The sequence below is a fragment of the Candoia aspera genome, chromosome 6 (assembly GCF_035149785.1).
Source record: "Candoia aspera isolate rCanAsp1 chromosome 6, rCanAsp1.hap2, whole genome shotgun sequence".
NCBI classification, from domain to species: Eukaryota; Metazoa; Chordata; class Lepidosauria; order Squamata; family Boidae; genus Candoia; species Candoia aspera.
This window is the reverse complement of record NC_086158.1, coordinates 32,781,951-32,926,129: the sequence shown is the minus strand read 5'-3', so window position 1 is coordinate 32,926,129 and position 144,179 is coordinate 32,781,951. Positions and strand designations below refer to the sequence as shown.

Genomic DNA, 144,179 nt, shown 5'->3' with positions numbered 1-144,179 from the left:
ACATCTTGACCTTGCAGAAGAAAAGTAGATCATCATCATCATCATCATCATCATCAACTATCCTGAACAGATTATATAAAAGCATCCCGTTACAACCTGATGATCCTTCAGATGTGCTAGACTACAAGTGCACATCATTCTGATGGGTATGCAAGGTGGGAATGACAAGAATTATAGTCCAGCCACCTGGGGTTTAGAGGTTGGTAAAGGGAGAGAGAAAGGAAGAGAGGCAACTATCCAGCTGTAGGAACAAAGTTCCTAGATATTTTAAATTTTAGAATCAAGATCCAAATAAGTTCCTAGAAAAACCATCTGCGAGATTTGGCCTATCTGATCCTAGAAAGTAAGTAGCAGTGATAGTCCAAAGCATATTCAGATGAGATAGCACACAAGGTTTCATCTCTGTTCCTTTACAGATCCAAGGGTTTCTATCGCAGTACATTTAAAGAACAGTCAAGAGTATCTTGGCTAACTAATCATCTGCAAGAAAGCTAAATCACATACAGTTTCTTTTTTCCACAGATCCCAAAGATGCAATCCTATATAGACTTGGAACAAAACCATGAAGTCAATAGGATCTGTTTTTAAAAAGAGGCTCAAAGTTATGCATCTGGCTCTGACTTTCCATTAGTTTCAGTGGCGTGGCCATCTGAGTACTTTAAAATTGCAAACGTGACCATCCAGAACCGAATTCTAGACCTAGTGTAGAAACTCAGTGCCATTTACTACCAACAGTTGATTCTCAAGTAATATTAGTATGGAATGTCAACTGATTTAAATTCAGAAACTCTCTACTTAAATAAAATGGAAATGAATATATTTGGAAGGTTTATTTTTAACACCGTAACACTTATATTTCTAAATTTAAATTTGTGTTCAAATATATTAGCGAAAAATATTCACAGGTATGTGTGTGTATCTCTGTGTATGGCATAGTGGGCTTAAAATCAACTTTTTAAAAACCAGATAAAATAAGAAAAGTAAGAAGCCAGAAATCACAACTGTGAATTACTTGGATTATCCAGCCTCTGTTATGAATTATTCTGTCCGATTGTGTGATTATTGAATAGCAAATAATATTTTGAATAACATAGAATTTCAAATTCCTCCCTTGTATTTGCTTTGGAATTGCAAGATGGGCTTCAGAGTAGCAAAGGAATTCTGCGTACATTGTAATGGTTCCTATCAACCAAAACATATGCTTGCATTGCAATCTTTCCCACATTTTCTGAGAAGGAAGCCTGTGTCTTTTATGAAATTGACACTTTAAAACAAAACGCGTTTATAATAGAGCTTATCGCCACATGGGTTTTATATTTATCTATTTATAATGATGGTTTGTATTGTAATTTATGATTTATGGTTTTGTTTATTTTATTGTAAACCACACAGAGTCCTCCTTTTGGGGGAGATGGGCGGTGACATAAATCTGAAATATGTATGTATGTATGTATGTATGTATGTATGTATGTATGTTTATGTCAAAAGCTTTAGCACCACAAAAGAAATTCTAGAATTTATTACTAGTAATGAAACTCCTAGTACTAGGGAAATACTAATACTTTGTTAGGAGAATTATATGATTATTTCTGCTGGGAAGAAAGCATAAAATGTTGGTCACATCACAAATTCCCTTTGACCTCAGGAGGGGTCATGATTTCCTCCCTGCCCTATCCCTGTCTTTTAAAGGACAGGGCATATTTTTAGAGGATTAACCGTGTAATCTACATGACTGCTGGACTTTCAGCTTCTTGAGCTGATTCCATCAGCTCGGGTCCCATTTGTGATTTTTAAATCCCAGTGGAAGGCAATTGGCCCTCATTTTATGGGGGGAAAAAAAGAGTTCAAAAACCCTGGAGATTGTTCTGGTTGATGAAACAGTGTTTTTGTTTCAAACATTTGAGTCCATTATTTAGAGGATCCTACTAGTCTATCAGCCATCAGATGCTTTTACTATTTAGCAGAGTATTAAAATTAAATAGAAAATATATTATCACTTATTATTACCTACAACCAACCAGCAGAATGTTGGTCTAACATTTGACAGGCTAAATATACATATTTTTACATTCAAGCCTTCCTTCTGTAGGTAATTGGTTTTACATGGGTATGATATTTTTATGTTTAAAGCTTTTGTTATTGCAGATTTGGGTAACATTTATGTTATTTATGGACTTTAAATGCCCTCTGTAATATTTATTTTATTCAGATATTATTGAGGATCTTTTTGTTGTTGCTAACCATCACAGGCTGGTCTGATCAGGAGCATGCAGTTTATAAATATGACAAATAAATAAATAAATAAATGATATAAGTCATCCTCAGTACTAAACTTAAATGAGTCACATATGTAGCAAAACAACAGATGGACTTCCTTTTTGATTTCCAGAATTTAAATCATCTTTTAAAAAATCTTAGATGATTAAATGTATGCATGTTCACCAGTTAACCTAAATATAAAATATACTTACATTTGCATGTACAGTAGGTAAATGTAGGTTTCAAAGCATATTTGCTTTAGGATTTCCTATGAGAGATGATGTACGCTTATGGTAGCAGGCATTATTCTAGGAAAGGGGGAAAATTACTCTTTTAATACAGCATTTTCCAGGTGCAGTTTTGTCAGTTAACTCATGTTCAAATAGTATTTTGTTTAAAAAAATCTGTTCTTCAATTTTTTTGTGTGAAATGTGAAAGGTCCCTTGTGCAAGCACTGAGTCATGTCTGACCCTTTGGGGGGACGCTGCTTTCACAACACTTTCTTGGCAGACTATAGCAGGGTGGTTTGCCATTGCCTTCCCCAGTCACCACCTTCCCCAGCAAGCTGGGTACTCATTTTACCGACGTTGGAAGGATGGAAGGCTGAGCCGGCTGCCTGAGAATCCACCTTCCGCTAGGATTGAACTCAGGTCGTGGGGAGAGTTTTGGTTGCAATTTTTTTTAATCCATTCAGTTGTGTCCAATTCTTGGAGACTGCCTGGAGAAGTCCCTGCAGTTTTCTTGGCAAGTTTTTTCTGAAGTAGTTTGCCATTGCCTCCTTCCTAGGGCTGAGAGAAAGTGACTGGCCAAGATCACCCATCTGGCTTTGTGCTTAAGACAGGACTAGAACTCACAGTCTCCTGGTTTCTAGCCCAGTGCCTTAATCACTACACCAAACTGCTCTTGTTCTCCAATTAATCAGAGACATTTTTAAAAGTCTAAAGGCTACAGATCTAAACATAACCCCACTAAAAATAATATCACTAATACAATTCAAATTACTTTTGAGGAAACTATAAAGCATTGCACTGTTATTACACTAAAATAGCCAAATATTCAAATGATCAATAAATATTGTAATGGTAAATCCAAGAGACAGAGAAAACTATTCTAGCTAACCTAAAAAAATGTTATATTAGTACATTTTTGGTCAACAATGGAAATGTATACAGAACAGATAATATTTCACTAGAATGTCAACAGTTTGTTACACCAATACAATTTGAAGGTCCAGGTGGCTAATTTTTATATGGAGATAGTTTGAAAATAGTTCTTCTGAGTTACAGGACCTGAATCTGAATTCCAGACTTAAGAAGGAATCAGGGATGTTAGGTATGTCCAGTCAAAGAAGAAAAGTTGTACAGGTACTCACAACCTTAATATTACTGTACTTGATACCATCTGAAGAAGTTCCAAACCTTAATATATGTTGGTCAAATTAAACATTCCTTACAATACACACTTCGCTGTTTATCCTGCATTTTCCCAAGTGGAGTCAGATATATACAAATTTTAATTTATTAGATCAGTGCAGTTCGGTAGTAAAGCATTCTCTGGACCTAACATTTGATTGGATGCCCAACCAAATGGTCTTCCAGAAATAATAAAAACAACAACTCTTTGCACAGAGAAAACTAGAATGTAAGAGTGAACATTTTAGTCTATTCTTCTTTATGTCTTTCTTTCTGAGCTGAAGATGCCATTGAAAGCTTGAACCAGCATCAAAACAAGTTCAGATCAATTCCCAAGAACACCAAGTTACTTTTCATCAATAAACTTTGGACTCAGTAGTTATTCTAGATTGGATGGATTCAATTATTGTAGCAATGGGTAACCTGTTGGAAGACCTGAAGGACCAGGTTAGGAACAAATCCCCCTAGAGAAAATCTATTCATATGGTCACTAAGAGTCAACACTGACTTGATAGCACATAATCAGTCAGTTATTCTAGATGGGATTGTGGTCTCAGGGCACTGGTTTGTGACTTAGGATCCTACTGGACTCACAGCTTCTGCTTAAGCAGGAGGTGGAGTCCACGGCCAGGTGGCTTTTGCACAACTTCAGAAGGTGTGCCCATTGTGATCCTACCTGGATCAGAAGGTCATGGTAATGGTAACTCACACCTACTTTAAAAAGTTTACAGGGCATGATGATATTTGTTCATGCAGATATTTGCAGAGTTTGTAGGAAGCAATTAATTAGCTAATTAATTTTACCAAAATTATTATTTTATTTGTTTGTTTGTTAAATGTATATAGCTGCCCATCTCACATCTGTGATTCTAGGTGGCTTACAAAGTTAAACACACACACACAAAATACAAAAATAACACAACAACAAGAATTGTTAAAACATTAAAACAATAAAAATGATTAAAAACCAATGTAATCTGTGGGAGACCAGCATCCATTTCCCTAGCAATACAACCACTTTGCAGGCTTTACATCAACATTACCAGATCTCTGGGCCAGATGGCAAAGTTTTGTTTTCAGGCCCTTCCGGAAGGTCAGCAAGGTCAGGACCAGTCTAACCTCAAGGGAAATGATGTTCCAAAGAGCAGGTGCCATGGCAGAAAAGGGTCTCCTCCTGGGTCTTTTCAGATGACATTCCTTCATGCAACATGGACCTGATAGGATGGGTAGATGTGATTGCAAATGTATGATATTTCAGGATAGAATTCACAAAGATACAATTCACAGATACACAGATTCATGCTACTTGCAAATTAAAACAAGAAGACTTCAGTGAACATATCTCAGTAATTCAAGATATGAACAAACCTTTTACACACACACACACACTCATATACACACTTTTCTTCTCCTTTAATTTGAGGTGGCAAATAAACTATGAAATCTGCTGTTTCATAGCACACTAAGCCATAATGTGGTTTGTTTGGTTTTGGCTTAGTATGATGTGTGATATGGTTAGTAAATTATGGGTTACAACTTAGCATGTCTATAAATAACACCACTATATCTCATTAAACCACCATGATGCATTAAACCAGTCCTGTTTCTGGCTTCTTCCAGTTTTTGCCATCTTTTGCCGTTTTAATGAATTCATCTCATGCTGTAAACAGTTTTAGTCAATCGACATCAGGTTAGTAACTTTTGGTAAGATCTCTTTTTTATTCCCTCCAAAAGCATAGAGAAAAAGAATGATTTCTGATAAGCAGCTGTTAATGTCTGAAAATTTCTTTGTGATCTCCTCATAAAGATTATTATTCATCTGCAATATATTATGGTTGTAAAGATAATCCTTCTGCCATGGATTGCTTCAGCTAATGGGATACTGCGGAAAGTCTGTGTGGACATTCCATTTGGGAACAGGACTAAACTCTAATCAGCAAGAGATTGGCAAACTAGTTGGTGTAAGAAGAAGGATTTGTCTATTTGGATGAGTTTTAAATCGCACAGGTCCCATCTAACATAAATGAACTCAGAGACAAGGTGCCCGAATGAAAGAAACAGTATAACTGCATATTATATATGAGATCAAGGCAAGGGAATGTAGGAAAAGGTGTCCAAAAGAAAAAAACATGAGAAACAAATCATGGTATAACCTTAGACATCTCTTCTACCTTTAAAAACTGAAGACAGTTTGCTCTGTTCTGGCATTCTTGCCCAGGAGAAGTGAAGGTGAAGCAGTAAAGACAAATGCAAAGTTGCAAAATGTGTTTAAAAAAACACTGCTGCAGATTTTTAGTTCACTACTTTCAGGAGTTTGCTTTATCGAAATTTCAAAAGTATAAAAACCAGATGACCTAAATTTATTTTGATTGATGCAACCTACTGATATTCTTCCAGATGAGGGCAGCAGGCATCCACAAGTCTCTGCTAAGACTTGTTTTTGTACATTATATTTTCTAGCAGATTTCTGGATAGAATTGTGATATCACAGTTTAGTCAAGTGATGAGAACATAAGTTTTAACAATATTGCTGAAGTGAAAAGGGAGGCTACACAAGAGCCAGATTTCCACCCCACCCCACCCCACCCCCGCTTTTCTGGAAAACATCACAATTTGGAAAAACAAACAAACAAACAAATAAAACCCCCGTATCTGTGACTAGCACTCTTGGTTTCATTCATTCATTCATTCATTCATTCATTCATTCATTCATTCACAGGACTTACATGGCTGCCTATCTCACTGAAAGGTGAAAGGTCCCCTGTGCAAGCACCAAGTCTCATTATATTGTTTATATATAATGTATACATTATATATAAACAGCTATATATAATGTATACATTATATATAAACAGCATACATCCCATTATATGATTCTAGGCAGCTCACCACGATATTCTAAGCAGCTCTTATGAAACTATTCATGAGTAAAACTAGCAATATGGAAGGAAACTTAAATCACCATGTATAGCAGGCATCTTTCTATACTAGAATCAAATAGACCAATAACATATCTCCACCAAAACACTGTATCTACCAGTAAGCAGATAAAAAGCTTGAAAGCATGAAAGGAATGACAGTAAAAATAGTTACATGGGTTTTATTTAAAAATAGATTTCATCATTAAATATGTTCATACTAATTAATATAATTCACATACAGTAGTTCCCAGTTCTACGAAATAGGTTTGCTAAATTTTTGGATACCAAAAAAAAAATCCGCTGAATTTAGTGGATTTTTCTATTGTTGGAAGACGGTTGTGCCATATTTTATTTTGTTGAGTGAATTGGAATAACTTATTTATAGTCAATGGATATTGCTTTTATAAACAGAACTTTTTGAAAATACTTTCAACTGCATGGAAGGTGTGTTTCCTTCTTTATATTTCACTTTGTCAGTTGTGCTACTTGTGACAATATATCAAGAGCACATCCTTTACATGCCTTCTTGTAAGCTAGTCCAATTGTGTTCTATGAGATTTATTGTAATTTTGCATTTAAAGTCTTTCAGAATAATTTATTGTGCTAGGCAGAAAAAAAGTGCATTTCTTTTCATTTTTATTCAGTTTAATGAAAGTGAATTTACTTCTTTTTTTAAAAAAAAAGATAATTTTTTGGTGAATTTCTTATGGGAGAAATGTGGTGTTACTGAACTTACTGAGATGCAACTTGACCAAGAGGTATGTGTGAATGTCATGTTTTTCATGGTACAATCAACTCTCCTGTATTCAGCAAACTTCCATTAAAACCCACAGGCAGATATCATGAAGTAGCTTTTTTTCATAGACAGCTTAAATAATTTTGTCAGCTTTTTGGATATAAGAATTGTTTTAAGAAATCTGAATGATTTGGTATTAAATAAATACAATTACCAAAGAGGAGGTCTCACAAATACATCTTATTCCCTAGAAAGAATCAGTAATTAAGTATTTGAAAACGTAGGTGATAGAAAAAATTAATGAACAATTATATGTGTGACTAGTTAAGTGGCAACCTTTAACCAACTTTGTCTCATCTGAAAAGGCTGAGCAGTTTTTTTCAGTATGGATGGGAGACCATGAGGAAATCCAAGGCTACAGGCTAGACTGGGAAATTTAAAAAAAATAAATCTCAGAAGAAAGCAATGGGAAACTAGTTTTGTTTTGTTACCAAGCAGACAACAGGGACATCTCCATGTAGTCACCAAGAGTCAAGTTTAATTCAAAGGAAACTTTATTTTTTAAAAAAGTACATTGATCCAAAAGAGCTAATCTCAAAATTTCAACAAAATATATAATATAAAACACAGGCATTAGTCTAAATATTATTTTAATAATTGACCATACCACTTTTAATCTTAAATCATGTGTTGCTTTTAGAACAAAAAGCAGTATTAAGAAAAATATTGGGTAAACATCCAGTAATCTCCATAGACGATGTTTCACACTTCCCAGCATAAAAACTTTATGATGCAATTATGATGAATCCTTCAAAGACTAGTTTCAACAATCTTTGTTATTAATACTGGACTAAAAGGACACTTTTCAAAAGTGTGTTACCAACGCTGCCTTTTTACTTCCCAAGTCCCACTGAGTGTTCCCAAGGAACAGGATTGAAATCTTAAATACTTTTATTTTAAATATTCCTCTACTGTACTGTCTTCCAGTTCAAAATGTCCAAGCAACAAGTTGCAGTAATTAACAAAACTTTATTTAAACACACACACATACACACACAACTAGAAAATTTGTGCTAAAAGTAATCACTGTTCATATAATTAAGAGTTGCTCAAGTATTAAACTACATGAATGTAGAATCCTGTTTTACTTCTCCTCATAGTAATACATTATAATTAAAGTCATAAATAATAGGAATTTTCTAGGGGAATATTCATGCACAAGAAAAGCAGAGTAACTTGAATTCAGCTTGCTGTTAAAAGAGATAGCAATCTGAATAAAGTAATGGCATTTAAGAATCACAATTAATTATGGTTTTCAAGTGTAGTTAAGATGGTGATAAATAAAAGGACAAATCAGCTTCTAAATGTCTCATTTCTAACAAGTCCACTGTGTGAGTTATGCCAAATAGTTAATGAATTCAAATCTGCCATTTAATTTATCAGAATAAGTAGGAGAAATGGCTAACATCTGGAGTTTCTTATAAGATGTGAGGTTTACAATCCTATATGCAATCTTACTTGGAAGTATACCTAACTAAACCCAGTGCAAATTATTTCTGAATAACCGGAAGTTGTTAGCAAAACCTATGTCAATCTATGTTATGTATTAGCAAGAATGCTTATCAAACTTATTGTGATCAATATCATTTTCTGGAAAAAAAATACACAACTAAGAGTAGGTTATATGCTGAAAATGTAGGGCTCAAGGAAATAGTTAAATTCATGATTCTGGCACTTCCCAAGTTTTATAAAATGTTGCAAGTCAGCCATCCACCCATCCTAAGCAATTTAGGAAGGCAATATGGAATTGAAAGAATGAAAAGAGGAAGAGGAGAAGGAGCTGCTGCTGCTGCTGTGAAAAGAATGATGGGAACTGATACACCATTTCACTCATTCCCTCTACTGCAGCACCAGAGTATTTGACCAGTGTAGATCCTGGAATGAGTACATTAACCATAGTGGCAATCCAACTGCCACTCATTCAGGACTTGCACTACATAGGAGTGCGGCGTAAGTGCATTCAAAAAGGCAACAGCCCTCAGTAACAGTGAAGGGGAGAATTTCGATACTGAGCAGACAGCATTTTGTCTCTACAAGTTAAGTTATCCCTTTAAAGAAGCAAGCAAACAATGTATTTATTATCCAATGAACTTTACTTCTGATGCATAGAAATTACAACATATCAGATAGTGCCAAATATATGCTTTAAGACATTATGCATAACAATAGTTAAGCAGCCATACATTTTGATATTATAATGATCAGTATGGCTGAAATTAAAAATATCCCAGTCCCCACGCCTATTATTATTATTATTATCATTATTATTATTATGTCAGCACAGAAACATTTTGACCATTGTAATTACAACATCCAGTGAAGGGCACATCTTCATTATAAACCACTCCAACTTGTAATTTCTAATCAGTTCTACATTAATTTTACAAACACAATCACTTCCTATGGCAGTTACTCACAACAACATGGAATGTACTATAAGCTTAGCCAATGTCTTGGGGGCTCCATGTATGCTCTGAAATTCTAACCAGCCTTGAAACTGCACCTTCTCCCCTGGTCTCTGATGCTTGCAAGGGCTCGTCTTTAGGTGGAGTGTTTCTGCCTATGCTCTGAAGAGCTCTTTATACATGCCAGGATTGAACAATGGCACAAATGCCAAGACTGTGGTGATTAAAAATCAGAAAAGGGCAACAGCTTAGTACTTTTCCAACCCATCCGCCTTTCTACAACAGACAGAAACACTTTATTGTCCTGCCTGCCTACCTGGCTTCCATAAAGTCATAAGAAAGAGACATTTTCACCACAGCTTCCTATCAGACACATGAATTTGCCTTGCTTTGGTGACTTCACTGGAAAGGTTGACAAAAAGTCATTCCTGATATCCAGGATCCTTTCAACTAAGAGATGCCAGGAGCTGAATTTGTGATGCTGCACAAGGCATCGGCTCTGCCACTGAGCTATTAACTTTTTCTCTATGACGTGTGAATCTCACACAGGAGTCATGCAGTTCACCACCATAACCCGGGCCTCTTTCTTGTATTATTTGCAGCGCAGGCCGCCCTTATTTTCAGGTCAATACTTTTGCGCAGCCGACGGGCTCTATCCCCTTCGAACAGGGCGCGGCGCGCACTTGCACGGAGCGGGCATCCTCTGCTTGGTCAGGCTCCGTCGCTTTTAACAGCGCCGAGTTCCCAAGAAAGGAGCCTGACCTCGGCCCGGCGGTCGAGCGCTTGAGTACAAAGAGCTGCCTACGAACGGCTGGACATCGCGATCCGGCCGAGCGCCGCCCCTCGTGGCCCGCTCGCGCCTTCTCCCGCGAGCAAGGCCGCCGCCACAGTCCGGTATCCGCGGCTGTGGAGGAGGTAAGGCATGACGGAGAGGAGGGCCAGGACGATGGCAACCACAAGGAAGAGGGACACCATGAAGAGCTCCACCCAACCGCTGTAGTTGAGGAAGAGGGGCCCGGTGATCGAGACGACCATCATGGAGAAGAAGGTAAAGACGATGCACACGCAGCGCACGGTCCGCATCTCCTGCCTCCGGCTCCGGCCGGTTTCATTGCAGCCGCCGCTGGCCGCCGCAGCCCCGGGAGGCGTCGCGCCCTGGCCGCTCTGCTCCGGCAGGGGGCGCTGGAGGGTAGGCCTAGGCGCCCACGAGAGGGGCAGTAGCTGCAAGCGGTCCGGCGGCGGCGGCGGCGGCGGCGGGACCAGCTTGGTGTTCAGCGGCAGGTCGTGCACGCGTCCCTTAGGCAGGGCCGTGCGGTGCCGGCACAACGCGCACGTGATGGCGTCGCCTGGGCCGCCGCGCTCTGCTGCCGCGCCCCTCCCCACGCTGCCGCCGCTCTGGGCTTGGTGGCGATGCATCTGGACCAGGCAGTCCAGGCAGAACGTGTGCAGGCACGCGAGCATTTTGGGCGCGCGGGCCTCGGAGTCAAAGGGGTTGTAACAGATCCGGCATTCGCGCTCTTCGGCGGGGAGAGGCACCTCCGCCGCCAGGGCATGGCGGGAGGCGACGGCACTCGAGGCCGCCCCGGCGGGCTCTTCTTCGCGGCCTTCAGCCTCCTCGTCCTGCCGGCCCTTTTCCTCGTGACCGGGCGGCTGCCTCAGCTCTGCCATAGCCGCGTCGTCTCATCTGAAGGCTCCGCGCCGCTGCGGCGGGTGAAAGGTCGGCTCTGGGGTGCGAGTTTACGGAGGGTCGCCGAGCCGGTATCCCTCTCGGGCGCCTTTCTGATGCTGCGCCGTTAGGAAGATCTGGGCATGAACCGCTGCCTGCAGTGCTGCGTGCTTCCTTCGCTGCTGTGGCCGCGGGCGGGCGGGCGGGCGGGCGGGCAGCCGGCTCCTCACCCCCTTCTGAACTGCTGCTTCTGCTCGAGGATGCCAAGAGGCATGCAACACACAGGGAAATCAGCTAAACCTCCCCAGTCTGCAACTGCCCTGGAGTTTGGGCACGGTAATGGCCAAAATGGGAGTTCATTGGGAATTGTAGTCCTGCAGATCGAGAGAGCAGCAGGTTAGAAAAGGCTGAGTTCGTTCAGGGCAGCACCAGGGCCCCTCCCCAAGCACATCACCCTCCAGTCTCATTTTTGGGAGGAGAGCTGTCCTACTCTGACAGAACAGAACTACTGCTAGTATTTTGATAGAGCTGTGCCAATATTGGACAGACTATTTTGTCCTGGTGTTTGGTGGAGAAGGTTATCTCTCATAAAAAGGGCCCCCCTTCTCTATTCTTCAAACCTCAACTACATTAATTTTTAAAGCACACTTCTTGGGGGGCCCTTTTCTGAATTTAAGCATTTTTTTTTAACTGCAGTATTAGGTTTGCAGACATTCACTGGGACCTAAAATAAAAATAAAGAATGAAACTTACCTATTTAATGTGAAGTTGCCTGAATTTGAAATAATTTTTAAGTAAATCATGATCTCCCAGGAACCCCTAGTGACCTCTCATGGAACTCTAATCTAAAGCAAGGTAGAAAACAAATAACTGGATAACTATTCCTTAATAGATTTCTCAAGAAGTCGGTGTGTGTGTGTGTGTTTGCAGCAGTCACACTTATGCATTGTATAGCTTCGATGTATGTGAAAATACTGTACTTAATTTTATTGTAATGCTTCAGCCACAGCTTCTGTCATGAAATATCTACTTTATAGAAGAAGGTATGCATAAAATTAGGTTGTTGCTTATTTCATTAAGGCTTATAAAAGCTTTTTTATCCATTCATGAGAACTAAGGATCTCTTTTTGATCACTTGTATAAGCAAGAGAGCTAACTCTTATGTGAAAGCGAATGCTTTTATACCTTGCTACCTGCTTACTATAATATGAATTTAATTTTTTCTGGTGGTCATCAGTGAACCTCTCCCTTTAGTTGCTGGACTCTGTATATCTTTGAAATAAGTTGTATGAGAGTTACAGATGGCCAGAATGCAGCTGCTGGAGTTTTAATGATAATAAACAACCGATGGCCCTAGCTTTCAGTTTGTTTTTAGGCGTTAATGTAAAATTCTATTTGTAAAGCAAGATACAATTTGAATACAAGAAAGTGTTTATACAGTAATTGGGGGATTTTCTCAATATTCCTCCAATAGTACATGTGTCTAGATGAGATAAAGCCTCCCCCAAAGCAGTAAAGAAGTTACTGAATTCTCAAGATGATCCCAAAATCAGACTCCATGGTTTGCAGCCTCATAAGAGTTGGTAGAGTTGTCCTTTGTCTGAACCAGTAATATCAGTCTCTCAGTTTTAATTTAATATACAACTAGTACATTCCACCTACTAATCCACTGTGATAAAATGCACAGGATACCATAGAAATAGCATGATGCCTCTGCAATATCTTTTTTTAATTGTTCAACCAATTCTATGTAAACTGGATGCAAAATATAATTCCTCAAAGGGTGATTTAAATGGATCTCCATGTGTACAATACTGAATGAAAATTGTGCAGTTACTAGATTAAAAGGTAACGACAATTTTCATTCAATATTGTAATTCATTCAATCTTGTGCAAATCCAACTTGTGTGATTCATTCATGGTTAAAGTGTTGAGCAATTGCCCCCCTCCCCAGTTGGGTTATTTGAATAAATTGTGGTCAGGTTAACCATGGTGAGGATATTTTATGAACACAAACATAGTGTTCTTATGCAGTGAAACAGAAAGAGATGCTTTTCTATGATAAGTTTTATATTAAATTCACGTGTAAGCTGCCCAGAGTTGATTTGTGAGTGGGACAGCTATATAAATTAAATAATCAAACAAACAAACAAGCCATAGTTTGGCAGCTATAGTAGTACTGATGCTTCTTCCACCTCTTTTAGTCAGCTGCTGGAAGCACTTCAGTCAACTACTATTGTACTTTGGGCAACATTCTCACAGAAGCCTCTTGAAACCACTGGATGAAGCTCTGAGTGATGCAAAATACTTTGGCAAGGAGACTCTTATTAGCTGTATGATGTGAAGCACCTTGTCAAGGTGAAGTGCAGCTGACTTGCAAAGGCCTATTTATATATACTCAGAAACACTCTTCTTTACTCATTCCAGGTTTGAGCAATGTCACAGCAACATTTTAAAAATGCCAAGGCTAAATTCTGAATAAATATCTATTTTGTTTGAGAGGTCACCCTTCCAATCTGTCCATCCTTCAGCAAATACTGAAGTTGGAGCCTATAGTCCTCAAGATGAGTTGAGCCACTGCATGAGGAGGAGAGAAAAGAATTCTCCATGTTCCTTTCACTGAAATAAACAAACAAACAAATCTTGATATTCTCTTTCTGTGACATGCTGAGCCATGAATTGTCATGGATTACTGGGTCATCTGAAACCAGACCATAAATTAAAATATGCTCAATGTGCCTGCTCTGGGTCCCATCAGTTAAGCAGAGTCGTGGCAGGATGCAGGAGATGTGCCTTCTCTGTTCCCATGCCTGCCCTGTGGAACAGCATTCCCCCTGAAATCTGGATAGCCTTGATCCTAACAGTCTTTTGGAAAGTTCTTAAGACTTGGCTTCCCCACAGCACTAGGCTGTGAGGTTTTTTGCCTATTTTGATTACTTTGGACTGTTATGGCAGAATGAAATTGCCTTGTAGGTGATACGTTTTTTGTTGTTTATAATATGTTGTGTGTTGTTTGGCTGTTATGTATTCTTTTTCTTTGACTACACCACTGAGTCATATGTTGATTGGGAAGATATATAAATTGATTTAATAAATACAAATACATAAACTAGCCAAACAAACACAATGTGTAGCTATGGGCTTGTAGGTTCATTTACCGTTGTTGTTGTTATTATTATTATTATTATTATTAATCATATGGTATAGCAGTTAGGTGTTCATGCTGCTTTTTTCTTGCTGGGAAATCTTTGTGAGGTCCAGCAGCCAGATGTGTAGACTATTTAGCCTTGACAAGTCACATTGCCCAGGGTGCACCATGAGGAGGCTAGTCTACATTGCACTGAGTTGGGCTGAGAGAGAGTGACTGGCCCAAGGTCACCCAGCCAGCTTTCATGCCTAAGGCGGGACTAGAACACAAAGACTCCTGGTTTCTAGCCCAGAACCTTAACCACTAGACCAGACTGGCTCTCTACCATAATTATGATTAGATGTGTCATACAGACTAGTAATGGTTTGGCAGCCATTACTCTGCCAAGAAAATAAGGCAGAGAGAAGCAGCAACTACTAAAATAAATTGTTCTTCTAGCAACACTTTCACTATTTCCATTGTAATTTTCACACACAAACAAGTTTGGAGCAGATTTTTTTAAAAAATAAATGGAATAAAGGAAGCATCAGTCTTTCCCCACACCATATATAATAGCTAAAGTGCTTACTAAGCTGTCATTCCTGGAAAAAGGGAGAGAGGGGTGTCAAAATATGGCTGAAGGTGATTGCTGTGTCACCTGAGAAGTATTTGCCAATTGAGTCCTTTAACCATAGTTAATGCTAAGATTTTTTTTTTTTAATGTGTTGGGTACATGTTGAGTTAGGACATTGGCCTGTCACATCCACTATTGGCCATTTCACTGGGAAGGATCTTCTGCTGAGTCCAATCTTACATTCTGAAGAAGCTTTTAACTGAATGTTGGAAGCACTCTCTGCCACAGAGGTAAGGTCACCTTTAAGTAGTCCAGAAGTTCTTGCATCTGTCCCATTTCACTTGCTTCACCATTGGAATTAATGCTGCTGAAGCAAGCACAGTCTTTTCAATTGGGAGTAACTGCATTTGGAAGGGAAAAGCTACAGTATTCTTTAAGATTGAGCTAAAATAATAGTTTGGGGCCAACAGTTGCCAAAAGAACACCTGAGCCTGTTCACTTGAACATCCAGCCTGAAATCCATGTGGAGCTATCCAGGGTGCTAGCTGGAGCTTGAACTCGTTTTGTCTGGACTCAAAAGTTTGGCTGAAACAACCATGTGGCTGCTACCACGACTTATTTATGTATATCTTTATTCAATTTATATAGCCACCCTTTCAATATGTGACTCAGGGTGGCATATACAACTAAAGACAACAGATGAAAACCAAGTGAAAAAAATTGTGCCAGAGTTAATTCAGACAACCAAAAACAATCAAAAGAGGCTCACAAAACCACCTGACCAGTGCCTGTGGGAAAAGCCATATTTTCAAAGCTTTTGGAAGGCAGGCAGGGTCAGGCCCACCCAGATCTCAGGGAGAATGGGCAGTCTACAAGGCAGGTGCCGCAACAAAGGAAGCAGTCTTCTGAGTTCCAACAGGTGAGCCTGTTTAAGTAACAGTACCCAGTGCACACCAATCCTGTCAAACCTTATCAGACAGGCAGAGGTAATAAGAGAGAATAGCAGAAACCAACCCTTGTGCCATGAAGGTCTTTATAGGTGACTATGAGCACCTTGAATTGCACCTGGAAGCCCACTGGCGACCAGTGAAGCTTGTCCCATAACAATGTTACATGGGCAAACCAAGGTGCACCACAACTACAGTACTTGTACCACTGCATAATGGATTAAGCTGTACCTTCCAAGTCGTCTTCAAGGGCAGCCCCATGTAGAGGGTATTGCAGTAACCCAGATGAGAGGTGAGCAAGGCATAAATGACCATGAATAGGGCCTTCCTGTGTAGGAATGGGCACAACCAGTGCATTTTGGATTTGTGCAAAGGCCCTCTGAGCCACAGCTGTCACCTGTTCTTCAAGCAGGAGCCATGAGTTTAAAATGAGCCCCAAACTGTGCACCAGATTTTGTGCAGTGTAGCCCCATCCAGAATCAAGGATGAAAAATCTTCAGATCCAGGTGGCCCCCAAATCCACAAACACTCAGTCTTTTTAGGATTGAACCTGAACCTGTTCTTCGCCATCCAGAACCACAGTCTCCAGACACTGAGACAGAATCTCAATAGGTTTGCTTGTCCAGCTAGGGGTGAGATACATAACTGAGCATAATCAGTATACTGATGGGTGACCTCACTCAGTGGCCTCAAGTAGATGTTAAACTGGAAAGGAGAGAATTGAACCCTGAGGTATCCCAGAAAGCAAAGTCTAGACCTCTTCTTCAGTATCAAATGGAGCTAGCCCTGGAGCAAACAGAACCACCACTCCCACTCAGGCCCACAACTAGGGTCTGTGTCACCCGGGGCAAACATGGATTCTACACTCATTTTGGCACCCCCCCAGCACTCATTTTGGCACCTCCCAGCGCAGTGCCTGGGGCACATGCCCCACTTGCCCCCCACCATAGTTGAAGCCCTGCTCCCACTCCCACCTCTGAGGCAGTCTAGAAAAATACCACACTTTATGGTATTGAAGGTCACCAAAAGATCAAGGAGGGCCAGAATTTTGTTTTTATTTTAATCTGTAGTTATTTTAATTTTATTGTAAACTGCCCAGAATCACTCAGTGAGATGGGCGGTAACAAAAGATGAAAATAAATGAATGAATGAATGAATGAATGAATGAATGAATGAATGAATGAATAAATAAATAAGCAAGCAAGCAAGCAAGCAAGCAAGCAAGCAAGCAAGCTAGCTTACCTTGAGATAAGTGGTCCAGAGTTTGCGCCACAGATGACATGGCAGAATGGTTTGTTGGGCCTTCTCTTCCCTGGCTATATTTCAGCTAACTCTGTGATAGGTAGCTGGGCAAGTTTATTACTTAAAAGATACACACACACACGTAGGTACATTATACAAGAAGTCCCAGTTATCAATACCTTCATGTTATTTAGACTGAACTTCAATTAGTTTAAATATATTTAGCACCTAATTATTGTCAGATATTGAGAAAGCATCCATTCAGCATAATGGGTCTATATGATCTTATTAAATAGGTTCATTAACACAATGAAAAGGAAAGGAGGAAGGAATAATCATTTGGGGTACAGAGGTATGATCACGTACTCATAGTTAATTTATTGTTGCCATTAAACACTTGTTCATATTTGATAAACTGAGACGAATGATTAAAAAAACAGCAAGCATGAAAAAAACAGCAAGCATATAACAGTATTAAACATCCCAAACTGTTTAACAGTCTGCACAATCCTTTGCAGTTTAAATTTATAATTATTTATGAAAAATCTGAAGAATACAAAATGCTTAGATATAAATTTACAACATAGCACTTAAAAAGGAGAAACCATCCTAAGCACAATATAAATATACAAACAATGCTTTTATATTTCATTTATTATAGAGGTGAACGTTGAAGGCCCTGATCTGGTTCTACCAGCATACAAACAAGAGGTCAATGCACTTGTGAATATGCAAGGATATTCAAGGCAATATACTGAGATAGAGCATAATCTCTCACACGTCTCCATTAAGCTGAAAGTTGGATTTAAGCCTGTGACTGTCAAGCGAGTAAGTTTATAGAAAATAGGAAGTGATACATACTTCCTTGGAGTATAACACCTTCCATCAATAGCCAGCAGGTTATTAGCCTTTACCAGAACAATATCCTTTAATTGATTCAATATCAGTAAATATTCTGATGCAGAAAGCAAGAGTCTGCATTAAATGATTATTTAAACATCCATTCACTATCACAGGAGAAGGAAAGGAAAACATGCATTATTTTACTATTCTATTAATACTGCTGAAGTTTGATTTCTTCATGTAGTAGCAATAAAAGCAAGATGTTTCTATATGTCTCAAAATACTGAAGGTGTATATATATATATATATATTTATATACATTTCTTCAATCCTTGAACTTCTACATTTTTAAAAAATTGGCTCCATCTTCTCACCCAGCCAGTAGGAAGCTTAATTAAATAAACAAGTAAAGGAAACGTAGCTTCTATTAATGTATCACCACATCCATTTTAGGCCTGCTCTATGCAATACCAACTGCCTGCCCTCAGATCACATGGTATGCAGTGCCATTCCTTCCAATTCTTACTGAGGCATGGCAAGTGAAAAAACTAAACTCATACCATAACTTTCCTTGGGTTTGTTGATAGAGCTCCTTCTCTGTCTCCCAACTTCATCATATATGACTTATGTCTCTGTGAGAAAGGTGTGTTCATGCAACACTATGCCAGTTACATGAATCATGGTTTACTGATAAACCCAATTGCCTGGGTTGACACAATACCCTAAACCATCAACTAACTACATTGGTTGAGTTTGCACAACTCTCTGAGCTAGCTACATTTTAGTCTTTTGTAAACCCAGTAGGAGGTTTTGCAATGGTACATCAGCTCTGTGTCTCAGGTGGTATAGCCCAAAAATAGTTTTACCAAATGTATCTGAAGCAATATGTAGAATGGCTTTAAATCACATGCATACACAAGATCAATTTACACAGATGTGGTTATCACTCTGATTAGATTAGAACATGACTGAGCATCAACTAATTATTTTCAAATATGTGAGCTGATGCTAGTATTATATTTGAGGTAAAATATTTAAAAATATGTTTATGGACTGGAATAATTAATTCATATATGGATGGCTGCATGGTGTTGCAGTCATTAGTACAAATATAGGAATGAAGCCTATGTGGCTTTTATTGGCAAGGAACAGGGTGAATTAGCCCTTTCATAGTAGAATCAAGGATGCAAACAGGCTTTCACTCCATATCAGCACAAACATAATACTTTCCAATAAGGAGTCATGCATTCATCCGATATCACCCAACATTTAAATAATCATTAAAATAATGAATCTATACTTGAATGTCTAAAGCAAACAGAAAATAAATTTGGTGCAAACTCATTGATTTTAACACTTTCTCATATTAAAAACAGGCATTTTACATTTTTGTAATAATTTCTCATGTGTTTCTTTTCATCAAATGTTCCATTCATATCTTGATAAAGCTATTAATAAACTTTCTCAGTAAGTTTAATAGAACTGGATAGCACCCAACACAGTGGTTTGGCTCTTATATAGCTTGCTGAATTAGACCCAGATCTTTGGGTTTACATATCACTCTAAACCATAACATGGTTTGCTTATTTGTTGCTTAGTATACTGTGTGAACTGACCGTTATGGTTAAGCACAAGATAGCTTAACAAAGCATGTGAAACCAGTCAGAATTCATCTTAGCATTTATATTAGTCCCAACATACATCAACAATACAGTAGATATATAAATCAATTTTTATCTCTAAAGATGGAAACTGATTCCAGTTTCATTTATCTTTTCTGTGATTCATACACTGCACTAATAAAAAATCAATAAAGGATTTCTTATTAGTGATTTTGAATCTAGAATAACTGGATTCATACAACATACTAAGACAAACCAAAAGCTATATTATAGCGTAACCACAAATTAGCCCTAATAAGAATTTTAAAAACAAGTATTTTTTTAAAGAAAAAATATTTTAAAAAACAGCACACCCCTTGCTCAAACTCAAAATATATTCTTCCTGAAGGATTTTAAATTCCAGCTCCAGATTTGCAAAAACATCAGAGAGCTGGGACAGATTGTTTAGGCCACTGAACTCAATTCTCTGTCTAGTGCAGAAATCTAAATTAAAGCATCACTGATAGGCATCTATCCTCCATAGCAGCACATCCAGTAAAAGGAAATCCATCTCCTTCTTTGGTAATTGGTTCTACCATCAAACTACTTTTAATTTAGGAAGTTTCTTTCTAATATTCAAATATTTCCTAGCATTTAGCATGTTGCTGTTTGGCCCACCCAAACAGAGAATTTCTTTTGTTATTCCTCTGATCTATAAAAAGGATAAACTCTTCTGAATTGGTACAGCCATTAATATAATTGACTTTGGGCTATAGTTTGTTTTTTTTTAGTCTAAAATAAAACATCACTCACATGGAGTCAGTCTCCTGTGAGTAATCCCTTGCATTTTGCAATGACATGGAACTTCATTCACTTTCTATTACCCAGGGATCAGTAAAAGGCAGACCTCTGGACAGTTTGCTTAAATTTTCAGGTATCTGTAATCACAAATAAGTCTAACCACAACTAAGGCTCTCTCCTCACACCACTGAAATAAAGTGTTGCAGAAAACTGAACATGTATTTCTGTGGGAAAGAATTGCAAGGTTAATTCAGATTAGTCCTTTCACAATCCTAATGTTCACAGGCACCTGGTTCATAAGAGATTATTTGTCCCTCTGAACTTCTCTTTGGAGTCTAGATCCAGCTAGTGGACCTAGAGATTCTAATTAAAAAATAAAGTAAATCTAAAAACCCTGGTCTGCTTTTTCCTGCTCAAAGTAGACAAATAAGGGAATGTAATATCAGAAGAAGGTATTAAAGAGCTGCCTATTTAAATGGACTATCCCACATTCTTGCCATATCTGTAAAACACTAACAATTCATAAGATTGTTATGACCAACTTTACAGAGTTCTATAAAAGAAACACCCCATCAGACCATTATAACTTTTGGCTGATTGGGGAAGTAGTGCACAATTTCTGAGCTACCAGGGATTTCTGCCTCAGAGGTTGTATCCACTATTCTCTGATGTGTGGGAAGATTGTTCTTAAAAGCAGGGAGAAAAGGCACTCAGTATAAATTTAAGAGGCACACTCTGCTTTATATTGTATATTCCCAGGCAGAACTTTGGCACAAGTAGATGTCAGAGCTAAATCCATATTCAAAACCAACCCAACAGGAGAGGTCACTTACCTAAAAGCTTTACAACCTGTCTATTCTTTCTACAAGAGCCAAGGTTGCAGGCTTTAATTCTTTCTGCAACCATCCCTTATGTTTCAACAGCTGCATTACAAATGGAAATACTTCATTTCTGTAGACTTTGGACCAGTACTGGCTAGTCAATGACATAATTTCAAGAGTCTTTCGTAGCATTTCACAACCCTAATGCCCTATTTTACTTTTTTTTTTTTTTTAAATAAAGATGCCAAAAATTTGAACCTTGTAGCCTGCACTGGATAGCAGATGTTCTAGAACAGCTGCAACTGATGATCCCCGCCCTACCATGCAAACTGTAAAGGCACAGGGGGAAATGCAGCATTTTTTCCAAGGGGAGACTTTTTTTCCTAGAGCATCAACTACCTTTCTTACAACACACTCATCGAGGGTTGCCCCTTCATTAGGCAAAGTAAGATAGCCACTTCTGTGAGATGTTAGGAGAACGAAGTTGTGAGCGATGTCCTGAATCCCTTAAGCTACATGGCTGTCCCAAAGTGGGGTAGAGAACACTTTTGAGGGGGCTTAAGAAGGGGTAAGCTATCAGTCAAGTTCGCTTCTGAACGTGGAATGGGGAAAAGATGCCATATTATGCAGCAAAATGTTTTGTGCATCCCTGCCCTGACCCCACCTCCGAGCAGAATGTCGGATTGCCCGGAGTGGCTTTTTTTTCAGGTCCCCGTCTTCAGCAGCAGCAGCAGCAGCCTGGCATTCAAGAAGAGAAGGACTTCTTCCCCTTCCTCTTCTTTTCTTGGCATAAACGAGCAGGTGGGAGTCACCTGCAGTTTTGGCTCATGCCACGCAGTCTCTCACGCACTCTGGAAAAAGAAACGGGAAAACTGGGGAGCGCCTTCCCAGGACAGCGCCGGCCTAGCAGCGGCTCCTCCCGTCAACTGCAGAGCGGCTTCCGGGAGAGCTGCGACAAGAGGGCCCTTCCCTCGGGCCGCTTCCTCCCGCTCGAGTGAAAAAGATTGTTCTCGGCTCGCTCCGGATTCTGAAGTTGTACATAAAAGGCATGGTGGAGGCGAAGAGGAGGAGAAGGGCAACCCCGAGGAAGATAGACCCGTTCAGCCACTCCATCCAAGCGAAGCCCAGCAAGGCCATGGCGAGCACGGCGAACACGAAGCACAGGCAGCTCGCCTTCTTCCTACAGTTCGCCCCCCAGCTGCCGTTGCCGCCGCCGCCACTCAGCTCTTCGGCGCACGTCTCGACTTCTACGCTCCGGACGGAGACAGTGGCTGAAGGCGTTCCTGCGCCGGTGCTCTGCTCGGACGAGGACCGCTGGCGGGAGGGCCTGGGCACTTGCAAGAGCAAGCGCTGCGGGCGCAACTCGGGGAGCAGCGGCGCCCAGCCGCGCAGCTGCAGCAGGATCGCTTCGACCAGCTTGGTGTTGACCGGCAGGCTGTGCACTTGGCCTTCGGGCAGGGTGGTACAGTGTCGGCACACCGGGCACGTGATGCAGGTGCCCAAGGAGCGACCGCAGTCGGCTAGTTCGGGAGCGCCGTAGCCGCTGCTAATGTTGCTGCCGCCCTCGCCCTGGCAGTGGGGCGACTGGTCGCCGCGCTGGTGCAGCTCGCTGAGGCACTCCCGGCAGAAGGTGTGCAAGCATTCGAGCAGTTTGGGTGCGTGGCGCTCCAGGTCGAAGAGGTTGTAACAGATCCTGCACTCGTACTCCTCGGGGGTGAGAGGGGCCTCCGACTTGGTTGGGGGAGGAGGGCCTTCCCCCCTCGCCGGCTGTCCCCCGACTCCTTCCTTTTCGCCATCCTGAACCAGCTGGGTCTCTCCCTTTAGACCGTTAGTCTGGTCGCCGCTTTGCTGCTCCTTGGCCATAATACCATCGCTTTATCTGAACGGATATTTTCTTCACACCTCTAGCTCTTACTCTGCGGGATGGGGAGGGGAAGCGGCGGGCAACGGAGCTTAGTCCTTTGGTTGGTTGGTTGGCTCTCCTCAGATCCTTTCTGGGCCAGCTCGCTCGCTGCTTGGCAGGAGCAGCCGGCCGCAGTAGAGCGTGTTTCGCTTCTCCCGCTGCTGCTGGAGACGGCGCAGCCCCTCTGGATCTCCGCGATTCGATGGTGGCTCCCTTTTCTCTCGGCGGTGGCGCCACCTGAATGCTGTTTTCTAGCCAGGAACAGCCCTCTGACGTGCGGATTCCCAGTGGTGAGCAGCCAGACAGCGACCGACCGCGGGCAGCACCAGCACCACTCCCTTAGAATGCCAGAGCATCCTTATGATCTCATTTCCTTGGAGAAGAAAGCCGGAAGCTGGTAAAAACAAGGAAGGCAACAGTTGGAATAAACACCAGCATCAAAGTGCACTCTCATGCTTTTTTTTTTAAAGGAATGGCTGCAATTTATGATAGAAATGCTCTGGGTGCTGCTAAAAAGCCAAGAATATAAAAGCATGAGACAGACTTTGCAATATAGTGTGGAAAATCTGATACCATTAATATCAGTGCAACAAGTGCTCCCTGTTTTCCACTGGGCCTCTGCTTCTGCTGTATTTTACAGCTGCCTCATCTCAGTTAAAAACATTTTTCAGGAAAGTTTGCAAAACACTTATGAGCCCAACAAAAGCATCTTAACCATTGCAACCAATACTTAAATCCCAGCCAGCATGACCATTGGCCAGGCTTTGTGGCTGAGAGTTCTGGAGGCTGGCACTCAAATGCATCTGGAAGGCCCAAGTTAAGTGAGTCAGCTGCATAAATATTTTATTTTTGAGCTTTAAATGTCCTAAATACCATGGTATCCTTCTGGATTGGCTCCATGGATTGGGGGTAAGCAGCACTCTGTTGTGCTGGTTCTCCTTTCTCCACAGTCAATACCAGTCAGTGGTGATGGAGGGGAGAGATCCCCCCCTTGGCCCCTCATATGCAGGGTGCCCCAGGGTTCAGTACTCTCTTCACTCCTATTCAACATCTACATGAAGCCGCTGGGTGAGCTCATCCGTCACCATGAGGTGAGGTATCATGGATACACTGATGATATTCAATTATATGTCTCTGCCCCGGAGAATTGAACAATGCTGTGGATGTCTTGTCCCGGTGCCTGGAGGCAGTGGGAGTCTGGATGGGGAACAACAGGCTTCAGCTGAAGCCTGGCAAAACTGAGTGGCTCTGGGTTTTTGGACTTGCCAGCCCTGGGACAGTATCATCTTTAGTACTGGATGGGGTTGCATTGCCCCAGACAGACCCAGTGCACAATTTGGGGGTCCTTCTAGGCTCATGATTCCTGCTTAAAGAGCAGGTGGCAGTCATGGCTAGGAGGGCCTTTGCAAAGGTTTCTGTTGTGCGCATTCCTGGATTGGGAGGCTCTGTTCACAGTTACTCATGCTCGGGTCACCTCCCAGATGGACTACTGTAATGCACTCTACATGGGGCTGCCCTTGAAGAGTATCCGGAAGCTTTACTGATGCAGCATGTGATGGCACAGGCAGTTATGTGTGCCCCTAGAATGACACACGTTAGACCTCCACTCCACGAGCTGCATTGGCTGCCAGTTTGCTTCCGGTCCAATTCAAGATGTTGTTTTTGACTGTTAAAGCCCTACATGGCATGGGGCTGGGTTATCTGAGGGACTGCCTCTTTCTGATTATGTATGCCCATCCCATCATATCTGGCAGAAGAGGTAATGTTGCAGGTCCCATCTGGCAGGACCCAGGAGATGGGCCTTTCTGCCATGGCACCTGCCCTGTAGAAGATCATCCCCCCTGAGATGAAATTCATCCCTTCTCTGCCATCCTTCCAGAAATCCCTCAAAACTTGCTGTGTCAACAGGCCTGGGGGTCTGAAGTGACCAGTGATCAGTTGCGGTGCCTCTTATTATCTTTTTTTAAAAATTATTTTTATTGAAAGTTTTTAAAACAATTAAAAATTAATACAAACTAAAATAAACTAAGAATAAAAGGAAGAAAAAGGAAGAAATAAAAACTGAAGTGGAAAACAGAAAAAAATGTGGAAGAAAAATAGAAAAAGAAAAAGGATATAAAGACGTGGCTTCTGGTCTTCTTTACAGCAGTTATAAGTACAATTGTAGATTTACCTATTTTTCTAAAGTTACATCATGACTCTCTTCTTTCTATAATCTATCCTGTCTAATCATCAAAACCATATATCGTAAGTTCATTTTCTTCCATTTTATGCAAAAAGTCCATAAAGGGTTTCGAGTCAGCAATAAAATTGTCTTTTCTCTAATTGAACAGGTCAATTTGGCCATCTCAGCAAGTTCTGTCATCTTCACCAACCTTTCCTGTGCTGTAGTTATTGCCAAATCTTTCTATCTTTGTGCGTACAGTAATCACACTGTGGTTATCATATACAAAAATAAAGTTCCATGACTGTTTTCCAACTGTTTATCCATCAGTCCCAATAGGGAAAGTTCTGGTTTCAGTTGTATATTAATCTTTAAAATCCTCTGAATCAGTGTATGAATTTGAACCCAAAAACTTCTAGCTTTTTTGCACAGCCACCAAGTATGGTAAAATGACCTTTCTTCTTGTTCACATTTCCAACATAGATTTGAAGTACCTTTATACATTCTAAATATTTTTTCTGGTGTCATATACCAATAGTACATCATTTTGTAAAAGTTCTCTTTAAGATTATAACAGTGTAAATTTCAATCCTTTCAACCACATATTTTCCCATTGTTCCATATATATTATAGCCAAAAATTTTAGCCCACTTTATTATACATTCTTTCACTTGTTCTTCTGTTTCAAATTTCAATAAAAGTTTATACATTTTAGCAATCACATGTTCATCATTTGTACACAATGATGTTCTATTTCACAGTCTTTTGTCTACTTTGAATCTTTCTGATAACTGTAAATAGGAAAACCATTGACAATTATGTCCCTCTGCCACCAGTTGTTCTCTTGATTTTATTTTGTATTCCTCTTGACAAAATTCTAGTATCTCATGGTATGTTAACCCTTTGGGTTTGCCTATTATTTCTCATTATAAAATGCTGCTTGCGCTCAGAGCCACAAACATGTTTTCAGGCACAACCTGGATTTGTATCTATTTCATATTCTCAATATGGCACATCTAACATAGTGATTTTTAAAATCTACATTAACCTGAACTTTATCATACCACAAATATCCATGCCACCCAAATCTCAGGTCATGTTCGTCGAATTCTAAATGTCTTCTATTTCTCAGCAACACCCACTCTTTCATCCAAACCAAATAGCAAGCTGCAAAATACAATTTCAAATCAGGTAAACCCAATCCTTCTCTTTCCTTTGCATCTTGTAACACCTTATATTTAACTTCTGGTTTTTTTTCCCTTGCCATACAAACTTGGATATATCCTTTTGCCACTGTTCAAATGGTGCATCAGTTGTCAAAATTGGTATTGTCTGAAACAAAAACATCATTCTTGGCAAAACATTCATTTTTATCACAAAAATTCTCCCCAACAATGACAGTTATAATTTCTCCCATCTTAACATCTTTTTTAACTTTATTCCATGTCTTAACAATGGAATAGAATTCATGTTTGTCATGGTGATACCCAGATATTTTACCCATTGTGATACTCAGATAAGTAAACAACTTACAGTCATTATTCAATAATGATATCGGCTGATAGTTTCTTGTTAAAGTCAAATCTTGACCCTCCTTAGGTATTAAGGCTATATAAGCCCTTTTCCAGCTCTCTGGCATCTTTCCCCTCTGTAAAATAGAATTCACCATATTTTGTAAAGGTTGTAAAAGTTCATCATCAAAGCATTTATAGTAAGAAGCTGGTAACCCATCTGGTCCAGGTACCTTTCCTGTTTTAGTCTTTTTTAGAGCTTTGCAAGCTTCCCTTATCGTCATGGGTCCATTCATAATATGTTTGTTTCTGTGTAATCTTCAGTAAATTTTGTTTCTTTAAATATTCATCTATATTCTCTAGGGAAATTTCTTGTCACTGCTGTTATTATCCAATGCTCTTGCCTACCCTTTTTAATAATAACATCTATGTTTTTAATGGTAGTGTGTTTTAATACTGTTATTTTATGGTTTTTATTGTACACTGCCCAGAGTCATGTTCTGTGAGATGGGCAGCCATATAAATATGATAGATTGACAGACAGACAGACAGACAGACAGACAGACACTGTTGTCTTTCTGCTCTTCTCTCTGTTCATCATCTGGAGAAAAGAAATAGATACTTTTAAGTGACACACCCTCTCCTCCCCCAAGCTTTTCTTTTTTTATAACAGGATAGTTGTAGAAGGGAAGGAACTGAAACTGGAGTTTCATGGAACTCCTCTGAGGTTCCTTGGACATGTATATGCAAAGTTTGGAAGCAGGTAGAAAGTAACCATAGCTATTGCCGCAGTCTCAGTATACAAGATTAACAACCAAGTAGCACTGCAAGTCTGAATTTCTAGGGGGGCTGTATACTCATTTATGAAAACCCTAATATCCTCCAAGTTCACCTACGCCTGACTTTAGTTCACTGCATCCATTGCTAGGGGTATATCCCACCTTTTCACCAGGATCTTAAAAGTGGCATACCCAGCACTCCCTTTTCTAATTTGCCTCAAAACATGGGTTGGTTAGGATAAGAATTAGTGATTGGCCCAAAGTCACCTAGCCACTTTTTGTGGCTAAGGATGGACTTGCACCATGGTCATAAGTCCAACACTTAAACTACTGCACAGTGGTCCTTGACTAAGGCCATTACCAAAACCTGGAGTGGGGGAAAAATGGTGGGTTTACAGGACTACTGATTGCACTGGACACAACTCCATAAGATCTCACCCAATGACTTCCTTTGCCTACTATTTCAAGAAACACGCAGCCAAAAAGAAATTGATATAAATGGTTATGAAGTGTCCTCTATGCATACCCACTAAATCAACAAATTAGGTAAGCCTAAGGCAGGGCTGACATGCTGGGTTAGGTTGGCTTTGAATATAGGAACAATTCATTTTAACAGTTAATAGCAATTTTAACTCAAGGTGTGAATCTGATGTATCATGTTCCTCTGCAGTCTAGATAGTGGTATAAATCTACCCATAACATCTAGTTTGGATGCTTGGCCTTAGCATTTTGAATTGTAGTTGCCTTCAGAAACTTCTAGAGCAAGGTTTCTCAACCAGAGTTCTGTGGAACCCTAGGGTTCCACGAGAGGTCACTAGGGGTTCCCTGGGAGATCACGATTTATTTTAAAAAATTATTTCGAATTCGGGCAACTTCACATTAAAGAGGTATGTTTCATTCTTTATTTTTAGTTTAAGAACACTGCTAACGCATATATACAGGCCTACACATGAAACGAATATAATTGTTTTGTAACTTCTGGCCTGTTTTGGAGCCCGAATGTGCAGGGGTTCCCTGAGGTCTGAAAAATATTTCAAGGGTTCCTCCAGGGTCAAAAGGTTGAGGAAGGCTGTTCTAAAGAATATACCTATGCCTCTGCCAATGGAAGCAGTGTTGTGGACTATGTAATAGCATCAGAAAATTTATTTTCTCAAATACATTATTTCACTATTGGGAATCAATTGGCCAAAGATTACCTGTTGTTGTCTGAATGTGTGCAAAATAAAAAAAGAAAAGACCTTGCTGGCCTTACATACAGCCCTGAAGACCTAGTTTGGTTCCTGGGCCTGGGGCCCCGAGGGTGTGCAGAGACCCACTTCTTGGTTATGCTAGTGATTTGGGTTGATGTTGCTTGGCTGCTGTGTATTTTAACTTTTGTAATATTTATAATTGTTTTAATATTATTTTAACTGTTCACTGCCCAGAGTCACTTGTTGAGATGGGTGCCATATAAATTGGATAAATAAATAAAGAAGAATTAGCTTTGACAAATTCACTATGGTCGATCGTAAGGTCTAAACATGTAGAAAGTAATACAGTGCTTTCTTTTTAAATTCCTCTGAAGTTGATCATATCAGCAATTGAGGCACCTGAAGTGCGTTTGCTTTTTTTTTAATGGTAACTTGGCTGATTCTGCTAGGGATATTTTGAAAGTTACATTACTTTCAATGGATTATTTCTAAATTCATTTCATTGCCCAAAACAGAGCTGGTAAGTAGTAAAAGTGCTATTAATAAATACATGTAGATCCCCACTGAGGAAGTCATTCCACATGTAAAATGATGCTGTTATTATACATAAATGATTAAAAATAGAAGTCAGTCAATACAGTCTATAAAAAGTGCCATTTTGAATTATTCAGAGTTCCAAGTAGCGGTCAGAAAATGGCCACAGCACAGCATCTTTGAAAAGCCCATTTAACTGAAATGTGAACTTTAAAGAATCTCCCAGAAGTCTTGTTAGCATGTCCAACAAGTTAATATCTCTGTAGAACTAATAGTCAATGGTGGTATGAAATGCACATTATATATGTATATATTGCTTTTGACCTACTGAAATCTCAGACCAACCAAGTTTTGTAGAAACCTAAAAAGCCAAATAACTAAAATAATAATGTAGCAAGTATGAATGGGAGTGGCATCAGTTTGACTCTGGAAAACTATTTTCCATCTTGACAAGAACACAAATTACTTCTATTGCTGTTATTCTCAAAGCACAATTACCTATATATTAGTTCAGTTCACCCATTATGCTGAGCTTAAGAGTTCAGCCACACATGCTGAGCGGTAAGAGTAGTTTGATTTATTTGGCTTCCCAAGCTGTGTGAATCCATGCATTATGATTTATAAAGCATGGTTTACCATGTTTGCAATCAACTTGTGGTTTATTGAATAAACTATTGATAATTAACCCAGTTTAGAGCAATGTGTGAATGAACTAGGCAGGATTTACTGCATCAGCCTTACTCATATATTGGCACTGTCAAGGAACTCTAAAAGATGAATAAGTTGGGCTTCTCTTTGTTAAAGGCATATTTTCTTCAACAAAATTTCAAGAAATTTTAGATCAGCAAAATAATGTTAGGATTTTCTGCTAAAATGATTTAGTCCAAATAGGGCTAATACAAATTCTCCCAAGGATCTAGTTAAAGCATACTCTTGCAACTGGCCACTCGCATAGGGTTGCCATTTTGTATGGCATATTCAACATTAGTGAGCATTTTCAAAAAACCAACAGGATTCCCCAAACTGGGATCCATAAATGATGTTTTAGTTGTGGACTGGGATGTCAGGAAAGATATAGTTGGTGGGTTTAAAAAAAATTCCTTGTAATTTAAGTGAATAATAACATCTATGACACTCTTCCGGAATTTCTTTATAAACTGATCTGACAGTTCTTTGAGAATAAGGGCAATGTATAATTTCTGAAAGATGATATAGTCTTAATTCAGCTTTGGATTTAACAATTCACCTGGTAACTTTTTATTCCATGCAGGTGAATAAATGCACTTGCAAAAGGGGGAACAATCTCTTCATCCCTGCTCTGTCAATCTACTGTACTTAACTGAAGAGAAATGAAAACCTAGTAACAGCTGTCATTTCTGATTGTTCCATAGAATGGATACTTTACTAGTCTGCTAAGAAGCAAGATTCTGTTCTGGAAAGAAAGATTGATTCTACTGCTAGTATTAAAAGCCTGTTGACTACTTGAAAACAAAATTGCATACTAGCATCACTTATATATTTACAAGGCTGCAATACTTGTTTCACAAAAATAAAGGAAAAGCTACTGTTCAGATGCTTAAAGCTAGACTTTCCGTAAACCCTTAATTCAAAATCCAAAATTTCCAATTAAACCTAGCCATAGAGAAAATACTCAAAATATTTCTTAGCCTTTTTTGGTCCATTTAAAGGAAAATTAAATAGAGCCAGTTTGGTCAAGTAGTTAAGGCATCAGGCTAGAAACCAGGAGACTGTGAATTCTAGTCCCACCTTAGTCATGAAAGCTGGCTGGGTGACCTTGGGCCAGTCACTCTCTCTCAGCCCAACTCAACTCACAGGGATGTTGTTGTGGGGAAAATAGGAGGAGGAAGGAGTATTAGGTATGTTCCCCACCTTGAGTTATTTATAAAAATAATAAAATAAAGGCGGGATAAAAAAAATCTAAAAAAAATTCAAAGGAAAAAGCTGAACAGAGGCCAGAACTTGTGACAATAGAAAGAGTTACCATAAGATGAATTGTCCTGACACTTCACTGTTTGGTGGGGGCAGAAAACAGTGGGAAAGGCTATATAATGAAGGCGGGATAAAAAAAAATTAAAAAAAACCTCAGGAACAAGACAAGGATGGTGTTATGGGTGCAGTGGGTAAAACTGGTACTGCCAAGTCATCCCACTGAGTTGTAAACAATGGAGAAAAGTTCCAAGTGACCCAAGGATGCCACACCCACTTTAGAACCATCTAGAGTGGAATCCCTCATCTCACCCATTCTCTCCTGGCAGAGTCATTGTAATGAGTGCCTATTCTAAAACACTATCAGACTCATGAGCAGGAATTCAAAGATATCTGATTTATTAAAGAATAGTATGCAGGATCACAGAGAAAGCTGAGCATGATAAAAGCGTGCCAAATGCAAACTAAAAACCCTCGGTGCAAATGAGATCCCTCCCCCCGTAGAATCTTCCCAAGTTCACAATCCCAGGTGCTCCTAACGGCTTCTGATGGTCTGCGGGAAAAGGCCTTGAACAGAGCACATAACCCAAACACATTCCACTGTAATGAACACAGATACAGAGCTTGGCACAAGGTCTCACAGCAGCTCCCTCCCAACAGAAACGCGTGTCAGCGCCATGGCATGTGAAACGTTAAGATGTATACTGTACATTGAAACAGTGAACATGACAGTCATTTCTTTAGATAAAGAAGCCATTGCCATTAACACCTTAATCAACCTGCCAAGAGAAGGAAGAAGGGAAAAAGAGGCCAATCTGGTACCTTCCAGATGTGTTAGGTTTCAATTCTCATAATTCTCCAGCCAACATGGCGGAAGGCTCAGTTAGTAGTTACACTCTTGGACAGCACAGCTTGGCAGAAGCTGTTCAAAAACCTGCCCCTGTCAGAGCCAGAGTGCAGCTCTATACCTCTTCTTGCCAGACACAGCTTGGAGAAAACGGCTGACAAAGCTTGAGACCACCAGCAGGAAAAAGAACCTGGAGGTGAGGATGGGATGACCAGAACTGCAGACCAGAACCAGTTGAGAGGTAGCTGGCCTTTGCCTGTTCCTGGCTCAGCTTTGAGAGTCTCAGATTGGTGCTTTTACAGCCATTGCCACTATTGCCAGCACCACTTTTACCTTGCTGCTCTGACAAGGTTGCTACTGGTGGCGAGGGCTGCAGTGGTTTTTGAGGTGGCAACAGTGAGAAGGTGTCTTGCCCTTCTGTCTCTTGCTCCTGGCACCTCAAAACTATCTGCAGGCCAGGCCAGGATGATAGCTTGCTTAGCAGGCTGAGGAGCAGTGGACTGCAGCTCTGGACTGTGGGGTACCAAGTTGCATCAGCCCTGCCTGTCAGTTCCATGCTGCATTGAGCAAACATCTGTGGTCACAGAACCAGTGGCCCTTTCCTTTCTCCTTTTCTAAGGATGTCTAGTCCAGCTGTTTGACATAAAACCCCTAGATATGCTTGTTACACTATCTGTGCTGGTGGTGGCTCTGCAGAAATCTCCCATTAGATTTGAGGAGGAGATCTTCCACAAAACTGATTGCAGCCAGCAATTACCTTTTTCAGCATACTTCTGGAAGCTATGACCTATGCAATGAGCCATCTTTTTTCCAGGATAATCACGACACTGGTTCATGTCATGGTGTGTCACATATCCTCTAGGTCCTCCATTCTGCAAAGCAAGGACATTGTGATTATGATGCAGTTAATTAGCTCACATCTGGCATATTATCAACATCAGAGTTTAATTTCAGCTTTGGGAAGATGTATTTGATAGAACTTGTTTTGGATTTATCTACAGCCCTGGAATTCTCTGATTGCCCAAGTACTAGCCAGTCCCAGCCCTGCTTAGCTACAGAGCCTGGGCAAGGTCAGAGAGATGCTGCCACCTATGGACATGATATATGGCAAAAGAAGGGGTGGGGATGGGAAGACAAAAAGTCATTTTCTATCCATCTGGTGTACATTCTGTCTCTTCCCTCTCTTCATGCAACGTGCAAAAAGGCCTAAGGATTGCCATACCATTTAACCATTTTACTACCAAGTATGAGAGTCAAGAGTGCTTCTGGGCAATTGGTGGCTTCTAATGCTACCAATCAAAAAGCATTTTACAGATACTTATTTTTTTCTCCTTAGTGGATCATTCTGAGAAAGGAAACAGGAATATAAGTGATGAGAAAACACAGGAGAATTACAAATGGAAGCCAAAACCAAAGTCTCTCTTAAATTTCTTGAATGAAGCAGACCAAACATCCAATAAAAGCCTCACCTGGAAACCTACATTAACTTCATCTGTCAAGACTGTCCTGCTCAATGCTGTAGACAGCCTGGCCAGAAGCTATCAGGAATTGTTGCATAGTGGAATTCTGCTCAAGGATAATACTAGAGTAAGCAATGAGAATTAACACACCAGCCACAGCCATAGCCAGTAAACATGATACAACCTAAATTCCAAAGGAGTTAAGAGTTCTCATCAGTAATCAAAGTTCCAGGACCCAACAGTACATTAGGGGTCAGGCAAGGTTGTGGTTAAAGCCTTATCAATCACCCAGGTAAGGAAATTACCAGTGTTATCACAAAATGGAAAACACAAAAATAGACAAGCAAGAGCGCTCCTTCCATTATTGCTCTCATGCTCTGGAAAAAAAAAATGTGATATTGGAACGTAAGTGTGGCTTATTCCAGTGAAAGATCATGAGAGGAACATATAGTTAAGAAAAAAACAAATAGACCCCGTTTTTCTGGTATTGGTAATTTGCATTCTCCTAATAAAAACAATGGTTTCAAGATCCAGACACTTCTATAGCTTATGTAAGAAACAGAGTATGTGTGAGTGCATCTATACATTTTTATTTAAGCCAAGTTCACAAAAGAGGGGTGGCCAAAGGGCCGCAACTAGAGGGGGCACCGTGCTTGAGGGGGTGCCAAAATGGGCGTGGAATCCATATTTGCCTCGGGCGACACAGACCCTAGTTGTGGCCCTGGGTGAGCATACCCAAAGAACTATTAATACATTTCTAAATAATTGACTGAGTCATTCATAGGAAATAAGGGCTGAGGTGGAAGAAGCAGAAAATCCTCTTCTATTTGTTTGGGATTAGACATACCAAAACCAGGAATATTAAAATGGTCTTGAAGTTCTGTACTGTATTAAGTCCTGAATTCCTAGTTTTGCAAGGGAGTGGAGTGAGAAATGTATTTAAAATTTTGTTCTCAGTATAAATCAAAAAGAGTCTTGGAGCACCTCAATTTTCAGCAACTCTAGTTTTCTTGAAAATGATATGGAAGTGGTTTGCCATCATCTTCTTCCAGGATTGATAGATAAAACTCCCTATCCAAATCCTAATTAGTCCTGGGGCTGATTAGATTCCAGGCTAAAGTGCTTAGATTAGATTAGATTAGATTCCAGGCTAAAGTGCTGTCAGCTTTGGAGACACATCTTAAAAGCAATTCCATGTCCCATTTATGTGGGAATCCTTTCCTTTTGTATCTCAGTGGAATTTACCTCTCAGAACACTCCCCATTAGTCATTTACAGCACCTTCTCAAGTCACTCAGCCATTGCTGAGGTGCTATAAAGCCTATTCTCCTTATTGTCATATTGGCACAACTAATGCCAATTGTTGGGTGATGCCAGGGAGACACGGTAAGGGACTACTGAGGAAATGCCCCATGTTAGCTCTATGTAATGATGTACCATGACATATTTATTATGGGACAAACGGTTATGAACCAGAGCAGTCTTTCCTAACCTGCCACTCTCCACTTCTCAAATGGCCATGCCACATGTTCTGTTCAGCACATTCAGAGAACAGCAGGCTGGAGAAGCCTGGACAGAAATCAGATGCACAACGCAGGAGCGGTACATCTAAAGTCCGTGGAAAACAAGTCGGGTCTCTCCCGTAATTCTTAATCTCCATGTAGCCCGTAAAGAGACAACAGGACAGGATGTGGCCCAGGGCGATAGGACAACGACCCACGGCTTGAAGGTCCACAAGGTAGAGGCGATGATGACTACCAAGAACAATATCACTAACAGGAGGCAGATGGCGAGCCATTCCCAGAGCAAGACTTTCCCCACCAGCTTTTCCAGGCGCTCGGGCGGATCGTGGTCCACGCAATGCAGCGCAAGCTCCGATCTCGTAGCCTCGCCGCAACCGCGGCCCTTAAGGGCGTTGTTGTTCCCTCTCCCTGCTGCTCCGACAGGGGACGCTGTGCGGCCGCTTCGCGAGCCGGTGGCGAAGGCAGGCGAGCGGCCGGTGGTTTTCGGCCGACGAGGCTTGGCCGAGCTGGGCAGGCTGTAGATGTCACCGCCGGGCAAGGCCCTGCACTGCTTGCAAAACGGAGACAGAAGGCCGGCGCTGCCAGCATCGGAAGCGCCCTAAGCCTAGTACATCAGGATAACCAGGGAGCCTCGGCCAAATGCGGGAGGCGGCCGAGCTGCCTCGGAAGGCGCGGCTCTGGGTGCGGCGGCGGCGGCGGCGGCAGCGGCAGCGGCAGCAGCTCCGGCGCGTCTTCTTTCCTCTCCCCCTCGGAGCAGCAGAGGGGCTTCCGCCCGGGTAGGTGCGGACCCGGGGGCCGCGTTCCTCTTCGGGCAATCCCGGCGCATCTCCCTGCTCTGTTCTTCTCTTAGGGCTGCAGCTGCCGCTGTCTTCTCCGCGGCTCTTCTCGGCTCGCTCGCTGCTGGTCTAGCCCGGCGAAAGAGGGAGCAAGCTGCCGAGGGCGGAGTAGGCAGGGACGGCCTTGCCGTCACCTCCTTGAGCGCGGATTTGGTGCTCCCGGGTTTTTGCCGGACGCCGACGGCTTCCCGGCGCTTTTTCCCACCCGTCGTCCTGCCGCTGGCTCTACGCTCCCTTTCCCAAGTCTTCGGGATGGAGCTGATCGAGGCAGCCAGCAGCTGGGTGTAATGATTGCCTATCCTAAACACACTCAGACTCACAAGCAAGGGCTTGAATCAAATCTGGTTTATTTAAGAATAGTGTGCAAGTACAAAGAAAGCTGAGAATGAGCAGAAGCGTGCCAAATACAAACTAAAAACTCTCGGTGCGAATGTAAGCCCTCCCCCCGTACAACCATTTCAAGTTCCCCATCCCAGGTGCCCCTAACGAGTTCTGCTAATCAACGGGTAAAAAGGACCTTGAACACAAACGATAACCCAAACACATTCCATCCCCATGAAAACAGATAGACAGCCTGCTACAAGGTCTCCCAGCAGCTCCCTCCCAACTGGAACGCACGTCAGCACCATGGCATGCGAAACGTTACGATGTAAATCAAACATTGCAACGGCGAACATGACACTGGATGATTATTTCATGTGGGCTCCTGCCAAATTGTTCATTTGGCCAGTCCCTCCTTGTCTTCGGAGGGGAGAATTTGTAGGACAAGGCATTTGTGGGAGCCTCCTGACAAGGTTTTGATAGTACAGTTGCCATGCCTCATTTTCTGTATGGAAGTAGTGCTCCCAGACATACTAATCTAATTAAGGGTTTAAAATCCTACAAGTGTGTGTGTGTGTGTGTGTGTGTGTGTGTGTGTGTGTGTGTGTGTGAGGGGAAAAAAAGATAGTGTCGGTGAGAGTTAAAAATGGGAGATGATTTAATCTAGATCTCACATGAAGAGGGAGTGGGCCTTCCTTTCTGTTTTATATACCGTGGCTTGCCCTGCTTGTGTTGGTAGGGGTGTTGTTCTCTCCTTGGGAGTTCCTTGATTGGGAGAGAGAAGGAGAGAACACCCCCACCAACACAAGCAGGGCAAGCCACGGTATATAGACTGAGAGCGAGGCCCACTCCCTCTTGGCACTGAAGATGTTGCCGAGTCTGGCAATGAAACATCTGCAAGGAAACAACAAGGCTCAGAGAGCACCAAGGACTCCACAGTTCAACCCTGAGCTACAAATACTCACTTCAACTGGTACAGTGAATAGATCATGGTCTTCTATGTGATATTTCCTTTGGGTGTTTGAAAAGTGTAATCATAGCTGCCTCTGGCCATCATTTTTCATGAGTTCATGCACCCAGTTCCCTTAGCTTTTCCTAATAAGGTTTAATTCTGGGAAGATTTTTTTTTTTAACATTGAGTTGGAATTTGCCTTTGTTTAACTTAATCCATTTTTCCATGTCCCAGAGTTTGGAATGAGAGAAAACAGGTCTTGACCTTTCTGTGTTACCTTTCTATGTAATGCCTCTTCATATAGTTAGTGCTACCATGTTCCCTTCAGTTGTCTTTTCTCAAGATAAACATGATGCAAACATTAATTTAGTCCACAGTAGGGCCTAGGGCCTTTCCTCACCATTGAATTAAATGGTGACCATCTTTGGGTCCATGCAAAACAACAGTGGATAACACTGCTGTCCATGTTGCCAGACTTTCTCCTGTCTCTGTTGCATCTGTTCTGAGTCACAACCAAATGATGTTATTAAGGTGATTGGCTTTATTCTCTAGCTTTGCTGCTGCCCCCCACCCCCTTTCAATAGCCAGTGAGGAAAGCACCACCAGTCAGGGCATTGCAGCAAGAACTGAAAGGATTCTGCATGGCCTTCTCCAGGCTGGTTCAGCTGGCAATTCTCCCTTACCTATTGAAGATGAAGTAATGCAGTAGCCCAGAGAGGTCCTGATTGTGCAGCTCACTGAATCCTACAGAATAGGATAAACAAAACTACAGTAACTAACTGCTGAGTAAACACTTCTCTTACTTCAAGGGAAGAGTAAAGAGAAATGATTGAAACTGACAAGCATGAGGATATTGGCAAATAAGCAACAATAGGCAGGTCAACATCCCTATTACTTTCTGGGCACTGCAGTGCTAGAGGGACGTGGTGGCGCTGCGGGTTAAACCGCTGAGCTGCTGAGCTTGCTGATCGGAAGGTTGGCGGTTCGAATCCGTGTGACGGGGTGAGCTCCCGTTGCTAGTCCCAGCTCCTGCCAACCTAGCAGTTCGAAAACATCCAAATGTGAGTAGATTAATAGGTACCGCTTTGGCGGGCAGGTAACGGCGTTCCGTTTAGTCATGCTGGCCACATGACCACAGAAGTGTCTACAGACAAACACCAGCTCTTCGGCTTTGAAACGGAGATGAGCACCGCCCCCTAGAGTTGGACACGACTGGACTTAATGTCAAGGGAAACCTTTACCTTTACCTACTGCAGTGCTGCATGATAAAGATACGGTGTCCACTGTTGCCATTTCAGAATCAATTAAAGTGGAACATTGCAAACAAACAAAAAAATCTACAAACAAAATAGTGGAGGGCTCATCTCTTTTCCTTTACCTGGCTGGCAGATTGGAGAGAAGTTGATGGGCTAGAAGATTCTGGATTTTCATCTGGTTACCCCAAAGTGCTCATAAGTCATTCTGCATCATCTGGAGGGAAGTTTCTCAGGGTTCCATCTTTCACCCAGTAGTATTCAACAGCCTGTAAGCAAACTATCACTGATCATTTAATTGACTGTTACCCAAAGTCCATTACTGTTTCTTGCTTTACTTTTAGAAGATGCAACCTTCATGGAAGTGGAGGTTCTATGGCAATTTGAATCTAAACAGCAGGAGAATTGTATTTTCCCTCCCTGTCCCCAGCATTTAACTGAACTAGAAACCAGCCCTGCAGGTATCTGGGCTGTTGATCTGGGAACCTAAGTGGGTTTTGCTGCCTGCTATAAAACTCTAATTATTTCTACTATGCTCTGCTTCAGCTTTCAGATGTATTAGCTCTGCTAGCCAAAATTGTGAATGCCTTAGCTTTTTAAAGAGCAGCAGGTTCAAGAAGGCTGTTCTACTTACCTGTTTTAAAGGCTAACCTGTTGTTCTCCAGATGTTTGACAAATTTAGCCCTAGCCAACATAATCATTGGAGAAGGACTGTGGAAGTTATAGTTCAAAATATCTTGAGGGCTCCAGTTTTCAAGCCCTAAACTATGTACAATGTAATGATCCAGTGCTCTCTCCCATCCAAAAGACATTAAAATATTATAACTGCCTCTGGACTGTTTACAATTTAGGAACGTGGAAAGTATAAAGCTCCTTATACAGAGAGGTGGTTTGCATATAGTTTTGTGTTTCATGTTATTTACTTTTTACTACATTTATAGCTGAATAGTTCACAATCTAAAATAGTTTGCACTATTTTCTACACTCTAGAAGTCAAAATTAAAATCAAAGAAAACAGCTGACAATTAGGAAACAATATAACATTCAATTCACTGAGGATAAAGACATTTAATACTTTGGCATAGAATTGAAGATACTTGGCCTAGCAATAATATGTGTGATTTTGGAATTAGATTTGACAAACTGAATATAAGCAAGCAGTAAGACATGGCAGCAAAAACAAATACAATTTTAGCCTGAATCAATAAAAATATAATTAGTAATTGATCTTCTCTATTGTGCATTCACCAGATTCATTTTGTTTCCAGAATCCAGTTCTGGAAATCAAATTTAAATAAAACAGGTGAGGAAAACTGTAGGAAAGATAATGAGAGCATTGGAGAAATATATCCTACAAGGAGATGTTGATAGTCCAACCTTAAGAAGAAAAGACTGGGGAGGGATACTTTAGCATATTTCAGTTGTATGAGAGGATATAAAGGGATGAGATGATCAAGATCTTTCTTAGGTTCCAAAATGCAGGACATGAAATAATGGATTCAAATTATGGGATGGCAGTTTCTGATTGACTGTTAGGAAAACTTCCTAACAGGAAAAAAAAAGATTAAATTTATTTAGTTTCTCAGGAGTCTTTCATAATCAAATATATCATCCAGTGGTATCAAATCCCATTGCATAAAGGAAACCATAGCATAGAATTTATCTCTATATTTATCTCTTCGGGTCAGACTTTCCCCTGCCTATTGTCCTTTAGACAAGCTGGGCTACATTTTCCATCAATCTATGCCAGAAAATGATGGAGAATTAGAGTCCAATACATCTGGACAGTACCAAAAAGTTCCATAGTACTGATTTGTTTTAACATGGGGGGGTGGGGTATTCAGTTTCCTATTGCTAAAAAAATAAAATCCTTTGTAAATGGATCACATTTTAAAATAAATCATAACCTACCGTTCTTATAAAATGTTCTTATCCATATAATCCATTATTTATTGCTACTTGACTAGGCATATCATGCCGTCTTTACTAGGGAAGCATGCAAAGGAATCATTTATCATTTGGGCTGATAGCTCCCACAATTTATCTTTTTTAAATTGAAAAAAAAATAGTTCCATATGTTCCAGAATGACTTGGATGTACTGGTTTAGCAAATCAATGCAGCAAAGAAGATCTAATTTGAAAGATATTTCAGGGTGATGATCTCAGAGCCAGACTCTTCTTCATGGATAAGAAATAATCCATGCATCTATGTGGAACTCCCATCTTAATCTGTATTGATGCACAAACATCCAACAGAACAGTAAAGCGAGGTAGTGGAAATTCTCTTCTGTTGATTAAGATGACACTAGCAGGGATCACAGTGTCTCCACCTGAGTGCCATTCCTAAGCAGCCATGGATTAGATACACAATCAGTTACACATTTCAGGCATGCTTCTTTTTGTTGGAGATATTAACAAATCAGCATGCCTCATTTAGCATATGTATGTGCAAGGAAGCTGTTTGTTGCCATTCCTACTTCCTCTCTCTCTTCCTCCTCCTCCCACCAACTGAGGAGGCAGCAAGCATGCTGCTCTCTCTCCCTCCATTATGGCCACATGCTTGGGCCTTGAAGAAGGATTTTTCCCATTTTCTGCACGCAGCTCTTAGCAACTATGAGCACTAAGGGTTCATTAAGTTTAGGGAGCAGAAAGAAACAAAGAATCTTCATTTTTTCCACTGAAGATGGATGTAACTGAACCAAGAATAAGTAAGGCTCTTTTTACTTTTAAACCTACTTTGTCTAAGCATGTGATTCTTTATGCTTGGGAGGGCTGAGTGTGTAAGATCAATAACCTGTATTCCTCTAACATGCTCATTAAAGCTACTTAAGTGTACAACCAAGCTCAGAGAGCACCAAGGACTCCACAGTTTTAAAAACCTTTTTAAAGGATTAACTCTGACTCCCTTGTTTTTCTGGTACTCTACAGGCTTATACTGTGTTGCCTCTGATCACCAGCTTTTAAGCCCAGCAGTAAAGGAGGGCTAGCAATCTGGCATGGTTGGAAAGCCCACCCCCCCACACCCGAAGAACCTTTTAGCACTACCAGGATTTGACTGTATCAGATTGTAGCTTGTTGGCAAGGCTCAGTTAATCAGCTGATGCAGTAAAGCAGGCTGACATAATGAAGGACAATGTAATAGTGATATGCAGGCTACAGAGAAAGAGTATGGCAGAGAACAATTGACATTCGCAGCTTTATCACACAAAGCAGTACATGTTCAGATCTGTGCCTGTCTGTCATGTCCCCCATTGCGATGTATACATACATCACAACGGGGAACATTGCCTTTCCGGTGAAGGGGAGAGGGGAGGAAAGAATCAGTGCTAATCCCATAAGCACTGAAAGACAATACAGATAAAGGACAAAGGAGCCATACCTTTGCCCTGACCCAGGAAGCCATCATCCTATCTCCCTGACATCTCTGCATTACCACGGGGGACACACCTGCTCCGGACACAGGAAGAGGACAGAGGTAATCAGCACTAATCCCCCTGATCGCCCATCGAGACTCCGGAATCGCCCCCTGATCGCCCATCGAGACTCCGGGTTCACCGTCGGTCAGGACTTTGGGACAATGGGGGGTGGGGAAGGATCAGGTCCGCACCGCGGGTATTTACCGGCTACCTCGCACGCCATGTGCTCATTCCCGTCTTTCTCCGTGTCTGCATTCTATTCTCAATAAACCAGATATCCTTAGCCCTGGCTGGTGAGTCTGTGTTTTTTATGAATAAGGCAACCATCACATAAAGACGGGAATCAATTTTTTTTTTTCCGCTAGCACCATTCCAGATTTCGTCTGTGAGGGATCAAAGCTGGCGATGGAAAGAGTCAACCCACGAAGAGGTGGCTACCAGAGGACCGGCGACGGGGCACCCGACTCCACGGCACGGGCGATCGGTGAGAACACTATTCCCAGACGGTACAAACTCCAGGAGGGTTCGAGGTCAGGCTCGGAGGAGGAGGAGGCCAGAAGGAGCAGGACACCTGAAGCCACCAGAGAGTCGCAGGGTGAGTGAGTCACCCTGGACGAGATGCCGGGATCCCTACCAGGGACGCTCGGGGCATCTAGGAAGCCACGGGACCTGCTGTCCTTGACAATCACAGGAGCCGAGGGAAGGCGCCAGGTCGGACGAACCGAGGAAGGCTCCCAGACAGCTGAGAGGCTGAGGATAATGGAGGCAAGGCTGGAGTCAATCAAACAGCTGTTCCTGAGATGGTCGGCGTGGGAATCCCGAGGAAGGGGTGAGGTGGAACCAGGTACCAGAAGTTCATCGCCCACCCCTCCCACCCCTGAGACGCGACAGCCGGGGAGAGGAAGGAGATGGCAGGAGGCTGAGGCAGCACCGGGCAGAGTTCACCTCACGGAATCCGCCAGGAGGTCATCTTCCCCCCCTCCCACCCTGGAGACGCGACCGCTGGGAAGAGGCTGGAGCCGGCACGAAACTGAGGCAACGCCGCCCGGAGTCCGGCTTGGGGAATCCCCACACCGAGACCGGAGAACCCCAGCAGCCCGAGGTACGTCCAGATGACCAGATGTGGTTTGGAGCCCACCAGGAGCAGGGATGAAAGACTTCGGGGTCAAATTCGACGGGGACCCAGCAACATTATCCTTCTTCCTAACAAATGCCAAGAACTACATGGATGAATTTGGGCCATATTTCCGCTCAGAAAAGGGCAAAATTAATGCCATTGATAACAAATGGCTGACTGGTATGTGCAGCTATGCCAGGCAGAAGCCCCAGAGCTCAATGAATTCGACGAGTTCCTCTGGGCACTAAATCTGCACTTCAGAGACCCCTTAGAAAAGGAGAGAGCGAAGAGATCCCTAAGGGAAATCAGCCAAGGGCAACGATCTGTAGCAGATTATGCCATGGAGTTTAAAGCACTGGCTGGAAAGGTGGTGGACTGGTCACAGTCTACCCTAATTGAACATTTCAAAGAGGGCCTGAACTTGGACATTCTGAGGTGGGCATTATGCAGAGACAACCCAAACACTCTACATGAGTGGATACTGCTGGCCGGTAAGGCGGAAAATGCCCAGGAAACCTTCCTACAAGCCAAGAGGGCGGCGCAACAAGCGGCAACAGTAAAGGGACCCCGAACCACTGCAGGACTGGTGAGGCCAACATCCCAACCCTGGAGAGAGGAGAGGGAGCGACGGTTCGCCAAGGGGCAGTGCCTCCGATGCGGGAAAGAGGACCACAAAGCGGCGGCGTGCCCGAAAACAAAGGTAGTTGACAGGCCAGGAAAAACACCGGGCAAACCACCCGTAGCGCCCAAAAAGATGCCAGTGGCCAGGGGAGAGATCGGAGCAAAAGAACTACCTTACTCCAGTGAAGAGGAGGAGAACGACCAGGAAGAACCAGCGGGAAACACCAGCCACCTGCCCTGAGAAGCGCCAGAGGGCAGGTGGAGGAGGAGAATGGGTGCAGCGACGACGGGGTGAGTGCCAACTGTCCCACCCTGTACGTAAAAGTTGAGTTAAGTTCCACTGAGAAGTCGGTTGAAGTCTGGGCCCTAATAGACTTGGGCTGTTCTAGGTGCCTAATGCACCCGGACATGGTTGCCAATTTAAATCTCCCCTGCTTTCCACTTCAGCACCACATAGTGTTCATGCAATTGGATGGTTCGGCAGCGGGAGGGGGCCTGGTCACCCAATTCACCGGAGAAGTGGCGCTGCAGTTAGGCAGCCACCAGGAGAGACTGAAATTTGTCGTGGCACCAGTGGGCCACCCTTTAGTCATCTTAGGCATTCCATGGCTGGTACGAAGGAACCCATACATAAATTGGGAAACCAGGACGATCACATTTGCAGACGGCTTCTACCAAGCACCTACAGCGGACTGAATTCCCCGTGCTGCAGTGGGGAGGGTGGTGTCTACAACCACACATCTGGCTGCAGCGGCCCTGGAAGGCTTGCCGGACAGGTACACTGAGTTTGCAGATGTGTTCAGGGAGAACGAAGCAGACAAACTCCCACCCCACAGGAAGACTGACTGTGCGATAGAACTGGTCCTCAACGCACCCTTGCCAAAGCCAAAAATTTACGCAGTGACCCAGAAAGAACTGGCAGCATTGCGGGAGTTTGTGGACAAGAACTTAGCACGAGGCTTCATCGAGCCCACAAACTCGCCAGTTGGAGCCCCAGTGTTGTTCAGAGAAAAAAAGGATGGGACATTAAGACTCTGTATGGACTACCACGGATTGAATTCGGTTTCCATATCAAACAAATATCCTTTGCCCCTAATCAAAGACATATTAGCACATCTGGCAAAGGGGAAAATATTCTCTAAACTGGACTTGCGAGAAGCCTATTTCCGCATACGCATACGGGAGGGGGATGAGTGGAAGACGGCTTTCAATTGCCCACTGGGATCATTCCAATATAAAGTATTACCGTTTGGTTTGGCAGGGGCACCAGGGGTATTTATGCAATTGATCAACGAGGTCTTGCATGAACACTTGTTCAAGGGGGTCCTTGTGTATTTAGACGATGTATTGATATACTCTGAGACTGAAGAGCAGCACGAACGCTTGATTAAACAGGTGCTCAGGAAACTCCGCAAAGCTGAGCTATTTGCCAAGCTTTCTAAGTGCGAGTTTCATAAATCTCAGCTAGATTATCTGGGTTACAGAATCTCTGAGAGGGGCATCGAAATGGACCCCGGGAAAGTCCAGGCCATCCTGGCATGGGAGCGCCCGCGCACTAGGAGGCAACTACAAAGTTTTCTGGGATTTTCTAATTTTTACAGGGGGTTCATCAAGGGACTAGCAGAAATTGTTTTGCCCCTAACTAATTTACTCCGCACCAAGGGTTTGGGAGACACGCGCAAGGCACAAAACCTGGGAGCGTTACTTAACTGGACACCTGAATGCCAAAGGGCTTTTGATCATCTCAAAAGCCTGTTCACAGCCGAACTGGTTCTACAACACCCTGACCCCACCAAGCCCTTTGTAGTCCAAGTAGATGCCTCCGATTTCTCAATTGGGGCGCTCTTGCTTCAGCGGGATCCAAATGATCAGCTGAAGCCCTGCACGTACCTCTCCCGCAAGTTCTCCAAAACAGAACGGAGGTGGCATGTATGGGAGAAAGAGGCTTTTGCCATCAAAGCCGCCTTAGAGGCATGGCGACACCTCCTGGAAGGGGCCACTTGCCCCTTTGAGGTCTGGACGGACCACAAAAACCTGGAAGCACTCAGTACCCCGAAACGCCTCAGCCCCAAGCAGATTCGCTGGGCTCAATTTTTCAGCCGCTTTAATTTTCAGCTGAAGTTCATACTGGGAAGAAAGAACTTCTTAGCTGACGCTCTCTCTAGGCGGCCCCAGGATGCCAGTCCAGCATCAGACATTATAGGTACTGTGTGGACCGACACACAGCTGGGTTGCCAAGCTGTCACGCGCAGCCAAACTGGAACGCAGCGTACTCTGGCACAACCGCTCGCAAGGGGAGGGAGACGCAGGTCAATTTCATTGCAATTGCAACAGCAGTTCGTACAAGCCTTAAAAACAGATACATGGTTGCAAACCAATAAAAACAATGTTTCTTTTGAAAATGATTTGGCCTGGAAACAAAATAGCCTGTACATGCCGGAGCAATTGCGAGCAGAGGTTCTGAGACGTTCTCACGATGACAAAACGGCAGGGCACTTTGGCTTTGTAAAAACGTTACATCTGGTAAGGCGACAATTCTGGTGGCCTACACTTAGGAGGGATGTAAAAGATTATGTCGCTGCTTGCCCTACATGTGCTATGGCCAAGCGAAAAGTGGGTAAGCCCCAGGGACTATTGCAGCCGGTGGCAAGCCCCTCCCGCCCTTGGGAGGAAATCTCGATGGATTTCATCGTAGACTTGCCACCCAGCCAGCGGAAATCGGTCATCTGGGTGGTTAAGGACTACTTTTCAAAACAGGCACATTTTATTCCATGCGCCTCCATTCCCTCCGCTCAACAGCTGGCACGCCTCTTTTTAAATCACATTTACAAATTACACGGTACCCCCTCCTGCTTGGTCACAGATAGGGGTACACAATTTACTTCACAATTCTGGAAAGCATTTTTGAAGTTGATTGGCACCAAGCAGGCATTGTCCACTGCTTGGCACCCCCACACGGACGGCTCTACGGAAATCCTTAACTCCACCCTGGAGCAATTTTTGCGCTCCTTCATAAGCTACCAGCAAGATAATTGGGTAGACTTACTCCCTTTTGCTGAGGTGGCATACAACAATGCAGTGCACCAGAGCATGGGCCACACCCCCTTCCAGGTAGTCTATGGACGAGACATCGTCCCAATCCCAGAGTTGCCACAGCCAGCTACCCCACCTTGTTCCCCAGATGACTGGGCTGCTCAGCTAGCCAACGTTTGGCCAATCATTCAGCTGGCTCTCTCCGAAGCCCAAGCAACCTACAAGCGTTATGCGGACAACCACAGGGCTGCGCAGCCAGACTTCAAAGTGGGAGATAAGGTCTACCTCTCCACTAAATTCATTAAGTCTCCGCGGCCCTCAAAGAAGTTAGCCCCCAAGTTCATTGGCCCTTTTCCAATAGTGGAAATAATCAACCCGGTAACTTTTAAGTTAGAATTGCCACACAACTTGAAATGCATACACCCGGTGTTCCATTGTGCCTTACTGAAACCGGCTACCTCCTCAAAGTGGCATAACGAACCCCCCCCCCCCGCCTCCTCCCATCATGATCGATGGGCAGCAGCACTTTGAAATAAAGGAGGTCCTAGATTCCCAAAGGCTACGGGGCACCCTTCAGTACCTGGTCCGCTGGAGACATTTCCCCCACCCTGAGTGGGTGCATGCCAGGGATGTCTCAGCACAACGGCTAGTCACACGCTTCCATGCAGCGTATTCTTCCAAACCGGCGCCTTGAAGTTTTTTTGGGAGGCAGTATGTCATGTCCCCCGTTGCAATGTATACATACATCACAACGGGGAACATTGCCTTTCCGGTGAAGGGGAGAGGGGAGGAAAGAATCAGTGCTAATCCCATAAGCACTGAAAGACAATACAGATAAAGGACAAAGGAGCCATACCTTTGCCCTGACCCGGGAAGCCATCATCCTATCTCCCTGACATCTCTGCATTACCACGGGGGACACACCTGCTCCGGACACAGGAAGAGGACAGAGGTAATCAGCACTAATCCCCGATTGCCCATCGAGACTCCGGAATCGCCCCCTGATCGCCCATCGAGACTCCGGGTTCACCGTCGGTCAGGACTTTGGGACAATGGGGGGTGGGGAAGGATCAGGTCCGCACCGCAGGTATTTACCGGCTACCTCGCACGCCATGTACTCATTCCCGTCTTTCTCTGTGTCTGCATTCTATTCTCAATAAACCAGATATCCTTAGCCCTGGCTGGTGAGTCTGTGTTTTTTATGAATAAGGCAACCATCACACTGTCTATGTAAGTTTGGCACACATTTAGTCATTGTATATCAGCCTTTCTCAACCTTTTGACCCTGGAGGAACCCTTGAAATATTTTTCAGGGCTCAGGGAACCCCTGCACATTCAGGCTCAAATATAGGCCAGAAGTTAAAAAATTATTATATTTGTTTCATGCATAGGCATTAATAGTGTTCTTAAACTAAAAATAAATAATGAATCTTGCCTCTTTAATGTGAAGTTGCCCGAATTTGAAATAATTTTTAAAATAAATTGTGATCTCCCAGGAAACCCCTAGTGACCTCTTGCAGAACCCTAGGGTTCCATGGAACCCTGGTTGAGAAACCCTGTTGTATATGCATATGTATTTATATATGCATATGTATACATTTTTGCTTTTTTGATATTACTTTTTTTATAATTTGGAGACTGCTTATTTATTGTTATGTAATTTGACTTGATCATGGATGTTTTACTGTTGTGACTGTAACCTGCCAAGAGGCTCTTGATTGAAGTTGGTAAAAAAATTGAATAAAAGTTTTGGTACTGAAATTTTAAAATGTATTTTTTTGAAAAAATCTTGCTGTTATTTTAATATCTTTAAACTACTTAGAGTCTATGCAGATTGAGGTGATAGGTAAAATGCATAAATAAATAAACATTGCAAAAGTAAATAAATGGAAACTTCAATTTGTTCCAATCACATAACATGTAAATGTAAGGTCTGTTCCAAGAGTGCATTTATTATGTAATTACTCAGCTCTGAGCCATATTTAGAAGGCCAAGACTTGAACTACGAAAGTGTAACTTGCCATTAGCGCAGCCTTTCTCAACTTTTTGACCCTGGAGGAACCCTTCAAATATTTTTCAGGCCTTGGGGAACCCCTGCACATTCAGGCTCAAATATAGGCCAGAAGTTACAAAATTATGATCTTCATTTCATGGGTAGACCTGTAGTACAGGCATTCGCAGTGTTCTGAAACTAAACACAAAGAATGAAACTTACCTCTTTAATGCCAAGTTGCCTGAATTTGAAATAATTTTTTAAATAAATCGTGATCTCCCAGGAAACCTCTAGGGACCATTCACAGAACCCCAGGGCTCCATGGAACACTGGTTGAGAAATCCTGCATTACCAGAAGAGAGACAGACATTAAACGTTTCTGGCTGGCCACATTAAAGAAGCTGAGGAGTGAGAAAGTCAATGAAGCCCCAAGCAGTGTTAGATTGTCATCCCATCTGCAACCTTGTGTATCAACACACAGTTTGGGAGGCAATAGAGATCCTTGGGCCTAATCAATAAAACAATTAGCATATAGAGTCAATGAGCCTTCCCTCACTTGGCGCTAGCCCATAGCCCTATCCCCATACTCATTTGAGGAAGAGCCATATTGTTAGGCATGTATGCCTGTCCATTCAGTTCTTGTTGATTTGAAATTCAAATCTACCCTGGGTAATGTTACAAATCCTGAGTTGGTGCCCTCAAGATCAATGGTTTATATGCAGGTTTATATGGCTTCTTGGGAAGATGAAATTTCCAGGGTTTCCAAAATGAAGATTTTATAGATAATTGTAAAGCCCATCCACCCACTCCCTGACTAGCTGCTTTTGTGGTCCTCACTAGGCATGCCTTCTTAAAATTGACAAGCAAAGTTCTTTAGGGAATGACCTGGAAAGATGTCCAGCTACAAATCTCAATGTAATATACACTCCCAATGTTGAAGTTTGCTGGCAATATTCTGTATCAATAATTTCCTACACTGCATATAACAATTACATATAAGAATGCCCAAAGTAGTAGAAAAGTTCTCTTAAATACTCTGGAGCCACCTGATTCAATTCATTGTTTTGAAGCAAGCCCCTGCTTCTGTTCATGAATCTGCTTTGAAATGATGTTTCCAGCAAAGCTTCATCAAATCAAATCACCCATTCAAAACTTGAATACGCTTAGCCTTGAATTCTTCTGAATCCCACATCTGTTAGATGTACCACCAGCTGAGAATCACTGTTCTACAACAGACTGAATGAGTAGCACTGAAAAATAGAATAAACAGCGCTAAACAAGTTTCTTACCTCCAGGAAGACTGTTCTTCAAATATTCATATCATTTGCCTGAGAATGGTATCCTCCAGAATATCAACTCTCATAATTTCCAACCAGCATAAAATTCATACTGAATGGAAATTAAGGGGGTTGAAGTCCAATTCATCTGATCAGTAGACCTAGAATGGAGAAGGTTTATTTACAGAAGATGTTTACACACGTTTTCTTGATCTGCATTCAAAGCTATTGAACTACTGGGGCAAAGGATGCTCCTACACATTGATGAATAATGTTAGCTGCTGTTATTGGATAGTGATCTTGCCACATATCAGTAACTAACATTGTTCCTCATGTAGAATAGGGTACCCGATTTTCTTTCCCTGTTCTGACTTCTAAAGCTTTCCAGGTGGCTTTCAAACTTCAGGACCCAGCTTGGAGAGGACTGAGATGGGGGACAGGATGGCAGTGAAAGGAGAGTAAGTTATAAGATGCTTCACTTTATGTGAATATTGGTGCTTTCCATGCCACAAAGCTCTGTAAATATGTCTATGCATCTATAACAAATTACCAGTCTTGTGTGTGTGTGTGTATGTGAATGTGAAGGCTAGGTAATATCAAGTTTTGACCTTAGGCCTACTATGGTTATTTTATTTTGATTATCCAGAAGCATTCCCCATCTTTCAATTACTAAACTGACAGGCTTAAAAAATACCTGTTATGGTACAAGAGAATGTGGTTTCACTGGTTGCATGCAGGATTCAGCAATGACTCAGCATGCCTGTAACTAGGCACAAGGTAGCCCTCTTCAAACAAGAATCTTTACCTTGTGCAGGAGAAAAAGGTGAAAGGGCAGCATGAGCAAGAATGCAATTTTTCTACCCAGTCATATGGCTCAGAATGGGTGGAGACTGCCTGTTGGCTGGTGTGCTGGCAAAAATAAAAATCAGTCTAACACACTAGACAAAATCATTCTTGTTACCTAAGTTTATGAAGAGTTTGGACTTCTTTGCCAAATCAAGGAGTAAGTCATGTTTTCAGTTTTTGCTAGGTGATTAACTCTTCAGCATAGTTAAACCCAAACTGATGCTGACTTTATATTGCAAACATGCATGGAAGGCTGATTAACAAGTTGGGGAGTAGAGTGATAAAAGCTGAAAGCTAAACACACATGCAAAAATGCATCTAAAATATTGAGAAGATTCTGTCAGATGTAACATAGGAACTGCAGATTGCTAACAATAATTGATGGTTAACTGTACAGTCAGTGGCAACAGCAATAGTACTTGGGAGCCAAGCTTTCCACTATGGAAAGAAAAGTAGCACTTGACATCATCAGAAGAACAGATTTTACAAGTGTAATTACATCTGTACTATTGGGAGAGGTAAATGCATATAAGTGATTGGAGTAAAGAAAAGATGCAGGAAGAAAGAAGCACGTTCACAACTGATTCAGGATAAATGATGTCAAAATGTTAATGAACAAGCTAGTTTGAAAAATATCTAAAGACAGAGCACTGGAATAAAATCCCTGGTTTAAAATGAAATAAAATGAACAGTTGAACAACTGTATTATTCAAGGTCAAAAAGGATATAAAAATGTTAAAGGTTTTGATACAAAGTGCCTACAATGTGTGTGTATGTGTAGAAATGTACACATATACTTAAACCCAAGTAATAAACTAATATTAATACAATTTAAGTTAAGGGCTATTTTCAAAACTTTTCCTTTGGAAATAAGTTTTCAAACTAATGATAATGTTTTAAGCATCACGAGTTGAACCACAGTAGTTAGGACAAAAAGGGTATATAATGAATGACTTCAAATGGGATAATATCTATATAAAAAGGTCTAAATATTATGAAATATACATTTGGAAGTTCATATTGTTTTGTGTATATGTGAACTGCTTAACAATCCCATGAGATTTTCACCCTTTTCCTCCACATTCCAGCTTGTGACAAATACAGTCTCGTCACCATGGTTGATACTTTGAATAGGAGAGATACCAGGCTTCTGTAGCTACCCAAACTTTCACTATGCACATTGGAGACTAGCTATCCCTCCCTCCTTTATCCAAATTCATATCCCAGCTATATGATGGAAGAGAAAAAGGTTACAAATGTGAACATCACCTGGAAGACATAGATCAAATAATCTCAGCCTATATACAAACCCTTATTTGGGAGTTGCCTAAACCCTGTGGAAATAGTTTATAACATTTTTCCTTGTATTGTAAAGCTGGAAAACTATTGTGATATGGAGTGTCAGATAGCCCCTCACCTATAAGAATAATAGATTAACTATCTTTGGGATTTAGATTTCAGATAATCTTAATTATATTTTTGTTAGATTTATATCATGTCTTTTACCCAGGTGTTCAAGGCAGCTGACACCTTTCCTTTTAACCCCATAACAATAAACCCTGTGAGGTAGGTAGGGCTGAAAGAAAGTGGCTGACTCAAAGTCACCTGGGTGTTTCCATAAATGAGGCTCATCTGGAATCTGGATGGAATCTGGATCTCCCCAGTCCCAGTTCACAACCTTAACCACTATATCACACATACACAAAAATGGATATCTTGCAGTCTGTCAACTTGGTAAGGTTGAGAACTCAGGCTTCTGCTTGTCTTACAGATCCCAGATGATGTGTTTTACTACAGATAACAGCAAAGGGGAGAGTAAGAAAAACATTCTCAACAACATTTAATTCCACCCTTGATTTATTTGGTATGCCCAGCTTGTTAATCTGGAGTTTGACATAGGCCAGAGGGAAGACTACTTGAGAACCCTATTTATGCTCCTTTGATTTATTTTATGGAAGAAAGGGTGGGTGTAGATTTGGCAATTTGGCCAGTATCTCTGCCATGAAATGTCCCAGGCTCAAATGACTTGTCTTACTTATCTGTAAACAGTATGCTTTGTTTTAAAGATACTGTTTTAATATTGATGCCAGGCAATTCTTGGGAAGAGTTATGGAATAATTTACTTATGCTTGTGCCGAGTACAGACAAGTTAAAATGCAAAAAAAAAAAGTATGGATTTATTTATATATTTATATTTATGTTTATTGCTTGAAATGGTTTGAGATATGTTGCAAATGGCGTATTGTGCTTATTGTGCAACCATATTCAATTACTAAATGCATTGTTGCATCATCTTTTCTTATAAAGAAAGGCTCATTAGGAGTCATGCCCATTGACCTAAACCAAATCCAGAAGGCAGGTGCAAATAAAATGCTAAAACATGGACATCAGTTATTTGCTTATTACATTTATAACCCTCCTTTTCTCTGGGACCTCAAAATGAAGCATGTGAGGGTCTCCCTCACTGTATCGCCAAGGCAAGGTAATTGAGACCAAGAGATCATGACTAGGACATCTGCTACTTAAAACAAGGTGTTTTACCATTGTTTGTAAACCAAGTGGTTGGCTTTACATAATACCAAGCCAAAACTAAATAAACCACATTTTGACCTACCCTGACATGTGAGCCCAAGACAGGCCTTAAGTCCCCCAGTGAGCTAAAGCCTTTTCCAACCAATTTCTTCCAACCTCCCTTCCACCTCAGTTAGTACCCATGGCTTATAGCATAGAACTACAAGTAAACCAGGCTTCTTCACTTCTTCCACAAACTATGGTATGAACCCAAGTCTCCCTTTAAGTTAAATCTGCTTAGTTTCGACAGAATTATTTTCATAGCATTTCATATATTTACTACGTGTGTATGGGAGGGAGGGCAGGCAGTCAGACTGCGCAGATCATTGGATGAGGCAGAAGTGCTGAGCTTACCTCACGAGCAAGCTTCACTGTTTCTTCGAGGTGCAAAACAGTCTTAGCTGCTAAAAGTGTTGGCGTTTTCTGCTGCAATAGTTTTCCTACTTCAGGGAGCACATATAGAGAATCATCAGATTATTGGCACAGGTTTATATACTGAATTTCATCAACACACTTATTTGTAGGAGAAATTATAAGGGTTTAAAAAAAATAATTGAAAATAATTTTCTTGAAATTTCCAGAAGAAAACTAAAAAAAGTACTTTCTACAATTTGTATATAAAAAAAAGGAAAATGTGTTTTAGAAATTCAGTGTACAAGTTTTAAATTAGCATAGCATCCAGTAAAGTTCACTTCTGTATTGACATAGATAACTAACCAACACTTGACTCATAGTTAATGCTGCAGCCATGCCACCATATTTCCCTCCTGCTTCCCCATGGTATGGACTCTCAATTAATTGGAAATATCTGCTTGGTGTGGTACTCATTTTATTGCTAATACACTTTAAATTGGCTCATGTAGCTTAATCAACAGAAAATGACATGTAATTTAGATTGCTCCAGGATAGATGTGTCGTGAGGCTGTAGTAGATGACCTTAAGCACCTTATAGGCTGATGAGCCTGCATACATGGTGTGAGATACAGGATGCTGGATCACAATGAAGGGCACACTGTAAACCAGTTTGAAAACATTGCCTAAATTAGAGCGTAAGGCTGTGCTGATAACTGCCTTTTGCAAACTGGGGCCTCTGCACTGCAGTCTGGTAGAAAAGTAAAACACTGCAGGTACTTGTAATAAAAATAGCATTTCCTGGACAATTGGCAATAAAATCAAAGTGTTGCTGCTTACTCAGCCATAGATGTTATTTAATAGCCAATACAAATCAAAGATAATGCTATTATTATTTTGAAAGGGCCATAAAAATGCAGAAATCATTTAATGATTGAGGCAAACAGCACATTTAATATAATATGGGTATTATCTTTCCAGTCTCTCGGTGGTTCTCTCCAGTCTTCATGGAGATTTTTTTTTAAATCTAAGCAATATTTGTGAAAGTACTTAAACTAAACATAGAACTGCCCTTACAAATATTCAACAGCTTTCTTTTAATTCACCAAAGCCATTTATTTTGCTCGTATTTCTCCCTGACCTTTATATGTTCAAAGTAACTGAGAGTTACGCTACATGCTGTCTCTTTGTTGGCTACAGACGGCACTGAAACAAGATACAGCACAGTTTCTACAGCTACAATGATAGAATGGGTCTCTTTGAGGCGTGCTTTGTTTTTTTCCCAGCTGGGTATTTCAAGTGCAAATGATTGTAGATTATTCCAAGAGGAATGGAACTGAGGGAAGGGGAGGTATAGATTGGTTGTATATAACTTCAGCTCATCCTTCCCCCAACCGAGCTGCTGAAAGTTTATGTGAGTTGACGTTTAATACACCTGAGTGTTAAAAGCCATTACTTAGAAAGGACAATGGGTTAGTCCAACGAGCACACTGATAAAAGGGAGTAACTTGTCATCAAACCATGTACATCCCTTATCTGAGTATTGAAAATTATGGGGCCAAAACTACACCATTTGCCCACAATTCAGTGAGAACTAAGCATACTTAGTGGTCACAGAATAACAACTGTTTTTGACACTTGCAGTTCAAATTGACAGCAATGTAACTCAGCAATCCTGATGCTCCCCTTTGATTAACAATTCTGTTCAAATCTAGTTCCCTTCCCAGAACTTAATCAGTCTCCTTTCATTATCTTGCATTCTGGATTAAAAGTTACCTTCACTGCTTACATGGGTAGGATGTTACTGAAACAATAAGATATGTAAAATTTATTTCCCTTTGCAAATATTTTGGAGGAGCGACTAGATCCCACTTGCTTCTGTATGGCCATGCTGCCAGAGAATGGATAACTTTGGTCAGCAGTAAGAACGCATGGCGAGAGAAACACTAAACTTAGAAGTCTAGGTTTTGTACGAAAGTATTCTTACAGCTGGGGCTTGTGTGAAAGAAAAAAATAGCTTTAACTAGCAAATAACATGGTGATAGGAAAGTCTGAGTTACCAAGACTATCTACAACACAACCTTCTCTTTCCATCATTATGGAGCGAGAATGAGTCAGGTAAGGACCTGAACTGCAGAGGTTGGAGTCAGTAGAGGAAAGGGAACTGAACTGAAAGTGAGGAATGAAAGCCGTGAAAGCTCTTCCTATGTACCCAACAGGAGGCATCTTACACTGTGTGAGACGTGCAAAGTAAATATTTTAGACCAGTGTTTCCCAGCCTTGGCAACTTTAAGATAGGTGGACCTCAACTCCCAGCATGGCTGGCTGGAGAATTCTGAGAGTTGAAGTCCACACCTCTAAAGTTTCCAAGGCTGAGAAACACTGGTCTAAGTAATCCAGAAAAGGACAATCCTTTCAAAGGCTGCAAGTTTCAATTCAATTGAAAGTCAATTGTCAATTTCAACTTCAATTTATTTATTTATTTTTAACCTACCTTTATTATTTTTATAAATCACTCAAGGCGGAGAACATACTTAATACTCCTTCCTCTTCCTATTTTCCACACAACAACAACCCTGTGAGGTGGGTTGGGCTGAGAGAGAGGGACTGGCCCAAGGTCACCCAGCCGGCTTTCATGCCTAAGGCAGGACTAGAACTCCCAGTCTCCTGGATTCTAGCACATTGCCTTAACCACTAGACCAAACTGGCGCTCAATGACTTTTCTTTGTGCAAACTAGTCCATATTGCCTTCCCATCCTATTGCATGGGAAATATTTTTTTGGCGTCAGAGAAAATACCACCAATCCTAGAAATAAAATAAAGAAGAGGGGAGGAGAACAGAGGGTAGATGGTTGTGGATTTGAGCAAAGCTGAACTGGGACAGATCAGAAATGGCATTCTCCTTGCAGTACTCTGATTTGTGCAGGTTTTTTGCCAACAGGCAATGGGTTGGAAAAAGAGGATGGTAACACCAGAAGGAGAAGAGGGCAATGGGAGCAGCACAATCTGGCACTGATGCTTCAGAGCAAAGGTGGTGTGGACTATCAGATTAACGACAGCAACATTTTTGCTGACAGCAACGAGGGATGAGCAGAGCTTTAAACCGTTCCGAGAAAATGGCCCTGGTTATATTAAAAGGAGGGGGGAAATGGAATGTGCTGTAAGACTGTGCTAAGGGTCAGAAGTTGCGCAACGCCACGATATCGTTTGGTTTGGGCTTAGAGGAATGATACAGCTCTTGGGACTGTTTTGTGGAGATCACTTATTGGGTTCAACACTGCTCCCCCCGCAACTCTGTGAGGTCGGCTGAGAACTAATGGCTTGGCCACAATTCCGCAGTGAACTTCCGGACTGCAAGCCGGGGCTGGGCTGAGTGCAGGTCCCGTAAACGCTGTCGAGATCTCAGGCGAGTTGGTAGATCTGCCCTGGGAAAGCGTGCTGAAATAGCCGGGCTAGCTTAGAAAGAGGGCCTCCATCTCTCCAACGGCGCGACAGTCCGATCCTACTGCGGAACGGTGTCCTTCCTTCCCCGGGAGGGAGAGGAGACGGCTTCGTTACAGAGCAGTAACGTCCAGAGGAGCAGCCCCGGCCCTGCAGGGAAGGCAGGCAGCCACCCACGCCGAGGAGCGACTCAAGCGCAGCACCGGCTTCGGCTCCCGCGGCGGGGCAGGGCTCAGGGCGACTGCACCTGCCCGCGGGGCGCCCCAAGCCCCGCCCCTTCTCTCCGCTTCCTCTGCAGCGCGGTTGCCGCTGGCGGCTCTGCCAGCGGAGCGTCCCGCCGCGCTTTGGTCTTGGTTCCCCACCCAGAGCGAGCATGGCCGGCCTGATCGGCAGCCTTTTGGACTCCCAACTCGTGGCCCGCTTCCAGCGCCGCTGCGGGCTCTTTCCCCGAGGCGAGGACGACCGAGCTCAGAAGGCGAGGACGGTGGGGAACGGCAGTCGCCCCCTGCCTCCGCGGGGCGCCCGCAATGGGCAGCGCCCGGACGTTAGTCTGCCAGCCGACTGCGCCACCTGCAACGGCAGCCCCGGTGACGGCTGGAAGGTAACTTGTTCAAGGGGGGCGGGATGCGAGAGGGTCGGAGCTCAATTTGCAGCCCCGGGCCCGGACCGCCTCCCCCTGCTCTCTTAGATGTATAACGCTCTTGGCCGTTGGGACTGGGAAATGCCCGCTTTCTTAATCAGGTCAGTTATCAGAAGGCGAGCGAGCTGGAAGCGTTAGCGATCGGTAAAAAAGTCTCTCGCCGACTTTTTTTAGCTGCTTTAGCGGTCTCCCTCATGGAAGGAAGCGCTCTGACTTCCGGTTACTGAAAGGGCTTCGGGGAGGTGGGAGAAAAATTGCAGACCCGCTACTTTGGGGTCAAAATTCTTAAAAGCTGTAAGTACTGCACTCTTCACGACTTCCCTACAGCCATGGTCCTCCACCCCCACCCCTTTGAATTGTTCACTCTTGGTTAAGTCTTTTGGAGAACTGAAGAGCTTGCCTATACATACAGACACACACACATACAGAAGCAAGCTTTTGAAATACACCCCCCCCACACACACACACACACACGACATATTAATACGAGTAATAATAACTTTCAAAAGTGTTTTGATTTTTTTGCCCAAATTTCATAGCTGTCTAATTTGCATCTAGGAAATTTACAAGAAATGTTTATTTTCATAATTGCTTCTTAAACAAAGAAAATTGAATAATTTGACCTTAATAAAAATGGGGGGGGGGAGATAAGGAATAAATGAGCTGGTGAATTAAACGATGGTAGCAGTGATGATGATGGTATTTGCAATGTAAAATCAGATGAAGAATTTAAGACTGCAGTTCATTCAAATATATTGCAATAGCCCCAGGAAAATTCAGTTCCAATCTACCTTTGACATCAATGACTTCCATGTTATCAGCAAAGATTCTCAATATGCCTTTATGTTTAGCAGACCGTCTTACACACGTCCTGAATTTATGCATCATGCTTAGCATGTTGTGTGCAACCAGCCTTTGTGATTTGGAAACCATGTTGATGGTTTAGGCATAACGTTTCAAGCTTGTCACAGGCTCGTATCCTAAGAAATTGAAGAAGGGAAAGTTCTAGAGAATTCAGAAAGGGCTCTGGACTCTCTGGTGCAGGCTTCCCCAATCTGGATGCCTTCCAAGTTTTTCCAAGAAATTCCCAGGATTCCCCAGCCAGGCTTTTCCTGAGAAGTCTGAGAGATGAAGTCCACAAATCTGGAGAACTGCCAGATTAGAGAAGCTTTACAGGAAACAAAGGAATGAAATGAGCATCTTTCTCTCTTCAATGGTCTGTAACTTATTTTATCTTAGATTCTAAGGCACCAGTGTCTTAATATAATTTTCTGCTAAAGCAGAAGTAATAAAGAATGAAGCAGCTTTGTTTTGTTGCTGTGCAGCTGTTTATAGCATTCTCTGAGTGATGGGTCCTCCTCTTAGTCTTATGCCAGAAAATGTTGCTGCTGGGAATTGATTGCTTTTGTTTTTCATAAAACCTGACAAATGGTGATGCCCAGTGAGCAATGTTAGGGAAACGTTCAGTGTACCAACTATTTAGCACTACTAGGAGTAAAATATGTTTTAATGTATTTTTTTTAATGAATATTTTATTCTGACTGACTTGGTAAATGGGTTACTTGTGTCTCATCCTTATGGACAAGAACAAAAGTATATATACACACTCACACATACACAGAGAGAGAGAGAGAGAGAGAGAGCACATTAACTCCAGGTTGTTCTTCCTTTCCATTTCTTCTTAGTTTGACCCATCATATTCCTTTTTTAAAATTTGAATTTTTGAATTATTTTCTTTATTGCTCTGTTGAACTTTTCTTGTCCAATCCATATTGTCCGTATTCTTTTGCGTACTACTATTTGTTCTCGTGTTATTTAAATCAGCCATGCAATTCATTGTTTTTTCTAGATCTGCTCTCCCACATTGTTCAAGGATGGTAATCTCTGTTCTGTTTTGAAAAGAATTCACCTGAGTTCCATCTACTGTAATGAGTACCTGTAATGTCTTTCTCAGAGATGAACACACTGCAATATTTTGGATTTTGTTAAAGTTTAAAATTTCATCCACCCAAAACACAATGAGAAAGATTGTAGGAGTTGCTGATAAAGAAGATATTGGAGTCGTACATTATACACCTTTGGATACTTTCTCTAATGCTTTTGAAAAAGAAGTGTGAGAAAGTATAAAGGAAAAATGGTCCCCCAGTGGCATTGTTCAACTTGTCATATGAAAGAAATGGACAGTGGGACCAGTTGAATAGATCTAAATTGGCAAGCGAGGGAAAATACATATAAATATCTTAAGCTTTACTCTCTTTTATAGTAATTTATTTTAGTTTTTATTAGCTCTGTAGCTTTGCCCTTTGATATTCTTTTTAGTTCTATCTCAGTCACCTCCTATGGTAAAGCCCTAAACCCTTGTTCTATTGAAAACTTGCAAAATTTGCCTAAAATTTAGTAGAGTTGTCATTCTACTATTACTATAGTTAGGCCAGCCCATAGAACTTTGTGGCAATTTTGTCTTCCATCCTTTTTTGTTGTTTATTCGTTTAGTCGCTTCCGACTCTTCGTGACTTCATGGACCAGCCCACGCCAGAGCTTCCTGTCGGTCATCAACACCCCCAGCTCCCCCAGGGACGAGTCCGTCACCTCTAGAATATCATCCATCCACCTTGCCCTTGGTCGGCCCCTCTTCCTTTTGCCTTCCACTCTCCCTAGCATCAGCATCTTCTCCAGGGTGTCCTGTCTTCTCATTATGTGGCCAAAGTATTTCAGTTTTGCCTTTAATATTCCCTCAAGTGAGCAGTCTGGCTTTATTTCCTGGAGGATGGACTGGTTTGATCTTCTGGCAGTCCAAGGCACTCTCAGAATTTTCCTCCAACACCACAGTTCAAAAGCATCTTCCATCCTTACTGTATGCTTTTTATATATGCATACTGTGCTGGTGTCCATCTTCCATTTCCTCTCCTACTGCTTCCTGAATATGGTATTTTTCTCCACTTGGTCAATATGTTGGTTTAGACAAGTAAATAGTAATTCCAAAGAGCCAATTTTTAGTAGAGGGGGCAGAGTGCACTTAATTTATTCTTTGGAAACAACAAGTTCTTTCATCAGAATGATTCTATCTGTTGAACATGTTGTACAACAGATCAAAAGGAGGGAATATAAAATTCACAGTCTTTATACTAGGTAATTTATATGTCCCCAACCTTTTTGGGTTGACAGGAAATTTAGCAATTTGAGAGCATGTTATGATGTCGTAACATATCTGCTATGAAGGAGGAGGCTTACCCATTCATGCAGCACTGATATACCAGAATGCTACCCATCTAGGTTACTCCTGGGAGGTTCCAATGTACTTCTGTTTACCTTTAACTTTTTTCCAGGATAGGAGGCATACTTCCAGGCAAGAGCACTGGGCTAATAATTGTCTATCATTTTTATTTTCTGAGAAAGCTCACCTGGCTCATTAGGTGGCCAGATACATATTTGGAAATAAAAATTATGCTGGATGTAGGTGCTTTCCAGTTTTAATTTTTTAAAAAATTAATTTTTCTTTTTATTGTAAAAATATTAGGTGGGGCAGGATGTTGAGAGATCACCCAGAGAGCTGGTGGTGGGTCCCATGGCAGGCATGGGTGCCATTTGTGCACCCCAGCTGTAAAGAGTAAATGTGGCCAGCAGTTTAAATCAGGGTGGGCAATTTGCAGTTCCAAGGCCACTTGGGGTCCTCAGAATCTCCTCTAACCATGATTGCTGAAAATGTGTAGAAATCTTTCATCCATTTTGAGGTAGGAGGCAGATTGTGGTATAATCCCTAAAATAGGTACATCACAGTTGCTGTTGCTTTAGAAAAATCCTCAAAACTCCCCTTCCTACAAATCCTGCCCAGTGTGATAATGCCACACATTCTTTAAAGACCTTAGCCCCTCCAACTATTTGAATGCCTTTAGCTACCATGTGGTTTAAACTGTTCTGTGGGTCTACTACAGTTCTCTTTCTCTCTGCTCTGTGTGATATTATACTCAATCCATATGAATAACCATGCACATGGAAACTGCCACAATATGTCTGCAATTTCCATTTTCTAATGGACCTGTTTGGATATATTTTCAAGGTTTGACCATTTGTTTGTGAGTCATATGCATTCCTGTTTCTTCCCTATCTTCGCCCATTGAAGTTGGGCGGCTAATACATCTAAATAAATAAATCTAAATAAATAAATAAATAAATAAATAATCTAATTAAATTTAAATAATAGTACAGTCATGTAGAGGAAATAGCAGCTTCCTAAGCTTAGTTGATCTCTGCTATTAAAGTTGGGAATAAAGAAAACATGGTTTGTATGGATTGAAATACTGGAAAATCTGGCTCCTCCATTTGACCCGTTTGTTAAATCTGTGGATGGGAAGGGACATGAATATACATGTTCCTGCTGCAGTTAGTTATTCTAGAAAGATACTTCTCTGCTTGAACTATGAGAGAAACTGCTTGTTAAACACATCTAGATTTTCTACCTGACCTGCTTGTGTTGCTATATCAAATAGTTCACAACACTGATATCATCCTGAAAGGCTCACAAGAATGCCATTGGCACTTTTAAAGAAAAGAAGTGAAACCTTCATTTTCAAAAATCTTAAATATATATATACACACACACACACATATATGATAAATACACACATACAAGAATCCTACTTGACTTCAATTCTATAACATTCTGTTACTATTGCTAGTAATGATATTAAATGGAATCCTTTCGGTTCTTATGCCTACTGCTTTAGAACCTGGTTACTAAACACTACTAATTTCTTTGATGCAAGCTTTAGGAAACACAAAAGCCAGGTTCCTGCCTTCATGTTTCAGGCAGTTTTTCCAGCCAGTGCCCAGTACTATATGCTCTGTAGACAGGCAGGCACCATGGGTTGTGGCCAGTTCTGAAGCAAGCATGCATTCAAAAATAGTAAAGCTGCTTGGAGAGCAAACTGGAAGCCAACAGGCATAAATCTGCTGGATCTTGCTTCTTGTGTTCATAACTATTGACCAGCTGTTTGACATAAGATGCTTCTAACAATTGACACAGCTCTTTTCTCCCCTAGTGTGTTCCCAAGAAGGATTTTCCTGTGTTTAAAAATGGTAAGAGTTCATTTTTCCCCATATGGTCAAAATTCATTGCAATGACAAACCAACCATTCATGAAATCTTGTGGATCAGATTTGGCTATTTCATAAACCTTAATAAGCTATGGTGAGGCACAGCTTGATGTAATGCTATGTGATGCACGGCATCCTTTTTTTTTTTACAGTGAACTTACTCATATGAGCATTTTTTTCATTATTTTGAATAAGAAGTAACTTTAAGAACTTTTTCTCTATGCGTTGTTCTCAATTTATTCTATAATAGTCCTGAGTCTTATGGCATCGTTTCTTCTGAACTGCTAACTTTTTTCCTTAAAAAGAACAAAGATATCCCTTACCTGCCAGTAAAAGAAGATTGCTTGCTACCAGTACCCAGGTGGTTGTATAATAGTTTTAAGAAGGTGTTCAGAATCCAGGCATTCCTCTGGTGCTTGGTACTTAAACATACTCTGGCCCACTCCTGCATTATTTTCAGTTGACACTGCATACAAGTGAAGCCTCACCAGATTTTATATTCGCACTTGCCTCAAGCTTTCTATGATCACCTTACCAGACATTTAAGGTCAGGGTATGAAGAGTATCCAGCCAATATAAATAATGTCTGATGCATCCTTCTCTTTTTTTAAAACCCAGGGAGCTTTACAAAAACAATGTCTACCTTCTGGAGCTAAGAATGATGTTGATCTGGGATGAGATCCCTTAAATAACTGAAGGATGAAAAGCAGATTTTAGAGTGAGATCAGGCTTAAGAATGCCTGGTTTACCAACAGCCCATAGTTAAGAACGGAGACTATTGTAGCAAAATTCAAGTTAAATACACAATAATTTGAGTTAAATACAGAATGGTTCAAGTTAATAACACAATACTACTTATATAGTATTATACAGTAATACTGTTCCAGCTTCCATACAAATTCAACTTAAGGACAGACCTTGGAATGGAACTCCTTCAACTGGGGACTGTGCTTCTAAACTAGCTTCCTGTTCTCAGAAATTGTTTGCCAGATGCCTGTCAAATCTCATATTGAACTGCAGGTGACCTACAAAGTGACGCTGCCAGTGGAAGTTGCTCTGCATATTAGCTCAACCTTTGGAAGGGCAAGATTTGAACCTGCTTTGCATCAGTTTGGGTCTCCTTACAAAGCTGCACGTGCACCTTGATAGCACATTGTCTGCTGTTTGGAAAAACACGTTTCAGTTGGTATTTTTCAAAACACACTCTTATTTCACCAGGAGGAGAAACGAAGAAACAAAAATAATTGGTTTTCACTGTTCCATGTTATCTGCAGAAGTCTTTTGCTTTTGATCTTCATGAAAGGGTTCCCTAGTTCAGGCAGACTCTTGGGATCTATGAACCTCCCTGGAATTTTGAGAGGCTGCCACAGTTGCTCTCAGATAATGGCTTCCACCTGGGAGTGGGGTGCCACAAAACACACATTCACCAGGGGAGGGCAACTTGTGAGATAACTCCCTGCCCCTAGTTCTCACTCCACCCAGTCTACCCATGTCTTTTTGCTGGGCAGGTGGGGACTCTTAAAAAAAAATTAAAAAGTTGGGTCACAGCCACACTTACTTACTTACTTACTTACTTACTTACTTACTTACTTACTTACTTACAGATTTACAGTATATGCCACTCAACTCTACCACAATCCTTTGAAATATACATGGGTCCTCTATGCAACCCAGAGGCATTTTCATTCATAAGGAGGGCACGAGAGGCTGTTAAGCAGGCCAGCAAAACAGAATAGGGATGAGGCTACTGGGATTCCTTCCCCTCTTTAGCAACAGTGTTACATTTTCTTCCATGTGAGAAAATAGCGAGTGTGTGTGTGTTTGTGTTTCTGCTCTTTCCCTGTGTGGCATTCCTGTGGGTTTCTGAGTATATGTGCACAAGAAGCACAAGGTGGGATTTTTACTCCCTATTTGGGGTCTCGTGGTCAAAGGGAGGGGATTACAGAGGAGGAGTGAGGAACATCTGGAGCTGCTCACCAACGCCATTCAGAATTTTTTTCTCCCTGTGGGAAATCTGGATCTGGCCCTTTTTTGGACTTGTCTCCCCCCCCCCCATGGTTTCTCCTGCAATAGCAGATTTAGTCTCATTCTGTTCAGTTTTGAAGAGTTACCCTGCTGATGGATAGATAGAATCCTGAGTCCCTTTACTTAATTTCTTTCCATCATTCTGTTGGGTTGGGAGCAATAGAAATAAAATTAGGTGGATCAGGGAATCTTGTGGGCAAGAAGAGGGAGATCTGCAGGTACCGGTTGTCAGAGTGTGCTGGAAAGCGTTTGGCCCGAGAGATCAGAAAAATCACACACCAGACATTTCTATAAAAATAAATTTATTTACAGAAAGCACAAAACCATATTTTATAAGCTTCGCATTCACACACGCTCAGAGAGGACTGGGAGGAGGCTGTGCTGGAAAGCTACGAAAGCGAAACAAAACAAGCCCAGGCAAGCTGCCCTCACCCAGGCAATGAAGCTATTAACACCCAAACTGAGGACAATTAAGTTCGACCTCTTCACCCTGCTGATACTTAAGAAAGTACTCAATTACCATGGTAACATAGTGGCTTGGTCCGGGCAAAAACAAAGAAATGCCAACACCGGTTGCCTAGTTTTATCTTATATTGGTATCATTGCTGATGCCGGTTGAACAGGAACAGAGTTTATTTTAACATACAGCTGGCTGAAATTTTTAAGAGTAGAAAAAAGTGTGCAGTGGGAACTAGGTTTTTGCAGTAGGGAATATGAGGTTTAAAAGAACTATATAAGAACAAATGAAAGAAATAGAAATTTAAGATTGTTTCTTTCAAACCTTTGTAATTTGATATTACTGGGACCAACTAGTTGATTAAACAAGAAATGTTTGTTAACTGTTTGAATTGTATATAAATACTAGAAATAGATATATAACAATTATATAACAGTAAACAAATCTCCATTACAGCACCATGTGCCAAAGAAAACAAATCTCAATTACACACAATATGTTGTGTCATTTTATACTGAACACATCAACATTTCCTTTGTTTCAAGATGGTTGGCTCATCAACATTCAGAACTGGGTGGGAGAAATATTGGTGCCTGCAAACCTTGAGAAAATTTGTTTCAACCATATCTGTTCTCTTGCTTTTGCTGTATGTTGGTTTCCAGGGTCTTATTTAGTTATCCATAAGAGTATGGATGCCCTGGGAATCCAGTGAAGGGTGGTATATTTTGATAACTACCCAAGTATTAGTCTTCTAATTAAACTGTGATGCTTTTTCTGCTTATGGATTTCTACATGTCACTTATATTAATAAGACACTCAACATCTGCACTATGAGGAGACATGCTGTGAACATTGTCACATTTTTGTATTCACTGGATAATTCAAGAAAATGAACCAAATGGAATAATGTCATTATGCAAATTTGATTGCGTCATGTTGAAATATCTCCTTATTGTTTAATGACAGTTCTGCTATATCAAAAGTTCTTCCTAGCACCTTGTGAACTAATTCTAGGCTTCCTTGAAGCCTGGAAAGTGCTTTTATAACTATTCATGTCCTTTAGGTTCTTTTCTCACTGTTCCATTCATTCATTCATTCATTCATTCATTCATTCATTTAAACATGGGAAGTGTTTTTTGCTGTCATTCTTTTTAATAAGAATTTTATTAGATTTAAGACAAAGAAAAACTACCAAAAAACCTACAAAAAGAAAAAAAACTAAAAAAGTGTGAAAAATATAAGTGAATTTTTTTTTTAAGATTACAAGAAGAGGTGGCTTCCAACTTTTAACAGCAAGGATATACAACAAATTTTCCATAATCAATCCCTTATTCTATATTAAACCAAAATCACATTATTTCTGTAAATCATTCCATTGGCACATTATAAAAATCAGTAAATACAGTTGCACCATCCCCTTATATTAAAAGAAAAAGAAGAAATATATATAGTATATATATAAACCTCCTAAGCAAGTCCCCCCCCCCCAATTTAATTATTTCCTTCCTACTACTATTCCATACATTTCTGTCTGTTATAATAAAGATCAAACTAAAAAGCATATAAATCATCAGCCATTATAATTAATTATACAACAACTATAATAATCATATTAAGCCTAGAACCAAGCATTTATTATTATACCTTATTAATATTAATCCAAATCATTAAAAATGAATGAAGTCAAACAAACCCTAGAAGCAATCCAGATAAATATTCTTAAACCCTTAACCCACTTCAAAATAAACCAAAGCATTTACATATCCCCACAATACACACAGAGCTTTTTTCATAAAGAAATCAAACAGCCCAACTGCCCCCCTTAAAAACTCTGACTTCTCCACAGAAAGCCTCCCATACATAATAACCCCTTCTTTTCCATAACATACCATCAGAAAATCAGATCCTCTTACAGTTTGCAACTCGATCTGTCCCTTTAATTTCTTCAACTCAACTATCTGATCTTCATCTAGCATTTCAACAGAAGCTCTGATCTCGCTATTAGAAGAAACACTTCTATTGTTGTTAAGCTCTTCAGTTTCTTCCACGGCATTTCCAACCAGTTGACACATTTTAAACCTCATGTTTTCCACAATGTCCTGAATGCCTTGCATAAAAACTTGGCAGGAATCAGAATCTGTTTAAGGTCTTGATGGAAATCCAAGAAAGTCTGATTGAATCCTCCATGTCTCACTCAGTAGATTATGGCTCCCCCTAGGTATTTAACCAGTGAAAGTGGGAGATAATAGAAAAATTCTGAAACATGTTTACAAAAGTGAAACTGTGATAACAGGCAGTTCCCCAGGGAAAATAGCAACAGCTGAAAGTTCAAAACAGCAGATTCAATGTGTAGGAAAATGCTAAAATCTTCAAATTTAGTACAAAAATAATAATAGGGAGATGATTATGTACTCTCAATCTTCTTTAATATTTGGATGGAAAGCAAAATCCAAGACTTAAAAATTTTTTTTTAAAATAAATTAATCACAAAAATAACAATAAGCACCAAGAGAATGCACTTCTCCTTGCTGTAGAAAGCCTCTCTTGGGGTACATAAACTTAAAATAAAAATAAATTGGGTGATTTAGAAATGAGGTGGCCAGTCTTAATGTCCCTTTAAGGCTACAGCACTTATGGAAATGATGATGATGATGCCCCAGCCTTCTGGCATCCCAGTGCTCTTATCAGTTGATCGTGAATGCTGTTTGTGATTTTCTGGCTGCAAGCAACCTTCCTGAGGACAGATGGAGTGATTATGAGTGTTTTCCTTTCTCTGGAAAAGTGCTCCTGAGCTTCAGGAAAAACCTGTCTGAGCTCAAAAAATTGCCATGTTGTCAGTTCTGCCCGTGGATCCCACAAGCACAGCTGTTCAGACCACCATGTTCACACCACAAGCCTTTTGTTGTCATTCTCATACCCTCATAGCATCAGGGAAATTGAAATATGCTGTCTTGCTTCCATGGCTTCTTAGCAATTCAATACTATCCATAATACGCTATCTTTCCTGCTGTAATAGAAGCAGGAAACTTGCTATAACCTTCTGTCAGTTAAAACACAGAGCTAGAAACAGAGTTTTTGTATTTTCCACGTTTTTGGAAATTGAAAAATGGTGAAACTGAATATCATTTGAGACCCCCCCTAATAAATGTACTAACATGATCACAACTTTCTTACAGGACTGTTCACAAGATTATGTTGTAAAAAATTATTTCTACTACTACCTGTTCAGAATTTCTTCTGCAATGGGCCAAGAAGTTTTCTACATCACATTTCTTCCATTCACTTACTGGATCATTAACCCTTGTGTTGCAAGAAGACTGATAATTACGTGGCCTGTAAGTATTACTTGCATTATTCACAACTTAATGTGTTATTACTAATTTTATCTTTTTTTTTTTAATCTGTTCAATCGTGTCAGATTCTCAGAGACTGCCTGGACAAGTCCCTGCAGCTTTCTTGGCAAGGTTTTTTAGAAGTAGTTTGCCACTGCCTTCTTCCTAGGGCTGAGAGAAAATGACTGGCCCAAGGTCACCCAGCTGGCTTTGTGCCTAAGGGGACACTAGAACTCAGAGTCTCCCGGTTCCAGGACTGATGCCTTAACCACTACACCAAACAGGCTCTCTTCTCTATCTATCTGGTTGTAAATTAAACCATGTAAAGCTGCATCAACTGCTTCTATGCTCAGTTCTCCCCATTTTGGCTGAGGCAATAAGACTGTTGGTATAGAACTCACAAACAGTGTTATAAACTGTTGGTTTCCAGAAGGTTTCATGCCTGGTGGAACTTGCATCTCTCCTGAGATGCTGTCTGCCACATGCTTGCAAATATACACTTTATCAGAGGAAAGCTGGGATGATCCAGCCACATAAGAGGGTGTCATATTGCAACTGGTTTTCATATATGCGAGACTGCTGGAGTTGAATCGATCCGGCATTTACATCTGATGAGCGAATATCAGTCAAACCGTTCCTTTTCATTGTAGTAATTCTTCAGAAGATTATAATCGCTGATCAAGAACAACAGTGGTCTCTTCACTAGCGTGTTATACTCTTATTCAGAGTATCAGATTTTATTTTTACATCTGTGAGTGTAGTAGTGCCCTCTGCTGGACTCAAGTGGTTCTTATTTAACAGGGCTGAATTGGTGACTTTTGTTACATCATTTTATATTCCATCATCTCAAGGGAGCTTATCTTGCAGGAGAAAGGCATTCCATGCTCTGGGCGCTGCTGGAGGCTATGAACCCATGTGTAAAATCAGTGGTGGTACCAGAGATGAGAGGCTGTTTGAATAAGAGAGTCTTTTCCTACATGTGCTAACTCCTCAGCATTTGTACCCTGCCTGCCTTAACCTTCCCTCTTCTTGTCAGACAGTGGCAAAGACAGTGGAACATTTTCTTTTTTAATGAACAAAGGGTTGAAACTGCATTTGGCACCTTGATTTGCTGAGAGGGCCTCTAAGTCTGACATGAGAGTAAGATAAGAAAAGCCACTGCAACTCTGCTTTTCAGGGTGTCTGGCTTCCAAGAAAAAAAAAGTCAAGGTGGATTCATCTGGGAATGCTGTAAGCAACTTTAAGATGTGTGGATTTCAATTCCCAGAAATCCCCAGCCAGCATGTAAAAAAATGGAGACATTTGGTACAGGAGGACATAATTTTATTGGCCACATGTGATGCTTTAATAATCCAGCAATTCTGGAACTCATAAAGTGATTCCATAGTCTCCTCAGCTAGCCGTTGATGTATTTCCTGACCATCCAGAGTAAAAAGTGTAAGTGTCATTCTGAAGAGGCCAGGCCACACAAGACATCTTCCAGTAGTACCACACCCCATCCAGGACCAACCTCTGTTCTCTGTTGAGGTATGCCTTGAAAACACCATTGCAGCAGTTATGTTCTACATTGGCATTCTGGTATTGCTAGATTTGTAGCGTGTGGATGAATATAGCCTGTTTTCTTCATGAAAAGGCCTAAACAAGAATGTTCGAGTAACATTAATGCTGCCATTTTCCAGCTATTGTCTTGACATTTCATACTGTATTTCTTTGAATGCATTGATTTGGCTGGATGATACAAAGCACTTTTTTTAAAAAACTGAACTTAGATTGTTGTAGAAATGGGCAGGCTTTCTGTCTTCCTTTACTGCTTTTAAAACATTTCTGTGTATCTAAATTGTTACAGTCTAAGTGCTTCCTCTTTCTTATTTGTTTGTTTGATTTATTTATACTCTGCCTTTCTCCTCAAATGAGCACTTAAGAAAGCTTGCCTAAGTTAAAAACATGAAAAAAAGTAGAAATGAATGCTAAAATCAATAACCAAATAAAATCCTAGCAAAAGAGAAGCTTCTTTACAGATTTTTTTTTAATGCTAAGAGAGTTGGGGGCTAAACATAACTTCTGAAGGAATGAGTTCCATACCTCTCCACCGGCTCTCTCCCAGGGGCCTGATAAGCAACATTCTGGCAACGGGCATCTTCAAAAGTGCTTCTGCAGACCTTATAGGCCGGACAGGTACATAACAGGAGATAAGATCCCCCAGATAGTCAGGACTTTAAAAGTCAATAAAATGCCTTAACTTGTATCCAGCAAGGAACTGGCAAACTGTGTTGATCTTTCAGTATCTTCATGAGATCCCTTGTACTTCATATCAGTCAACAGCCTAGCTGTTGTTCCAGTTACAATTTCTAGGCACTTCTCCGTGGTGTACCCCATTTTAGATAAGTGGAATATGTTTTTTAGGACTCAGGTAGGAACTGGTAACCATTATTAATGTTAGATTGATTGATTGATTGATTGATTGATTGAATGTGCCATCAAGTTGACTCCTAGTGACCACATAGATAATTTTTTCTCCATGAACTAATGTTAGATGCAAAATTCAAATATTTAACTATGGACTGTGGTTGGGGATATACATGGGAGGGAAGGGGAGGTTGCAATTTACTTCCTTCTTTTTTAACTTAAACATAGTAATCTTTTTCACATTGTCTTGTTTTTTTTCTCTTTTTTTTCCTTTTTATTCCAATATATAGAGCCAGTTTGGTGTAGTGGTTAAGGCGTCAGACTAGAAACCAGGATACTGTGAGTTCTAGTCCCGCCTTAGGCACAAAGGCAGCTGGGTGACCTTGGGCCAGTCACTTTCTCTCAGCCCTAGGAAGGAAGCAGTGGCAAACCACTTCCAAAATCTTGCCAAGAAAAGTGCAGGGACTTGTTCAGGCAGTCTCCAAGAACTGGAAATGATTGAACGGATTTTTAAAAAATCCAATATATGCCTTTTTCTACATTCTATACATTTTACTATTTTAATAAAAATACAAAAAAATGGTGTGCCCTATAAACAACAGGTTATGATAGTTGAATGAGGTATATATCAAGGGACAGATTACTGCCACCAACAGTAGCCTTAACTGTGCAAAAATACATCTTGCCACAGCCAGCACCTACAAATTCCAGGGATAGCTGAGGATCAAAGCATTGTCAGACCTCAGACCTACACTTTTGGGGCAGCGCAGCCCACCCTGTTCAAAATAGATTGAATCTCCGTCCCTGAGTCAGTGACATCAAGGGACAACAGGAGGATGAAAGTGGCATCAGAGTGCCATGAAGCACAACCACCCTTGGTACACGTCTTGTGACATTACATACCCCAAAGGAATAGAACTTGTGGCATGATGGTGTGATGCTGATTTTGTCATTTTGACAGAAGCAAAAAGCTTCTGCCACCAATCTGATTCCAGCTTTCTACTTGCCAACAATGCCTGTATTTTCTCTGGACTTTGGTTCGGCTTGTAAACCATTGTCCTTTTCATTTGGGGAAGGTGTTAGGTGATTCTGAAGGAGGAAAGATGTGGGAAAATTGAAAACTAAACTGATCAAACAAATCTTAAAACCAGGTGGCTTAAAACATATTCAAGTTGGTCCAGTCTTTGTTCCCTGACTTCACTCATCCATTTAAGGATTGGGTCAAGGAGAGCACATACACAGGGCAGTTGCTTTTATCGGACAGCACAAGATGCATTGGGAAGACTTAAGTATTTCATACTCAAAGCAGGCTTCTAAATTGTGAAGAGAAAGACTTTTCTTCTTGCTTTAATTGAAAGGCTTCTTATATATATATATATATTTATTTATCAAATTTCCCCACCGCCCATATATGCATTTTGTATACAGAAGAATAAATTACCTAAATAAGATGTATGCATGTTGTACGCTGTATTGAATAAAACTGTTTACTTTACCTTGCAGTGTGCTTGAGCAAAACTTTTTTTAATATTACCTTGCAAATATATTCAGGCATGAATAACACCCACAGCAAATATATGGAAAGACTGAGCCTGAATGGAGCGTACCTCACCTGAGGAGTGTCTGATGCAACCTAAAAAGTTTCAGAAAAGTGGGATACCTGATGTTAGAGAGCTGAAAACCTTTAGTGGTTTGGATGATCATGGTGGTGGTGATGATGATGATGATGATGATGATGATCAAAATTGCCAGTGCTTATTCCAGGATTATCCCAGCATTTTCATAATCAATCTCATTATGATAGATAACCTGTGGAACTCTGAATATTACTGAACCAATTCATTTGACAAGGGCAATGCTGGGGGGATGCTGGGAGTTGTAATTCATGTCTGGAGTTTCACCAATACAAGAATGGAAATTGGAGTGACTGGCTCCAAAACATTTCATTTTTCTCCTGTAATGAAGTTGATCAGAATGTTCTGGGAATGATTTGGTATTTTCAGAAATACATTGTTTGGGACATGATGTTCTGTATGCACTAGAACACATTTCTAGCTACATATTCCCAAGCAGTAAATTATAGTAATTGCATCTATTGACTCTTCAAGATTTAACAATACAAATTAGTGACTATTTGTATTTAAAAGTCTGAGCTTTATTGCTTGTGGCTTCATATCTTTATGTCTTGATGTCTATCGTGACCTGAGGGGACTGCTTATAAGAATTAGAACAGCAGAGAGAACTGTTCTGGAAAACAGAAAGAACACGAGGAATTAAGTACTACAAAGTCAGGTATCAAACTGAAATAGCCTTATGTTTAAAATATAAAGTAAGCTAAAATATTGTGTAGCATTGCTGATAATTATGTATAGGATCTCAAAATGTCCACATACATCCTGGGATAATATGACTTCTGCAAAATAAGTAAATAAAGGCTGTAGAAGTTAGTGAAGCTACGATGGCTACTGATCACAGATCTCATTTTCATTTGGGATACCAGTTTTAAGTCAGCCTTCCTCAACATGCATAACTCCCAGCTATGTGAAAGCTGTGATCTGATGTCTCTGGAGGGCATAAAGATGAAGAAGATTGTCAAACATGAAGCCCAGCTAGTTGCATGAGCTAAGAATTTTTAAGAATTCATACAAACAAGGAGCCAAAATACAAGCATTCTTCACTGTAGAAAGCAACTTTGGCAGAGAAGGAACATTCACTAGGCTTGAGAATGGTACTACAGACTAATAGTGTGTATGTTTCTTGTCTTTTGTATGCTTCATTACTTGAGGTCCTGATGGGAAAGCACATGGTCACAATAACTGCATGTACCATCAGGAGGGAGTTCCCCAACCTCAGACTGTCAAATGCATTCTGCTCCAAAACCTAAGCTGTTGATGCAGCTGTTGATACAGACAGGAGGCCACAACTGCTGGTGAAATGATTTTCACAACTTTCACAACTGCTGGTGAAAGACATGGCTATCGAAGATGGTCCTATTGAATAGGCAAGAAGAAGGGAGCACTCCAAAGAGTGTAGAAATATGTTACGGGCAGAGAAAAAAATGGAAGCAGCATAGAATAAATGAGGGAGACTTTGGGGCACATCTGGAATTTGGAAACCTGTTGTAGGAATTCTCCCAAATTGGATGCCATAGGGAGCATGGCCAGTCATAACATATTTATTTACAAGAGGGCAAGACAAAGGGGGTCCTCCATTCCTTCCTACCTCCTCCTCTTTATGTTTTCTCTGGCAGATAGTCATGCTTCTGATCAAAGCACCAGGCTGCACCCACCCACCATTTGACTTCTCTAAAAATGCATTTTTGTAAATAAAGACAAAGCTAGAGTCCAGAAGGTGAGGAGCCTGCCAGATACCAAGAGAGGCATCCACAGGGATACTGCAATTTAGCCTCATGTCCCACATACAAGAAATAGGGATAGAAGCTGAACAGCCTGCCTTGACTCAGAGGAGAAGAGGCATCTCTGCCACTGAGGTCACACAGCAGTGAGAAGGAAGAACCTGATTTTTAGAATATAAATGAAGAGAGATGGAGGTATACAGTACATGTGCATGTCAATACAATGCATCTACCTCCTTGTTGCAGGTAACAGCATGGTGGTTTGCATAGTAGGGTTGTTTATTTGTTTGTTGAGTGCACCTGAGAAGCTGCTTGGCAGAATTCTGACTGAAAGAGTACAGGAGATGACAATAAACAAAATTTGGGAAATGCAGTGTGGATGTTGCCTTATATTGTGAAGACAGTGAGCAGATCAGATTGTTTTTCCTCTTCAGTAGGTCATTGACAAATGTATGTATAATAAGAAATAATGTTTATTATACATTTACTTATTTAGAGAAGGTGTACAACAAAGTAAGTAAGGCTTCAATTATGGAATGTTTTACATGAATATAAAGTTTAAGGTTGACTTGCTAAATGTGTTAAGACCAGTATATGATGGAAGTATGAATGGTATGCTTAGTGAATTGTTCAACGTAGAGCAGAGATTAAGATAAGGATGTGTGATATCCCCTTAGCTGTTTGAAGTATTTATGAAGAAATGTATAAGGAATGCTTGTGGTAATGTTAGAGGTGTGTTGGGATGTGAAGGAACATCTGTTTTTTTTATGAAGATAATGTTTTGTTGTTGGCTGAGAATCTGACTGATTTGTAATGCACATTAGATACAGTACATTGTATGATGAATGAATCTTAAAATTTACACCTCAAAGATAAAGGTTGTTGTGTTTCACAGGGAAAATGGAATGAATGATTGAAATAAATGACAGGAAAGAAGGGTTGAGTGGATGAATTTGAATAGCTTGGTAGAATGTTTACTAAAAATGGGGAAATGGATGGAGAATGTTTAAACTGTGCAAATGCTTGTAGAAAAGTAGCAGTTAGTATGAGTTCTGTTGTATGATTGTAGAAAGAAGCGAACAATGGTGGTTATATGAGCATGTTTCTGCCACTTTGTCATGTGAAAGTGCACATTGTCAAGTTAGGAAAAACATGAAAGTTGAATGCAGTGAGAATGGAGTGCTCAAGAAACGTATGTAATAAAACAAAAGAGTTAGGGTCAAGAATAAATGGGTGATGAATGAATACAAAAGGGAATGATCAAAATCATCATCATCACCATCATATATTAAACTTACATGCTGTCTGACTATCAATATGAAAGAACTATGTTAAGATGGTTTGGTCATATACAGAGAATGAATGAGAGCCAAAAAACAAAACAAATAAATATGTTCTCTTATTGGAAAAGTGAATCAGTTGAGCGGGAGGTGAATAATGAGAAGATCATGGTTGGATGGAGATCATCCAAAAGAGAGAGGTGAGAAGATTAATTGAATAACAGACAATGTATGAAGTGGATTATGGATATGGAACAAGCAGGGATGGTTTTCAAGGGCAAAAATATATGGAGAAGTATAATAAATGGCATTGGTATAAAGTAGATTTAGCTGCATTTCCTTTTCCTTTTCTTATCTCATGCCTTTAATTTCTTTTCTCCTATTTATTAGTCATTTTCTGAGCTTTGCATAGTGTTTTTTCCCCCAAAAGGCAGTAGTGTGAAGATGTGTATGCATTGGGGTGGTGGTGGTGTATGTATGTATATATGTATATATACAGTATAACTGTACAATCAGAGCAGAAAAGTAGCCTATTGCAAGTAGCAAGAATAAAAACAGATCAGTCCAACCAATCAGTCATTCTACTTGATTAAAACCTGAATAATCAGGAATGACAACGTGAATAGAGTGTTGTTTGTTTTTGTATTATTAAAAAAAATTCAAATGACTTTAAATGAGTCCTGGTGATTCAGCAGCACTCTGGGCTCTCTAAATTACTAATTAAGTATCTGGATGTAGCTGTCTTCTCTTACAGTCAATGCTTTTCTCTAAAATTAGGCCTGCTTCCAAATAGAAAAGCCTTTAAATCTGAGGTTGCATTCAGATTTAAACTAATTGGCTAATAGCCCATAATGCAGTATTGAGTAGGCAAATATGATTGAGTCCATTTAATTGTTTCAGTCTGAAATCTGAGACAAAGTTTTTTGCACAGATTATTATTAATTATACAATAGCCAGAATATGTGAGGTATAGATGCCATGTTCCCAATGGCCTTATATTAGAGGAATAAAACTGAGAGGTTGCTTTTATGCTCAGCTCAAACTTTCCAGTTACTGTATGCTCGTTTGATATTCTTTAGCAGAAGGGGGCTGAACCTCTCTGCTTCTTCAGCTTTTGATAACATAAATAGTGCTGAGGATCAGTCAGGTACTCAAACTTAAAACATGGACGTCTTATGTAGCTGGCTGGGTCCACTCTGCAGGAACCATTTAGATATGTTCTAAGTTATACCTCATCTTTTATCATTCAGCCCAACATTGAATAAACATACCATATTTCCAATTGTTGTAATGCATAGAGTTGAGGCTGGAGGCTGGCAGGAAGATTGGTGGCAGTACTAGGAAGTCACTTAGGGTATAGCTGAACCAGGTTTTTGTCTAATGGAAGTAACACTCCTGCACAATTCTTTCACTGTCTTCCTTCCATCAGGGCAGAGATGGGAGGACTATAGACTATACACAACCTCAAACCCCCATTTTAGAATCATGATCATGCTACAGGAAATTATAAGCAGCTCATCTGAAGGTAGGCAGGAAACACAATGTACTAAGCTTCACTTAGGCTCAACGTCTTAGTGATAACCTCCAGCCAATTTTCATGACATTGTCACATCATCCCCCTACTTCTTGTAGTCTCCAACTGCTGAAAATATTATTAAAGAATATTAAAGGAAATGTGTGCTCCCAAGTTGATTGGTCTGGTATTTGAGCATTTCCTATTCCTTTCCCTTTTTTGATGTGGATATGGATATTTATAAGGTTGGAGCATACGAGGAACATGCAGTGTATTAAGCAAGAAACACTGAAGTTTTGTAGTACCTTGAAGGCCAAATTATTTTGGCATAAGCATTTCTTGACTTCACTTACTTCAATGGTTCAGCTAGATCTGTTCAAGTGGAAATAGGTTCATACAGCATATATGCTAAACTTTAAGGTACAATGTGTCTGTTTTTATGCTGCATCATAAAACTAACCATCTACTCCTCTGGGAATCTATATGGAGGACACAGGACTCTGAACAACTTGGGCAGTGTATATGCTTCTTCTCATCATCTGTTTCATACTCTAAAAATTTCAGGAGGAGAGCTTCTAGGACAGAGGGATCTGTTCATCCTTCTTGTTTACCTTCTCAGATTGTAATGAAGGGGCTGAGGAAGGGAACAAAGAGATGAAGCCAGGCTAAGGGAATATAACTATTGTTTCATTGCAACTGATATTGCTCTGACTACAGCAAATTTCCAAGATGCTGCTGAACTGCCTCTCCCACAGAGGTGCATTGGGGGATTTTTTCTTGGAATGTTTTTCTTTGCAGCCCCTGGCTAGATTTGGCCCATTTTCAAACTTCATTTTCCTTTTTCTGCCTTCTGCTGCTATACCTAATTCAGTCCCATTCTGATTTGGGAGAGTTATACTGTTGATGGACAGAGTTCTAAGTCTCTTTACATAATTATTTCTAACATTTCATTAGATTGGAAACAACAAAAGTAAAAGATTTGGCTAGTGAGAAAGTACAGCAGTCATACTGAACTTAGTTCTGGGCTGCTTCCAAATAAACTGATAAACATACTTCATGATTCTGCTTCCAGCATGGAAAAACAGAAGCTTGGTGGAGGCTGGACAGAAACACATCTCTATCTCAGTGACCTCCTATGACTGGGAGAGGAGGAAGAAGACAGGGACAAGAGAGTAGAGGCCCCATACTGGATGGATCTAGTAGTTGCCCCAAGTCTGCTAATTGCCATCCTGCTGCAAATCTCATGCTTTTTCCAGTTGGATTCAACCTACCAAATTTCCTCCTTTCAGACTCTGTCCATTCATTCTAGTAGCTTAGGCTAGCCGTTAATCATCACAAGTCTTTTAACAGGCATTTTGAACAATATCAGTATTCCAAGCCTCATCTTGCCATTCCAGCCAAGTCCAGCCTTGCCTCCAGTTCCCAGCCTTGTCTTGTCATTTCCGCCAAGCCCAGCCTTGCCTCTAGTTCCAAGCCATGTCTTGCCGTCTCCATCAAGCCTAGTCTTGTCTCGAGTTCCAAGCTGCGTCTTGCCATTCCAGCCGTCATGCCTCCAGTTCCTAGCCTCGCCTTGTCACTCCAGCCGAGCCCTGCCTTGCTTCCAGATCGGAGCCTTATCCTGCCACTCCAGCAGAGTCTAGACTCATCTCCAGAACCAAGCCTTGCCTCATCTCTCCAGCAGAGCCTTGCCCTGCCTCCATTGCTGAGCCTAGCCTTCCCTCCATGCCGAGTCCTGCAATTGAACCTCAAGCCTCCTCCTTGCCACGTGCCTTAGCCACACCCAGTCTTGCTGCCTTGTTGAGAGGGTGAGCTGAGTTCTGTCTTGCTGTACTGCCAAGAACTTCTGCTACTCCATCCTGCAGCCTTGCCTTGTTTCCATCCTTTGCCTGGGTGGACTTGAGTGAATTGTTTTGTCTGATCTATGGACTTTTATTTATTGTAAATAGTTGACTGTAAATAAAGAACTTCCTTTTGAATTCTACCTGGCTGTTCTTTAGTCTGAACAGGACAGTCTGCTACAGCCTGCAGAAGCTCTACTATCCAAGATGCTGATTTTTCCAGGATCATTTCTGCCTTGGTCGGAGGAATGTTTCATCCATATATTGAACATGCAGATGTACTGGCAGCAGGCTCACATAGCTTTATGACATCGCCACATGTGTTTAAAATATACAAGATGTTCATTTGAATCTCCTCCCCATGAAGGTCAGGATAGGGAAAATTATGAAATATTGGAGGGTCAGAACCGAAGGGAGTATGGGGAGTGGAAAAATACTGAGCCTGAGGAGTTGGCAAATTATTTGTGCAATTGTTCTGATTGCCAGATGCATGGGCCCTGAAGCGGGAGAGAACAGAGAATACAAAAATAACCCTTGAGTAAGAGGATCTTAAGTAACAAAAGCAGGATACGGCTATAACTACTAATGCTTGCAAGACTTTGTGGCTAGATGACCTTTGAAAAGAAGGAATTGGACACAAAGAAAGGCTACATAGCAAAATGTATGCCTGCGTATGTAAAAAGTGTCAAAAGAAAATGATTTTTGCATTTAGATGATTGGGCGTGGTTGAAACTGCTTATAAAAATCAAACTGTGGAATTGTTCAGGGCTCTTCACCTTGATCATGGAGAGCCCTCCTTTATGTTGACATCTTCAATAAATGAGTCTTCTCCCACTCTGTGTGTTTATTGGGACTCGCTCCGAGTGCATGAACCAAAAGGTCTCTTTTAGGACCAACACCCAACATCAAATCAGCAAAAACTTCTCATTCATTAAAGCAGGACAGCAAACTTCATATAGCAGGTACCATCAGGTGATTTGCTGTAGTGAAGATTTTTTTTTTTAATAGCCAAATGTTTTATTTTATGAGATGGCTGGGATCTAGTAGACTTTGTTTTTAATAAGTTTAAATTTTAAAATGTTTCATTGTATGCTAGCTTCAGTTTGATGAAAGTTTAATTGGTGTCTGCTATTGATCCCAATATAGAACAATGAAAATTCATTCTGAAGTCATCATTATCTTATACATACAGCATTAGCTGTTTCTCTGTTTCTTATCCATTCACACAGTTTCGTTTTGATTTTCAGTGACTTATGTTCAAACATTCTTCAGTTTTATTCTGAACAAAACAGTCATTTTTGTTCCATGAAAGCCATGTGTAAAAGTATAAAAATGGTAAGCATTTTTTAAAGTTGGTTTTCCCCAAATCTGCAGATGCATCCTGTTGATAAAAAGACCCAGTGATATTTTTTCTATGATCTTGACCTTGTGGCTCAATCAGTGACCCTGTTATCTGTCTCTTAATGTGTTCTGTGGTCATGAAAAGAATTGCAGCATGTCTGAAGCAAATGATTTATGCAGATATTGAAGGTGAAAATTGCAGCCTACAAATCTCCAATCTTAAATTTTCAAGGCTTCTGGAACAGTTCTGTATTTTTTCTTCAGATGTATGAGTGGTAAAATTGTGAGGAAGTTGTTGCTGACAACCAGACTCTGATGCCATGGTATTCTTGATGCCTCCAGGTCACTCATGTTCTTTAATTCCTCTTTGAACTTAAAAAGAAAATATATAGAACTGCAGTTGAATATCCAGAAGAGTTTTATACAATGTGGTAAGAGATTAAAAAGAAATAAAGGGGAAAGAGAGTGAGAGAGATGCATGTGGGACAATGTTTGGTAGGGAAGCAATGAAAGAAAGAACAAATACACATTTTCTGGGTAGAATACAAAGCATCACCTTGCAACAGGATGTGGCACCAACTTGTCCGATGTGCTCTTCATGGGAGAAGTTTTCAACCTCTCATTTGGAGAAACTGAACGGAGCAGAGCTTGGAAGCAATAATAATAAAGGCAGGATAGAAAAACAAACAAATGAATAAATAAATAAATTTCCTGTGATGGCCCATGCCCTGTAGAATGGCCTCACCCAGACGCCAGGTTGGCACAAAGCCTGAGAACAATCCCAGAGAGCTCTCAGGGTGCTCTTGGCTTGTGGATTAGTGTATAAATGTTTTCTGCTATTGGTTGATGTGTATATTATGCTTGTATGTTTTATATTGTTACCCATCAGGAGTCTATAATGTGACTGATAAGTGAATAAATATTTCTGTATTTTCAGTATTCCAGCTCAACATAGTTTGTGCTACCTTTGCTCAAGGATGCCACTAAGAAATTATGTTCCCCAAAAGTGGGAACACATTTTCTCTTTAGGTGTAACTTGTGATGCTTAAAGTTATGATGTTCTCTGTTGTGATTTTACAATATTTTACCTACTGCATTTATGATGCCTTGTTTTAGCATTATATCAACTTGTTACTTCTAAATGCTTAATGGTACTGCTTAATGTTCCTGCCCTTATTGATTTTTTGTGTTTTTAGACAACAATCTTATTATTCTTGGAAGGGTGTTTGATGGTGCATAGAACAGTTTGCATCTTTTGTTTCAGGGCCACAGGGAGAAAGAAGGGTCTATACTTCCTAGACAATATCTGACCTCAGGCTTTCTACCCTGGGCCTCATAAAAATACTTACTAGTCTGAGATTTGTTAGGTCAGCTCCAGATGAGTTAGTTTTTTAACTTCTGTAATTCCAAGCACACCTTTCCTTGTGTTTAGGAATTATGGCATCTGGATCTCATCAGGATGGGGTAGGATCCCTCAACTACTTATCTTGAACCCCTTGGGCAGATCTCTGTCTCTCATTTTAAATTAGCAAATCTCTCTTTGCTATCTCCAGATAGTTATGTATATTGGCCAAGTCATGAAAGACCTTCTGAAGTGGCCTCGTCCTCATTCACCACCTGTCATCAAACTAGAAAAGAAGACCAGTGCAGAATATGGAATGCCATCCACACACGCAATGGCAGCCACTGCCATCTCTTTCACATTTGTAGCTGTGACTGCAAACCAGTACAAGGTAGGAAGAAGCAATTCTGATTTAATCTGTCCTTATTTGGTCAAGTATCAGTTCTTCCATCTTAAGCCCCAAGTATTTTCAGTGACATTACAGTCCCTTTCTTTTTCATCCTTTTCCATCTCATGAATTGTCTCTTCCAATAATCGGACAGTCATAACAACCTTTTCACTGTGGCTGAGCGAACTCATTCCTAGGAATATGGAGTTAGCTTAATCCTCCTTCACATTTCTGTAAAATTAGGATCTTTTGTCCCAGTGGGATTTTTGTCACAAGGGATGGGCAAACATTCACTTTTGTGCACTCCTTTGTTACTCTTTCAACTATGGAAATGTTTCTTTGGAGTTCTTCATTCAGCTTGGGATGCGTGGAGGCTTGTGTTGGAATGGAATCACTTAATGTTATCTGCAAAAAAAAAGGCCATATTCCCAATCTATCACCTTACAAATCACTCATCCAAATTAGGCTCTTGAGAAGTCATAAGTTCCCTTCTCATTGTCTGACTTGTTTCATCCCAGATTTTAGAGAAGTAAGACTCTAATTCACTGGATTTATGGTACCTTCAAACTAAATTCTGGATGGACTGTTTTCTGTTAAGTGCTGAATAAAGTTTCTATTAACATTCTCTCCCCTTATCGTTTTAGTATCCACTTGAACTTGGACTGTTGGGAGCCTTCTTATTTTCAGGTCTGGTATGCCTGAGCAGAATTTACACAGGAATGCACACAGTGCTAGTAAGTTTTTACCTTGGGTGACTGCTGGGGACAAGAGGCAAGGGAGACAAATGATGAAATGTGTGTGATGCCATCATTACTTAAATTCTGGCATTGAGATGCAAGTCCATAATTGTGGCATGTAGGTGATATCACCATGTATATGTCATCATTTAGGAGTCATTATGGTTTGCAGCAAATGCCTCCAAGTATCCCTATGATACCAAGATTATGGCAACCAGCTTGATTGATAACTGGCAAATAGAGGGAGAAAATGTAGAAGCAGTGAAAGACTTTGTATTCCTAGGTGCAAAGATTACTGCAGATGCTGACTGCAGTCAGGAAATCAGAAGACGCTTAACCCTTGGGAGAAGAGCAATGACCAATCTCGATAAAATAGTTAAGAGCAGAGACATCACACTGACAACAAAGGCCCGCATAGTTAAAGCAATGGTGTTCCCTGTAGTAACATATGGCTGCGAGAGCTGGACCATAAGGAAGGCTGAGCGAAGGAAGATCGATGCTTTTGAACTGTGGTGTTGGAGGAAAATTCTGAGAGTGCCTTGGACTGCAAGAAGATCAAACCAGTCCATACTCCAGGAAATCAAGCCAGACTGCTCACTTGAGGGAATGATATTAAAGGCAAAACTGAAATACTTTGGCCACATAATGAGAAGACAGGACACCCTGGAGAAGATGCTGATGCTAGGGAGAGTGGAAGGCAAAAGGAAGAGGGGCCGACCAAGGGCAAGATGGATGGATGATATTCTAGAGGTGACGGACTCGTCCCTGGGGGAGCTGGGGGTGTTGACGACCGACAGGAAGCTCTGGCGTGGGCTGGTCCATGAAGTCACGAAGAGTCGGAAGCGACTAAACGAATAAACAACAACAATCCCTATGATACTACTCCGTATGCTATGCCTGTGTATCCTGTTGGTTTCCCCCTACCTAGTGTCCATATAAATGGACATATATACAAAATAAGTGATTACTAAAAAATAATTTCTAAAATATAGTGGTTTTTCCCCCTTCAAAAGAATATCTAGTTAAATTTCCAGAAGCAACTAATTTTGCCTCACTTTTTCTCATGACTCTCCTAAGCTTCCCACTTAAATAAGCCAACCTGAAAGGAATTCTGGCTTGATCTCACCATAAACCAGGATTTGTAAATCAAGAACAAACAATAATTTGCTATTCTGTGTCTCAAAGGAGCAATAAGCCAAAATCCCCAGCTTGCCAGATGTGTTGGGGCTGCAGCTCTCACCATCAATTTCACCGCTGGGGAAAGCTCCACTAAGCAATCTTTCAAGGGTTGTTTAGTAGTCATGCTAGCAGGGAGTACAAAAATAGAAGCAAACCACTGCATGGAATTTTCTCTGGAGGCCTGATATATAGTGAAACTGGTTGTTGCTTTGACGAATATTTATTCTGTATGAAAAGTAATACATTTGCTTCTCTTTTAAAATTTCTGTGGTAGAAAATGCTGATTCTGATGATTTCACTGGCAGGGTAATGTCATTACAATTTATATTTCAAGAGATGTCATTTTTTGTTCGATATTGTAGAGGCAGCCAGCCAGTCAATATGGCATCATGGTTAAGATGTTGGGCTATGACTGGTGCAACTTAGGCTCAAGTCAACTCTCTGCCATGAGTGTTCATTGGGTAACTCTGTGCCAGGAACTCTATCTCGGCCCAACATACCACTCTGAAGGGTTGGGGGAGGAATTGGAGTAGGAAGGGCTATTAATGTCTTGAGCTGAAGAAAAGGTAGGATACAGCGATGTGTAACAGCAAAGTTAAATACAAATCATTAAGTTAATTTTGTTTCTAATATTAGCTAAAAGAATCTGTAGACATATTCCAGATCTGACCCTAAACAGTAGAATATTTGTTTCTTCATGATTCAAGACTGAGGACACTGAGGTTATATCTTTATGTGCCTTTAAATGATGTCCAGTGCTGCTATCTGCACTTTTACTTTTCTTGAAGTGTGATCTAATCAAACTGGGAGAAATTAGAAAGTAAAACTCCATTACTTTTAAAACTTCTTGTTTGCTACATGGTGTAGCTATGATTGAGCGCATTCACTGGGAGTTAAACTTATTTACGAGAGGGGAAGATACAATAAGAAATTTTAATAATTTACTTGTATGAGCATTCTAAGTAATTATAGCTGCTAATGGCTACAATTGTTTATCCCTATGAATTTTGATGGAAATGTCTTGACCTTATTAGATCAAAACAATTAGCTTAGAACAGGGAATGTCTCTCTTCCCCATTACAGAGCTATAGTTTCCTCAGTCAGTCATTAAAAATTCTCTGCATATTTTTTCAGTATGTGATAATAAGAAAAAAATACTTCTCTAAAACAGATGAAGACATTGTTGAAAAGAGAAACCTTTGTTGGTTGCCTTGAAAGAGCAGTGTGACCTTAATGAGGTAGTAGGTCAACTTTTCTTAGCAGCTTGAACTGCTGTGAATAGCTTTTCGTACCTCAATAAATGGAATTAAAAATACATAAGCAATAAATCTTCTGGAGTTTAAAACTACTTGCGTACACAGTAATATGGAGATCTCTGTGAATGTGGTCATGCTTCTGAAATAAAATGCTACACTTGTCCCCAAAATAGTCTCAACTAAGATTTTCTGATTGGTTGAGTAGTTCTATGTCTCTCTTCTCCCACCTGAGTTTGACCCAGACTTTCTTTGACAAGGGGTAACAACCTTTTGTAGTCCTGGTTGTCATTAAATGATGTGATGGCACATTCACCTTCCACCATCTAAAAGTCTTTTGAATTCTTGCTTCAGATTCCTAATCTCATGAAATTTCATACCCAGCAGGGGAGAAGGAAGACAGGAATGGTTGGAGCTTTAGCCCATACTCTGGTGCCCAGGGGCACCACAGTTCTTTATGAGCATTGCTGGGGTATCTTCAGGCTTTCAGTTTGTTTGTTTGTTTATTTTTCAAATTTTGCTACCGCCCATCTCCCCCAAAAGGGGGACTCTGGGTGGTTTACAATAAAATCAATAAAATCAAGACTATAATAATAATTAACGTCTATAAATGTTAATTGTTGAATGAATGGAGAGCTTCATAGTGAAAGAAAGGGATATATGTGTTAGTGTACCCCTTTCTCTTCCTGAATTCTGTGTGTTCAGCCAGAGTTCTGAAGAAAAACTGTACCCAAGTTTGCATGAGATACTATATGCTAATAAAGCAGAATTCCAGGATACAAACTGTATTCAGATTCAAGCTGTTCTTCAGAAAGGGAGATCAAGCAGAGTAGATAACAGAGTTGCATGGGTGGCCCATTTTCTACCCTGTTTGAAGCCCTCCATGTGTTTAGCTAAATACCTAAATTCAGCTTTCCTGCATGTTAAATGCATTTTCTCTGATTCAGTATAGGCTATTTCCCAAGTGGAAATTTAATTTAACCAGCTTAGGCACATAAGGAAGGATAAATTCTCCCCAAAGTCAAGCCTGACTCCTGGTGTTTACACAAATATGTCCATGTAGTTTTCCAGCACCAGTATGAAAGTGATTTTCTATCACCTTCTTCCAGGATGATTTTCAATTTCCTAGTCTAGTCTGTAACCCCGGGATTTCTTCATCGTCTTCCATCCAAGTACTAACCCAGTTCAATTCTGCTTAGCTTTTTAAGATCAGCTAAGTGTGGGTGCTGCCATACAAATAACCCCTTGGTAACACTGTTCTACCATCAAAGATGATCTCATCACACATTTATAGCAATTCAGAATGAAATGTGGAGGAAGCAGGAGAGTGATAAAATACTAAATTGCAGCTTTTAGGCCAGTTTTTATTCTTTACTTGGGGCAAACCTGGAGAAAGTGATGGAGGGAATTATTTGCTAGATTGACATGTCCATATACCATTGTCATGTTCAGACTTCACCTAATACATTGTTCTTCCCAAAGCTTAACGCCTAAACGGGTAATATAGGAAGATGCTACTGTACATTTAGCAGAAAAAAATGCATTGATGTTTGACACTGGCTGTTTCTCTTTGAATGCCATCTTTATGCACATGGCTCACAAATATTGTGTAGTTTTATTCACAAATGCAGGTGCCAAGGAACCTTTAATCCCCAGAAATATTATATCCTTTTGCTTGAAGGCTACTCGTTATACTTCACAGCTCTTTTGTTCATTAAACCTAAGTCATATGGCACTTTCCAAGAAAGATGAGTGGGCAGATTATTAGATTCTTGCTAGCTCTTGTCTTCAATCTCTTCTTGTAAATCCCATGTTGATTACACTTCTGACATAATCCCTTATGGGAATTGTTCCAAAAGCACTTTTCTGAAGAAATCTATTAAATCCAACACAAATAGCACCATTATGTATATAAAAAAACTCGTACTCAAATGCACATTGTTTGTTTTCCCATGTTGGAGGTTTATTTCAGACTAGCTAATGTCTCTGATATGTACTGTGCAGGCCAAAGATACACCCTTTGAAGCCCAGGGTTGCATGCAGCCTCCAAAGATCTGGAGGGGGACTTACCCATGGCACTTCCAAATATTGTCACTGAATTGTCATGTGACCTAAGGGGAAAATTATTATATGTGTGGAAATATTCACACGAAATACATTACATTTAAATCAGTTTTTGTTCTGACTTAAAAAAACAAAAAACAAATTTGTTTTCATCTCCTTGGCATACTAAGTGTGACCCATGATCTAGGCTATATTTATCAGTTTACTATATTTGTTCGTGGTATGGGATTTTGAGTGGATGAACAAAATCGGAACTTATTTTATACATAGAAAAAAAATTAGCTTCATCTTATACTGGTACAGTGATTGAGGTTATTACAGTTAAGTCTATTCTATTTCACAAAGAGGAAGACAGTATTCCTATGTGGCTGGAAGGGTTTGTACGGCATGGCTTGACTTTCTGATGATAAATAAGTAGGGATTGATGTTGCTTTTGTTTTTTCAAGTTTATTTTCTTCTCCCCCCTCTAGCTAATTGGAGAGTTTAAATCTGGGATGTTCTGTTTTACCTCCAAATTAAACAAGTGCTTCCACAGGGTTATACTCTGGTATACCTAGTTACAACCATTTGGGTATAATGTAAACTTACTGTATTTATGTAGAAAGACACTTTTTTGTAAAAAATGTATATCCTATAATAGTAGTGGAAGATTTTAAAAAAAAAAGTTCCACTGCCTCTAGAACAATAAGCCTTCATAAGACCATGTGGAGTACCATAATGTAGGAGATAATGTAGCAGTTGGCATTTAATGCAGACATATTATGATGAACCACTTCAGTTTCCTCCAGGATACAGGACTAACCAGCCCCAAATTAAGGATCTAGTATCTAAGGTCAATCATAATTAAAGTAAATATATAAAATCATGGACTTTCTGTGGAAAAAGTTGCACTAACGCTCCACAGTTTGATGCTTTCCAGAGGTGTTAGACTACATCATACCTGCTAGCAATAGGAACTGTAGTTCAGTATCTTTGGAAGGTACCAGAATAGGGAAGGTATGGGTACAATGTAACTTACGTAGTGTGTGTGTGTGTGTGTGTGTGTGTATGAGAGAGAGAGAGAGAGAGAGAGAGAGAGAGAGAGAGCGCTTTGTTAAAGAACTGTGTTGCTATTCTTTGTTTCTCTTGTTTGGAAAGGAATTAACCTGAGACCTGTATTAGCTTCACTAATGTTTTAAACTTCTTTAGTGTAGATTACATTAGCAGTAATGAAGCATTCAAAAACTGGTCTTTTGCTTTTCTTAATAAATGTAGTCATCCAAAATAATTAGTTTTAATATTTCCACAATTCAGACTTCATTAAATAAAACAATAGGTACCAGGGAGTGGCCTCATACCAATTTTTGGTCTGAAGTCATATATACAAAGTAAGCTAAGGAAGAAACATAATCCTTGCTAGAGAAATTATGAAATTATTAAACTGAGAGATTATGGGAGGGGAAAGGCTGGTGTTAACAGAAAATTTGTTGAAACTTGATTTAAATGTATTCCTGATTTTTTTTTTTCTTTCCATGACTAAGTTATCAGAAATCTTAATTTAAGAAACATTTCATTGCTTTTTAGCAAGAAGGTCCAAATCTAAATTGTGTTTTCATACAGTGGTATATAAATACATTCTCTATCCATAAATATTGCCTTAATTCTGCAAACATACACATTGGCTGCCCCTGCAGAAATCCTCCCCTGCTCTCCCTCCATGCAGAGCGTGAAAGTGAAGATTCTACAGTTAAATTTTGCTCCCATGAAGTAGTAGGGTTCCTTCACTGAATGTTCAGCTTTTTTTTAAAAAACGATTTAATTACCTGTTACATTCTGGCTTGAAAAACATGAGAATCACGTGGGAAGAAGCAGATACCGTTGCAGCAGTGACATTTTGGAGAAATCTGTTGCTTCATGTGCGGGATAGCACAGGAGGACCTAGCCTACCTAGTTTCTAGCACATTTACTTCTGTGGTGTAGAAGTAAACTATTGCCCCACCTTTTCAGGCCTATGATAAAGTTACCCGTTTAAGCAAACTAAATTACTTCCTTATTAAAATGCAGCTATCCTATGTAGTGCTTACTGTATGTTGGAGGACTAGGAATAGAGTGCGCCAAACTGAAATCTATCTTTACTCACTAGATTACCTGTGGTTAATTACCCAGTTGCGGGGGATTGGTGGGGAAAATTGAAGGATATACACCACACTGAGCTCCTATAATTCAGTTATGTTCCTCTTTGACATTTATTCTTAAGGTATTTCTTCTTGGTATGACTTGTAATGTTCTAAAATCATTTTGCAACTCAAGCTAGGGATTGCATTCTGGGGCAAATGGCAGCTTGTGTCTCTAATATCCTTGTTTATGTATTTTTCCAGGACGTCATTGTTGGCAGTCTAATTTCCTTATTTTTGACTGCTATCGCTTGTCCTACCTGGGACATCGTGGACTGCTTGATGCTCACCAGCCCCTTCTGTCCAGCATTCTGCATCATTGTGCCCCTCTTCTTATGCTACAATTACCCCAAACTAGATTATTACAGCCCAACTAGAGCAGATACCACCACTATTCTAGGAGCTGCTGCAGGATCAATTATAGGGTTTTGGGTAAATAATCACTATGTTTTAAATGCTTCGTCTGAAGATGTCACATACAGTGTTTCTTCCATCACTAGTGAAGTTATCTTGGTAGTGCTTGCAAAATTTTTAGTGGGGATTGGTGCATTAATGATCACACGCCAGATTGCTAAAACTATAGCTCGTAAATCATTATGTTCTTGGCACAAGGTTTCTAATAGTGATGTTGTAGCTATGCAGCAAATAAAAATTGAAGTGCCCTATAAATTTATAACCTATTCTTCTGTTGGTCTGAGTGCTACAGTGTTTGTGCCACTACTATATATATTTTTTGGTTTAGATTGAATGCTATGCCTTTGCTTTTTGAAATTGCCCAGAATATGGACTGCAGGTTAAAAATATTTGCAGAAGTAAGAGTTGGGGGTGGGGGAGGATGGAATGTTGTGCCTTTTGCATAACTCTATGACATCACTAATATTGGAGACCTAAAGATAGGTTCTAGTTAGTCTAGTATTTAGCTGTAAGAGAGATGATCACAGACCAAAAAAGGGGGGGGGAAATCAGAATGGCATCTCATTCAATGTATACTGATACATTAATGCTGAGAATTTCCAGCTTTGCAAGTTTTCAATATAGTACAGTATCAGTCTTCAACAGTTGTTTTAAACATATGCGACTGGAAATAAATACACTCTATGATCTGCCTTGGAAGGGAGATGCTGCAGTATTACTCTAGGGTTTAAATGACCACCCCAGCCCCCTATTTAACCTTTTATCTTACATACCATAATAATACAGATATGAACTTTAATTTTTCTCAGATTCATATTTGGAATAACAAGGGTTCTGTAAGATATTGATTGTATGAAGACATAATATTCTTATATCAAAACAGACATTTCTCAGGAATATAGCAGTGATAGCATATGGGAAGCAGCACTGGGCATTGCAGGGCTAATACAAGAGAAAACCAGTAAATAGTGAAAGGTACTGAATTGCTTCTAAGTCTTCCTGCTCAAACAAGTTCTAAACATTACAGATGAGCATGGTTTGGTGAGGGGAGTGGTTATATGAAAGAATGTATGGAAACTGGAGTAGTTCAGTAGTGCTACAAGCCAATTATTCTTTGTATTCTCATTATTATGGGAGCTGAATACAGTAAAAGTTCCATTTCACAGATGGGCTTAACAGGTTTTAGATATAACAATTTTTTTTGTTTGGACCACCTTCATTCAGTTATATCACTAATGTGATGCAATTACATAAATGATATAAACTGACATACATTGGAATTTAATGGACAGTTGAAGGATATGTTAAATAAAAGTTTTATTGTAATGACCAATATATTATCGAATTAAGTAGGGAAATGCTATTTAAAATAGATTTCTGAACTGTATGTTGTCTTCCCTATAGCTTTAGATTTGTTTATATAACTGTTTTTATAAATAGCACCTATTGTATGCTGTCCAACAAGACTGCATGTATATGTACAATTTCTATTTTTGTATAATTTTAACTGTAAGGCGTGAAATATATAATCTGAAAAAATACTGTCAGTTGCTACATTCAAATTATGTGTTTATAGATTTTTTTTTAAATTAAAACATATGTAATGTATCTATGTCTGCATAGCAAGAGGTTACTTCAGAGTATAAATGCCAAATGCTCTTAGAGGGAAGCACTAACAAATGCCATATTTTATGGTTACATTTTTAGTTCATGTAGGATCTGAATTAAAATGTTATAACAAGACTGCTTGCAAACATACAGAGCTAGACTCCTGAACACTAGATCATGTGCTCATGATTAACATTTATAGCAGGCGTAAGTATCCTGTGGCCTTGCCTCTATCAACTTGATCACTCCATCCAAGATGGTCTAAAGGTTAGAGGTAATTTAGAGGTAATTTAACAAGATTCTCAGCATAATCAGTAATGTCCAAGACAGTTTTGTTTCAGTGCCCTGTAATCTCATCACTACTACAACTAGCCCAGAATGGGGGTTTACCTAAGATCACTAGGTGGGCATTTTTTTTTTTTCAATCAAATGACTTATTTATTCAATATGAAATTCTGAAAGAAGCTACCATCATGTCTAAAAGACAAAGAATATATTTTAGGCATTTGCAAATTACATACAAATGACAGAGCTTTTTCATTTTATTTTCTTCATTGGTGGCACAGGAAAAAGAGTCAATGGATAGTTTACTCTGTAACACATAGCTGCTTGCAGTTGCCTCCACTACAACTCAGGGTAAACGAGCAGGCAAATATATTTATTTTGATCCCATTTTTAATACAATAAAATAATTTATGGTCTAACTACCATGGGGAAAAAAATTGTTCTAGCTTGCAAGAAACATGTATGTTTCTAACTAGGAAAAACGTAACCCCTCCATTTAGTTTACATTTGTTATTATAAATTATCATACTATTTGGAGCAGCCACAATCAGTTAACAGCCTACATTTCAACCTCAGAAATTGTATGAGAAAAAAATTATTTAGCCAATACATATTTATGATAATTGACTGAATTTTGCCTTGTTTTTTAAAAAGAGTGATGTCTTGAACTGGTAAAAAGAGCCTTTAGCTAGTTACCAAAACCTTCCTTATTACATTAAGAAACATTTTAAAGCCTAATATTCCATTGGTCTAATCCTTTCAAGTACAGACAACTGCTAGGCAGTAGCAAGATAAAATAAAATGCAGAATGAAGGTGGACGAAAGGAGGATGTTCTTCTTACAGGAAAGGCTCAATTGTGACTTCTAGAGCGGAACATGGCATAGTGAGCTCAAATTTGGTGACCACATCAGGATGAAGAACTCCCAAGTTCCCAATGCTGTGCCCTCGGGCAAAGATCTCAGCACAACGGCCAGGGAAGAAAGCAGAGTCTGGAAGCAAAAAAAAGGGGCAATGGAATTAGTATTTCCAGGGATGAACAGAAACCAGATATAAACTAACAAGAGCAACAGAGATCATTTCAGCTAGAATTGCTGCAAACCAATGAAAAATGGCTTCCCATTTTAAAGCGTTAACAGAATTGAGCTACGTAAGAAAAAGCCCATTTAAAAAGTCAAGCCTTTTTTAGAAGTAAACATTTTTTACATTTAAAAAAAATTGGAAAAAGTTTTGCCAGGAGTCCAAAACCTGTATTAAATTCAAATCTACATTTTCAAAACGTGTCCAAATAGTTGATTAAAAAATTAAAACTTTTAATTAACAGATAAAATTAGGCTACAGTTTCAAATCATTACTACAGAAGTGCCTATATTATATCCCCACTTATCAAATCCCTGCCTTTTTTCTCCCAGTAATCTCAATAGAATTTCATTATTTAATGCTGATATAAAGTTTTCATGTAATATAGCTCCCCCATGAGGAAATAATTGTTATGAAGAAATGTCCACAGGATTCCATTTCAAGGAATTATTTTGGGAAATTCATCTGAAAACTTTATCAGATTAATAACCTATGGATATGAATTATAAGGTAATGTGGGTTACACAACTGCACTACCTGGGATGTTTCACCCTAAAACATTGTCTGTCTGTCTGTCTGTCTGTCTGTCTGTCTCACATCGCATTTGTAAAGGACCTTATTATCGCCAGGCTTAACAAAGGCTCATATTATAGCTCATATTGCCACATTCTGAGATTTTTCAGTTGTTACACTATAAAGCCATGCTAAGCCAAAGGGGGAAACTGTGTATCAAATAATCCTCAAAAGTTCACTAGAAGCAGGAGTGCTAAAATCACTAGTTTTAAACACAGCTGGATTAATACAAGAGGTCTAAGAAGTATTTAAAAAAAGAATCAGCTACTGTATTAGAAGAAGTTTCCATAAATTATCTCAAGCTTAATGGATTAGCAATAATCTCACAGGATCTTGAGCTTGTCTCTCAATGTGTACCTGTGAAAACAGCATGGTATGAGAAGCTGAATTACAGCAGCACCATTTTATTCAGATTTAGGAAGTCTGCCATAGGAGAAAAGATACTGAACTGAACGAAGTAATGTCGATATAAAATATCATAGTTCTATTACATCTCGCTTGTTTGCTCGCTTGCACATATGCACATGGACAGAGTTGGAAATACATTACTATAAAACCTACTTTATACAGTGCGAGATGGGCTGGAGGATTCTCTTCATAGCCTAGCTACACTTATTCTTAGGTCTCTACCACTTTACAAAGAGCAATTACATATCTGAATACTTTGTATGAACCAAATTATCATGGAAAGCTATTTTTGCAGTAAAAGTGTTCTTTACAACGAGATGCATGCCAAAGGTAGTCTGTGCTAGCAGACTGACATAAAAATTAATATGAAAATAGGAATTAAACAAGGTGGGTATGCATAGTATTATTTCTCACTGGTAAGAACTTTTTCTTACTATATTTATTTGACTGTTTATCAATTTATCTTATTTGGGAGGTTTACAACAAGTAAAAAATGCATGCAGCTCAGAATAGTTGCCATGTCTGCAGTACGGCTAGGCAAAGTTGTCAATACGCTTGAGTTGCTTTAAGGATCATATTATGTACACCCAACTAATGTTAAAATTACTATGAACTTATTACATGCTTTTAAACTACCGAATGTCTCAAGGAAACCAAAAGAGGAGACAAAATTTGAAAGTATATGAGCACTATAAAAGATCATTAAGAAAGGTAAAACACAAACTATCTGTTAATGATTTCAGACAAATATACATGCATTCTGAAAATAGCTCTAAGACGTTTAAGACCCATAGGAATACAACATCCAAACAAGAAACTACAATCTATAGTAAGAAAACAATTTCTGAAATGCTTTGAGGTTCAAAGAATTCTGTTATTAAAGCTTTTATTTTATGTCTCTAAGAACTGATAATTGTCTTTGTGTTCCAACTGCAAGACTGCTTTGATTATTCAGGGCATCTCTCTTTGGTCACTAATCCAATGGAAAACCTGGTATTTAGCCTATTTTCTGGCTAATTGACCTTCAAAGAGCTTGTTGAATTCTCAGTGTGCTTTACTGTCAAATAACTTATACATGGCTTCTTTTCTCGGTCCAACTCCTTTCCATATTTGGGGTGAAAAGATTAAAGAAACGATATTGGATCAGAGCATAAGCTTTAAAGGCTATACCAATTCAACTCATAGCATGAAAACAATAAGTAAACAAATATTAGATGTCAGTGCTTCAGTAACCAAGAGGAAGGAACTATGCTATCCATCATGACTATTAAAAGCTCAGTCTAAATATTCCAAGAGTTTTATTATCTTAACATGAAATGGAAGAAATCTTACTACTCATTGATCAGAACATAGTGCACTTGTAAATCAGAGCGCATCAGGCACTTTTTCCAGGAAGGATAGGGAAATCGTTTTCTGAATTTATGGAAGGTTAGTATAATCTAACTGCCCAAGTTACAAATATGTAGAAACTGGAGCTTGGAACCAAAGTATAAACATCAAACATTTGCAAATATATGAGAAGACAACCTCAAAATGCCAAATACACTATAAAATTATTTTGTTTATTGTTGAAATTTACAAAGCTGCCCAGCCTGAAGTGATTCTGGGTAGCATACAGCATAAAAAAAAAGAACAATAAACTAAAAGAAACAAAACAAAGATACCCCAAACCCACCATATATATACAATATATAAATATAAAATGGTGACCAAGCAACATAACACAAGAACCAAAAGGGGATTCTCACTCAGCTGGGCCCTATTTCCTGGGGGAAGAGCCAGGTCTTAACAGCTTTCCTAAAGGTTAGCAGAGTTGGGGCCTGTCATATATTGGAGGGGTGGGGGGGATCATTCCAGAGAACAGGACAACCAGAGAAAGGGTATCCTTTCTTGAAGATAAAATCCTCATTAATCGTAATTTTTATAGTAAAGACCCAGTTTCCTAAATTGTGCGATTAAACATAATTGTGCAAGTAAAATTGAACAAACTGCAGTTGTTATTTCTCCACTATCCAATAGCAATGTTTTTCCAAGCCATTCTCTACTGCAGAGAGTTTTCCATGATGAAATACGATTTTGCATTTCAAATGATATAATCTATTCTCTACTATTCCCTAACATTTGTTACATGCATCTCATATGAAAGGATAGGAAGAAAAAGAAATTTACTATTTGCAAAGCAAATGCAAGCAAGTAATCTGATCTGTATAAGGAAACTATACTGGAAGAGAAACTATTAACAGCCACTAAAGTTCTTAATACAAGTAAACTAATCCCCTAATTCAACAAGTGCCTCTCATCCCTTTTCTGAAGATCAAAAAGAAAACCCTCTTACTGTATGTTTGAAATCAGTGGGAACAGGTGTGGATTCTGGATAGGTATGCAGATGAAAAGGTACAATTACCTAGCTAGTCCACTTCAGAATCAGGGGGTCTGAATTCCCATCAAGAAGAAACATTTCAGTTTCATAACTTTTGTAATGAAGTGTGCTATTAATAAAACAAAGCTTAACAAACATTAGTGTTTACATCAACTATTAGTACTTGCTAATATCTGTGCCCTTTCTACAGCAGGATATAATTTTCCAGACGTTTAATTCTTGGGAGCAATGACAAATCTCGATAAAATAGTTAAGAGCAGAGACATCACACTGACAACAAAGGTCCGCATAGTTAAAGCAATGGTGTTCCCCATAGTAACATATGGCTGCGAGAGCTGGACCATAAGGAAGGCTGAGAGAAGGAAGATCGATGCTTTGGAACTGTGGTGTTGGAGGAAAATTCTGAGAGTGCCTTGGACTGCAAGAAGATCAAACCAGTCCATACTCCAGGAAATCAAGCCAGACTGCTCACTTGAGGGAAGGATATTAAAGGCAAAACTGAAGTACTTTGGCCACATAATGAGAAGACAGGACTCCCTGGAGAATATGCTGATGCTAGGGAAAGTGGAAGGCAAAAGAAAGAGGGGCTGACCAAGGGCAAGGTGGATGGATGATATTCTAGAGGTGGCGGACTTGTCCCTGGGGGAGCTGGGGGTGTTGACGACCGACAGGAAGCTCTGGCGTGGGCTGGTCCATGAAGTCACGAAGAGTTTTAAGTGACTGAATGAAGAAACAACAAAAAATTTTGTGCAAAATATAATTCAGGTCAAACATCAGTTACAAACACTGTAAAATATAACAGAAACATACCAGAAGCTAACCACAGACTCTGGTTGTTCAGCCTAAAGTGATCTTCCAATATGGTGCCCTTTTTCATTCTGGGTCTGACAATCAGGGCAAGATCTAGCCTAACTTCCATCTGCTGCTGCTCCTTGAGTCCCAGCAGTCCTTGCTAGCATGGCTAATTGTAAACAATGCTGAGCCACACATTCTATACTGTATTCCTGTTTTACACAAAATAATACACGGACAGAAATCTAACATTTAAAACAGCAACATCCAGATGTATTGGGTAGAAATTCCATTTCTAGCTATTATGGAATTATCAGTAACTGATCTTAGAATGTGCATGCAGCTGTTTGGATTTAAAGCAAAAAAGGTGGTTTGAAAGAGTATGCTTTCAAAGGCTACACTTCTTGATGTCACCTTAAAGAAGCTGTGTCTTTTCCTGTGCTCATGCGGTAGCCTTACAATCCCAGGAAAATATATGTTTGAGGTAAGGAGACACTAACAACAAGCCCACCCCACTCCAAAGCTTCCTGTTGCACCCTGTTGGCATCTCCTTACCTCAAACACATTTTTTCCCAGGGATTACACTGCCACCCTATGGGCCCAGGAAAATGCAAATTTTTAATGAAAGTGCCAAGAGGAAGAGCATACACACCTACAAGCCTTCTGAAACACCTCTTCTGCTTCGGATCTGAAACACTACACATCCCTAAGATGTGAACTATTCAAGATAGGTTATGGATGACAGCGGCTTGGTCAAGGATATGTAATAGGATAAAAATACATTTATGACAGCCAGCTCTATGTCATGTATATACCACAATATAATGTGTTAGTTTCTAAAAAGTGGAATTGGAACTCCTTAAGGGTTGTTTTTTAAAATATTGAATTCCTTTATTCATTCACATTCCTTTATTCATTTAGGGGTGTTATTATGGTGAACAATCCACCATCACTGTGCAGATCAAAACTTTGTCCAGTCCACACATGAAGGAGACATAAGAACAGAAACATATTCCTACTTCTATAAATAATTCTCTCTTGGTTTCTGGAGGTCAGATTTTGTGCTTCTATTGTAATCAAGCCCATCTCTCAGTAATGGAAAAAGAAAAAGAAAAAGGGAGGAAGGAAGGCATTTTAGTAGTTTGTCTGTTCTCACTGCAGACTTAGTCTAAGCTCTTAGTGAGCTCTGTGAATGCAGAAACACCTGCTAGTCAACTTTTCATGGCTGGCAGTTTTCATGGTATTTAACTATAATCTGGTCAATTAGGAAGTGACATGATAAGTATCTGTTTTAAGGACGTTCATCAAAAAGATGGCTGATAATTTTATTTGGGCTAAACACCACATAAAATGTGAAACATTAGCTATGGAAATAGGCTCTTTACTATTATTGTCTGAAAGAAACTTGATGGAACTAAGTCTCACCACCAACAAAATGAACTGAAGTTTTAAAATAGCCAAAAATTTTGACTACTAACTAGTATCTTTATTTGGACTAGCAGCTTCAGTAAATTGTAACCTATCACTAGTGTAATTTATTTGAAGCTTTCTAGAGTCCTAGGAAGTAGAGGCATAATAATAATTATAACTGTTGTTGTTATTTAATGTTGGAAATTGCTCTCACAATCAAATGCATCTCAGTATAACCTGCATAAGGAAAATATCTGAGGCAATCGGGGAATTTTGCCAAAAGATTCAATGTTACTGTAAAAGTCTATATGAAATAACTATGAAACAGTAACTATGTTAAGCTTTACAGTGACATAAAGGCCAAGAGAGAAAGCTTCACAAATACTGTTTCAGCTTTCCAGTGATTGCTTGTCTATAGCCTTGAGAATAACAAAAGGACAATTTCTTTAAGTTATCATTCATTTTTACACTCTGTACTTTTACCTCCATATGGGAGGTATTATAGTGGCAGGTTAACATGAGTTACAGATTCTGAGAACATCAGAGTAAAATTTCTGATGCAATGTAATGTTTAGTATGTTCCATTTTTCTCTGAAATATTTCAAATGATCTCTAATGAGAGAATTAAATAAAACACTGGGTATTAAATAAATCCAGGACGAAACATACTTTAAGAATAGCCTTTTCATATAAACCTTAGCATCCTATACCTTTTTAACAATTCTTTATTTCATTCCTTCCACGGATTAATAATATATTTTTACCCCAACTTTCTTCCAAGATGGAACTCAATACTGGCATATTTAAGATTTCTAGGTGGTTTACCAATCTGGTCCTGTTCAAACCCAACACAGAAATGTTTATACTAATCAGGCTTGATGCATTAGGCATGCATCTCCAGCAACTAGTTAGTACCGATTACATGGAACCAATCAATATCATATTGTAAGCAGATTCCTGATTAAGTTAGGAGAGAATATAGGAGTCAATGGGAGGGTAAGTCTCCCAACATTACATTTAAACTTGCCCTCATGTCAGCTCAAATCTGGATCATAGCCTGCAATTGTTCCTGTAACTCAAGTTACTTTAAGACTGAAAATTCAGCAATTCATTCCTGAAGCTTTAAGAAATGCTGGATATTACTCTGCAACTGAGTTAAAAAAAAAACCTAACTTATTTAGGGTGTACAAGGCCTGACCAAAGCACCCTGCAACAAAGCAAAAACCATTACACACTATAGATTAGTGTGTGACAAATCAAATACAAATGCTTCAAATTTTGGGTTTTTTTTTTTGGGAGTTTGTAACTACAGCATAATTTATATTTTTCTTTTAAATATAGCTTCACATTTGACACACCTAATTTTTCCTTCCCAAATATTCCAAAAGGCCAAGGAAAAATGACAGAATGCAACAATTATTTGTCAGCAACTGGTCCTGCAGACAACCCCAGGATTTGCAATCTAAAATCAACCATGGACCTGCCAATTTAGACTCTACCACTGCCTAGAAATATATCGTAACTAGCTCTACCTACAGGAGTATTGTAACTACAGTATGTTTAAGTCCTAACACATCTGGACAGAAGCAGCCTGGGAGGGCCATTGTAAAGATACGGTAATTCAAAAAACCAAATCTGAGGTGAATCCTTACTTCCTTTCTTTGTGAATCAACTAAGACATGCACATATCTGACTCTTTCACTTCATTTTTTATCTGAAATCAATGGATCAAACTGATAATTTATCAGACTGAGAAACCATTCAGATAGTATTTAGAGTGGCTGCTCTTGGGCATATTGCTCAATATCTTTATCAAGAACTCAGAAGAAAGTCATCAGTCAGTCTGACCAGCGGGCTGCCTCGAATGACACTGAATTTCTCATTACATTACAGCAAATGTATCTTGCAGCCTTGAGAGATGTTTTTCATTTATGGTAATATACATGTACAGCACTTTCTCCAACAGATGTATTAACTGTCTGATTGCCAGCCAAATCTTAGACAGGGAAGCTGTTGGTATGATCTCCTCTCATTAGGATTTTGCACTCTTCACTAGACCTTAAATTAATAGAGGCCAGAAAGAGAAAGGAGCAGCAGCATTTTAACTCAGCTCTTCCCAAAGAAAGCAGACTTAAGACTTTGAAACTGGTATTTTCATCTCAACTAATGAATTTACAACTATATTATTTGTAGAATAAGAAATTTGCAAGATGACTGTTTACACAGGGCAAAACTTATAGTATTTACTGTGAAGTTGATTAGATAATATAGATGATACCTTCCTGGAAATGCCAAAAGGAATTCAAAAATATTAATGTTAGTTAAATCAATTTAATCATATTTTTTCCTTTAAAAAAAACCAGGAAAATATAATGAATAGAACTTATATCCTTAAGCAGGAGGACAAAGAAACATTTTTTTTTCTTTTTGTTTCACTTCTTCTAAATTCAGGGTTGCTGTTGATGTCATCTCTCATTTAGTTCATAACAGCTTAGAATACTTAGTTTTTCAAATGCAAGATTAATAAAGAAGAAAAGTAAAGTTGAACATGGGGTTCATTATTTGTAACTCTTATTTTTGAACTCAAAAAGATGGAGTTTGGTGTTAATGATTTAGCAGACAGGTTCTGATCATACCTACATGAACTAAAAAGTTAATTCACTTGTTAAAATAACAGTGCTATTACATGTAAGCCCAAAGTATGTAAATAATATGCACGATGCACACTACGCTGAAAATCTGTAAACAGTTTCTATTGTTCAGTTTCTTAAAACCAGAAAAAAAAACTATTGGTAAACCATGCATGGTTATTTATACACCTCTACATTTAAATATGGTTTTTTAAAATAAATGTTTTATAGAAAACTATGGGACAGACAACACTGATATTTTCTGCACCAAAGCATGACAAATTTCTTCATTGCACAGAAAATTTTATAAACTAGTAGACAAATGCTTTCCTGTTCCTATAAAAATAGTTTGTTGAACTAATATTTAATTATCTTGCAAGAAGAAACATAATGGTAAATGAAAGGAAATAGAGTAAAGTCGTAAGTCCCTGCAAAGAGGAAAAATAAATGGAATTATCAAAGAAAGGGGTCATACAGAATACTGGACACACAACTATTGCACTGGAGACTTGGATGATGGCACATAAACATTTAAAGTTCTTTACAACTATATTACACACTACAAAACTGTTTTAAACTTAATGAAAGCCAAAAAATACCCCAAATTCTTCACAATTCCCTAATTTTTCACTAAATTCTAAATAACTGTTTACATTATACGGAGTGCAGAAAAAGAATACAGATTCTGCAGAGGGCAGAAAAGGAGAATGAAATTCTATATAAAAAAATTAGAAGCATACAATTACAAAAAATAAAGCACAGCTAAACATAGTTTATACTGATCTCATTCATTATACTTCTCTGTTCCTATCTTTGTAAAAAATCCTTGCTTCCATCACATTCATAAAGAGCTTCATACATAACTTTAAAAAGTATCAAATATAGCTCAAACTAACTGTACTTCCCCGAGTTCAAACCTAAGAGCAAACTCTAAATAGAAATGGAAGTAGATGCTTCTGATTGCTTACTAACAACTGTATCAAAGAGATAAATAAGGAGGAAATGTATGAATCTAAGGCTGAGTGCTGTTCATACATGTACGAAGTTTAGTAAAAGTGAAAAATGGACCTATGAATATTGATTTTAATTTTGGAGCCATTTAAAAGCAATACAGTTATTTCTGAAAAACAGACATATATTAAGACAATGACAGATGTGCATATAGTATGAGAAATTGCCTTATACCACCTCAGATTAATGGACTATCTAATTTTGTAGCAATTTTCCAAGATTTCATGGAGAGTTCATTCCAAGGAAGCCGTATAACTTAAAGTAACAAAACTTATTTTCCCTTTGAGCTAGAGACCTTCTAAAGAAAATTCGGAGGAGAAATATTCTGCTGAACTTTGCACTTTTTCGCAGGAGCTCAGAAGCTTGAATATTTGTCTGACAATATCTCTTATCCCAGCAGGTAAGAAGGGCAAATTTACTTAACTTCAGGAACAGAACTGCATCGGGTACCTTCACACTGTTCTCTGGCTCTAGAACACAGAATCCACATTCCATATCTGCTAGAAGATATCACTCGAAAGGGATCTGAACCCTAAATCCCAGGATTAAAGATCGGTACAAGCAAGTAATTCAGACCTTTAGGGGGAAAAAAAGTGGCCTGCTATAGTATCTCTGTACTCTGTTCCATTCCATACCTGGCCCAGAATAGGAATACCAAATTTAAAGATGACATATGGGGTTCTGCTATTCAGAACTCAAGAAGAATTTGTAACATAGTTAAGAAGTGGCAAACATTTAACTGGTTAGAACTGGGTCCAAATTTAGAGAGTCATGCTTTAGTAACGAATAACTGATTTCAACAGGACTAAAATATGATTAGTGTACATTGCCCCTTGAGTTTCTGTAAGGAATGCTTATTTGGGAAAATGTGTTTACCTCACTGCCCTAGATGTTTGGAACAAGCATTGTTTCTGCCTTGAATTATGCCTGATTCTCAGGGCTAGAAATTTTTAATTTTAATTTAATTTTAATGTCACCTCTATTTTTAGGCATCTGCAATTGCTCCAAAGGTACTGCTGTAAGGGCAAAACAGCATATGATCCTGAGATAAACGTAATTAATATTTAGTTATTAGTTGAAACCAATGGCAAGCCACAGTCAATATATATAGAGTCTGAACGAACATATACTGTACAATAACAACATTTTATTTCTCTATCTAAATACTGAAACTAGATTATATCGATCTTAAGAAGGTAATTCCATTCAAGGTGGACAGAGTTCCATGGCTTCCTAACGTAAAGCTTGTAATCTGATGCAATACATAAACTTCCTGAATTACAGAATTATTCAGATACATCATTATGCACATTTAAAGTTTAACCCTATATTCTGCCGAATATATACAACTTTTGTTTAAAAGAATGGTCACAGATACAGCATATTCTTGATTAAGCAAAACCTCATTCTTATTCTTTTTAAACCAATGGCTATCTGAAAGTTATGATCCATCTGACATTCATTCCTCATATGTTCAGAGTAAAAAAGAACTATGTTCTACAAACACCTAACCCTAAATGAGAAAAGCAGGGGATCGACACTATGTCCCTGTTAAAATAAAATACAAGGAAGCTGTATTTTTTGCACGGTCATTCACTTGAAACAGTAAATCTGCATATTGGCTTGCCTCTCAGCTATGCAAAAGCACAAAAAAGCTTGCCAAAATGCTCCCCCTTTCTACAGTATCCCACTATATTTTATTCTGTCATGTTCTTCAAACTGGAGAAGTCTTCAAGAAGATGAAGGGAGCTAAATGGTATAGGAAATACTTCTTATGTGAGCTTCCTTCTTGTGCTTCAAATATTTCTAAATAACTGCTCTTGAAGCTAGATGCTACCTTCCATGTGTGCAGAACAGAATTTAGAAACTACTGTTAACAAAGAACTATAGTGAACAATAACGGAGCCACTCTTATGATCATATTATATAATAACAGCTAGTACTGAGAGTAAAGAGACCAGTCACAGCATTTATGAAGACAGCTATGAAAGTTAAGCAATTAATAATCCTAAGCCACAGAACAATGGATTTGAATTTTAAGTCAGTGAGGGATGGACTTAGGTGTTTTTATTCACCATTGATGTACAAGGAAGTCCAAATGTATTTTCAAACCTTGCCTTACCTTCAGCTGCTTTAATATAATATCCATTCTCTTTACTTGGAGGGACATCCAGGAGCTGCATGATTCTATCCAGCAACCCATGAATTATCTCAAAACCAGGGTTTTTGTTATAGTAGATAGCACAAAGATGCCTGTGGTTTCTTGCACCTACATCTAAAGAAGGAAGAAGAAGCAAAAAAATAACAACTTGGTAAAAACTGCACTGTTCTATGAGCTATCAATGTTTAACAAAACCACAGGTAACAATTTGCAGCTTTGGTGGGTGCCTATTTGGCTTATACTTCCTGATAGCCAACTACCAGTTAATAGCCCAGCTGCTTGGCAGCATGCACTATCATCTTTCCCAGCATGATAAAAAGTGCTCACGTGGCTATATGTTATGCCCAGCAGCTAGCCATCAATGAGTTGCTTGGGGGCAGAATGGTAAATAAAGAAGAATATGCAAAGTAATTTTTTTTCCCTAGAAACTAACCTCACTGCAACAATAAACCTATATCTGAATGGTATTAATTCAGAGGATCACATGACTAATATTCCCCCTTTTTAAAAGGAAGGTTTTAGCAAAGTCTTCTCCCTGACACGCTAGTTTTTAAAAGCTGAATTATCTTATCACACCAAACCACAGTTGAAGAAAATATGTACACATGGAAAAAAGTTGCAGTCTTAGGCTCATGCACTGTTTTCTTTCTTTTCCTGAAAACTTTCTGTTCGTTCAGCCTTCCAACTCCCAGCCATGCAAGAAGAAATGGGAGTGGAAAGCATGTTGTAACTTATTCTTCTTTATTCACATTGCAATAAACCAGATACACAACCTGAGGCTCCAGGACTACTGCAGCCCTCAAAAGCCTTGGGTTGAACACCCAGAGGCCCCCCAAATGTTGTCACTAAATTATAATTTTATTTTGAGTGAAAATTATTAAAATTACTAAATTAGAGACCCAGTTTGATGTAATGGTTAAGGCACCAGGTTAGAAACCAGGAGACTGAGAGTTCTAGTCCCGCCTTGGGCATGAAAGCAAGCTGGGTGTCCTTGGGCCAGTCACTCTCTCTCAGCCCTACTCAACTCACAGGGTAGTTGTTGTGGGGAAAAGAGGAGCAGGAAGGAGTATTAGGTATGTTTGCTGCCTTGAGTTATTTATAAAAATAATAAAGGCAGGATAAAAATTCTAAAAAAAAATGATTAAAAATACTAATTATATTACTTGTGTTTAAATATTAGATTTTAAATTTAAATTTAATTATATTCAACTATATAGTAGATATTTTCTTTTGTTCCTACTTCAAAAAGTTTTTGGCAATCCTAATATACTATTCTACTTTGTCGTGGGCCAAAAAAACATTGTATACCACTGTGATAAACTATGGTTTAGTATGACTTATTTGTTGAATTCTTTTAGTTGGAAAATGTGGCCAATAAAATGAAATTAGAAATAAAAATAGCAGTATGAAATTCATTTGCTACAGACAGCATAAAATTGTTGCCAAACCGAAGCAAAACTCTCTTGGATAAGCTTAGGTTCTTTTTAGCCAAATAGAAACTTACTGCATCATTCCATAAAATGATTTTCCTGTTTTTATTTTTGTTTTAAAGTGCAGGAGCCAAGATGTTAGGAAAAATTACATATGTACTGTAGAAAGTTCAAAGTGCTGTGTGAAGAACCCGTTCCATACAATTTGCAAGGAAGGTAATCAGCAGGAGCTTTTTGGAACAAGCCAAGATAATGTAACAAGAAATACTAGTATATGCTGCCCCCTGGCAGCAAAATAATTAAAACACATTTGGAAAATTTATCTTTCATATAGTACTGTTATCAGTACTCTAGCAGCAATAACTATACCCTGTTAAGGAAACTCATGAAAGAACTAATAATATATAAATGCAAAAACATTTCTGTGTTCACTATTTCTATCACCAAGGGCTTTTGTTTCAAAATGTCCACTCCAATGGCAATGCCAACAGGTTCAGTCCCATATATTCATACACTGCAATTCAAATTGAACATTCTACTCCACTGTTACTATGCAATGGCCACACATCTGAATTACACATATAATTTTAGTATGTTTAGAACTATCTATTAATGAAAAAAAATATTTATAATGCAACTGACAAAGTTTACACAGTATTAAACTAACAGTTCTGAGCAAATACAACTCTCCAATAAATCAATTTACCCAAAATTAAGCATTGGTGAAAGCATTTGGAAACATAATTTGTATTCTATTAAGTATGCTAATTAATAAAACTGTGATGGCAAACAAATGTCTTTGTTTTATCATGTTCAAAAGCAGAAGCAATGCTTCTGAGGAATTTCAGAATATACAGTACATTTTAAAACAATAGTTTTTTTCATAATATTGTTACAAAGGATCTCAAAGCAATCAGTTAACGTGTCTCTACAAATTAACCTTCTGCTAACCCATAAATCTGCTTGGTAGGTGCTTAGCTTGTGTGAATCCAGACAGCTGAGATTTATTCAGTAAAGCATGATTTAGCATAACGTGATCCAGGCTATACATTCTACATTGTCTAAGTTCCTTGAAATGTGAAAAAAGGTTAATAGTTTAAAAGTGCAAAGGAATATATTTTAACAGAAATTAGAGGTGTGCAGTTTCTAGAACCAAAGCAGGTAAGGTTGCTTCAGATCCAGCATAAATGCCCACCTTGCATATATCAGCTGCTAAAGAAGCCCTGTCCCTTTGAATGCTATAAGCAAATGTGCAGGCTCAGAAAAATACATGTTAGGGATAAGGAGGTGTTACAGAGGCAACCACAGGTAGTGCAGGATGAGACCATGGCAAATGTACCAAGACTATGTGTTCCTCTTGCTGGGCTACAGCATAGGTTGAACATAATCATATGTGAGCATTGAAACAGAAGAAACAGGTCTAGCAAGCATGCAGTAATCTTCTACTATGGATGCTATAGTTATAGTGAACTAACTTATATCCCTGATATTTACACTAAATGAATGAAAATTTTCTTACCCTTGGTGGAATCTTTCACTACAATGTCAGAGATTTCAAATAGCTTCAGAGGTAAAGGCATCTTCTTATTAGCTGCAATAGTTTTCAAGAGTCCAGGCAACAGTGTAGTCCGTGCCACCTATAGGACACATAAGGTGCTTGATGAATTATACTTCCCTGAAAAGAAAAGCTGCCAACATAAGCAAGAATGGGATTTCACATGGTTGTTGTGGGGAAAATAGGAAGAGAGAGCATTAAGTAAGCAAGCTGCTTTACAGTATTTTGGCCAACTTAAAGACAGGATAAAAATCTAATAAATAATATCTACATGATTCATCATAAATGCTTAACCCTTATTTCTCCCTGACTCAGCAGCAATTCTTATTCTTTATTATCTGTCAACAAAGCTCAACATTCACAGCACTGGCTCATGGAGAAATAATAATTTCCATATTAATAATCTGTCCGTATTACAAATTTCAAATAAACTGGAAAAATTGATAAAGTTAAACATTATAAAAGATTCTTCGCCTTGACCACTGAGAACTATAAAATTACTAATACTGGGAACAAAATAAGGCATGTGAATAGTTTCTACTTTAGAAAATAAATAGGTATGGTTGGGAAGAATGTGAAGGTGAATATACCATCTCATTCACAACCTTGCCTGCTGGCCAGGGCACATCATACATGAGTATTACACTCTAGTAGTATAGTAGTGTTTTTCTTAAAAAAAAAAAAAAAAAAGCCTTTTGCTATGCCAGCTGCAGGCTGATATAGCTGAAAGACCTAGGCCGATAAAGCTGAAAGTTCCTGAGGTTTAGAGGAACTTTAGTTCCAAAGCTGTTGGTACCTTGCTCCAAAGTGCCCCATTTTGAGACTCTACAACTGCTGGCACAAACACTGCTGGTGGTAGCATCCTGACTTTGGAACTTCACAAACACAGAAAAAGACTGCAATAGAAGATGTAGCAGGTGTACCCTCTTAGAGAGGTATGATTCCTCGTGAGTCTAAATCCAGCAAGCTAGTTTCAAGGCTAGGATTGCAATGAAGTTTTCAGGTTTATACTGAAATTCTTGTAGTCCTCACCTGAAATTCAGCTGTTTTAGGGTTGGCTATATGTACAGCTTTTGTTGCAGAAATATCAATCCCCAGCTTACTAGCGATGTCTTCTTGGGAACACTGAATAGGGATACAGGAAGTCAATGTATTTAATCATATTAAATTACAACTCAACTGCAAGAAGAATTAAAAGCCAATAAAGAAAAAAAAAGACATAAGGCCCAACCCCTAACAATGAGTTAATGTTATAGTGCTACTTAATGTAGTAATATTGCATTGCTATAATTATGCTCTTGAGGATTTTAATTATTGCTGTTTAAGGAATAACAGTTTTTATAATATCTTAGAATTTTAAAAAAAACTTAATCTAAAACCTTGCTGAAGAGATTAGGGGCCCACATTACCAGTGCCACTGGGCTGAACAAAACTCTTTCAGCACCATTCAAGTAGGAGCAAAGCCACTAAAAGTTGGAACCTCAAACCTCCATTAGGGTTGTACATGCGCATGCATGCAGAGACAGCTGAGATCAGCTTATAAAACAACTCAACAATCATGTAAAAAGACAGGTGTTAATACATTGAAGAGGGGTGCATTGTATACATGCCTGCATGCTGCAAAATACCTATTTGAAAGGATTTGTTGAACCCTATCTTCCATTTCTTATCCCAGATGAATTATCTGGAAGGATGCTAATTCTAAAAAAACACTGAGAAGTCTATCAGGGCAACTGTGGCTGTCTCAGTGCTGAAACTTAATTTAAATTAAGTAGGAGGAGATCAAAATAATCAGCTTCATCTAAAAGCCAAAAGCCAATTATTACTATAGTCTTCAAGGTCCAAAAGTTTCTTGAAAACAAGTCACATGCCTTGTTCAAAGTAGTTGAGACTGCTACCTATCGCAAAGAGGCTTTCATCACTCTGAATACTCAGCTAGTGAATCCATTTGTCTACTGATGCCTGATGGCATATTACTTGTTAGTATCCACACTACAAAATAAAGACACGGAAGGTGGTTTGAAAACTCTTTTTTAAGATAAAGGTGACACTGAAGAGCCACCATAATTTGAATTTTCTAGTGTTCAAAACAGCACCAGAAAACTTAACTCCCATTCTGGGGACACACTGAAGCTAGTTTGCTCCTCTGTCAACAACATTCTTCATAAAATAGGAATATTCTTATTATTTTTCCTTCTTCTGCCTCCAAATTAGAGCAGACAAAATAGAGAGAAGGGCATAGAAGAATAAGGGTCTTTATACTTCAAAAATCAGAGCAACAATCACATTTGTTATCAGCATAGCATCATACTGTATATTTACTGGAGACACTAAGAAATCAAGGCCTCACAATTGTGGAGGGCTACTGCAGTCTATCTGCTTATAAGATACAGTACCCTCTACTGAAATCTTATTTTCTGGAAACAGAACCTATTAAACACATACCAGAGCAAAAGTGAGGGTTTCAGTAAATCCTGCTGCTGCCAAATCTTGCCTCAGAAGTTCTGTGAGTTTATTGAGAGGAAACTAGATGGGAAAATAAAAATAAAAATTCTTTCAGCTCAATGAATATCACAAAATTATGGAAATCACTGTTAGTTTACCCTTTTTCAAAAAGAACGGAGTGGGGTAACACCAAACAGTTACATCTGGTGTCTACAGAGGAAACACAGTTCCCAATTAGAGATTTAATATACGGCCTCCAGGTTTAAACCTCGTCTTTCTGGAAGCCCATCTACTGCAGGTCTTTTGAATTTCTCAGATCAGTTGGGCATCTGTTTTGTATCCTTGCTATGGTAAACTCCCATTGCTACAAGACATGACAGAAGAATGTTTTAATTCTTAGACACAGTTTTCTTCTACAAACCCTTCTGGCATACTTCTAGCCTTTTAACTGACAATACAGACTGTTTACTTAAGGGTGAAATCTTACTTGATTAGCTATGGTGTATGTTTTTGGAATAGTCATCTGAATGTTATTATAGCCATACGCTATTGCTGCATCTTCTATGATATCACATGCATGGATAATATCAGCTCTGGTAGGTGGGATTTCAACCTCTATATTGTTCCCATTCCCAACAACGTGTGACTTCAAACACATCCTAGTAAGCATCTTGGCAAGGCTTGATGGTGTCTCACTAAAACAAAACACAAAAGTAATTTTTAAAGAATGCTTAAAAAAAATTACCTACTTTCATTAGTAGCATTCAAGCATCGTAATTCAGCATAGCTAGGTACGCTCATAAATCAAGCCTGGAGATGAAATAGGTGTTTTCAGAAGTCCAATGCATATCCTGATGATGCTGGGTGAGGAATTAGTTCATAAGGCTTTTTTATTAAAAATACATTGTCCTATCGCTTTCAGGCACTGGCATTTTCAGTGCACCCAAACGCTCCCCACTCCCCAATCAAGTTACCATTTATACTCTAATATGTAGCTACTAGGAAGTCATCAATAGATACATAAATGGTTGATGTTTTTTCCACTAATCAAAACTATGTAACATGTTCCAGGAGTTGTTGTTTTTTAGAAATAATTTTTATTGAATTTTTTTAAAAAATAAAAGTCAATACAAAGTAACTTAGAAAGCAAAATAAAAATAAAGAGAGAATAGAAAGCACAAGAGAAGAAAAAAAGAAAGGAAAAAATATGAAAAAGAGAAAAATATTTAAAGAAGTGACTTTCGATCTTCATCACAACAAGTACAAACAAACTTAGTGAATTTTCACCCCCTATAAGGTTACATTCAAGTATCTCTTCTTCGCATAACCCAACCCTTATCCATACGCAAATCCATAAATCATTAGCATTTCAGTCTTGGTGTCAGCAAAAAGTCCATAAAAGGTTCCCAGAGTTTTATAGAAACATGTCTTATTTTAACCTTGGTCAAACAAACCAACTGTGTACTCCTTCCTTTTGCTTCTAACAATCTTGATCTTTAATTTATTCAGATGTTGTCATAGGATTTGATCTCTTTTCACTTTTTCTTTTTCCCATCTCTGACTTCTTCGAGGCTTTAGCAAACTTCTTTTGTAAATCCAGTAAGGAGTCATTATCCATTATCATTCTCTTGGCTTATCATTTGTATTTCCACTTTAACTGTCATCTCTGTTTTATAATCCACATTTTTTTTTATTTTCCAGAATTTCAACGATTTCTTTATATTCTAATATTTCTGCATCAGATGAGGTTTGTTTTAGCTCTTCATCCTGTTGATCTTCTAAGGTATTCTCTTTCATATCTATCATTTCTTCTTTAACATCTTTTGGAAATAATCTATCCATAAAAGCAGACATCATTGCTGACATTGTAGCTGCTAGTATCTGTCCCTAGTCTTCAAATATCTCTTGGAGTATTTCAAATGTCATACCATTTTCTGTCATTTTGTCCCAATGCTGACCAAAGACAAAAGGCAAGCACCCCCCTCCCTTTTCTTTTTATGCCTGGAATCTTTAGTCCCCTCTACTGCCCAATTTCTGAAATCATAAATTTCAGTTATGACTTAAATATAAAGAACTTCTGTTAAGACTTAAGGTAGACTAAACAATTTAGTTCCCACGAATGTGCTATTTATTTATTTATATAGTTATTTCTAAAATATTACAGCAAAAGTTCTAATATTCCAAATTTGTCTGGTCCCTTGATTCGTTTATAACTTTTTTGAATTAAAGTCTTATTTAGCTTTTTGTCATTTATTTCAAATTCTTTCAATTCTTAAGCTTATAGTTAGTTTTTCTTTTACCCTGGAATGAAGGTAAACTCACCAGGTGGCTTTGCAAACTTGTTGCTTTGAAGATCTCTATTAGCCTTAAGATAGTTAAATAGGTGATTTCCAAAAGTGATTAGAAAGTGAGGTTAGCAAACCCAGCATCCTTAAAAAGGCTCTGTTGTAGTTGAGAGCATGATGGCTTCCCTTTGTCTTCCAAAATTCAAACTCTTTTTTTGAAACCAATTCCTTCTGAAATGTTCAGTCTGATGTTGTTCTTTTCAAAATAAGAATAGGTACCATTCTAAAATGCTCTTTTAAAAGCAGACTGTATCAAGTGGAACAACTGGTTGTCCTAGTCCGTAAGATCTTCTTGGTAAAAGTTTTTCTTTTGATCATATGGCATACTGCTTTAGGAATTTAGTTGACTTAATCTAAAAGTCGGGGAAATTCTTACTGTCCTGTCTCAGGCCAAGCACACACAAATACACAAAGACGTAGTCGCAAACTTTTACTAGCTGCGTTTTTTAAGCAATAGTAAGCAGCAAGGGAACGTTGCTCACACAAACACTCACACAATTAACCAAGTCCCCACAAGTCCAGCAAACTTGCCTAAAGGAAGAGTCCAAAAATCCAAGGAGTAGGCACAAGAGTAGTCAAGCAAATCCAGGGTGCAAAGCATTGGTGAGGTCATCAGCTGGTCCGGGTTCAGAGTCACAATCACATGGGTTCAAGTCCAAAGGCAAGGTGCACAAAGTCTGAGTTTGCAAATGGTTGTTTCCAACGAAGAGGCTTGAGCTCACAGTTCTTCTTAAATAAGAGCAGTCCCGGTGTGGCTCATTTAGGAGGATTGAATTCCTCATTGAATTCCTTTGCTCTGCTCTTTTTTCTGCTCACTGGGCTCTTGCATCTGGAGGGGGCGGTAATTCTGTGCCCTCATCTTCAGAGAGCAGCGGCAGCTGTTTCTTCTGGTTGCTGGCCAGCCCCACCTCCTCTGCCTGCTCAGGTGGCTGTTCATCTGATGACCCCGGAGCTGATTGCTCATTATCTAAGGCCTCTTCTGAAGCTGGCTGCCCTTCTTCATCTGAAGATTCTGACTCCGAATCTGAGCGCAGCATGACACTTACAAATGCCCAATGAATGAAGTCAATCTATAATTATTTTAATCTTTACAAAAAGGAGGGAAGACCAATCTGGCTAACATCCAACCAATTAGCTTATTAAATATTAAGAGTAAACTCTCTGCCATATAACTTTATAATAAATTTGTTAAATGAATGATCCAAATGAAGGTTCTGGCTGAGGAGCAAGACAGCTTTAAAACAGGTCAATCAACTTTTGAGCAATGTATCACTTCAAATCATCTGGCAGAAAAATAGTCCGGTTGCCAAAGAACAATTCTCTAGGCAATTGTTCATTCCATCCCTAAAGAGGGTTTATGGAAGAAACTGGCAGCCACATCTATAGATCACCATTTACTCTGGTTGACTGTGATTTATGATTTATTAAAGATTTAGTATGCTTTATTTATTATGCTTTATTTATTTACTTTGGTTCCTATTCCACTCAATTCCCAAAGGGTCTAAGCATCTTGCAATAAACCAAGATACATAAGATTAAAGCCAGGAAAAAAAGAAAATAATCAGCAATTGCAGCAACAACCTAAGTGCTATCTTTGGAATACGGTGACATTCAATTCAATTTTCCCCAAGTGCACTCTTGAAGAAGCATACTTTAACTGCTCTTTGAATGCAAGTTAAGGAGAGGAGGTATGCGAAGTTAAAATACTTGCCCCAAAGGCCTCCAATGCTATACTGAAATTCACTAGTTTTATATATCACTTTGACACTGCAGTAATTAAATAATTTCAATGCAAGATGCTAAAGCTTTTGCTACATGGCGCACAACTTTTTATCTACAAAGATACAATGACTTTAGAAGCAATCCAACTGAAATTCATAAGAACAATGCTCTGCATTCCTCAATCTGTGCCGCATGGATCTCTCCGGCTGGAATTGAGGTATGCTTCTGTAGGGTTCTCATGAGAATTAGTTGTTTGAAATAGTACCTAAAACAAACTTTCTGGGATGAGTCCTTGGCCCAGTCTATCTTCACTGACCAGTTTGACTTGGACCTACAGAATGAAACTTCAAACTACTGTTATGGAGCCTTGACAGCATACTTTCTTTCCATCTTATATCCACGGGCATTTATACTAATGAGTTCAGTGCCTAATTCTCAGAGGTACTGGAATTCAGTAACATCCCATATTCAGAGTCGCACTGTCCACAGTCAGATGAAACCATTGTGACTGTTTTGCAATCTCATTGCGTTGTCCGTTGTCCCGCATTTGGCACCGAGTTAATATTCCCCTCTGCCTCAGTAAATGTGTAGATTTGGCCTGAAGTATAGGTTGAGCACTTTCTACCAGCATATCAGTCTACCAAAAGTCCTATGAAAGTTCCCAGATTCTGCTCAATTATGACTGCTACAGAAAATACTGGGTTTGAATTATGCTTAGGCTTCAATGATTTGTTTTTATTTTATGATAACTCTATTACATTTTAAAACAAAGAGGTAAAATCTAATTGAAACTAATAAAGAAAGAGAAAGAGAACAGATGTGCAGAAAAAGAAGAAAACAGAAATAGAAAAAGGAATAACTCCTGACTCTTTTTACAACAGGTATAAGTAAAATTTACATTAAACTCTAAGGTTACAACATAACATCCATTTTTTTCTATAGTCAGCTAATATTATTAATCATCAAATCTGTACATTATAAATTCATCATTTTCTGTTTCATGCAAAAAGTCCAAAAGGGGCTTCCAATTCGCCATAAAATTAGTCAATGTCTTTTCTCTAATCAAAGCTGAGGCTTCAATTATTTGTTGTTTACCTTTTATGATTTCTTTTGGACTCTGACCATATATTCAATCAACCAATCAGTAAATAAATATGTGATGAAGATAAAGAATAGGTTTAGTAGATTAGAACTGATAAACAGAGTGCCTGAAAAACTCTGGACTGAACTCTGTCATCAAAAAAAAAAATGAGGCAAACAAAAATATCCCAAAATAAAAAAGCAAAAAAAGGTAAAAAAGCCATTTCTGATACAATGAAACAGCTGAAGAAATGTAAAAGAAAAAGACAACAGAAGAAAATACACCCAAAGAATTTCAGCAAGAGGCAAGGAGTTAGACTGCTATTTTCATGCATGCTTTATTTCCATAATATTTTATCATATTCAACATATTCAGCAACCAACCGTTACATTTATTTGAACTATTCCATAATTCAAACCTATTCACTTTATCATATTCTAGTGAATGGGCAGGCTGGAAAGCCCTGCCCACACTTACTAGCAACAACTGCTGACCAAGTTTTAATCAACTCAGAGTGTCTTTGTCACACAGAAAGCTAAATCTCCTATCCCTCCCTCTTTAGAAGGGAGAGACTTTGTGCTTGGGGAGACAGCAAGCAGATCTCCAGAGGAAGGGAGATGATCAAGAAGCTGTGTGCCAGGAAGAAGAGAAGGAGAAAGCTGAGATCATTCTCTTTTAGCCCCAGATTAAAGTTTGGAACTTCCAGAAAAACAAAAAGCACATCCAGGAAAACTGAAATCAGAAGGAAAATCTGATTCAAGGCTCTGTTACTTGGCAAAAAATAGACACATTTCTAGTTGGAACTGCACTAGGTTTAATTTTTGTTTTTGTATCTGTTGCTATCATTTTTATGTGTCTGTACAATTTAAGAACCCTGATGTTCTTGTCAATTTGCATGAAACTTTCAGGGTTTCTAGCCTAATGAACCCTTAAAAGCCTGTTAGCTCTTACTGGTAGGAGATTTGGGCCATCTTGTGGTCTGCTAGAATTCTTATATTTACTTTTGTATATTCTACTGAATCCTTTTTCTTGTCCTATTTGTTTAGAATTTCTGGATCCCTTGGTTAGAACAGCTTTGTAATTTATCAACACTGTTTACCTGCACTCGATAGTGTTATAACATACCAACCAACCTCCTAATTTTTACCTAGTAATTACCAGAAAGTAACACAGGATATGGGTGCCATCTCTCTCTCACATGCAGGATTGTGGTGAGAACACCCTAGAGGATAAGTGGTGACAGTGACCCTACAAGCTGTTACCCTAAGGGGCAGGAGGAGAGACCAAAGTGTCAAGACCCAGAGGGCTTCTGGGGAAGGATTTCTGGGACGTCCACTTGTCTACCCATAGGTTCTGCTGGGCCACAACACATGGGTCCAGGTTACCTGAGGGACCGCCTCACCCCGATCACATCAACCCATCCCACGCGGTCAGGCAGAGAGGGCATGCTACGGACCCTGTCCATGAGGGATTGCCGATTGGCAGGGTCCAGGAGGAGGGCCTTCTCTGCCATGACACTTGCCCTGTGGAACAGCTTACCCCCGGAGGTGAGACAGGCCCCCAATCTCCCGGCCTTCTGGAAGGGGGTGAAAACATGGCTATGCCACCTCGCTTGGGATGGGAGGGGGGACAGCCAATCTTAGGGGTGGCTGATACTGCGATCGTGCCAAATGCAAAACCCTATTGCCACCTTGAATTTTACATTTTATATCTGGTATTTTTATATTTTTATTGGTATTTATGTATATTTCTATTGTATTGATTTTATATTGTACTGTTTTCACTGACTGTTATTTTATTATCTGTAAGCTGCCCAGAGTTGTTGTGTATGAGATGGGTGGCAGATAGATAGATAGATAAATAATACTTTTATTCCAGTCAGCAGCCATGCAATCAATTTTCTTATATTCATGTATTTTTCTGATGTATTAAAAATCTCCCCTGTACATCCTATGTCTGGCATATTCCACATTACATTTTCCAGATTTTGCTTACTGTCACTTCTCAGTCCCAACTGGGGGTTATTTAGAAAACATGGCTTTTTCAGAATATGCTGGGGCAGGCAGGGTGATTTGTGACCCTGCCCTGATACTGGAATATTATATCATTGGTACTTACGGTGCTCTGCTTCCCTAATACGGTTGTTCAATATAGGTATTATTGTTTTATTGCTTTTTCTTGCCTTATTTTAATGTTTTAATGTATTTTAGGTCACGAAGAGTCACTTCAGCAACAGCAACAGAGGTGGCTAAGTGAATAAATAAAATACCCTTTCAATCAAAATTCCAGTAAACACCTTCCTGGGCACATTTTTGTATTCATGGATGCAGCCTTCACCCGTGTGCTAAACAGACTGCAAGGTACGCCATACAGTTACACCATCAGCAACTTTAGTCTCATAATTTTTCAACATTCTCAGAACATTTATGACTTCCTTTTCATCATTTTTTTTCACGTTAACATTCATAGCTTTTATTTCAATTTTTCTCCTTGACATATCAGCATCATTTCCATACAAATTTTTAAAATACTCCTCCCAACATTCCCTCACTGGTTTCATCCCAAATAATTTAATTATTTTTTAAAAAAACAAACATTCAATTCACTTCTCAAGAGACACCTTGCTGAGCTATCTTCACCCACTTCCACATTTTTTTTTTCATCACAATTGCTCCTACAGTTTTTTGCCTGATTTAAATTTGACCTTCCTTGGTCTCTATGACTACATTCTAGGGAACTATCATTTTCTCTCTATACCATATCTTTTCTAATATTTTTTACAACAATCATTTTCTTATTCATTTTTTTCCAGCCTCTTTAATGTCATCATTCCACCAAGCATGTTTTGTCATATTTTGTATTAATGTAACTCACACACTGGCCCTTTGTGACATGATTCTTTTCACTCTATTCAAAGTAGCTTCCACATTATCTTTCCGTACCTCCACTTTCTATTAATTCTGTGAGTATATTAACCTATCTTCTCATTTGTTTTCATAGAGAACTCATACTTTTTCTTTCAGTAATTGTTCTATTTTTACTCTCACTCATTTCACTTTTTTTCCTTTTCTTCCAGAAAATGTCCATTTTTTCTTCAGGGGGGTAATGAAGAAATGAATTTTTCTTCATTACAAGAAAATAGTCTTTCCTATATTAGACCTTATACCCCCCATTTATCTCTCACTAATTCTCTGCATGTTTTGTTAGAACCAATCAAACCAATCATGCTTTTAAATTTAGATTCTTTCCTTTGCCATGTTACAAATGAATGAAGTTATGCTTAAATCATGTATTCAAAACAGCCCTTTTCTAAATAAATACTCACCAATATCATTCTCATTCATTCTTAGGTTTCTTGTTTCAGTCACACACATTCATATATGTCATCTAATTTAATCACTTTGTTCCCAGAATCACATTCTTTCAGAACATTGTGCAATTTTTCTCAAAAGTCTGGTTCTTTCATTATCACCATTTAGTGGAGTATAACAAACAACTATCATTAACCAATCAATTCCCATGTTCATCCACTACCCACAGCACTCTAGATGCTAATTAATTTTTTCTGGCATATACTTTAGCCATTCCATTCATAATTAAACCTACACTTTTGATTCCATGCAGGTATCTATCAACTGAATTCTATAAAATCAGACAACCTGCAATCATATCTATTACAACCATTCTCTTACATTCACAGATACACAAGATAACAATCTTTTTTCATTTCATTTATACTATTTACCATTTACTTGTCTTACAGTCCAAGTTGCAATCTTCCATATGCCAAGATCATTTCAAGATGGGCCCCATAGATATTGACCTCTGCTATCCATCATGGTTTTGGCCAATCAGGCTTCCCCAAAGAATTTTTTAAATAGATACATTATAGATTAGGTTATATGGTAAGGACAGTACTGGTCAGTTTGGGCACATTTTGACCAGTATGCCACAGGCACAACCAAAGCCAGTTTTACCCTAAGCATGCTCACATTATCCTATTTGAGCTTGGATCTCTAATCTACAGACTATTTTGCAAACTAACATGCTATCCCATTTACTGAGTTGTGATTTAATAAGATCACAGTTTGTAGAATCAAGAAATCTGGTTAAAACAATGAACTGCTAATTAATTATTAGTCTTGCCCATTCTTACAAAAATTACCATTGGTTAGAACAGATTACACAAAAATCTATCACAGATGCTGTCAATAGCATTCTACATGCACTTTTTGAAGAAAGAGAACTTACCTAATTCCTATCTTCTTATTAATTATTTCAGGTTTTATCTTTTCACGACGGTAGGACAGCTCCTAAAAAAGATTTTAACGCAAGAGTCACTTCTCTAGTATCATCAGACTTGCTTGCATAACAAACTATCCAAAGTTCTTTGACTAGGTATTGATAATCAGATTTTTACTGTTTTTGAATATTAGTAGTGTTTGCTATTCCAGGAAACACAGACACAGTCATTAGTAAACAATGTAATCAATCTTCCTGACCAAACATTTGGTAGCAATACTTTCCATAACCATCCATCATATGAAGAACCATTTAACACAACATTGGCATCAGATATGAATAAAACAAATAGCCATACATGAATATGAACAATCCCAGTCTTTAAAAAGCTTCACCAATATGCACTGCCAGGCAGAGAATGTCAAGAGCTTATCAAATCTTCCTTCATATAACTAATTGCTTGTTACAGACAAGCTAATTGCCTTTGCTGATATTTGGAGCAGTACTGAGTCAGTCATGCCCTGGAACATGCTGTTACTGAAAACATGTGCAGCATCTATTTTGTTGATATAATGGAGGTTAGCTCCATTTTGCATTGGCTGAGAATGGTGTTATTTTTCTTCCCTATCAATATAGGACAAGATCCAAAATGTGCTGCTTTTCTACTCTGTTTTCGCAATAAGAGTGTTCCTCCCAGAAAGATCAGAAAACTCTCTCTGTTAGAGGTTCTCTGTGAGTGAAAAGCGTCTGCCACCTTATGTGGAATACATATAAGAAGTCAGAGATCTCAACTATCCTTTGGATTGTAATCATTTATTTTAATATCATACAGACATAAAAAACACCTTACAGAATTTATACAAAGATCAGAGGTAAGCAAACCTTTCAAACTTGGGAACACATTATGAATATTGCCAGTATGTGGTAGGTGCACTTATAGAATGGTTGCAATAGGAAACTTAGCTTTTTACTAAATGGCTTCCAAAGTGGACAGAGCAGATCACAAAACACTAGGTATCCGCAAAAATTTTCAAATTTAAGCCGTTTGGAATTTGAAGTAAACTGTTTTGAGTGTCAAACAGCCTTTTCAAATGCAAAACTGCTGTCTTGAACACTCCATAAGTTTTTGAAAAAAAACTGTGAGTTTTTTTTCCCCACAGACCTTTCTAATTCTCAGGATACTCTTTACCACCAGTTTGGTCTAGTGGTTAAGGCAACAGGCTAGAAACCAGGAGACAGAGTTCTAGTCCCACCTTAGGCATGAAAGCCAGCTGGGTTACCTTGGGCCAGTCTCTCTCTCTCAGCCCAACTCATCTCACAGGGTTGTTGTTGTGGGGAAAATAGGAGAAGGAAGGAATATTAGGTATGTTCGCCACCTTGAGTTATTTATAAAAAATAATAAAGGCAGGATAGAAAATAAATAAATACTTACTTCTGATTTTTTTTAAAATCTTAATTCTCTTTCATAGGCTCAGCATCCTGAGGACAATACCCATGTTTTAGTAAGCCATGCAGTGAAGCAATTTAGTTCAGGTAGAATATGAAGTTAGAAAATGCACTGTAGTTGAAAGTGCTACCCATTTGGAACAGCAACACCTTAAAATATACCTTGGGCGACCAGTATATCTTAAGATATTAAATAGAACAGTGTAGGAAGTAGTAATAATAGTGTTCAGTAAGGAAGCTCTATGGAATACAAAGAAGGAAATAAGGATAAAGTCCAGAATTTCTTTCAGGAGACAAGATAGCTGAAGAAAAAAATAACACATCCTGGCTTTCCTTTCCAAAACTCTTGAATCCACTAAAAATGTTTCAGTTCTTAAATATATAAAAACTCTGTGTTAGTTTTTATAATACTCACTGGAAAGAGGTAGCTTTTTCCATTAGGATAAGTTACTTCTACTGCTTCAACCCTTAAAGAGAGCAAAAACAAGGAAATATTTAAAGCACAGTCTACAACACACACATATTTTGTGACAATATAGGTAAAGTCAGACCAACTCACGTGAATGGCTTATTGCAGTATTCACTAAACATTGTAACCAGGATATCGAGTACAATTTTTGCCTGAAAGACAGATAGCATACTTATTTCTTAAATTAAAGTATTGAATTAAATTATTAAATAATGTAAAATAAGTAAATATATTAAATTAATGCATAATGTTTTAAATATAAAATTACAATATCAGTTGATAAGAAAACTCTTAAAAACTTTACTAGTTTTCTAAAACAAAAGAGTCATGCAAAACCAGGCAACTCTATCACTAACCAAACCAATTAACAAATGAAGTGCATGCATGTCTATGAGACTGACAGAAGTCCCCAACTCTGAGTAGCCCATTATATTATTTACATTTATTTGGAATTTAATTTCCAGAGATATAAATGTCACCCCAACAACTGATTCCTATGATCCAGTGCTTTCAGATCCCTTTATAAAGCATCAAACTGATTCATATTGACTTTGAAAGAAGTCACATTTCTGAAAATGAATATTGGTCAGCAGTTAAGGTCAGCTTCAAAGGGACATCATTCTCATTTTATTTTGTAGATCAAGATTACACTTCATTCAACATTTTGCTTATCACGGGTATTTACCTTGGTAAGATCTGTGGCTGTACATTCAATGAATACATTTCTAGTGTTAAGACTTATTTTTGAATGTTCTCCTAAAAAATAGAGATACACTTGAAATGAAGTTTCAATTGTTTTGCTCTTGAGTTTAAAACAGAGACAGGTTTACAAATCTTTCAACTGAATACTGGAATTAGAGCTACTAGAAAACCTAACAAACAGCAGAATAAATATGCATGCTGAGGTCCAAGTGATCTTTTTTTAAAACGAACAAGAGCTTTCACGTCTTCTTGTAGGTCCCTGCTCTAGTTTCTCCTTGTTTACAGCTGTTCACAGTTTTGTACCAGGATATTTGAGAATATTTCCCCAGGACAGTACTCAAAAAGGGACTCTGAAATTCAGATGTGCAGGCATGATTACATACATTATTTTGGGGACCAGGCCCTGAAAAAGAAATTACTGGTGAAGGGTACAACGTATTCAGTATAAAATCTGTATTTCCTATCATTTTTATAGTAAGATTATGGTTTTAATTGTGGTTACAGCATTCATAAATATGGCTTTCTTAAAAAGCAGATGTCATTTGAACCACAGCACACTGCAAAAGTTAGTTTTTGACGATGAAACAGTACAGCCTGCAGCTAAAGACAACATTAATACTTCTCTGAAAGCGTATTTGTTATTTATTTAAAGGACATGCGGATGGGGTATTAAGTATAATCCCAAAAATATGCTTAAATTATGCTACTTCATATTTCACTAAAGGAGCTGAAGTTATGTAGATGTTACTCTGTTGTAATTACAATACTGTAATGATTTTACAAACCAGAATTCCCAGTTCCTATGTCATTAGACCTAGTCATTAGAAATAAACTATGGCTACTGCTGTCCATAATTCATTATCTATGTCACTTCGTAACAGGAACAAATGACTGCAATCTGAACAGTGTGCAGTAGCAGTTTCTCTACCCTGTTTTAAGCAAGAATTCTGAAATTTTGGCTTCCTATGAAGTGCAAATGCACTTCCCATAAACTTAGATTTTTCTATTCTTGTTCTTTATTTTAAAGAAAGGTACTCAGTGTCATTCTAAAATCGGGTTCTTGAAAAAACTGTGACCTTGGAGCTGTTTTAAATGATATATTGAAATGCATTTTTCAACAACAAGCTACATCCATCATTACGCAAGTAGACTTCTGCTTATCTATGGGGTTTCCCTTATTTCTCATCCTGTGAACCTTTCCCAAATATATTCAATATGTAGAAGGGAAGGATGCAGATAGAAGGGGAATCCAATCTGCTAGTAGCATCCAGTCTGCTAAGCATCATGGTCCCTGTTCCAATGTTCCTGGAAAACATTGTAATGGGTTCCCATGCCATGGGGCTGACATGAGTTGCTGTATGGGAGGGGGCTGCTCCTGTTCCTTGTACCAGGCTGCGATGCGAGGAGCGAAGAATGAGGAATGCACGCTTGGGTTATCTTGCCTTGTCAAGGACTTTTCCCGCAGACCGGCAGGAACCATTAGGGGTACCTGTGGGCGTGGAATTGTGTTGACTTTGGGGGGAGGGACTGGGAGCCATTTGGGAAGAGATCCCGCGCTTTTGCTATTCTCAGCTTTGCTTGTGATCCTGCATACTATTCATTATTAAATCAGATACCCATGAAAGCCCTGTGTGAGTCTGATGGTGATTTTGAATAGGCAATCATTACATAAGTGGATTATACCCAAGTGTACATGTGGGAGCTTCAGCCAATTAAACATTAAAAAAAACAAACAAAGATTGTATTCCATTTCTGTTAAAGATTTGAAACAATCAGATCCTAAGAATATATTTAAAAAAGCATGAAGAGGGTCTTAGAAACAGAAAAAAAAATCTTATTTTGAGGAGCACTGGAAAAAACAAAAAATTTCAGACTACAGTATAACAGTATGCCATTTCCTATTTCTCTTATATGAGGTTAATACAAATGTTGCTAAGAAAAAAAACTTACCATTAATTATTGGTGGCATCGAAAGAACAACACCTTTGCTATCATAGATAAGTGGATAAAGCGATTCATTTTCAATAATATGTAGATAGTGCCTAAGATGGCTATCCATCTAAAACAAACAAAACTTAATGTTTACATCTTTCCACAGAAACCATTGCACAGTATTATCTCATTATATATACTGTGTGTGTGTGTGTTTGTGTGTATACACATACACACAGTGTATATGCGCATTTAAATCCCTAGAAGAAGTGCATGTTATATATGAAAGATTTTTCATAGGAAAAGGTCACTAAACATTTGGAAGGTGACCTGCAATTCACTTTATTCCCAGTATATTCCTTATGACACATTTCTTGTTCAAAAGTCTATGAGCATATATGTAACTAAAAATAGAACTATTTGTAAAAATTCAACTGGCTTTCAGTTCATTGCTATCTGTATAAGACAAGCAAGCTATCACAGAATTTGGATGTTGACAAATTCATAACAGTATGTAGTGCATAGTACATAGTGCACAAAGTGCAGCACTTCTACAATATCCTCAATGCAGGGAAAGACATTGTCCAGCAACACCAAAAGATAAATTTCTAATGTTATCGACTCTGAGAGATAAACTTTAAAAAGCAGATTTTGTCTTACTGCACATAAGAATTCAGGCCCAATGCCCCAAAGCCCTGGGAAAACTTGCACCAGTGAAGTACATTTGGCAGAGAAAGTACTGAGAAATTCATGAAAGATTTTTTGTTTGAGGACTTTCGCTCAAATTCTATCATCTTATTTTTGCTCCCATTTTCAGCCTCTCTACCTTTTTGTTTATTCAAGTCAATGATTGCTAGCTTTAGTATGCAGACATCAGACTCATGTATATGTTGATTCAACTTACCAATTTTATAAAGATTTTCCTTTGTTGTCTTTCTTAACATTAAACTCCTTTTTTTTCTTTGCTATTCCAGTATTAGGTTGGGACTAGCTCCATGTATTTCAAAACCATTTAGGTCTAGTAACATTTGTTAAAGGAGAGAAAACTGGAGCCATTTATTTAAAAGTTTATTCCTGGGGAAGGAGGATTTTTCAGATTCCAAGTACTTCCCTATTCAAAAACAAATGGTGGCAATGTATCTACTTGTGGAATAGCCATCCCCAGACATTCCAGAATTAACCCAGGAGGAGGCATGAAGGTACATTCCCGGGAAGCTCATGTTGATGCCAGACTCCCTTGTAAATACAGTCCATTTATATCTTGTCTTTCAAAGCCAAAAAGAAGATACATAAAGACCAATCAATAGTCTCTGATCCAAACAGCAATATAACAAACCCTTACTTAGCTTTAGCAAGATAGCTGCACCATAGGCCTTCACATAAAGCTATTATCTAATTTCTGATTAGACAACAAAGTGGGTTTGCAAACTCAGTTCTATGCTATGACATGGTATCTAAATAAACAAATCATGATTAGAGCAAGCACTCTACTTCCAGGAGCAGCAGTACTATGGAGTCAGAAATGAATTTTCAAAAATTAGGCTAAAACCTATTTTAGCAATGCTCAAGAGTTTACTGGACCACTGGATAATCTAAGGTTTTCTACTATGGGCCAAATTATTTTGTAAAATACCTACAGTTATAAAAGCTGGATGTTTGCTCAGCCCAGTGTATAACACTAGTTAATGTTTCCCCACCCCCACAAGTTTATTAGGAGCTTCAGTTGCATTGGATTGTTTATGTGTGTTTAATTTTTTTTTTCAGGTTATAAATATTTAAGCTCTTATTTTTACTTTCATGTGAAGTTGTTTGCATATATTTATATACTGTATTCACCCAAGGTCACTATGTTGAGATAGATGGCTATATACATAGTATCAAATCATAAATTAATGGAAACTTATCTTGTTGTTTTAAAGTAACCTACCCTGTACATTTCCATGATTTCAGGAGCACTGTATTCTTTATCCAGATTCAATGGTCTGAATCTAATTTCAGCTGGTGGTTTAGCTGTATATGTAAATGGGCCAGAGATTGTATCTAGATCATGGGTACCAATTGCAACTAATGATCTCTTCCTAAAAAGAAAACAACATGAATTAACATCCTGTCCACATATTAAATTCCCGTTAAACAGGGTACTGATGAAAAACAGGGATAAAATGACATTTGTTATATTCTTGTATAATAAAAGTTATTCATGAATAATAAATTTTGAATATTACACTGTAACTTGCATCTGAAAAATGACTGCATACAAGTATTGTTATCCAGCAATTTCATTCCCTTTTTAATTACATCTGATTTTTTAAATACCATATAAAAACAGAGTTCTTAAGCATTTTCTTTTCAGCTTTTCACAAACTAATTTAAAATGCTATAAAACACACCACAAAGCATTGTTTAATATTTCACTAAAAATAAATTGTTTTTCAGAATACAACTAACCTGCATATATTTTGATGCAATTTTTCCTGTAGGTCCATGAAACTATCATAGCGGTCTTTGACAAAAGTTATATTACGAAGAACTGCAGCCACAGCATAAGGACGGATTTGGGCAGTCTGCCATAAAATGGATATAATTATCAGTAACAGACAATTTTGGCAAAAATATTATATGTGGACTGCGCTATAAAGAGATCCATTATTTAATTATAATAAAAGTCTTCATCTTAAACAAAAACACTTAAAATAACTAATCCCAAAAGCAAATATTACTTATTAGAAGGATCCAAAGAATCAAAGTTCTATAAACTCAAGGAGGTGTTAATACCATATAATGCATAACACCATTTCACTCTCTTCAACATATACCCACACTTCAACTCTCTCACATAGCATGCAATAAATTACTTCTAAAACAAAATAGAATTCCAAAACTACACTGATATGACATGGAAGTTAGCACCTTGCATTTTTGGTTCCAGCCTTCAAGAGTTGGCAGTGTTCACAATAAGCAGATGGATTAATTAAAGTTTCAAAACAAGACTTTAGGGTCAAGAACACAACTGAAATAATGAAAATCATCAGAAAACCTGATCTTGCTGTTCTTGATAAGTTAAACACTCAGTTAACTCTCTTCTGAACATGAATAATCAAAAATTGTTTGACTGTTTTAAATCAGCATTGAATGAACATTAGTATCATACCATTTTTGTGAATTTTAGCATGGGATTCAAGGATAAACTGTTTTAAAAATGCTATTACAGTAATTGGAAATATCTGCAAAATGCTGAGATAAAGTACCTTTTTAAAAAGTATTAATGATATTCTTTAAATGTCTGCATTTAAAGCAGTAGACCAGTTTGGTCTAGTGGTTAAGGCTCCAGGCTAGAAACTAGGAGACTGAGAGTTCTAGTCCCACCTTAGGTATGAAAGCCAGCTGGGTGTCTTTGGGCCAGTCACTCTCTCTCAGCCCAACTCACCTCACAGGGTTGTTGTTGTGGGGAAAATAGGAGGAGGAAGGAGTATTAGGTATGTTCCCCACCTTGAGTTTTTTATAAAAATAATAAAGGCGGGATAAAAAAATAATAAATCAATCAATAACAGCAATTTTATTGCTTGTTGACTATTAGCCAATCTCTAGAAAAATTGACCTAAATTTGAAAAACATGTATTTACAATCTATGCGTCAAGATAAGGATTCAGTTTTACTTACCTCTTCAGTAATGGTAAGCCTTTGAATTTCACCACTGGGTGGTGTGATTTTTTTGTATCGTGGAGCCCTTATTCTAAAATATTGAGATTTTAATATTAAAGATCAGTTTTAGAGGCATAAAAAAGTAGGCTCCACCTTACTGCTCCTCCCTCATCCAACCAATACTCAGTTAGCACATGGAAACATACAAATACTTCCAGCATGGTTTGAAAAGCTGTTCTGAGCTAAAAAAAATTTAAATTTGAAATATTTTCCCTATCACTAGTAGATAATATTTTCTGCCACTAGTTATCAGATCCACAACCACACATTTAGGAGAAGGATTGGCTGTGTCTTAAATATTTTAAATACTGTTAAATCTAAATAGCTTTCTGAGCACCAATATGGAAATAGTTTGCATAGTTACATCCTTTCAGAATATTTTTTTCAGCTTCCCTCTACCTGTAAAGCTACATATCTAAGAAGTATTAAATGTTTATAATTTAACAACATAATATACAATAAGATATTGCTTAAAGAACAGACAAACATAAGTCACATGTGCCCAAAGCAGTTCAAGCAACCTGAATTTCTAGTTATATCTGAACTTCTCTTTTAAAAAATGAAAAATACAGGTAGTCCTCAGATTACGACAGCAATTTGGACTGGGAATGTCATCACTAAGCAATGTGGATGCAAAGTGCGATGTCACATAACTGCATCGCTTAGTGACGAAAATCCCAGCAGTCCTGGGATAACCCCAAGGCATGCAGGTCATTAAGCAGGAAGGCAGGAGTCCAAGGTATGGAATGTGAGGGTGCCATGGAGGGGTGGTGGGGCAGGGAGGCCCTTGGAGGGCTGGGGCAGGCTGCATGTGAGTTGGGGAGGCTGGGGGAGAGCTTGGGACCCCCAGCGCAGGCCATCGGCAAGTGCAGGAAGGCCAGAGGTGGATGGTGCAGCATGAGTGCAGGAAGGCCAGGGGGTGGATGGCACAGTGCAATGCAAGCGCAGAAAGTCTGGGGGAGTAGATGGCTTGGCGGAGCATGACGGGGGGGGGATGGCAGAGCACGAGTGCAGGAAGGCCAGGGGGTGGATGGCACAGTGTGGTGTGAGGGCATAAAATCTGGGGGAGTGGATAGCATGGCGGAGCACGACCGCAGGAAGGCTGGGGGGTAGATGATGTGGCACAGCACGAGCGCAGTAAAGCCAGGGAGACTAACCAGAGTGACTTGCAACCTTCCCTGCCAGCTTCCCCATTGACTTTGCTTGTGAAAAGCTGGCAGGAAAGGTCACAAATGGCGATCATGTGACCGTGGAGCACTGCAACTGTCATAAGTGCAATCAAGTTGCCAAGCGCTCAAATCATTATCACATGACTATGGGGCACTGCAACAGCTGGAACATCAAGGACCGGTTGTAAGTACCACTTGTTCAGTGCCATCGCAACTTTGAACGGTCACTGAACAAGGGGAGAACCTGTGTAAACTTTCAGTTACTAGGTAGGATTTGTTGTTAAAGGCACATCTATACTGCCAAACACATAAAAATTACTCAGAAGTTGACATGTTTCATCTGTGCTTACTTATAAGCCTAATACAGCATTTAATAATATTAGTCTCAGGTGCCATATTACCTCTCTTTAAAAACCTGAAGACCTCTCACTAGGCCTTCCAAACAAAGGAGGTCATATCGATTAGCAGGAACATCAATTTTATACAGAATGGTTTCTGATGCACCCTCTGCTTCTCCATCACCTTTTTCTTTGCTTATTATGTCCTTCTCGGAAGTCTGAAATAAAAAAAGTTTTATAAAGCAAGCAAATGAACAAAAATAATGGGCACGCTTCAATGTCAAGTGGCATGAGTCCACTCCTGCAATATAAATCTTAACTCCTCCCATACAGCTCCACAAATCTTGCTTTTGAGAGCTTCCTGATCCTTCTGAGAGGATGTGAAGTCCATGAGAGTTTGCAGATGGGAAGGAGAAACTGCCTACCTTCTAAATCTGTTGTTAGAAATAATTAAGGCAGTAAAAACAGAATATGGGATTTCAGATCATGGACTTTGAAAAATACAAAGTTCTTTGAAATAAGATTATTTTTCTTAAAATGCATTCATATATGAACAAGCTTATACTTAAGTAAACAAAATTAACCTCTGAAGATTAAAAAAAGATGTATCAGTATTTTTTACTCCAAGTAAGTATGCCTAAAATTCAGCTTAAGGCCAAATAAACCAATCTAGATAGTACTAACTGTAAATGTGTAACATCTAAAATGATAGTCAGTTTGAAGCTGTCCCTAAGCTAAACATTAGCATTACTTCTCATTACACACATGCATCACAACTATTTTTTCAAGGTAAAGTTAAATTTGGAATTGTACTAATTGTATAATCAAAGGATCCTTTTTTAAAAGGTCAATACCAGAAAATATTCATTAAAACAGAGATAAGCAATTTGATCTCCCCCAGATAACTGTATTGATTATGGTGATTTGTTGAAGCCTGTAAGGGTGTATTATCTTTTTGGCTCTATTGGACCTCTCCGCAACTTTTGCTACCAGTGACCATGGTATCCTTCTGGACTGCCTGTGGGGGTTGGGGCATTGTTCATTAATGTTTCCAGTTCTTTCTCAGCAGTCAATTTCAGTTGGTGATGGTGGTGGAGGAGAAATTGGCCTGATGGTCTGTTACCTGAGGAATGTCAGAGGGCTCAATTCTCTATCCCCTACATTTTAATATTTATAAAAACCTCCTGGAAGAGGTTATCTTTGGTCTAAGGTGTGGTATCATCAATATTCTGATGATATCCAACTGAGCGTAGTCAGCCCAGGCTGTCCAGACAATGTGATGGTAGTCTTGCACTGCCTCTGAAAGACTATGTCTGTGACTTGGTGGCCTCCTAGACTCACAACTATTTCTGGATGGGCAGATGTAGCCTAAGGCCAGGAGATCTTCTGCCTAGCTCTGACTGGTATACTAACTGCACCCCCACCCAAAATGAGAGGAACTTGCAATTGTAACTCATGTTCTCACCACTGCCTAGATGGACTTCTGCAATGCACTTTATGTCACTTTCTTTAAAATAATCCGGAAACTCCAATTGGTACAAAATGCAGCAGCTTGCTCACTAAGTAGCATTACATGCCATAAGTACATTACACCTGTGTTACAGGCTCTGCACTAATTGCCAGTCGGTTTCCAAGTGCAGTTTCAAGCATTGGTTTTAGCTATTTATTCATTATTTATAGTTTTTATAGACTCTGAGTGGATTAAAATAGAGTAAAAATATAAAAATACACACAAAAAGCATAACATCATAAAAAAACTATAAACACCTCCTCCAAGATGAATGCCTCCAGCAAATCAGAGTTTTAAAAGTTCAGCAGTTTTGACTTATAAGAACCCTGTATGTCTTGGTGCCATGATATCTCGATTGCTTCCTGCAGTTAGAACTGGTCAATCTGATATAAAGATCCTAAGCAAATTGCTTGTGATTCCTCATTTCCATGAGATCAAAAGGGCCAATATCAGGAGATATTTATCCATCACAGCTCTGATTTTATGGAACAACCTCCCCACAGAAATTAAATTAGCGCCAGTCTTGTTGTCTTTCGGAAACAAATCAAGATTAAGCTTTTCTGGAGGGCTTTTTTGAATAATTCAAATGAAATAACACCATATTTTAATTCAATTCAATGACCATTTCATTCAGCTAATAAATAAATAAATAACATTTTATACCTTCCATCACTGAAGCCATATTAATACCCGAGTAAGTCTGACAGAAAGACTATGCCAACATAAACTTTAAGAGCTTGGTGATCTCTTGGGGCATGGATGGACAGTGCTTATTTATTTATATAAATCTCAAATTTAGTCACCACCCATCTCATTCAGAGAGCAACTCTGGGCGGTTATAAAGCTCAACAGATTATTGAAAAATAAAGAAGTAATATCTAGCATAATTAGAACTGCTCTATGTTTTCACTGTTAAGTAAGGTTTTTTACAAAACGGAATCCTGAAGAACGAGGGAAAAAAACTTTATATAATGACAACTGCATTACACCACGCCTATCACATCTACAGTGAGTCTGTGGTAAATGTAGCCATAAAAATACTTACAATTTCATCAAGTTCCAAACCAAATTCAAAACAGAGTTCATCGAATTCTTCATCGGCTGCAAAGAAATACCTTTTTAAAAGTTCAGTTACATGTTAAAATTTACAGTAAGTTGGAATTAATCCATCTTTTTGAAAAAGATAACTGATTTCATCTTGGTATTTAGTTAAATGTCACTTCAGAACTATTTCAGAGGTGGCCAGAAAGTGACAGGAAATGATGCAATTTTGATAAGCAACCAATGTAATATCCTTCCACTTTCACAGCTATCATTGGCTAATCATCCGTATTAATCAATAAGTAAGGTTGTTTTCTTTATGTTTGGCTTCCTGCTGGAAAATACAAGCCCCCCTCCTCCCTCCACCATTTGTCACTTAGTCTCTTCTCGAACCTGCTACTTAGGCTGAATGTGCGGGAGTACATTCCTGCTGCGGCAAGCATCCGCAGCAGGAATGGGCTTGGTTGAAAGCAGTGGGGGCTGCAGTCCAACACATCTGATAGGGACCAAATCAGAGCAGGATAATACACCTTTTCGGCCCTGAGCTCAGAGAACTTTATCGAGGTTCCATTGTGCTCCAAATCTACCAACCCTGAAAACGAACTGACCCAGACCTAGTGCAGAATATCAGTCACATAACCACCTCTTCCCCGCTCCCCTCACCCCTTCTGACCAAAAGGCGCGCTCACGACAAGCCCCTCTTCTTTTCCTTACTGTAACTCCTTCCCAGGGCTTGAAAAAGCAGATCCCGCTTCACGCCGACTGTCGGCATGGCTCACAAGCAGTTCCTACCAATTACTCTCCTTCGGGGCGCATGCGCCAGGCTCACCATCACTAAGGAAGACCCCTATGGGGTCAACTCTCTGACCTTAATGACTGCTATCTAAACTTCTGCCCGATCCAATGCTGCTTTTTTAGCTCTCTCGTCGCTCACCTGCTTCCTCCAGAAGACTTAGAGTAGTAAAGTTCGTCGAAAGGTTGTGTTCTTAAAGTGGTGAATAACCCGGCAGTGAGAAACTTGTTTAAAGTTTGTTTTGCATTGATAAGGCTTATCGTGGACAGCTAACCTTCAGACTGCTACGTCAGCCGGAAAAAGGGACATACTTTTTGTTTATAGATTTACGAACAGTAAATAAAGTTAGAACCGACTTCCCCTACCACCAGTTATCAACTTGGTAAAATGAAGCAACACGTTTGCAAGTCAATAAAACCCATTATGTTGGCATTAAATGAATACTGGCTCTGCGTTGGGAGGTAGAGATGGGTAAATCAATTTAAATAGGGTAGGGATTTTTTTCTTCGTTTTGCAGTTTCAAATGGGTTTATGGAGGGTTTTGAATTTATTGGATTTATACTCCCATATGCTTTCAGCATATAGTGAAATCGTGCCTGATAGTTCATAGCAGTGTTTTTCAAACTTGGTAAGTTTAAGATGTGTGGACTTCAACTCCCAGAATTCCCTAGCAAGCAGGGAAAGGGGTAGGCTGTTCAACAATGAAAGAATCTGCCTTTGGAGGTTGTTTATTTATTTATTAGATTTGTTACCTACTGCAAACAAACGACTCTCAGAAAACTCAGTTCATTAACATGTTCAAAGTATAATATTAATATTATCCTGGAGACAATCTGTCCATGTGCTCACTAAGAGTTGACACTGACTTGATGGCACACAGTCAATCATATTAATAACATAAGACTGAAATTTGAAAATACACATAACAAAATAGATAGATGTATTATTTAATTAAATAATAATTTAGAAACAGTAAATAAATAGATGTCAGCAATCACAATTCAAGTTTCTTTTTTCTAAATAACTTGATTGTGAGTATTTTATAAAATGCTAATAAAGTGGAGGCTCATCATATCTCAAGGGAAAGGTTAGTCCACTGGACAGGCACAACAGCAGAGAAGTAGCATGTGTGAGTCTTCCTCATGAAAATGGGAGACCAACAGCAGATTCTCTCAGGACATCTACATGGTTCAAGACTGGTTTAAGAAGTCTTGGATATACTTTGGATACGCCTTGGAACCAAGACTTTTAGGGCTTTAAAGGTCAAAAACAACAGTTTGAATTACATTCAGAAGCCAATAGGAAACCACGCAGGGCCTGGAGCACAGGTATAACATGCTCATATTGGAGTGTACCAGCCTGATGCTACTGAATTCTGGACTAATTGAACCTTCTGGGTAGTTTTCAAGGGCAGTCCCAAGTAGAGCTCATCACAGTAGTGCAAGTTGGTGGTACTGAGGATATAAGTCACTGCTGGAAGATCTTCATATTCCAGGTAAAGCTCCAACTGGTGGACCAGCTGAAACTGGGCAACCCCCACCCCTGCCGGGGTTGCAGCTGTCAATATAGCAGTAGTGGTGACAAGAGGAGAACCCTCAAGTTGTGAACTGGCTCATTCAAGACAGTGCCACCCCATCAAGGCAACACTGGAGATGTCAGAAATCCATGATGGACAATAGTAACTCTATCTTGCTTAGGGTCATCTCATCCAGATTCTCAAAGCCTCCAGATACTGGGTCAAAATGTTGCCACATCTCCTTCATGGCCTGGGATAGCAATGTACTGATATGCCCCAAACCAACAGATACCCCCCCCCCCAGTAGCTTTACGAAGGGATTAAAATGTAGGGGAGAGGGGAGTGAACTTTACAGCATTCCATAAAGGAGAAGCTGCCTGGCTGATCTCTCATCCCCCACAACCACCAAATGGAATCATCCACTAAGGAAGGAACAGAACCACTCTAAAGCATTGACCCCCAGTCCCTGCCAGTGGCCAGAAGGATACCATAGTTAATGGTAACGACTATTGAGAAGTCTGAACGAACCAGGAAAGAAGCCCTTCCCCATCCAGGACATGGCAAAGATCATCCATAACAGAACCCAATCTTTTAGAAGGCCTCAAAGAAAATATGTGACAGCTGGTAGTAAAACATCCAGTGGTGTTGTGCTTTTATTGTAAACCGCCCAGAGTCCCTCTTTTGTGGGAGATGGGCGGTAATTAAATTTGAATAATAAATAAATAAATAAATAAATAAGCGAGCTTAGCCCAGGGAACAGGAAAGCATGAGAAAGAAATTCAAGATTGCCCTGCCTTGACTCTGTTTGGTAAGGAGGAAAAGGGAAACCATAAGGCTTAAAAAAAAGGTTTGTTATTATACTCTATATCAATAGAGTTCTAGTATTGTGGAGATCGTTTCTTGACCTGATCTATCTCAAAGGGCTGATATTAATGGAACATGCTGCAACTTTCTTATTTCATCCTCTTCCCCACACAAAAAAAATCAGTTTGATGCTATTATGACAGCTCTTTCAGGGAACTGTGGGTTCTATGTTCTGTTGAATACAGTGTTATTGGTTTTGTACATTTTAATGAGTGATTCACATTAGGGTAAATCATAGGCCATGACATATAAAGCACAATAATGGGATTCATGCAAAACATGAATCCTAAATTAAATAAAATACATTATGGCTTCACATATTGTGTGGACCAGTTCTATTTCAAATTTGTATTTGACTTACAAGCTGCTTTTAAGGAGAAGACACATAGTTTTCTATATATGTATGTTATTTTCCTTTGAGTCAGTCCTGATTCAGGTGACTACATAGACAGGTCCATGCAGTTTTCTTGGCAACCTTTTTCAAAAGTAGCTTTGCTAGTACCTTCTTCCTAGAGCTGAAAGAGAATGATTGGCCCAAGATCATCCAGTGGTGGTGTGCTTTTCTACATAAGTAAAACCTGCTAAATGTGTATTTATTCCTTGTAACTATTTATGATTTCCTTCACTCTGTTAAGCCATTTAATCTATCAGAGCTTCAGTTTTCCACCCCAAGGCTGGGTTTGTCCAATAATTAGCCAAAATGTGGTTTATTATTTATTCAGTTTATATTATTCATTTCTACTGTAAGAATGAAACAAATACACAAGGTAGCTGTGAGTATTTAAAACCCTACACATCAAAAGGTTGTCCATTACTAATATAAAGTGTAAAAGATAAGGACTTTGCATAGTCTTTTCTTCTTCCAGGTAATTAATTTAGTTAAATTAGTGAGTTGAGCTATTTATTTGCTACAACCATAAAAACTATTTTTAACGCATATGTTAAATCTCAAGCTGCACTGGGGGTGGTGGGGATTATGTAAATCAGGATTTGTCCTGATTGCAATTGGTCATTGTATATAGATTGGTAATATGTAACTGGGCAATAAGTAAATTTACAGCGCAACATATTAAAGTAATGTAAAGCAACTTTATTTGGATAAATAAGACTTATATAGCCTACTTTGAAGTAACCCATCTGATATAGAATATTTTTTTTTATTTTTCTATAGAAATAATGTTGATTTGGAAATTACTCCAAACTTTTGAAAAGCTAGTTTAGAAAGAATCAAGGACCTGAACATTCAACTTTTTTTAAATAACTGAACTTCTGTTCTTGCAAAACCTCATGTTTAAAAGATACCAGAAAAAAACTTTTTTTTTCCTTTCTTTTTTAAAAAATACAATGATTTGTTCTGAAATGATGAAGTTCTTTTGTGCTTCTGGAAATCAGTCTTCATTACATATGTATGTTTGAAGCTCCAAATCCTTAATTTTGTGAATTTTCCCCGGTCCTTTTCAGTTTCATCCTTTTTGAAAGCACAGATAGCTCAATCCTAATTGCATTTATTTGAAAGTAGTGATTTCTTTAAAATATTTACAAGTGAATGTATTTGGAATTACTGTCATAGTAATATATGAACCAATATCTAAATCCTAATTCTAATCTGCACCATATAGATTACGTAACATGGTTCATATAACATGTTAACCTATGAGCTAAGACTTTGTGCTAGGTTAGATGAACAATCTTCTAACGTTAGGAATCCCGTTTAACTTTTTTGTGGGTAAGACATAATATAAAGACATGAATGAAGCCAAGTAATAGGGTTGGGGGCAGGATTTTTCCAAGGCTTTGGTATTTTTCCTTTTTTTTTTAATGGTATGTTTTCAAAAGTATCAAAACACATTATAGTGGAGAGAAGCCATGGAAACCATCCCATTATTTTTAAGCAGTTGTAGTGAGGCCAGGAAAAAAGGAGTTTGCAACTTCAAGTTATGCTAATTCAAAACCACACAAGTCATGTTATGACTTAATGTTACGTATGAATCCAGTCATAAAGAGCTGGTTTACATATAACATAAATGGTTTTACAAGTAACAACACATTATAGTAAACTAAGGGTAAAGAAGTCACATGATGTGTGAATTAGGCTATAGGTTGAGCTTTCTGGGTATAGTTAGGAAATGCATGTTTGATAACTACCCAATCTTAGCAAAAAAATTTGCCTTAGTATGGATTTCTAATCCCACTTCCCTTTGTAGCTAGCGTAATTGCTTTAACACATTTTAAACACAAGATAATATTCTAGATCAGTGTTTCTTAAACCTTTTACCCTCGGGACCCATCCCACTTTTAAAAATTACAGAGGACAGCAAAAGAGGTTTTGTTTGTATGGGTTATATTTATCAATATTTACCATATTAAAAATGAAAATTGACACATTTGTAGAATATTTATTTATTGAATCATGTAAAAATAACAATATGAAGCCCATTAGATATTAACTAAAATATTTTCATGGGAAAACCCTATATTTTTTTTTAACAAATAAAAATTATGAGAAGAGTGACATTGTTTTAAATTTTTGCGAATATATTCAATATCTGGTAAATAATGTTGATTTATGGACCCCTGAGAGCATCTGGGGGGACCCCCAGCACCAGTCTTTAAGAAACACTGGTCTAGATAGTTGGTTTTCAGATCACCAAGTCTATCACTGGAATCAATCTCAGGGGCCCCATGTAGTTCAGGGGCATCAGATTATGAGTCTCTCCTAAACAAAAGCGAACAAATCACTTTATGTCTTAGTATATTGTGTGACTCCAGACACTGTATAAATGAACAAAGGCTTCAAATAAATGAAAAATCAGAAGAACCCTTTTCCCCATTATGGATATTAATAGGGGCCATAAGAATAACTTGCATAACGTAACAGTGCCTTTGCTTCTTCAGGATTAATACCAGTTCAAAGTCCTTTCTCTGCATTGCTGCTTGAACTTCTGGCCTGCAGTTCATCTGTCTTGTTTTCTGTGCCACAGGTCACCATCCAAAACAAACAGGCAACTGTAAGCAGTTGTTCCCATATTAATCATCTGTACAGATCAAGGGCATAGTGTCACACATAAAGAAGAATTGACCTTTGAGGGGCTCAAGGTCCAGAAAAGTAGATGACAGAATACAGGTCTCCTGTTGTTCCTCTTCAGCTCTAGTAAAGCAAGGGTTTCTGAATATGGCGGGAACCTTGCTGAATAGGCATTTCTAGGTTTAATGCAGTTAATACAGCAAAATAAAGACAATGAAGTATTGTGAAAAATTAGTGCAGAGGGATTTTGGCACGTGTTGCCCTAAGTTCCCCCAAACCAGTACTCTCCAGTTTTGTTGGAGTTTGATTCTTAAAATTCCCAGCTAAAACACGAGATTGGAGAACAATGTCTTACACTATTCAGTACAGTATTAGAAGCTAAAGGCGCAGTGATGGAGAAACGTTCCCAGTATAATCCAGTTGATGTAAAATTTCTTTTAATACGCACACAACATTCATGTAAATTGTACTGGAAGTGGCTAACTTGCTTTGATGAAATGATTTTGAGTGAAGAATATCCCATTTATTCATATCTTACCTATCAGAATATAGTTTAATATTTGACCTACAGTATTTAGGTATTAGGTTTGCTTATACAAATAATCACAGTCTGCAGTCTGGCTTTCAGAAGTTGCAACCAGCTCATACTTATGCACATCCTGCTGTCTGAAACATCACATGGATGGAAATAAGGCTACTGACAGAATACCCATTCCATTTTCACTGCTGTTACATATGTTGAAGGCCCAAGACATACATGTCTGCACTCACTCTGAAGGCAGAGCTAAAAGTGATCAAAATAGTTTATTTAAAAACTTTGAAAATATACTATGTGGCCTTATATACTGTTATCAAGGAGTAATCGAATCGAATTATCCATTCAGTCATATCTGACCCTTGGCAATGCCATAAGCCAGCTCTCTCCATGATTTTCGACCTCGTTCAGCTTCTTTAGGTTACTTTATATTTTGGCCTGTGTCTGCTTTGATTACATCCAACCAGCGCGTTCTTTGGCGTCCTCATCGTCTTTTGCCACTAAAGGAGTAAAGGAGTAAAAGGAATCAAGGAGTAAAATAAACATTAAATTTGGGGGCCAACATATAGCATGCATTAGTAATTTCACTATGTATTTGGTTATTATAAAACAATTGACTGATTGATAAATACACAGATCTATAGTCCTTATGTAGATAAGTGTACTAGTTTCCATTGCAAGCCAGTGTGGTGCAGTGGCTAAGGTGTCAGGCTAGGAAGTGAGAGATCATGAGTTCTAGTCCTGTCTGAGGCACAAAGGGTGCCCTTGGGCCAGTCACTCTCTCTGAGCCCTGGGAAGGAGGCAATGGCAAACCACTTCCAAAGAACCTTGCCAAGAAATCTGCAGGACCTTGTCCAGGCACTCACCAGGAGTCAAAAACTGATTAGAAGGCACCAAAAAAAAAAGTTTCCATTACATCTGTGCTTATGTGAATGCTAGCACATTTCTGAAGGATTTCTTTTGGAAGAATTTTTAAAGAAATCTTTGCAAAAGATAAAATATTTTCAGTAATTTATTACAGAAGCTATCCCAAATTAGATACCTTTCTAAAAAGGGAGGGGGAAAATAAAATCAAACAATGTTATTATGGCCTGAGGCCAGCACACTTAAAAACAATTATTTAAAAACAAAACATCAGAGTAGCTGTAAACCTATCTATATACTACTAAAACTTTCATTGTGCTTTTCTGTTTGTTTGTCCCCTCAAGTTAGCCCAAATGGTGCATTATACCACAACAATTTTTGAATCAAGGTACCTAAAATTCACTAACTTAAAGAATGTGTAAAAAATCTGGGACCCATTACTCCTGTGGAATTGAAATGTCCACAATGTTCATACCAGTTTTATTCACAAAGTTGTGGCTGTTGCAGCATCTCCATGGTCACATGATTGTGATTTCTGATGCTCCCTGCCAGCTTCCCACAAGCAAAGTCAACGGGGAAGCCAGCAGGAAGTCGGAAGTTGTTCCTGCTCCCACTGCTTTTTGGCCCGCCCATGGTCATTCTGTTTATCTGCCTAGGTAAGTAAATATTGACGTATTATTGAACTTTGTTTGCCACTACAATTATTTTTCTATTTATGCTATATACTCTTCTTGGATGATCATGGGACCATCCAATATTGGGATAAAAAAAAATATGGTCAGCCTAAAATTTAATGTTCTTCTGGTCACATCAGACTGCACTCCCTTTTTCTCAAAGGATGTCCCAGTGGGTCACAGGGTTCTCTAGTATACCTAAAAATTAAGAAATATAATCATATATCTTATGAGAAATAAGATATACTTATTTCTCATAAGATAACATAAATAAGAATACTAATGATGATCCTCACTTTTATGCTATAGAGACCATCATTTGTTGAGTTCTGAAAGCTAAAGTAACAACTTTGGCAACATTGTATATGACATAGTAATGCTTATTAGCTAAAAGCTACATCAAAATCTTAAGTCCAATCGGAGTTCCTGCTGAAAGAAGAGAAAATTAGCTTGTGCCGTAAGTCTAGATAAAACCTCCTCCATGCCACATGGCACAAGAAGTGCACTGTAGGAATTTTAGCATATCTGGCCTGCAATTATATAGTTGGGAAGGAGCTAGTATATGTCTTTGTAAATGCCAAATGATTGAGTCAGTGTATAAAGAGCCCTCCTCTGAAAAACATTTGGAGATTTACAAACACTATTCAAAAACCAGCATTAAATTATTCTTGCATGTCTAAAAGTTGTTCTTTATCAGTTCTTTGCCCTTGGGTAATCTAATCCTCTATCTTAAGGCCTAGGTGCATAGCTTACATACTGTAGCTCAGGGGCAGAGGGGCAAATTGCTATTAACATTAAGAATTTCTAAACATTTTACAAGTTTTGACTCAACAAGAAACATTAGTTTCCATGAAGAATGGCAGGATTTAAATCAGCAGACTAATTGATACATGAGGATCTTTTAGCTTTATTTTTCAAGTTTTTTGAGCTATCTGCTGCAGCATGGATGTCACTTTTTTCCTGTTCATTGTGAGGATTGGATGCATGCAACTTCTCGGTCTGATGCAGTCCCCAAATTCATGACCCATTTTGGTTAAGTAATTAACAACCTACAAAACATGATTTCATATATCCGACATAACTGATTCCACCCTGGACAACCACTTCCTTCCAAAGATTATGTTGTGTTTTTTCCAACCTAATTTGTTCAGTGACTTACAGTATGGCTCTCTTTCTTCAAGTCATTTGGATTTCATTAGGGTGTGCAACAGACAGAAATGCAGCCCAGACCATAAAGACACTGATGTCCAGTATTGGGTTTTATTTAGGATGAGATGAAGCCTAGCATGGGAATCACTTTAGAAATTATTTTGTAGGACATGAGGGAAAATATTTGAGCCTAAGAAATGGAAAATGCATTGCTGCTGCTTGGCTGAAGAAGCTGACTTGATGCCCTCCAGATGGTTTAGCCTACAATCTCGATTATCACTTGCTAGGGAGGTGGAACTGTTTCCTATAAAAAGCAGCTTTTCTTTGCCTTGGGAGGAGGGAAAGAATGGATCTTAGATCTTTGCAGAAAAGTAGTTAGTCCTTTCTCAGTGTGAGGTAGGAGAAAGCAGTTCATTCCTTCGATTGTATTCTTCAAATGAAAGATAGATGGTCCAATGGAGTAGATATGGAGCTTTAAAGGAAGGGCAAAATTTCCCTTCTCTGAGGCCGTGCCCATGACATAATGTGACCTACTGGTCACACTGGATTCAGTTCACCAACTTTGACATACAGCATTTCTGCTATGCAGACTGGAACCTCACACTGGATCACAATTGTTTAAATAAATCCTGAATTAAGTAGATACACATATCACACATAATCATGATGTGGTTTGGTTTGGATTGGATTAGCACAATGTATGAACCCAACCATCACACGGGTTTATGGTTCAGTGTGCAATTCATAGTGGTTTATTCAACAGACTGGTGAAAGTAAATGCAATGTTTGAACCAAGGCTGGAAAAAGCCATACCTGAATTATTGGAGAGGACTAACATATGTAGAAGACAGGAAAAAATTGTTTTTGTAAGTCAGAGGCAAGCCTGAAACATAGCAAAAGTGATGTTTGAGATTAGTCTTCGCCATCTAATGTGTGTGGTTGGACTATAACACCCAGCCAATATACCCAGCAGTTGTAATTCAACCCAGTTGGAAGACACCAGTTGGGGAGCCTTGTCTAGACACACTACGGATTTGCACTATATTGAACTTCTGGACTGCAAGATATAGATGATTTACTACTTGTTCATTTGACCTCTTTGTGCTTTCTCTAGCACACAGACAGTGCTACTGTCAATCACCTTTCTCACAAATCTGCTGTTCCCAAATTTGCTCAACATGGTTATCAGTTTAGGTTTAATTAATCCTTTTAATGTGTAATACCTTATTGAGAAGAACATTGAAAATTACAGATGGTATGGATTTGTCATCTTTGCTACCATTAAACTGTTAGAAGCACAGGTGGGATAATAATGTTTTAACTACATAAAAACAAATACATGCTGCTGACCATCCTGGCATTTATTTTTAGACCCTGATCTAATTCTTGTCCACTGCTGTATTACAGGGTATGCACACAAGCTTAAGATGGAATCTCTTGCTGTTTTTTCATGTTTTGGGATCAGGCTAAGCATGTTTATTCATGACTATGGCTGGGTTTGTACAACCCCACTAAATATAACCAGATTTATTCCTGGGTAAGAGTGCTCAGGCTTGCAACCTTAGACAGATGGTGGACTTTATACAGCCTTTGCTGATACTTTAGAAATCACAAATGTTGTAACTTCCTATTTTTGGAAGAATGTTTGTGATTATTATTTCTAAATGTGCTATTGGCCAATAGCAGCCCTATAGACTTCTCACTTCTCATGGGTGTTGCTTTTGATTTCCAAATGTATTGCATCACCTAATGTCATTTTCAATTTTGAAAAATTGGATAAAGGGACAACTAACTACTGTTTTCTGACTATAGCAAAATTCTGTCTGATTTTCTCAATAGCTCTCTCTTTCTCTCTGCATCCCTTAAATGTTTTAGAATATATTTTTTTCATTTAACTGAATAATTTAGCAAAACATAAATTAACTGAAGATTCCGTCATGAGTCCAAGCTGATAAATTAATACAGATGTTTTACTCATCTAACAGTGGTTTACTAAAACATAATTTACTGACTAATCTCAGTTGCTGGAATTCACTCAAATGAGAAACCATCATTTACAAGATACAGTAGCTGGATGCATACAACAAATAATTATCAAACAAGCAAGATTTTGGCTTAATTTACTATTAAGATCAAGATTTATAGCACATAGTTGTTGTCTGCTGAGAGAGAGCACTATATTTGGAGAACATATAATATTGAGAACTAGAAGTGTTCATGACAGAATGGATATAATGCATGTCATTTAAAACCAAAATGCATGTCTTAATAAACTAAAATTTTAATGAACAAATGGTGCACTGGTGATGTCAGTTTACTTGTTTCTTAATTTATAGTTGGGCAAAAAAAGGCATATTTTCTCTTATCCACACTCAGGTTATGATTTGATCAATCAATTGATTATGAACCATTAAGTTGGTGTCAACTCTTATTAATCACATAGATAGTCCTTCTCCAGGATGATCTCTCCCCATTCTGGCCCTTCATGTCTCCCAGTGGTGCACCGTGCTGCTGGTTATCATCTTCTCTTTCCATCTATCTTTCCCAACTTTATTTATTTATTTATTTTCTATCCCACCTTTATTATTTATTTAATTTTATTTTCTATCCCACTTTTATTATTTTTTTATAAAAATAAAATGGTCCTGAGGGACTGTCTCATCCCCATTGCATCAAGCTGTCCCACCCGATCATGCAGAGAGGGCATGTTACAGACATATTGCAACTAGTTAAATAACTCAAGGACTACCTGTAATAAGTAAAAATATATATTTTTGGTGAATGGAAGATTAGGAGTAATAAATTATTTTGAAACAAGTGTGTGCTTAGATCTCTTTTTCTGTGTTCTTTATTACTTCTGATGGAAAAAGATTGGCTGTATGAAAGTTGGAAGACAATTCTATGTGTTGAGTTATCATTTCCATGTGAAATGCTGTTTATACTAGCAGCCAGTCCATTTAACTAATTAGAAGTCATAGCATTCAATTCAGTTGCAGTCAAAAGATGTTGGGTATTTGTGATTGTAGTCTTCTTTCCACTATGAAAATAAAGCAGCATGCTGTGATATAATATAAACCAAGACAGGAATAAAGCTTGACTGAATATCTTGATGAAGTATTGTCTCATTAGTATGAATGGAAGTAGCAGCTGCTTCATAGTATGGCATTATCAAATTTAATAGAGA

At 39.0% G+C, this 144,179-nt stretch overlaps 2 protein-coding genes across 3 annotated transcripts; one reads left to right on the top strand and one right to left on the bottom strand.

Annotated features, from left to right (window-relative positions):
- Nucleotides 1-57,592: 57,592 nt before the first annotated feature.
- On the top strand, nt 57,593-90,674 carry SGPP2 (sphingosine-1-phosphate phosphatase 2). 2 transcript variants are annotated; one of them, XM_063306700.1, is made up of 5 exons: nt 57,593-57,901; nt 68,692-68,850; nt 82,134-82,313; nt 82,955-83,044; nt 89,901-90,674. In XM_063306700.1, exons 1-5 carry the CDS (start codon nt 57,674-57,676, stop codon nt 90,441-90,443), a joined length of 1,200 nt encoding a protein of 399 aa, XP_063162770.1. In that variant the 5' UTR covers nt 57,593-57,673; the 3' UTR covers nt 90,444-90,674. The 2 variants fall into 2 exon arrangements, with proteins under 2 accessions (XP_063162770.1, XP_063162771.1); XM_063306701.1 differs by lacking the exon at nt 57,593-57,901 and adding an exon at nt 74,504-74,604 and having other exon boundaries at nt 68,744-68,850.
- A 1,520-nt stretch (nt 90,675-92,194) lies between these two features.
- Nucleotides 92,195-132,384, bottom strand: FARSB (phenylalanyl-tRNA synthetase subunit beta). The gene is made up of 17 exons (XM_063306699.1): nt 132,290-132,384; nt 131,580-131,635; nt 129,088-129,242; nt 127,476-127,548; nt 126,264-126,379; nt 125,743-125,893; nt 123,834-123,942; nt 121,867-121,937; nt 121,272-121,333; nt 121,128-121,179; nt 119,276-119,337; nt 110,364-110,571; nt 109,877-109,957; nt 108,464-108,556; nt 107,396-107,513; nt 104,408-104,560; nt 92,195-92,993 (listed from the first exon to the last, which is right to left on the bottom strand). The coding sequence occupies exons 1-17, from the start codon at nt 132,345-132,347 to the stop codon at nt 92,842-92,844; spliced, it is 1,770 nt and encodes a 589-aa protein (XP_063162769.1). The 5' UTR covers nt 132,348-132,384; the 3' UTR covers nt 92,195-92,841.
- Between the last annotated feature and the right edge of the window lie 11,795 nt (nt 132,385-144,179).

Coding starts and splice junctions, on each gene's coding strand:
- SGPP2 (XM_063306700.1), top strand. CDS start 57,674: ATGGCCGGCCTGATCGGCAGCCTTTTGGACTCCCAACTCGTGGCCCGC. Junction 57,902..68,691: donor GCCCCGGTGACGGCTGGAAG/GTAACTTGTTCA, acceptor ACTTTCTTACAG/GACTGTTCACAAGATTATGT. Junction 68,851..82,133: donor GACTGATAATTACGTGGCCT/GTAAGTATTACT, acceptor TGCTATCTCCAG/ATAGTTATGTATATTGGCCA.
- FARSB (XM_063306699.1), bottom strand. CDS start 132,347: ATGCCGACAGTCGGCGTGAAGCGGGATCTGCTTTTTCAAGCCCTGGGA. Junction 129,243..131,579: donor GTTTGGAACTTGATGAAATT/GTAAGTATTTTT, acceptor TTTTTATTTCAG/ACTTCCGAGAAGGACATAAT. Junction 123,943..125,742: donor AAATCATGGAAATGTACAGG/GTAGGTTACTTT, acceptor TGTTTGTTTTAG/ATGGATAGCCATCTTAGGCA.